The following is a 116,383-nucleotide window of genomic DNA, read 5'->3' on the forward strand; positions in this document are numbered from 1 at the left end:
TTATAACAATTATGTTAATTAAATAATAATAATACTAATAATAATATCACTAACAATACTACTACTACTAATAATAATACTTGTATGTGTCACTCACGTAATAGCAGGGCATTATAATGTGTCATTTCAAAATAAAGGCCCTTTAAATTTTAACATTTATGTAATTTTACACAATGTTTAGACTGTTATTAAAAGGAATCTGTCTGATATCACAGCTCAATTTTATATAGCCCTGATAGTACACCACTTGTATGTTTCACTCACTTAAAATCAGAACATTTTGATGTGTCATTTCAAAATAAGGGCCATTTAAATTGTAACATTTATGTAATTTTACACAATGTTTAGACTGTTATTAAAAGAAATCTGTCTGATATCACAGTTCAATTTCATATAGTCCTGATAGTACACTACTTGTATGTGTCACTCACTTAAAATCAGAACATTTTGATGTGTCATTTCAAAATAAAGGCCCTTTAAATTATAACAATATTTTATTTCAACTCAATGTTTAGACTGTTATTAAAAGAAATCTGTCTGATATCACGGGTCAATTTCATATAGCCCTGATAGTACACTACTTGTATGTTTCACTCACTTAATATCAGAAGATTTTGATGTGTCATTTCAAAATAAAGGCCCTTTAAATTGTAACATATGTAATTTTACACAATGTTTAGACTGTTATTAAAAGAAATCTGTCTGATATCACAGTTCAATTTCATATAGTCCTGATAGTACACTACTTGTATGTTTCACTCACTTAAAATCAGAACATTTTGATGTGTCATTTCAAAATAAAGGCCCTTTAAATTATAACATTTATGTAATTTTACACAATGTTTAGACTGTTATTAAAAGAAATCTGTCTGATATCACAGGTCAATTTCATATAGCCCTGATAGTACACCACTTGTATGTTTCACTCACTTAAAATCAGAACATTTTGATGTGTCATTTCAAAATAAGGGCCATTTAAATTGTAACATTTATGTAATTTTACACAATGTTTAGACTGTTATTAAAAGAAATCTGTCTGATATCACAGTTCAATTTCAGATAGTCCTGATAGTACACTACTTGTATGTTTCACTCAATTACTATCAGAACATTTTGATGTGTCATTTTAAAATAAAAGCCCTTTAAATTTTAACATTTATGTAATTTTACACAATGTTTAGACTGTTATTAAAAGGAATCTGTCTGATATCACAGTTCAATTTCATATAGTCCTGATAGTACACTACTTGTATGTTTCACTCAATTATTATCAGAAAATTTTGATGTGTCATTTCAAAATAAAGGCCCTTTAAATTGTAACATTTATGTAATTTTACACAATGTTTAGACTGTTCTTAAAATAAATCTGTCTAATATCACAGTTGAATTTCATATAGTCCTGATAGTACACTACTTGTATGTTTCACTCACTTAATATCAAAAAATTGTATGTGTTATTTCAAAATAAGGGCCATTTAAATTATAACAATATTTTATTTCAACACAATGTTTAGACTGTTATTAAAAGGAATCTGTCTGATATCACAGGTCAATTTCATATAGTCCTGATAGTACACTACTTGTATGTTTCACTCAATTATTATCAGAAAATTTTGATGTGTCATTTCAAAATAAAGGCCCTTTAAATTGTAACATTTATGTAATTTTACACAATGTTTAGACTGTTCTTAAAATAAATCTGTCTAATATCACAGTTGAATTTCATATAGTCCTGATAGTACACTACTTGTATGTTTCACTCACTTAATATCAGAACATTTTGATGTGTCATTTCAAAATAAAGGCCCTTTAAATTATGAAATGAAATATGAAATTGACCTGTGATATCACACAGATTCATTTTAATAACAGTCAAAACTTGTGTTAAAATAAAAATATTGTTATAATTTAAAAGGCCTTTATTTTGAAATGACACATCAAAATGTTCTGTTATTAAGTTAGTGACACATACAAGTAGTGTACTATCAGGACTATATGATATTGACCTGTGATATCAGACAGATACCTTTTAATAACAGTCTAAACATTGTGTAAAATTACATAAACGTTACAATTTAAAGAGCCTTTATTTTGAAATGACACATCAAATGTTCTGATATTAAGTGAGTGAAACATACAAGTAGAGTACTATCAGGACTATATGAAATTGACCTGTGATAGACAGATTTCTTTTAATAACTGTCTAAACCTAGTGGTAAAATAAAAGCTTGTTATAATTTAAAGGTCCCTTATTTTGAAATGACACGTCAAAATGTTCTGATATTAAGTGAGTGACACATACAAGTAGTGTACTATCAGGACTATATGAAATTGAACTGTGATATCACACAGATTTATTTTAATAACAGTCTAAACTTTGTGTAAAATTACATAAACGTTACAATTTAAAGAGCCTTTATTTTGAAATGACACATCAAAATGTTCTGATATTAAGTGAGTGAAACATACAAGTAGAGTACTATCAGGACTATATGAAATTGACCTGTGATAGACAGATTTATTTTAATAACTGTCTAAACTTAGTGGTAAAATAAAAGCTTGTTATAATTTAAAGGGCCCTTATTTTGAAATGACACATCAAAATGTTCTGATATTAAGTGAGTGACACATACAAGTAGTGTACTATCAGGACTATATGAAATTGACCTGTGATATCAGACAGATTCCTTTTAATAACAGTCTAAACATTGTGTTGAAATAAAATATTGTTATAATTTAAAGGGCCTTTATTTTGAAATGACACATCAAAATGTTCTGATTTTAAGTGAGTGACACATACAAGTAGTGTACTATCAGGGCTATATGAAATTGAACTGTGATATCAGACAGATTTCTTTTAATAACAGTCTAAACATTGTGTAAAATTACATAAATGTTACAATTTAAATGGCCCTTATTTTGAAATGACACATCAAAATGTTCTGATTTTAAGTGAGTGAAACATACAAGTGGTGTACTATCAGGACCATATGAAATTGAGCTGTGATATCAGACAGATTTATTTTAATAACAGTCTAAACATTGTGTTGAAATAAAATATTGTTATAATTTAAAGGGCCTTTATTTTGAAATGACACATCAAAATGTTCTGATTTTAAGTGAGTGACACATACAAGTAGTGTACTATCAGGACTATCTGAAATTGAACTGTGATATCAGACAGATTTATTTTAATAACAGTCTAAACATTGTGTAAAATTACATAAATGTTACAATTTAAAGGGCTTTTATTTTAAAATGACACATCAAAATGTTCTGATAGTAATTGAGTGAAACATACAAGTAGTGTACTATCAGGACTATATGAAATTGAACTGTGATATCAGACAGATTTCTTTTAATAACAGTCTAAACATTGTGTAAAATTACATAAATGTTACAATTTAAATGGCCCTTATTTTGAAATGACACATCAAAATGTTCTGATTTTAAGTGAGTGAAACATACAAGTAGTGTACTATCAGGACTATATGAAATTGACCTGTGATATCAGACAGATTCCTTTTAATAACAGTCTAAACATTGTGTAAAATTACATAAATGTTACAATTTAAAGGGCTTTTATTTTAAAATGACACATCAAAATGTTCTGATAGTAATTGAGTGAAACATACAAGTAGTGTACTATCAGGACTATATGAAATTGACCCGTGATATCAGAAAGATTTCTTTTAATAACAGTCTAAACATTGTGTAAAATTACATAAATGTTACAATTTAAAGGGCCTTTATTTTGAAATGACACATCAAAATGTTCTGTTATTAAGTGAGTGACACATACAAGTAGTGTACTATCAGGACTATATGAAATTGAACTGTGATATCAGACAGATTTATTTTAAGAACAGTCTAAATATTGTGTAAAATTACATAAATGTTATAATTTAAAGGGCCTTTATTTTGAAATGACACATCAAAATCTTCTGATATTAAGTGAGTGAAACATACAAGTAGAGTACTATCAGGACTATATGAAATTGACCTGTGATAGACAGATTTCTTTTAATAACTGTCTAAACCTAGTGGTAAAATAAAAGCTTGTTATAATTTAAAGGGCCCTTATTTTGAAATGACACATCAAAATGTTCTGATATTAAGTGAGTGACACATACAAGTAGTGTACTATCAGGACTATATGAAATTGAACTGTGATATCACACAGATTTATTTTAATAACAGTCTAAACTTTGTGTAAAATTACATAAACGTTACAATTTAAAGAGCCTTTATTTTGAAATGACACATCAAAATGTTCTGATATTAAGTGAGTGAAACATACAAGTAGAGTACTATCAGGACTATATGAAATTGACCTGTGATAGACAGATTTCTTTTAATAACTGTCTAAACCTAGTGGTAAAATAAAAGCTTGTTATAATTTAAAGGGCCCTTATTTTGAAATGACACATCAAAATGTTCTGATATTAAGTGAGTGACACATACAAGTAGTGTACTATCAGGACTATATGAAATTGAACTGTGATATCACACAGATTTATTTTAAGAACAGTCTAAACATTGTGTAAAATTACATAAATGTTATAATTTAAAGGGCCTTTATTTTGAAATGACACATCAAAATGTTCTGATATTAAGTGATTGAAACATACAAGTAGTGTACTATCAGGACTATATGAAATTGACCCGTGATATCAGACAGATTTCTTTTAATAACAGTCTAAACATTGTGTTGAAATAAAATATTGTTATAATTTAAAGGGCCTTTATTTTGAAATGACACATCAAAATGTTCTGATTTTAAGTGAGTGACACATACAAGTAGTGTACTATCAGGACTATATGAAATTGAACTGTGATATCAGACAGATTTATTTTAAGAACAGTCTAAATATTGTGTAAAATTACATAAATGTTATAATTTAAAGGGCCTTTATTTTGAAATGACACATCAAAATCTTCTGATATTAAGTGAGTGAAACATACAAGTAGTGTACTATCAGGACTATATGAAATTGACCCGTGATATCAGACAGATTTCTTTTAATAACAGTCTAAACATTGTGTTGAAATAAAATATTGTTATAATTTAAAGGGCCTTTATTTTGAAATGACACGTCAAAATGTTCTGATTTTAAGTGAGTGACACATACAAGTAGTGTACTATCAGGACTATCTGAAATTGAACTGTGATATCAGACAGATTTCTTTTAATAACAGTCTAAACATTGTGTAAAATTACATAAATGTTACAATTTAAAGGGCCTTTATTTTGAAATGACACATCAAAATGTTCTGTTATTAAGTGAGTGACACATACAAGTAGTGTACTATCAGGACTATATGAAATTGAACTGTGATATCAGACAGATTTATTTTAAGAACAGTCTAAATATTGTGTAAAATTACATAAATGTTATAATTTAAAGGGCCTTTATTTTGAAATGACACATCAAAATCTTCTGATATTAAGTGAGTGAAACGTACAAGTAGTGTACTATCAGGACTATATGAAATTGACCCGTGATATCAGACAGATTCCTTTTAATAACAGTCTAAACATTGTTGAAATAAAATAGTTATAATTTAAAGGGCCTTTATTTTGAAATGACACATCAAAATGTTCTGATTTTAAGTGAGTGACACATACAAGTAGTGTACTATCAGGACTATCTGAAATTGAACTGTGATATCAGACAGATTTCTTTTAATAACAGTCTAAACATTGTGTAAAATTACATAAATGTTACAATTTAAAGGGCCTTTATTTTGAAATGACACATTATAATGCCCTGCTATTAAGTGAGTGACACATACAAGTATTATTAGTAGTAGTAGTAGTATTGTTAGTATTATTATTATTAGTATTATTATTATTTAATTAACATAATTGTAATCATTTACAGGGCTTTTATTTTGTGTACTACCAGGACTACATGAAATTGACATGTGATATCAGACATAACATGTGATATTATGTGGATTCCTTTTAATACCACTCCACAGCATAATGTCGTGATATTAAGGGGGGGGGGACTTTTATTTTGAAATGTGTTCCTTCTCACGCTTGCCGCAATGTTCAGTGTATGCGCGCTCTAAGAAACAGCGTGGGGGCTGGTTTGACCAAGCGTTTTGAAGTGGGGGCTGGCTTGACCGCAGTCTGCTTTTTAATTTAACACCATGTTCATGTTCTAATAGTTTGACTGTTTTGGTGTTTTTGAAATCAGAAGTTGAATCAGATTGTTACTGGTGGTTAACATTATTTATACCCAGCTTTACTACAGTGATATAAGTTTATTGGTAACCAGAGGATTTTCTAATTTTAGTGAGCTATGGTTTATTAAAGGTTGAACGTATGACGTTGAAACAACGTTGCTATATCAACGTTGATTTACTTTTCAAAATCAACGTTGATTCAACCTCAACATCTACGTTGATTAACACTGAAATGCCAGCTGGATTTTTAAAAACTGTGACAAAAACCTCCGTTTTAAAAAATATCCGGACGAGGCCTCTCCGACTATCCGACTATAGTCGGTAACTATAGTGAGGAGCAGCGACTACATACAGCCAATGTGATCACGCAGTCTGAACACTTTCTGTCTCCCTGTTACATCAGTTAAATGAGTGTTAAACTCTAGAGGGAGCCCTCGAGTGAGTCCTCTATCAATGGGGTGAATGAACAATAATAATGAACTACTTGTTCTGAGTATTTCTTTAATTTTTGAAAGTAGAATAATGTATTTAACAAAAAAAAAGTGTGCCTGTATATTTACAGAAAATATATTTTACACTGTAAAGCACTATCATCACTGCTACTGTGAGCTGATCCTGGAGATACAGAAAAAAACATGTTTAAAAGACTTATAACTGGAGTTTAAAGCAATAAAAAAACAATGTGTGCGGTACTGAAACATTTGATATAGTTCTGTATTGAGGACATTGATACATATTTCAGTATAAAACTGATCAGACATTTATAAACTCTGATTTTACTCAGTTGCTTCATATTAACCCGTTCATGTTGGACTCACTGCAAGTGTGTTTTTTTCTGTATAGAGATTTTCTGGTCAACATAAAATATTTCCTTTCAAGTCATTTTTGAGGAGCTCTATACTACATAATATAATACATTCAGCATGAAGTTCTGACAAAATGAAAAGAAATGCCAAAATGGACATACAAGGTTTTAGCTTGACAGTGAGAATACACTGACATGCCCCAACACTTTTGCCATGTCAAAATGTAACTATAGAAGCTGCACTGTCCCGTGGGATAGGGGAATATGCGTGTGGGGCCTCCCGCACTGAATGAGGATGGGACTTCTGCCAAAGTCGCTTGTCTTGTTTGCACAGACAATTCTATACCAGCCCACACAACTTCATAAATCACTCAAACTATACTGATCCGCCTTGCCACAAGATAACACCTCACAACTCACACAAAGGTGAACAATTTACATACACCTATCCCATGACTTCTGGCATATCAGTATATATCTATTCTGTAAAACATTTTTGTGCTCTAAAACTGGAGTGATAAAACATCCATTCATGCCTTTTATTCCCAACACATTTAATATCATCTTGCGAATACTGCCAAATGCTGATAATAAATACCCAAGCATGGCTGTTTAAACATGTCATTCTGTGTCTATTGTTGTGTCGAAATTGAAGAACCTGCAAAATGTTCTTGTTTACTGTACTTCATTAAACTCTTGTTTTTCAATGTTGGATTACAGAATTATTTTTGAAAACTTTTTTAATATAATCAATGTAAGAGCCAAATAAGAGTTATTTATTTGAAGAATAATTTAGTTAAAAATATGTTGAAAATTGTTTAGTAGGCATTTAAAATGATTGTATTTTCTAAAATGCATAATTCAGTAATGTAAAAACTTTAAAGAACATTTCTGCTAGTTTATTGGCTTCCATCAGTAACACGTCATTTACACTGCATGTACGTGAGTAGCCAGATTGCTGTTAGATACGGTGGAAGCAACACAGTTTTTTGACGGAGCTGTACGAGTCCAGTCTAATGTTTGCCTTTGTTTTTTTTTTTTATAAGTAAACCTTTGAAAAGAAGATTCGGACTCTCGCGTTTTTTCAAATACTGGTTGTAGGACTGACAGCAAAAGGTGGTACAAAAGGAGTTGCAAGAAACGGAATGCCACTACAATGTATATAAAAATTTGTATGATTTAAACCTAAACATTAAAGAAAATGAAGTACACACTAAATAACTGTCTAATACACTGTATTAAAATTCCTTGATGATAGGATCAATAGGAATTTCTCCAAACTGACCTGAAATAAACCCTTTTTACATTGACACTTCTATTGAAATTAAGAAGGTTTAATTTGTCTGTCTTGTAAAGTTGCTGTTTTGGAGATACTTTTTTCATACAGTAGCTTATATTCAACATCCATTGCATTACATGTTTTAGGTGATTGGATTATTATGAGATTTTATTTGTCGGAATAAAAAGCCAAGTGTAAAAACCCCCATTCACATTAAGGTGTGAGTGTTTAGGTGTAAGCCTAAACAGAATGTGTTTACTGTGTTTGCATTCTATCAGTAGAAGGAGTAATAGGGGGAGGTAAATTCTGTAGGATGGTAGATCTCCAGGACCAGGAATGAGCACCCCTGTGTGAAAGGAATGTGTGAACCATCAATTGCTCCACAGCACTGTAGAACTCCCGTGGTTCCTCTAAACAAGTCAGGTTCTCTCAGAGCAGGACATTTTGATGAGAAAATGACAAGTGTGAAAACAATCTGGCCAGAATTTTTTCTCTCTCACAAATGCACCCTTTTCTAATGCACCCTGTCATTATTAAAATGTCTTGATCTATTATTTATCATTTATTGCAAGCAGAGGAATCCTAGCATGCACCTTATTACTTCTTTCCCACATGAAGAGCAGCCAAAAGGATTTTTTTTTTTTCATTTTGCCACTCTAGTGGGCAGTTTAGTTATGCTTTTTTAACCATAGGGTACTGCAGGGAGCGATTGCCCCCCATTGAGGCTCAAAGTGACCTGGATATCTGGCTTTTAAGATTACAGACAGTCATATTATATCTTTGCTGTCACACAAAAAAAAAAAAAAACTCAAATTTTGCCAATTGTTCTAGAGCATTTGTGGAGACAAAAATTCAAGATTCAAAATATATTTAAAAAGTAGAATATTGAGAAACAGAGATGCAAGATCTTTGCACGTCAGACACCATAAATTAGCCTTTTTTTAAAATTGTAAAATATTTTACATACAAAACAACAATTACATGGAAGAAAAAAGCACTGGGACAGCTTTCTGCAGGAGGTACACATTTATATTGTTCAGTTTAAATGCAACAGACAATAACTTTCCCGTGTATTTTATCTAAAGTACTCCTGACATTAACAACCATCATTATTAGCACTGTGCTCACAGCTGTGACACTTCAGCTGCTTCCAAGCTCTGTTCCCAAAACCAGATTACTGAGGTAAAGGTCTGTGCCTCCTGTAAGCAGTTGGAGCTGGACAGTCCACGGCTCTTGTAAGGTCATACGGTCAGATCTTCACAACTGAACAGGCACAAAAACATCTAGCTCTGTTTTAAAAGCTCTTATTGTGTGCAAATCAAGTGTCCACATATTAACCTCAGAGATGGCAGCACTGGTAGCACTAGGTACAGCACACAGGATAACACTACTTCCCTCCTTCATTTCAAATGAACTTGAAACAAAAATCCTCGCAGACAGCGGTTCAATTTCCTCACCTGAGCAAGCATGTCATGCCATACCAGTAAGAGCCTTTGGGCAGGACTCCTAATGCTACATTTTCTTGTCATTAGTGTTCTGGAGAAAAGTGGCTGAAAAAATTCTCTAAATGTAGTAAGTCTACTGATCAGCCAGTTCAGCTCATACTTGATACATGTAATCAATATAAAGCATTATGAGGTGCATACAACTTCAATATGAGTGTAACCTTGCAATAGCAACAATACAAAAGATATGTGGCCCAGATATGAGAAGCACTTGAACTTTTAGCATGAGGGAGAAGCAACCGAAGTTTACCGTAGAAGTAAAAGAAAAAAAAGTCTTCCTGTGAGCCACAGAGCTAACAATAGCTGTTAAAGTCAGGAACAGCTGCAGTATGTACAGATAGATAGCAATGTAACCAACATAAACAGACAGAAAACATCCAATCCCACACACAACAGGGCTGAAGAGCCCCTCACATGAGACGTGGGTTCACTTTCTTGACATCTGGATGTCTTTGTGAAAAGTAAGGGTCCTAATCAAAACAAGAGACAACTTTTTTTTTTGCAATAATTATTTTTCATCCATAGAAGGTTTTCAACCATTTAAGCGCATTGTGGAAACTTTTCCAATTACTTCATTCAGAACATATCCAACAAATCGGTGCAGTCCTTGAAATTCTGGACTTCCGTTTAATAATAGTGGGTAAAGTGAGGCAATGTTACCAAGCCATTGCTTCTTTTCTTTTCTGAGAGTGGATCAACCTAACCACTCAGACAAAATGCACACATATACACATCTCTTCTTCATCAACCCTGATTTCTAGTCACGTTTAACGCATACAGTCAAGGGTTTAAAAACTAAACTTTCAAATAAGAATATATTTCAGGTATTAAATAATTTCATATAAAAATGGTAAAAGCACCCTCCCCACCCCAAGTTTCCAGATACATCTTTTATAATACATACATAATCCCCTTTCCTCACGATGGAGTCCATGCAGTACCTATTTATAGTAACGGCAGAGTTTCTTTTTCGTCGCTTTTGTATAACTGCTCACATGTAATTGCAAAGCGGCACAAACACGCAGAGAAAGCTTATACTGTATGTGATTTGGCTTGCTTTTTTATACTGTGATAATAACTGGGGTTAAAATGAGGAATAGTATTCTTCGCAGTCGTCTGTGTGAGAGAGTCTGAATGGAGAACAGCAGACGGGCAGCACGCAGCTTTTTTGGCGCATGCCCCTGGTCTACCACTCCCCTGTCAGTTTGGTGTTTTGGTCCCGTTTTGGGGGTTGGGGTGGTGGCCCGCGCCGTAATGTTGCATAGCCTGAGATGTTGGCACCCGTGTAGCCTCCCTTTTTCTGCTGGCCCAGCAGCAGCTCTGGGGGTGGAGGCGGCAGGGCCATGTCGTCCATAGTGGCCACGGGCTCCAGCTTGGCGGAGATGCGGGAGGAGGTGAGGGAGCCATGCCTGGACATAGACTTTCTCTTTAAAGTCCTGTTGAGGTCCTCAAGGAAGTTGGGTTGAATGGAGAGGTTGCTCTTCGGTGAGGTGGGGGGCAGTTGGGAGTTGAACGGGGTGAGAGGGATCTGTTGTGGTGGAGGAGAAAGGACCAGGGGCTCGGGAGGTCCGCTGCTGCGCCTATGCATAGTGGGAGGAGGTGCCTTCCTCAAGGAGCTCTGCTTCCACGAAGATGTGTTGGAGGACATCTGCGGCTGGGGGTTGACAACAGCCACTTTTGGAGCCCCAGTGTGAAGCTCCATGGGTGGAGGAGGAGGAGGCAGGAGCTCGGAGTCTGGAGGAGGAGGTGGAAAGTCAAACTCAGCAGGCGGAGAGGGGAAGTCTGAGTTGGGCTGACCGGATTTCCCTTGCAGAGACAGTGGCAGGTGAGCCAGGTTGATCTTTCCTGGTTTTGTTGACGCTCTGAAGCTTGAAGAAGAATCCTTGGATGGCGATCCTGTTGTAGAAGAGGGGGTAGAGAAGGAAGTGGAGGAAGGCTGGCTAGGCTGAGCGAACATGCTCACAAGATCCTCCACCTTTTTCGACTCCTGGTACTCAACAGAGGAGTTTGACTTTATGCTGGAGTTTCTCTGAGGTGTTGGAGGAGGCCTCTTCCCAGCAGAACCGGTTGAAGAGTTGGAGGAAGTGGAAGGCGATTTCTTGATTGGTGACCCCATCTTGGAAGTGGGTGGGCTTGTAGTAGAAGGTTGAGGTGGTGGAGGAGGAGGAAAGTCCAGGCTACTCTCAGGAGGAGGAGGGGGAAACTCGGGGGACTGGGGCTGAACTTGCCCACCTGGCTGCCATTTGGGCTTAGCTTTAACTACTGGTGGAGAGGCGATGCTTTTAGAAGCATCCATAGTTCCAGGGAACTGGTTCACCAGTTGTTTAACCAGCGACGGGGTTGGGGAGATAGCGGTCGACATAGGCGGAGCTTTTGAGGGGAAGCTGTGCTGTTTGGGTAAGGTGGGTGGAGGCTGGTTGGGGCTATGGCCACCGGAGAAGCTCTGTTGCTTCTTCATAGAGGTGGATGGGGATGGGGACACGGGAGCAGGTAAAGGGGAGACCGGAGAGATGCTGTGCCCAGGTCCGGAAGGTTTAGGGGCAGTCTGGGGCGGAAATCCTCCGGTAAAAGACTTAGGTGGTGCAGGAGGAGGCCCTGACATTGGAGGAGGAGAGAAACACACTGGTGGTGGAGGAGGAGGCTGCTCCTCATCCTGGTTGAGGGGAGAAAAGTCGTAGCTCATGTTGGGAAACTTCTGAGCCAGGAACTGCTGGAGGCCATTGGTGCTGAGGGGTGGAGGGTATTTAAACTGCTCTGGTGGTGGAGGAGGGGGTAAAATGCCATTGCTCTGCATGTGATCTGGTGGAGGCAGGTGTTCATTCTCTGGGGGAGGTGGAGGGATAAATTGTGGTTGAGGACTTGGAGGCCCTAACTTCAGTACCGCCATGGCAGAGCCTGGCATAGGCATACATAGAGGGGGCGGTGGTGGAGGTGGAGGTGGGCTGTTGGCAGCTGCTGCTACATTGTTCATTGTTAATGGTTTTGCACACTGTGGTGGAGGAATGGGGGGCTGCTGCTGTTGCTGTTGTTGCACTGCTGCCACTAGGGGTGTCTGTTTGTAGTGATTAGGAGCCTGAGAGATGTTCTGCAGCCTGGCAATGGTGCTATACTTTGTGAACATTGTGGGCGTGGAGTGGAAGGTAGGATTGGGCAGTGGAGGAGGAGGCGGAGGAGGAGGTGGAGGTGATGGTGGAGAAGGAGAGGACTGTGGTGACACACAGGGGTAGCTACCATGGGACAGGGAAGCTTGAGGCAACAGGGGCATTTGGGGCAAATGGGGAAGCTGCAGAGGGTATGAAGCTCTAGTGGGCTGTGTTGATGGAGAGGGATCCATTCTCATCTGTGTAAGAAAGAAAGAACAGAAATGATTATCAGAAGCTTAAAAGCAATTAAGCCAACTTGTCCATAAGCAATAGTACCAGGCTACAAACATGCACAAAAATGAGAAAAAAACTTTTTAGTTGAAGGAGATGCAAAATGAGTTTACATGAGTAAAAAACAGACATTTAGCAAGAATGGTAAGAAGACAGGAACACATAAAGTGAGGTGAAAAGAAGGGGATGACAGCTGTCCTATAAACCTGGACCCCTACTTGTAAAAGAGCAATCTAAGGTGATGTAAAGCAGTGTTTCTTAATTCTGATTCTGGGGGCACCCTGTTCTGCATATCTTAGGACAATTGTACACTACATGATTTTTCAGTTGCCAATCAAAATTTGTGAAAATCAATGTTTGCATGGTTGCATACTGGCTTAGTTACTATGTGTGATTGCTGATGGCCCCGCAGGCACCTCAGAAATACCTATCAGGTTTTTTTTAAGAGTGTAAAAGTTGTTGTGACTGGAAGATAGAGCAGTGACGATCTACGGTCAATGAGAGTGCAAGACAAGTGTTGAAGAGAAAGCAGAGGGTTGAGTCATACACATGTCTTATGCCGTATTATTTTCTTATACGTTTGTGTGTATGCTACAAATCAGTGCACAAACAAATTTTACAAAATATCACAAAATAACAATTGGTGTAGTGTATATCTGGCATTAGTAATTTTCCTGTTTAATACACCCCCTTTAACTATGAATTCTTTCGAAAGGGCATAGGTATCAGGAAGCCTCCAGGACCAGAATTGGAAACATTTGTTAAAAACATTTGTCCAAACATTTTGTTAAAAACGGGCCCACATCTGTTTAGCTGGATCCACACAATTTAAAACACACAAAACCGTCACCTCTCAATGCGGTCCAGCACCACAAACATTCAGTACTCAATTTACAACAGAACTTTTTTAACACTACTGACACACTATTTCAGCAGGCATTGACTCTACCAAACGCAAATCCATTCTCTCAAACACACACACACCACACCATGTTAATACACCACAATGCACTAAAGCTATACTTTTTGTTAATCCAGACTAAGTTGCACCAGAGCTTGTGGTAATTTGTTAAAAACTTACACAACCACTAAAAAAACAGCACCAATTCACCAATCCCCCAATTAGGCTGCAGTCACTAAAAGGTGCGAGGAGTTGAACTACTGTAAACAACTATCAGAGGGGTTAGTCGCCTCTAATCAAACAAGGATTAGACAAAACCAGTGTTACAGGATGAGGGTCTTCACACCCCTAACCTCAATCCCCACCAGTGCATAAGGGCATGGCCTTGTGAGACTTGACTTTTGCAGCCTAAGAGAGAGAGGAGGGGAAGGAGGAGAAGAGAGAAGTCAGCAGAGTGAAGTCCCCCAGAGTGCACTGCCCCATCTGCTCATTTGCTTTTGAGGTCACCGAATATCATGCCAGGTCATAACTCTGATAGTCAGGTTTGCACATGTCCTTGGAGATACAGTCAAGAGGAAATGCCAGCTCAAGAGGAAATTAAGTCACACACTCTCTTCATTAAAAGTGAAGATGCTTCAAATGGTTCTTTCTTTGAGAGATGAACCACAGAAGAACCACTTTTGGATTCATCAAGAACCATATTTGTAAAAGGAAAGTATGAGTGTGAAGAACCTTTTTAAGCTTAAGAACATAAAAAATAATCTTCATATAATTATAAATATAATTATATAATTTAAAATAATTTGATGTAAATGTTCTTTGCCAATTTATATATTATAGCCACACATTTGTATTACTAGAATTTGTCCCCACTCTGGGATTGTTTAAAGAACATTTTTTTGTTCATGTATTATTTTGTTCTCGATACTTGGTTTTATTTCCCCTTGCCTTAATAACAGTGTCAGTCAGGTGAGGATTACACTAGTCATGTGAGATTCCTTCTCATTTTATCTACACTTTAACAAAAACTAGGTGCACATTCTTGTGTGTGGCTTTTTTTTGGCATTTCTGGGAAACTAAAAAAAATGCCTTTAATTCTCTAAAAATTGATCTACTCAGTCCAGTACAACTGATTTGGAAACTTGCATTCACAAATACAGTTTCTACTGGTAATATCTGGATAAGTTGTGTGTTTCCATGCATGTGTGAATGGTAGACAAATTACAGAAGTATGAGTTAATTAAAAGAGTTTTACATTATCCTATAATCATTAAAAACTCATTATCATTCATCATCATTGCAAAAAAATCCCTTCTTCTAGAGGTTTGTTTCAGCCATAATAAAGTCTAAGTCAACTAACAAACATTCACATTAAAACACATTCTAAATCTAAGCGAGCTATGCTAGAATTAATTTCTGAAGACTGATTGAACTCCAGGAAGAGTTTTTTTATCAGTGCTTTACATAAGAACTAATTAAGTACTGTTTTTAAATCTAATGCACACAGATTTACCACATCACTGCACTACAGTACAGTATCACTGAAGAAAGATATCAAAGGTCAACACAGAATGTGGATATGAAATGTTGTGATGAAATGAAGGTAAAGGACAGCTACAGAATGAAAGAGATGAGTTGTAAAAGCTGATGAAGTGTCCGATGAAGGTAAACAGGAAATAGAAAATGTTAGGGCACCTTGCCCTCCTCAGATTGGTTGCCTCTCTTCCAGGCCTCTGAAAAGATGGAGCTGACCACACTCTGGGAGCGTACGTGGCCAGAGGAAGTAGTCTCTGACACACCGCTGTCTGATTGGCTGGAGTGGTTGGACTGGGATTCTGCAGAGAAGGAGTGAGACAAAGCTCTAATTACATCAGAGCACAGAAAGAACAGCACTGTGGGCAATATGATACCATTTTCATGCCCTGTCCAGGTAAGCCCACCACCCTACACTAACAACCTTGGGCAAGACTCCTAATTTAAAACACTACATTCATCTACATGAGTAACATCATTTAAATGTAAGTTGTATTGGAAATGAGCAACAAAAAATGCAACAAATGTAATTATAGACTACTGAACTACTAAGAACAAAAAAGCCAATGAATGATTTTTTTTTTAAAACAGATGTTGTACACATTAAAACTAAAATGTATTGGCATATAATTTTTTTATTACATTTTAAAAACACAATATTATAATTGTGCTGGTTAAATTCATTTTTTAATAATGTTCATAAACCACAGAAAAAAGGTATTTAATATGATTTATGGAAAATAAACACTACACAATTCTTAAAATAATCATTTTAAAAATGATATGTTTTATGTGCAAATAAACTCATAATTTAATATCTGCACAGACTAATACCTGGCAGGCTAGAGGAGCTAGAACCAGACTTCATACTGGAGCTGGACAAAGACGACCAGTCATGGGCAGCTTCAGTCCGCTTCATGGCCTCCTGGTAGTTCACATACAGCTGCTTCCCATACTATACAACACACACAAAAACACACACAAACAAAGGTCATACAATTTATTTAAAAAGCTAAACATGCTTGCTGGAGAGTAACCATCATCCATTTAAAAGATGTTACCTTGGCAATGCGTATTCCATTCACCCACTGATGTAGAGTTCTGACATCATCGCAGCACAGGTACTTGATGTACTGAGATTTCTTCTGAATCTGAGGGTGCTGCACAAGAAAATTAGAATCAAACTGTTAAGTGCTTAATAATAATAAACCTTATTCAGAATAAAAAAAAATGTTGACATGTAATGCTCCAGCATCCCTCTAGATGGCAGCACAAAACCACAATGTCAAATGAATATCTTTATTCCTGCCCAGATCTTTTGCAAACAGTGAATAAAGAGGATTAACACTTTCAGACTTTGCATCCATTACAATAGACATTATAAGACCTGTTGTCCATTAGAATATACCATGAACCCATAATGACAAGTTTACAAACCAATAAAACCACAGCCACTAGAGCCAAAGTAAGGGCATAGAAACAGCTAATTTTTTATTAATGTTATGTGATTTAGAACATATATATTTATATATACACAATAGTAAAAAACACAGGCCTCCAGTGCGCTGGGCATTAAAAAAAATTATATTTTAGTTAATTAGTTTTTTTTTCTATAGATAATATGTTTCAATATTAAGAGTCTGTCTGTATGTGCTTTACAGACAGAAATCAGCACTCTCATATTTTCATCACTGAACATAATTCAAGTCTGAAATGGTTAACAGGAAATACAGTATCATTCATAAATGTATTCAGTTGGAATATATGTTCATGGTACAAAAACTTACACTTAACACTTTAAATGTGGCAAAAAAAATCTAAATTTCTATAAAAATATAAGAACAATAAAGCAACTGCCTCAAGGACATTCCTCTGGTGCACTACGGTACAGAACACATCGGCTGAAATCTAAAGTAAGACTGATTTTTTTTTACCTTAAGAACCATGCAGTAGTCAGTGGGAGCCTTGTATTTGCTGCGGTAGTCCTGCCCCAGATACACATTCACATGATCCAACTGTAGAAAGCACACCAGGTCTCTTGAAGCCTGAAAAGAAGAGGAGGTGATATCTGAAGATAAAGATACTGAGACATTTCAGCTGTTTCAGAATGATCTTAGAAGATCTTATGCTTTGATGGAGTACACCAGCAGGGGGAGCCCTACATGAGTGAACATAGCTTTATATATATATATATAGAGAGAGAGAGAGAGAGAGAGAGAGAGTATAACACTATGAAGTGCACACAGGCTGTTGTGTTCAAATCCATAATCAGGCTAATCAGATATGTGCATATGTGCTCTGTGGTCAGCAGGGTTAACATGAATTGAGTGTGTGGCAGTCTGTGCATCAGTAGGGCAGATGGGCAGCAGCCACACAACAACAGCATGTCTCTCTGTGCTCATTCTTTCCCTCTCTCTTAAACAGACATACATACAAAAATACATTAACACAATAAACAGAATTAGGTAGGCTTTACAGTAGACACTAAATAATTGCTGGGAGCCCAGCCACAACAACATAGCTGAGTGAGATCAGGTGCTAATGTTTAAAAATTAGTTTTGGATACACTGGGCCAAATTTTCACCATTAATCACAATTTTTCCCTTATTGGTAATATTCACCGATATAAACAGATTACCAGATTACTATAAAGTGCACTTAAAATCTGTCAGTGCGCTTTATAATCCGGTGCACCTTGTGTATGAATTTTACCAGAAGCAGTAAAGCCACTCCGCTGAAATACAGAGTTAAAAAGAAGTTTCAGTGAAGTTTCTCCAGCAGTATTAGCATTAGCTGCTAACCGCGCTAAGTGCTATCTCTTTGGTCTTCCAGAGGTGAGTATTATTGGCCTGTAGCCTGCTGCTAACCCCGGCTAGCACTGCTGGAGCAGCATTAGCATTACCCGCTAACCGCGATAAGCACAAGCTCTTTGTCTATTCAGAGGTGAGTTTTAACAGAATGTAGCCTGCTGCTAACCCCAGCTAGCACTGCTTTAGTGGAAATCTGAAAATCTAAGCTTACTGTAAATAAACAGAAGCTCTTACGTCACCCAAATAAACAGTTTCCAGGAGAAATCTGTGTAGATTAACATCCAGCATTCGTTTGACTTGGTCTGTCTCGTCTAAAATGTTTTTTTTTTTTTTTAAGAATAAGTTTTGTTTACTTAGCTTAGCTTTACAGGTCTCGCCACCCAGCTTTGAGATATGCTGAATTACAAGGAAAACATTTCCACACCCCTGTTTCTTACTAGAGTCGCATAAAATGTGCTTTATAATCCTGTGTGCCTTATGTACAAAAATGTACATTTATTGGTTGTGCGCCTAATAATCCAATGCCTTATATTGTGAAAAATATGGTACACAAAAAGCCGCAGCACTCACTCACAAGCACTTAATAAAACACATTGCTTGATTTTTATGGAAATTAAGAAATCCAACATATCAAAATAATAAGTTTGGTAAAACTGATGCAGGACAATTCCTGATCACATCACATTAAAAACACAATAATTTCAGTATGGTTGTTTTGTGTATATGGTATTTGTGTATACTGTGCAGACACAGTGCATGCTTTAATGGAAATGTGTGTATAGGGTTTGCATGTGTTGAATGTAAACAGCTTAGGGTCAGTTAATCCTGCATCTTAATGGCGAGAATATGTTGTGTTTGTCGTGTTGTGCTGCTGCAGACTGACAGTGCTGTAGGAAAGTGGTTTGGGATTAAAGGGGCAGATGAGCATCTTCATCGACTGAACTTTAATCTAAAGCTTTAATCTTCTACAGCATGCTTTAGATTTAGACTACATTCGCACTGTACTGCAGCACTGCCCCAATTACCTCACCCAACCATTAAATATTAAGTACCTGTCTGTCTAGCACTTTTACTTTAATGTCGCTGTGCCACATGGTCTCCTAAAGCACTCTAAAGACACAGGAGGATACTTTTACTGCGTCAGATCTATAACTGATATTGTGTGCACTGATACACCTTTTTAAATTCAACAATTTATTGAAATATAAAGGTCTGGTTCAGCGTTAAGTAAAGCATGAAGTCAACATGCATCTGAATTATTTATTTACTGTGTGTTAAGATTTATTCATGATTTACTTTATTAAAACATTATTTGAGGGCTAAGAATTGCATAATTATTATTTGTTGGAGTAAGTACACAATGAACAATGAATGTCTACAGCTAAATTTTAAATGTTATAAAGCTCTGGTGACACATTAAGCACTGTAAAGCTGTCAGGCAAGAAGTTAGCCAAGGAGCTCACCTAAGAAGCTACCCCGATGTGTCCACTTTACCAGAGCTACATAAAAAAGTAATTTCTCTGGGCTTAGTGGTGTGGTGTTGGTTTATCTTTGCAAAATGGTAAAAGGTACTGACGTTTTAGTAGTTGTTGTTTTTTATCTATAGATGTGGGTCTTCTTTTTTGGAAGGTGGTAGAGACAGGTTCATTATATGATGCCCCACAATTCCCTAATCTCTCCCTAAATTATAGTTATATATATATATATATTTTGTGTATGATTATTATCACAGTTGTCATCTACATCCACAAATCTACGTACACAATAATAGTCCCTCTATGTCTTTGCGGAAAATAAGATGGATATGGATCTTAAGATCACCTTGATCTTTAGTGACTTCTTTAACTCTTATTAACTCAATAAACCCACATATATAAGTGCTGCCAATCACATACCAATATCATTCACATGTAGATAATGCATTCATAATGCAATGTTTATTGATTCTCACATGACATACCTCCAAATATAAACTAAAAAAGGCCATAATTCATAAATCGCGACACATAACGAAAAAATGTGTACTTCAGTATTACATATATAGTAGCTTAAGTTTTATGTGCATGTGTTCACAGTATGTGCATGCATGTGTGTGTGTTTGTGTGTGTGTGTGTAGGGCTAAGGGTAGAGAGAAATACAGATGTGGAAGACAGATGTGATGGGGAGAGGCAAGATGAACTTACCTTGGGTTTGCCTTTTGGCACATAGTAAATCCCGGATGCTCGTAAAAGGAAGTAGCGCTTCTTCCAGGACTTCTTACCATCTTCTTTCAGCCAGAGCACTCCCTCCATCTCAGGCACACTGATGGAGCTTCCACAAAAACACTCCTGCAGATAAAGAGAAAAAAAAATACACCAACAATTACACATAATTTCACCTACAGCATTTAAAGCCCTGACTCAACGTTTCTCCGCTCTGATGTGACCTAAATAAGTCAACCTGTCTGCAGGACTGAGAGCATATGTGTGTGTGTGTGTATATGTGTGTGTATGTGTCTCAAAGAAATAAGTGAGTGCACAGAACCCCTCACCTCCAGCAGAGCTTCTTTATTCCTGTCCGTCATCTCGCATGTCTCCTTCCGCCCCAACAAATAGTTCTAAAAAAAGGAATGAGGCTCAATTAGGTCATAAAACCAGTGTAACAAAATTTTATCTGCATTTAAACAATGTGCCTCAGCTAAACAAAGTCTAGCACTTCCTCATTTTCTTTCACCACAATACAATAATGACAGTGCAAGCCTGAAACTTTAAAGAACAGATTCTTTAATTTGGTGGCTAGACATCCCTTGACAGTCCCATAAACTCTCTCAGATTGGGTGGAAACATCAGCCAGACAGCACTCACCTCTCTGAACCTCATATCACATCAATTATTCAGTTACTCTCAATATTTACACCACACTGACCTACTTACCCCGACACTTAAGGGCTACTACATCAGAGTTATAGCGACTACACCATGAATTCCTTAAATGGTAAATAAATCATACCCCTCACCTGAGCTCTGTGTAACGGTAATTATGAGTAGGTCACAAATGAACAACGTTTTAGTATGATATAAAATACAGCTCTGAAAAAAATAAGAGACCACTTCAGTTTTTGAATCAGTTTCTCTGATTTCGCAATTTATAGGTATATGTTTGAGTAAAATGAATATTGTTGTTTTATTCTATAAACTACGGACAAAATTTCTCCCAAATTGCAAATAAATTGTCATTTAGAGCAATTATTTGCAGAAAATGAGATATAGCTGAAATAACAAAAAAGACGCAGAGCTTTCAGACCTCAAATAATGCAAAGAAAACAAGATCATATTCATACAGTTTTAAGAGTTCAGAAATCAATATTTGGTGGAATAACCCTCGTTTTTAATTAAGGTTTTAATGCATCTTGGCATGTTCTCCTCCACCAGTCTTACACACTGCTTTTGAATAACTTTATATCACTCCTGGTGCAAAAATTCAAGCAGTTCAGCTTGGTTTGGTGGCTGTGATCCTCCATCTTCCTCTTGATTATATTCCTGAAGTTTTAAAGTTGTTAAATTTAAAGAAACTCCAGAGCTGTATGTCAGACTGCTTTTCTTAATAGATAAACTAATATGACTTCTTGGTCAATATGAGTGTTTGAGATTAGTAAAAGCTAAAAATATATAAAACATTAAAGAGGAGATCCCTTTGTTGTATGTGGCTTTGTACCTGCTATCTGACTTTATAAAGCACCAGGAGACACAGACAATGTCACTTTCTGCTTTGTGCAATGTTTGCAAAACTTTGTTTCGCAAGAGGTATGCTGAGGCTTTTTATAGCACTGGAAACACCAAGCTCTGCTGGAATCTGGCCCTCAGTTCCTCACCCTGTTATTTAAGAATTGAGATTTATAGACAGCTATAAATGGCAACTGTTTTCCATTACTGTTCTTGACACATCATTGTGACCCTGTTAATGATAATACTCTATGATTATATATAACCACGTTTAAACACCAATGCAGAGAACCTCAGTGGTTGACCACATCCTGTATCTACAGACACTGTGGCAGTGTTGAACTGGTGAACAGCTTTGGTGTACCATACTAATGCCACATCCTACCTGTGGATTCTTGAACAGAGCGTATTTCTCGATTCGTTCGATGAACATTAGTCGGTTGGTGCTGTCTCTCGTCCAGTTCAGCAGGTTCTCCACCAGGTTCTCATGGTCCTCAAAGATCCGCTCTAGAATAACACACACACACACATACACAAAAAAACAGGAGCATGTGTTAGTGGCTAATTTTAAACAATACGCATTGTTATACTGGTTAATCGGTTGTTCCCATACTAGTATTGGGACATGTGCTCATTCATTGTTTCTTCAAAAATAAAGGGTATAAAATATTTTATTCTGCTTTTGTTGGAGTAACTGTCTATAAAAAGACTTGTCATTAGATTTTGTGGAACACTGCTGTAGGATTTGATTGCATTCAGTGACAAAGACCATCAGTGGATGTTGGATAATCACAACCTCTTCATTTCAAATAAGCTCCACTGCTCCACAGCTCAGTGCTAGTGGGTATACCCCTCAGATGCCTGGCATTAAGTATAACAGACAAGCTTTATCAGTGTATCACTTCTCACAGTTATTCTACTTCTCAAAACATCTAAAACAGGTTAACCACTTCACACTTAATACTGGATTCTACTGGACACTTTCTATGCTTTCCCAAACTGAAAAGCTTCTTCAAACACTCAAGGCCAAAAAGTCATTCTGATGCTGACAAAGCTGACCAATGCACAGTGTGTGTAGCAGAGCATGTCTGGAGCTGTGTGTTAGGCCAGTTAATGGGACACACTCTCACACTCAGGAGCTCCCACAGCCTGTTAGAGACAGTGACAGTGACATTTATCTGAATTACAGTAAGCACTACTGGCACTTCTTCTCTCCGGCTGCAACACGGGGCATCAAACTCAAATCATTCTTCAGTCACTTACACAACCCCCTCTACTGCACTCCCACACACTAACGCACTAACACACTAACACAAACACTCTCAGGCTCTCTGCTTCACAGACAGTTCAAACTCTCATCAACTGCACCCTGAGCTGCAATCGAGAAAGACAGAGCCTGTGAGGTAATCGATTTTGATAACTTACATAACAAATTATGGCCCACTTCACCAGATCTCAAAGGGAGAGGCAGAGCTCACAAACAATTGTGTCTGAGGCCGAAAGATTAACGCATTTACCAGAAAACCAAGAGTGAAATAATCCCCAGAGACTGTGACGACATACTACCTTGATATGAGACCACGCTCTGGTAAAGCTGGTGAACAAATGAATTGAAAATGGAAATGGTAAAATCCCTAATCTGAGGGATTACTGCTGTCAATCCATTAGGTGATTAAAAACCTTGAGGAATTAACAATCCTTTACACTCCTGATCCTAATACTGGGATTAAACTCTGTCCCGTCACTTAATGGGACCTACGCCAGCGAAAGTGACGTTTCACCTGAACCCAACGCAGAGTGAAAAACCTACAGACACAGTAGCTGTAACCTTTTAGAATAGCGATGCACAACATATCTTATTGCCATAATATGCATGTGAGGAGGTAATAATGTTGGAGGACATGCAAATTAAATCTAATTATGGTGTACTACAACTTTTTTGCTGCAAAAGGAAAATCTGCACTTTTCTAATTTTTCATGACTTGACACAAGTTATTAATTATATGAAATTTTGGACCATTCATTTCTCCTGAAATCTGGCGAAAATTCCTGTAATTGTTATATTGCTATATACATCACTAAAAAAACTGTATTGCAATGTCAGTATTTTCTAATATTGTGCATCCCTCTTAAAATATGTCCTTCAAAGGTTCTCTACTAAAGACCGTTGTTCACAATAGAACCATAAACACCCAAAAGAACTACATTAAAGCATAAAATGTTCTTTGTCCAGTAAAATGGTCAAAACATCCCCAAAAGCAACATATTCCTCCAACCTCAGCTCCTCCTTCTCTTTCTTTCTGTCACTTTTCTGTTCTCTAACAGGCCTGAGCAAGTGTGTTCAGCAGAAGCCCTGGAGATGTAGGTTAGGGTCACACGCATGATCGCTCTGGACCTACATTTACAGAGCACAGCATGAGCTGAGCAGAGGCCAACACACTGCCCCACACACACACACACACACACACACACACAGCACCACCATGACTCACAACCCAGTCATCAGAGATGGGCAGAAAGATAGACGTGCCGACACGCAAACATGCGCAGATGAACAGAGGGAAAGAGATGGAACAATTACGATGATCAGACAGACATATGGACAGAGGCAAAAAAGATAGGAATCGGCAGAAAGACTCATGAAAATCCCAAATGAACAGATAGATGAGAGAAACAAAGACATGGAGATACAGATGGATGGACAGATAGATAGATAGAAAAAAGGACAGAGAAATAAAGTGAGACAGGTGAAAAGACAAAGAGAATCACAACAAGACAAAGAGAGACAGAAAGCCAGACAGACAGGCAGAGACACAGAGAGAGCAATAGTGGGTAGTACAGACAGACAGTGAGACCGGCAGTGGGAGAGAGAGAGAGAGAGAGAGAGAGAGAGAGAGAGAGAGAGAGAGAGAGAGAGAGAGAGAGAGAGACAGGAAGAAGGACAGACAGACAGTGAGACAAGCAAAATGTCAGAGAGGGACTATCAGAGAGACAGACAGGAAAAGAGACTTAAAGAGAAAGGGATAAGGGACAGAGACACCCTGAGGTAAAGCAGATTGCAAATGGGACTATATCTATGTTCCTACTACTCAACATGTAAATGTGCATGTAGAAATTAAGCAAATCATTCCCTTAGAATCCTTGACTTCCTAAATACTGTATGTGCTTCAATTTCTTCACAGCTCTGACCCCGAATGATCTCCACTGCTTCCATGAAAAACATAATTCATCTTCCTCAATTCATGTTGCCCCTCCCCCATCATCTATGATTGCACTGGATAATCCTATTGGCATTTCAGAAATGCTAATCTGCAGTGGGCCAACAGACCAAACTGGACCAATACCAGGTTTTTCAAGAACATGGAAAATTGAAAAACACAAAACGGGTGAGGACTAAACCAGATTATATGTGGGAGTGGGAGGGGTCTTCTCACCCATTTGTAGCTCGCTGATCATCTCCACTAGAGACCAGTCCAGACTGTAGCCACAGTGGGATTTGTCCAGCAGGCTGTCCAGCACCTGACGCACCGTCTGCCTCTCGTCCACCATCATGGTTTTGGAGCTCTCGTCAGAGAGGTGCACCCGGATCACCAACTAGACAGGAAAGATACACAAGATTGCATTAGGATTTTCTTGTTTGGTTATGGCCTGAAATAGGTCTTACAAAATCCATAGGTATAAATATAAATGTGTCCCCCTACACAGCTCTAACAGCAGGTGTGCTGAATGTCTCAGAAAACTGACTAAAAGTATTAAGTATGTATGTCATTAACCAAGACTGGTTTTAAAATCTGTGTTTTGGTTTTGGTCTGTTTGGTCATTTCTGATTTATCTTAATGAAAAGATTTGTTCTATTGAAAAAAACACCTTAAACACTGAATTCAGGTTTCATCCAATTTCATTTCTACAGCTGTATAAAATCAGGCACCCTTACAAAGAGCTTACTGAATTACAATCTTGTGTTAATTGTAGGATGTAGGATGCCACTGTTGCAGCAAGTTAGCTCGGTGAAATTTCGTCAGTCCTGGATATTTAACCATCACCCGTAAGTGGTTTTATTTAAAAGTGAAAATGTTCTAGTACCACAGCATCTCAGCTACCAAGTGTCATACCACATAAAGTTACACAGAGGAGCAAAACTCAAATTTAGCAAGTGAGAAAGCAAAGTTCAGTGTGGCAAACAGAGCTTTAAAGAGTTGTAGAAGGTTGATGCTAGGTGGGTGCTAGGCTAACAGCTAACCTAGCTAACTGGGTGCGATATCTTTGCCTAGCTAACCATACACTGTGCTAAGATGACTCTGACAGAACACAGAGAAAAGATCAGAACTATTTAGTGAGCAATGGGGATAATTACCAATTACTAATAAATATTTATTACAGTTCTAAAAATAAAGCAATGCTATACTATGCTAAATTTTTTTTTATTTTTAAGTTTTAGTCTGAGAATGATTAATTACTAAACCTAACACCAATTCAAATTACAGCCAATACATTAAGCTAAATATGAGAGCCTGTACACATTTTTATTTATATTAAGACATCTGTTAACCTATGATTTTCACAGGCTTTATGATATATCATTGGGTGGTCTGCTCTAGTTTACACACCCTAGACTCCTTTTATCACAGCCAAGCACAGAGAAACCCTCAGTCACAGACAAAAGCCCAGAAATCCACTTTATTCAAAGACTAAATAAAATAAACCAGCTCCGCTCAGACACACACACACAAACGCACACACACACAGATGCATTAAAAGCAACAAGGCCCAGCATTACCCTATGAGCACACGCTTTAAACAATCATCTTTCTCTCTCTCTGACACACAAACACACACACACACACAGGAACGTACACACACACACACACACACACACACACACACACACTGACCTACTTTCACCGCCACATGGATGGTCAAAGGCAATCCAGCAGCCACACACTATAACAAGCATACAGGACACATATACACAAGCTTTATTTATTTTTTAAATAATTTGCAGAATTATTATTAACACTATATACACAATCAGCCAAAACATTAAAACCACCTGCCCTGTCTGATTTAGACATGAGGCATGAACTCCACTACAGATGTCCTGTAGTATCTGGCACCAAGACGGTAGCATATGATCCATAAAGTCCTGCTAAGACAGACTAGCTCTTGCTCTTCACATGCATTAATGAGCCTAAGGCGCCCATGATCCTTTCACCAGGTGACTGTTCACTTATTGCCTAATATGTACACTATATGTGCAAAAGTACAAAAATATCAGGACACCTGAATGTAGGTATGTATATGTACATCTGGTTACATTGGCTCAGTTAACGGTTATTCCATCACCAAGAGAAATTCAGTTTATTTCCCTTGATTTTGGAATAAATGATTTATTCCAAAATCAAGGGAAATAAACAGAATTTCTCTTGGAATAAATGATTTATTCCAAAATCAAGGGAAATAAACAGAATTTCTCTTGGTGATGGAATAACTGTTAACCACTGAGCCAATGTAACCAGATACATATACATACCTACATTCAAAATCACACGAAAAGTGATTCAGTGCACTTAATAAACAAGAAAATAAATAAACAACATGAACATTGTTACTCAATAACAGTTGCACTTGTTTCCAATTACAGTTATGATTATTTGCATAAGTGAGTTATATAAACAGACTTCAGCTTCTACTACAGTTCGCCTGTACCAGGAGTGAGTGTGTGCAAAACCGACTGGCCTCTCAAGACTCACACTTACTCACACACCTCCCTTCCCAAGTGTGGTTCAGTGATCACATCACTAAGTGTGTGTGACGATGTGCTAGGCTGATCCTCTCAACTTGACCACCTAAATTAAAATAAGACACAGCTGTCTACACACACACACACACACACACACACACACACACACACTCACATACACACATGTATATTGCCATCGTGCCTTCTGCTACCCTATTATGACCTACATCTACACCTTCATTAGATCTTCCTCAGTCTACTTTATACACAAAGTAAAGGGTCATTACTCCTCTGTAATTATTTAAGTGGTCATCCAAGAGCAGGGATGCATAATTCTGATCCTTAAGAGATATCCTACCCTGGAAAGGTCAGAACCAACAATCCTGGCTCTAATATGAAGATGACCCTGAAGGCCTTTGTTACCTGGATCAGGTGTATTTGTTAGATTAGGATTAAAGCTAAACTCTGCAGGGTGGAAGATCTCCAGGACCAGGATTCTGCACAATTATTCAATGGCACTGCTCCTAACAACCCTTGTTGGCATCACATGTTCTTTAGCAAAGATTTGAATTCTATATATAGAATCATGACTACATGACAAATATACTACACTTAACAATGGTAAATCTACAACTAAGAGAGGAAAATGATCCAATTTAAATAACCAAAGCCTATATTGCTATTTCAATATACATTATTTACAGCATCAGCTGATGTTCAATACAGATGCACTACATAATTTGGCAATTCATTTTTTTTTTTAAGTTTGTAGGTACAAGCATTTGTTGTGGACATTCTTGACAGGTTTTGGTAACTTTTATATTATTTATTACGTCAATTATGTAATTAAAATATATGCAGCTTTGAAAAAAAAATAAGAGACCACTTAAAAATTAAAACCACCTGGAATATAATCAAGAGGAAGATGGATCAAACCAAGCTGAACTGCTTGAATTTTTGCACCAGGAGTGTCATAATGTTATCCAAAAGCAGTGTGTAAGACTGGTGGAGGAGAACATGCCAAAATGCATGAAAACTGTGATTAAAAATCAGGGTTATTCCACCCTGATTCCCTTATTCCACCAATCTTGATTTCAGAACTCTTAAAACGTTATGAATAAGAACTTGTTTCTTTGCATTATTTGGGGTCTGAAAGCTCTGCATCTTTTTCTTTAATTTGACATGAGCTGCATTTTTGTTGATCCAGCAGATCAGCTAATAAACATATTTCAAAGACCCCCCTATTATAAATATAAATATACTCAACGTACTACATTTTATGCACTTTGTAAATATGTCACCTACTCTGTCTAATAGCATTACACTAATGTTCCACTTCACCTGCATCATACTCTGTAATAATCAGGTGCTCTGTGTTTTACTATTATGCAAGAGCAAGTGCTAATAATAGGCTCAAATTAAGATAATAGATATTATGTCACTTCTATCACTGAGATTAACATGTAATCTGATTTCACTTCACTTCCACTGTCTCACTAATCTGCTATCTAATACATTATATGGACAAAAACTATTGAGTTACCTGCTGATTCATTCTGAAATTAAGGGTATTAAAAAGAGTTTATCATGTTTTTGTCTGAGTAACTGTCTCTAATCTTTACGAAAGGCATTCAACTAGATTTTGAAGCTCTATATGACTGTGTTTGTGCCTTTGCACATTCATGTCAGCAATAGGCACAAGTTAAAGTAGCTGAATGCTTTCATAAGAAGGGGTGTCCAAATTTATTAAGTAAACTATAATGTCTAAAATATTTACCCATATACATTATATTGACAAAACTATTCACTCACTGGAAAGCCTTCCCACACTGTGAAATGCTCTAAAAATGTATGTTAAACATATTAAAAATATGGTTTTGTTAACACGTTAATACACAGTGCATACTAATGATTAAGGCTGAATTAAAGCTGGAAAGGGTAGGCTGACATCAAATTAAATCCCAATGGATTAAGAATGCAAGTTCATATATGTGCAAAAGCAGTGAATACTTCTCATAATATAGTGTATAAATGAACAGTATTCTTCATTAACTCTTTAAACTCCAAGGGATTTGTTCAATAAACCTTCTCATTCTTTTAAATACTCTCTTTTAAAGCTCTTTTGCACCAGGAGTGGCATAAAGTCATCCAAAAGCAGTGTGTAAGGCTGGTGGAGGAGAACATCCCAAGATGCATAAAAACTGTGATTAAAAATCAGTTTTAATTTCTTAACTCTTCTTAACTTTTTTGTATTATTTGACGTCTGAAAGCTCTGCATCTCATGGCATCTCAATGGCATTTCAGCCATTTCTCATTTTCTGCAAATAAATGCTCTAAATGACAATATTTTTGTTTGGAATTTGAGAGACATTTTGTCCGTAGTTTATAGAATAAAACAACAATGTTCATTTTACTCAAACATATACATATAAATAGCAAAATCAGAGAAACTGATTCAGAAACTGAAGTGGTCTCTTAATTTTTTTTCCAGAACTGTACATATATTAATTTACCAGCACTATATTTTAAATTCAATATTTAAAAAAATAACAAATATTTTAATAGAAAGCTGGAAAAAAAAAAAATTAAAAAGTTATTTTCAAAATAATGAATCTGAATAAACTCCAGAGAGAAAGGCTCTGGGATTTATCCATGGTAATCTAACATGCATCCTTATCCTTGGTCATCACTCAGGTTTAAGAGATGGGTTTGATGGGCAGACCGGCTAGTGGCAGACTTTCTTTGAGCTGTGTCAGGCGGTCAGCCAGCACGTGGCCACTCTGCAGTCTCCTGGGGCCCTGCGGAGCGGCCAGCACTAATCCTAACACTCTGCATGCTTGCATTCATATCCAGCTTAAGTGGACTTTAAAAGCCGTTTTAGACCAATTCCACTCCAAGGGCGATTTCAGGACTTGTGGAGATCTGCAGAGCTGCAGCTTCAGTGTGTTGTTATGTGTGTGTGTGTGTGTGTGTGTGAGCATGCTCTGTAACACTGACCTAACCCACTACATACAATAATATATCAGGGTAGGTAACACACAAACACACAAACATACATAAACAATGTACAAATGCACACTAGCACTTAAACAGAGGCAAAGATTTAATCTTTTTCCTTGCACTGGAATTTTAGAATGGTCATCTTGCCCACGTTGCTTACATCAGCACAGCATAGTCACACATGTCATTAGTCACACGTCATTAGACTGTGCTTACCCTGAGCCTTTAAGGTAAGCAAACATGGCGACCTGAAACAACCCAACACACTTAATAAAGACTAAGCACTGCACACACAGTGCACAGCATGCACTGGGCCAAGCCTGCTCTTAGCCGTGCGTGAGAATGTGCTGAAAAATCATCAGCATTTATTTCCCCAGTGCGTTTGATTCAGCCTGTTAGTGTGATGCATACTGCAATGACCTATTTCTGCTTTCCTCCTGCTGCATCTGTGCACGAGGAGAAATCATGCTAATAAGTTACCAGAGCACAAAATCTGATAATGGAGGTTATACACTGCAGTACAGTGAGTCGCAGTATGAGCAATATGTTTCTCTATGTGTTTATTAATTGTGGGAAGCGAGAAGAATGTGCAGTTATCACTACTAGCATATTGTTGTTGTTGTTATATCAAAACCTTCAAACTCAATCCTTTTCTGGTAAATGTTTATTATTTCCTTTTTTTGAATAAAACATGTCTGCCTTTTAAACATGATCCAAAAGTATCTGTTATAAATTCTTAACTGAGAATAGCAATGTAATCTGCTTTTAATTCACTTTCACTGTCTCGCTAATCTGCTGTCTAATATCTGCCCATATATAAATTAATCCTATTCTACTTCACACTATTTTATACTTCAGTTTTTCACTTTTATAGTAAAAAGCCTATGTATAAAAAGTGCTATCATTTTTTAAGGAGTAAAATTAAAGAATTGTAATTTTAGAAGGTTAAACTTTGATTTGCTGCATTTAACATACATGGATTAATAAAAACTATCCAAAGATGTTTGGTACGCATGTTCAGAAATGTAACAGAGCTGATACTACACAATTTAAAAAAAACAATAAAAGAGATACTGTAAAAGTGACATAGCACCAATTGTACCACAGTTAGTTCCAACCCTGCAATTTGATTGGCTGACAGATTTTTTTTTAGGAGTGCCAATATTGAATAGTAATGGCACTCTGACCGGTACTCCACCACACACATAACATAACAGAGCAACCACACCAGAGCTTACAATCTATTGGTAAAAGGCTGCCAATGTGAAATTGCAGTTTTAATATTTTTATATGTCATTCATTACTCTATTAAACACAAAATAATCCCAAAACAAATGAAAGCTACATGTGTGAAATTTAACAATGTAACTTGCAAATAGTCTCAACTACCCATAAGTACACTGGACACGGATACTGCGCTTTAAAAAAGTAATACTGTTGCTGTATAGGTATCCTGCAGGCACGTATCAATATTAGATGTTATTCTGACGTAAAAGGTTTGTCATCTGACGTCATGACCAACATTCAACCTGAAATTAAAGTCTATTGATGTTGGTGGCCAGCTGGGTAGGTAGGTAGGTAGATAGAGACCATGATCTGACTGCTGCACCATTTAAGGTAGAATAATCAAGTAGATCATTTTATACAGAGCTGAACAGCTTTGGCAGTGTGAGCCATGGGATTAATATAACATTTAACATCAACTAATGTTTAAACAAATAAAGACTGAAAATTATAAACAGTTAAACAGCAGTCTGGAGATGCTGCTTTTTGCAGCAGTTTGTTTATGTTAAAACTTACTTTAAATGTTGTTTATGGCACTTAAGTAATGGTCTTTGAACTAAAGTTTAGTTGTACCAATAACTCACATAATAGCCCTACGCTTAAGTGTATTATTGCTTAAATATAAAGCTGCAATCAGAATCTTGGATATCTATTTTGTATATTGTTGCCATCACTATGCCACTTTTCAAGTTTTTTACTTCTCTAGTAAAGTTCCAAATTTGAATATTCATACTTTTTTTGTTACTTAATTATCATACTGAAAAAAATGTAGCAGCATAAAATGTGCTTAACATAATTTACGTTGTTCTTAAATATAGGGAATATTGGATATAATTAGATAGAAACATATTATCTGCTAGTTTGACATCTTATCACCTGAAACATTCACCAAAAGACGTTTCAGGTGATAAAACGTTTCAGGTTTCAGGGGTCTTTTATACGGCTGCATACAGATTTGAAATTCCAGGTGCGGTTGATGAGAACTCTCACCTTTTTGACCTGTGCCTCCTTAATCTTCTCCAGAGCGACACGGATCTTCTCTGCCTTGAGCTTGGCAGCCTGCTCCTCCTACAAACATACAAACAAACACACACACACACATTCACAGTTAATACTAATAAAAGAGCCTCACAATAAATACATACATACATAATACATTGTCCTGATGCTCTCCTGTCTCCCTAGATTACTACTGCACCTGACTTCTCCAGCATGAAGACATCGTGGCTACAGGTTCACGCAGGAGGCAGTGTCTCTGATGTGTTAGTTCCACAGGATGACATTAAACAGCTTGAAGCCAGAGAACAAGAACATGCTGCATTAAGATGAGCTGAGAGTGGGTAACCATCGTGGGTCAGTCACATCCATGTATGGCTTGTAAAAAAAAAAAAATCAACTGGATTTGCAAACAGAGGTCCACTCCTCAGTCCAAGTGCAGATCAGATTTTCTTGGCCAGATTAGGGGAAGCTGCTTCTATCTAATGCATCTTCATCTCTGGAATTCGAGGTGCATCAACAGCAAGTGAGGAATTCCCTCCAAAGATAATATAGCCAGTGTCCCACTGTGGATCAGGAATCTTCTTCATGGTCGGTCCTCTCTCAGACTGGTAGAAGTGGCGTGAACAGAGTTTGAGATGAGAAAGATAAATGTCCCCAGAATGAGATGATTATATTAATCTTCAAGTAAGTCAAGGGAATTCTGGGAAGAGTGAAGCTCAGTGCTGCTAATGTTTGGAGAGGAACGCAATCAGTGAGGCAGGGAAATCCTCAGCACACTGAGCGCAGGGGATCCTTCCAACACAACAACACACAGAGCTACTAGAAGCATGCGGGGGGTGGGGGCGTGAGCATGCCAGACAGATCCTACTCGTCCTCTCTCTCTCTTTTTCTCTCCTTCTCTCTCTCTCTCTCTCTCTTGAAACTCCGCCTCTTTTCTGCCAGGCACACTCACCAACTGAGCCCATTTCATTTTCTCTGAGTGACACAATCCAAAGCCTTCCCTTCCCTGTTTGTGTGTGTGTGTATATGTGTGTGTGTGTCTTTGCAACAGCTGTAGAGCAGGCTTGGGAAACAGGCCGAATCAAAGTGTATTATCCTCTCTGTTCTGCAGTGCATAGTGGCATTCATCTCATCAAGACCCTCAAACACACAAACACACACACATACACGGAATACAATAGGGGATGGTCTGTTTTCCTCAATCAGCTCAATCTCAATCTGAACCAACACACACACACACACACACACAACCATGACCCCCCCCCCCCCCCACACCACAAAAGCAGACGCTCCTCATTTTAACTAAAAAAATGGCAAATGAGGGGATTAAATCAAAGCAAAGCCTCTTATCAGCCCCCCCAAACGCAATAACAAATATCTGACCTCCACACTATCGCTAATACACTGACCCACAGCCACACACCACTATCCAGCCTAAGTGTTGGTAAATGGAGCCATAAGTAAACAGTGCTGGGATTTCACCAACATTAATTCAGATTTAAGCAAGGATTACAACCGATCACACCATTTATCAATTTAATAACAGACGCTCTGACCACCCTGGTGTTGAGCACACTGTTGATGAACCCAAGCTTCTTATTTTACCAAGAGAAAATGTATCACCAGCCACTTTTCAACAGTGACCTACATTACTTCACTGCTAAAGAGCTGCTGCTCTTGTTAAGTGACTGGAGGCAAACTCTTCTTGTGTAACACTGTATAACTGTATACATTATATGTGTGTACAATCCTGTAATATCTGTCTAATCTCTGAAAATATCCCTTATATCACTTTAATCCACACACTTATTTTACATTCAGTAACAGTTTTCTGTTACTGTTATCTCTCAGCTTGTCCAGAAATGCATGTAAAACATATATCCTATAGATTATTACTTGGGTGGTAATGATCATGACTGGAATTTTTCTCGCAAACAGACAAAAGATTCCTTCAGAAATCACATCCACATTCATTGCAGGAGACCCCACACACACTTCCCTCCGGTCTTTAGCCTCCATGTATCATTGGTAAGGTCATAGGACAGCTACTTGTACCAGCTACTTTCTCTACAATTTACAAGGCCAATTATCCAACCCACTCATTAGGACTCATATACAGTCAGCCACCGCCTCTTTTTGAACTGCTGCTGATGTAGTGTTGCCGAGTAGCATCACAGCGCACTTGGAGAAAAACGCAGTGACTCGGTTCCGATACATCAGCTCACAGACGTCCTGGGATGAGCGACATCACCCTTTGGATTGATGTAGAAAAAGAGCGCCATCTACCCACCCAGAGAGAGCAAGGCCAATTGTGCTCACTCAGGGCTCCGGCAGCCGATGGCAAGCTACATAAACAGGATTCGAACCAGCAATCTCCTTATTTTTTTGCAGGCTAAGCCCAGCAGCGCTGGACCACTCAGAGCCATGTATATATGAATGTTTATAATATGTATCTGCTGTTGTGGGGATTTGATTTTGGATCACAAACCACTCAGGTATTGGATACAGTTAAATCACTACAGAGTACAGCAGGGATGGGCAACTGGCGGCCCGGGGGCCGCACACGGCCCTCGTCTTCACTCAGTGCGGCCCGCGAATAGATCAAAAATAATTTCATAATTTCATAATAAAAAAAAAAAAAAAAAAAAAACGTAATTCTACTTTTGACCGCTGCCAAACAACCACGAAAATTGACATTGACATCCAGTCCATTGTGAGCCAGCAGGCCAAACCACAGCTCTCTCATTAGCTTCAATAAATGTTGGGCCTCTGTGGTCTAGTTTTCTGCTATTATTGAATGAGCTATTTGCAATCAGTTTTTAAATCTTTTTTGTTCTTTGTTATAAATGAGTTCAAATGCCTTTTGCACTTTTATAAGCAAATGTTTTGTCCTTGTTGCTTATGAAGGACTTGTTATAATGAACTTATTTTACACAGAGGAACTACTGTATTTGCAATCAGTTTTTTTGAACTTTTTGTTCTTTGATATGAAGGACTTCCTTTTTGCACTTTTTTTAAGCAAACGGTTTGTCTTTTGCCGTATTAAAATGCATTAATATGCAGAAAATAGTTGTTGATAAATGTTGGTGCTGTAAACATACAGATATAAATTCATATCAAATTTGTTCTTATTGAAAATCATTTGTAGCGTTTTTCATATTCAATTATTTGAAGTGCGAGGTCATGTGGCCCTCCAATGGTCATGCTGAAAAAAATGTGGCCCTCTCCAACATGGAAGTTGCCCATCCCTGAAGTACAGTTTCACGCCCGGACATCTCTATGAGGGAGGTCTTTACATATTCATTAAATAGGAGGACATCTTGACACATGTGGACATATAAAGTATATACTCCAAGTCTCTGAAAGTTAAAACTCATTAGCAACACACCAGCAACACGTGTGATTAAAATGTACTCAATTCTTTATCTTAATTATAGTATTTAATAAACTGAGAATGGCCCATATGGTTTTAATCCAGCAGTGCATTCTGATGACGTCCTTAGTGTTAAAAAAAAAAAAAAATGTCGGACACAAAATCAATCCCATCACCACACCACACGGAAATAAGCTGCTAATTGGACCAGCAACCCAACAGCTGCTCTCCTGCCCTAAAACCGTACATCATAAACCACCAGAAAAGCCTGCAAATAGGACGTACTGATCAATTAGCTAATTAAAATAATGATTAAATACTTCGATTTGCCCTCTTGCTGTGACAGCACGCGTTCATGCTGGCCAGGGTGTGCTGGGATAAACAGGCAGGGTGGTTGTGTTGTGCTGCAGGAGGCCATAAAGGAGTCGTCCTGAGCAGGTGTTGTGCCTGTGGGCATGGACGGGAAAGGCCAGAGATATCACGCTCTCTGATAAAAGCAGACACGAGGAGATGAAAGACAAGTTACACTTAGCTAAAACACAAAGGATCAGACAACGTGACTGAAGAGACATTCTGTATTTCACGCAGTTTTCAGTATGTGTGGAAAAAACACAGCCAACTACATTAGTAATTGCGTTATTTATCAGTTTTAGCATAAAGCCAATATTAAAAATCGGAACCATACAATGACGTCACATATTATGGGACAGGGGATTGGAACTGTGTCCCATGACTTTTGCCATGTCACAAAGAAGCTAAAGAATGCTGCACAGGCCTGCATGATACACAGCTCTGGAAAAAAAATTGAAATCACTTCAGTTTTTGAAACAGTTTGTCTCATTTTGCTATTTATAGGTATATGTTTGAGTAAAATGAACATTGTGGTTTTATTCTATAAACTACAGACAAAATTTCTTCCAAATTCCAAATAAAAATAGTAATTTAGAGCATTTATTTGCACAAAATGAGAAATGGCTGAAATAACAAAGTTTTCAGACCTCAAATAATGCAAGTTTTAAGAGATCAGAAATCAATATTTGGTGGAATAACCCTGGTTTTTAATCACAGTTTTCATGCATCTTTGCATGTTCTCCTCCACCAGTCTACACACTGCTTTTGGATAACTTTATGCCACTCCTGGTGCAAAGATTTAAGCAGTTCAGCTTGGTTCGATGGCTTGTGATCATCCTTCTTCCTCTTGATTATATTCCAGAGGTTTTCAATTTGGTAAAATCAAAGAAACTCATAATTTTTAAGTGGTCTCTTTTTTTTAGAGCTTAATTTTACTGCAAATTATAGCCTGTTGAATATTTCTTTAATTATTGATCAGTCAGTTTTGATATGGTGCAGTAATTGCAAGAGGGGGAAGCAATCCGTGGTTATCTAAAAGAAAAATAGGGATCAAAATACGCAAAACATAGCAGACAAAATAAAAATAAACCTTTTATATGTGTGTCATGCACTAGAGCTGGATACAATGAGAGATGTGAACTCAACAAGTTAATAATTTGTCCACATCTTAAATCTATGATCTATGACACAGCTGGGGGTAAAGCATATTATAAGTAACCAATCAACTATTAAAGTCATGAGGATTTCTCAGCTGGAGGCCTGCTCTGACTGTGTGTGTGTGTGTGTTGTACAGGGAAGGCTGGATGATGGAGCTCGCTCTCCTTCTTTAAAGAGGATTAAGAGAGCTGAGCCTGCATGTTCTCTTAGCCCGAAGAGCATTCACTGCACTGACCACACCCCGCTAAAGACTAGCTAATGCTAAGCACAACAGACCGCACCAAATCAACAAACAACCGCACCTTACCCACAAGCCACCTGGCCCACGCAAAACCATTAGGAACAATTTGGAGCAAAGAACACAATCAACATGGTTCCCAAGCAACTGTGTGCTGCGTCCGTCAAAAAACAAGCATGTTAGTTTAAGGAACTTAAACCAGTGCCCCTTAGGTATGTTACCAGTCAGTACATGTGAAGCCTATACATGCATATCATCCCTGTATCTCAGGAACCCTGCCTTTAAATTTGCTGTCTCTCTCAAGATATTTTGAATCTGACAGGCATTTTTTTTACATTGTTCTAAAATTTTGGATTATTGGACCAATAAAAATGCTCCAAATAGACTAAAAACGTTTACACTGACTCCAATTTAAATTTTTCCTTGATATTTTGGAAATACAGTTTAGTTTAAACAAATACAGACAAACCAAGTCTCCCTGAAGCTGCGGGAGTCTCCCACATTTTGGTAGTGGCTCCCTGATGCCCGATGCCTGATGCTAGGGGTAACCTCCCTGAAATCAACTTTTGCAACTTGGGAGGTCAAATATTTAGGTATCATTTCAACAGGACAAAGCTAATCCACATACTGCTGCCAGCTCAAGAGCTTGTCTTGAAGATGCTATACAAATGCTATATCATGGCCAGTCACCTCGCCAGACCCATTTCTGATTCCTGAAAAGTGTGAGATGATATTGGACACACTATCAACTAGGGCTGCAACGATTAGTGAATATAATCTACAAAAAACTGTAGACTCCAAATGTTCATTGTTGACTAATTGTTAATTAGTAGCATTACACAAAGTACTGGGGGCAGAAACACAATGGTAGAAGGGTGAAGGGTAATGGGCTCACTCACACAGTTTACAGTTAACTCTGCCTATGTCTCCAAAAATGCCCAAACACAACAGATCCTACATTTCCTCACTAAACGGCAGCACTTTCCATATTTAAAGGGTGATGTTCTGGACATTTGAACAGCATTTAAATTCTATGTTCAGCTGTTGCTATTGTTTAAAGCGAAGAAAGAAAAAGCTTGAAACAGGAACTGTACACACAGCAAGCAGAGACAGAGGGCATGGCAGAAATAATCATTGACTAATTAAAAAAATAATAGTCAGGTTAGTCGACTACCAAAATTATCATTAGTTGCAGCCCTACTATCAACACTTGAATGCTACAGCTAAATCTGCAGAAACTGCATTAGTATATTTAAGCTCCATTGTGAATAGATTATAACAGGACACCATTAGGAACCTCTACAACTTCATACTGAGACATCTGGCATGTTGTATTTTTGTGATACAACACTTGAATCACTTAAACCTAAATTAAATCTGGTCGTAGATCAGCAGCCCTGTTTGGAGAAGATACAAACAAGCTCAGGTGTGCCAAGTCAGCAAACTGCAGCATAACGATGGTTAAAGCATGACCCTGCTTGCTCTCAGTCTCATTAAAGTAATAGGTTGAGTGCTGCACCTCTGTGACCTCTCTCTCACTGCTTTACCTCATACCAGTTCCCAGAAGCACACCACAAAGCTTTGCTTAGCTGTTCACTATTACACTGCATAAACATCAGCTCAAACAATTCACATCTATTTGCACATTCATACAAGTGTGAAAGGTTTGGATTAGATTCAGAAATAAGAAAGCTTCACGGCCTGTGGATGAGGAAACGTGCTACCGTACTGAACAGCCGTCTTGTTAGAGGTGATACTGTATGTCCGGGGTTCTTCTGATGGAACATGATCCACTCCTCAATTCCATCTGTTGTCCACCCACACAGAGAGACACTGCCTGCGAGACCCGCACACCACCTGCCTGCTGGAACCATTATCTGGTCTAGGATGTTCCCTCGCAAAAGAATAGCTACACACAGGCCCTTAGGGGCTACTGCTAACACTGATACACACTTTGTATTTGTATTACAGAACTACAAATTTGTATATGGTGAGAGAAATATAATGGACAATGAGTGTAGAAAGAAGGTAGTCCTGGTAATGTTATTATGTAAAGGTTTTGTAAGTTATCTCTGGTAAATCTTTTCCTCTCCAGCAGCATTTTATGTTCTATGTTTTTTTTTATTATTGTGTCATGTTGATGCTTCTCATTATATCTCAAACAATTAAAAAAGAGATGATATAATGAGAAGCATCAACATGATTGTCCATTATATTTCTCTCACCATATACAAATTTGTAGTTCTGTAATTACAGAATGTAGTCCTGTATCTGTTTTTTCTCTCCACACTTTCTTATCCTAATTTTACCCTGTTCTTCATGGGTCAGGATCCCACAAGGCCACCATAGAGCAGCTATTGCATATTTGCAGTGACACTTAGGGCATTTTCACACCTCGGAATCAGTTGATGAGTTTGTTTATTTAAAGTGTTTTCTCCCTCTGTTTGGTTTGGTTTTACACAGGCATAAACCTAAATGGACCAAAATACTCACCAACAAATCACATGAGCACATTGTCTCATCTGATTGGTCAGAGCTGTCTGATGTGGGAGCAAGAAAGTAAATATAATTTAAAAAATTGTATATCTGTGCAGTGTGAAGTTGCTTTAATACTAACGCTAATTTCCACAACTATGAACAAACGCTGTCTCTGTTCCATGCATGCGTGGTCTGTGCTACGTTGATTCTGCATGATTCCGTTTTCTGCGGTTTTCACAGTTCAGTGTTTTTAATAGGACGAACAGCGCAGATTTCCGCGTAGTAAACGGAGTCATGGGGCTGCGAGTATTGAACGCAGTACAGACCACACATGTAAACAGCATGGAGCAGAGACAGTGTTTGTTCATAGCTGTGATAATTAGCATTATCTGGCTAATATATCGGATTAAACTGCGTCTTATAAGCAGTTTAGCTTAACTAAAAAGGAGTATATTTAATAGCTAGGTCGGGTCAAGACCGAATCACGTTCTCACCTCAAGAGAACCGCTCCAGAGTTTGTTTGGGACCGGATCAAGACCACCTCCTCAAGCATGTCTCGATCTGGCTCTTTTGATCCGAACCCGAGCGCGATTACCGTTTTCACACTTGCTCAATCGAACTGCACTAAGGGTACAAACAAATCCGATTCCGTTTTAACCGGACCAAATAGTGCTGGTGTGAAAACACCCTAAGGTGTTTTAAAAACTCCAGCAGCACTGCTGTGTCTGATGCACTTGTACTAGCAGTGCAACCCGCACTACAAACCACCACTATGTCAATGTCCAGAATGACTTAGAACGACCCCCAACCATATAATACCTAATCTGTGGTGGCACAGAGGGGTCATGGCCACTGAAAAACAGGGTAAAAGGAGGACAATAAAGAATGCAGAGAAAAGATAGAACTACAGTGTGTAATTATAGAACTACAAAGTTCTTCTACGTGCTAAGTTAAGCTGTTCAGATGGACAGTGTAGAAAAAGGATGTGATCATAATATTGTGATTTGACGGTGTATCTACAGTAAATTGTGTTTGTTGGAGTAAATAAATACACTTACATACAATTGCTGTCAAGCAAAAACCTTGTATCTCCCTTTTTTCCTGTGTTTTACTTTTTACATGAAAATCTATAAATCTGCCCTTTGGTCTTCAAACTGTCAGAATTTTTACAACGAATGGACCAATAGAACTGCTTCAAACGTTTTGGAGCAGTTCTATTTATTTATCCTTATAAAGTTTTTGGGTACAATTCAAACAGTTCAGTTTGGTTTGATGGCTTGTGATCATCCATCTTCCTCTTGATTATATTCCAGAGGTTTTCAATTTGGTAAAATCAAAAACTCATCATTTTTAATTGGTCTCTTATTTTTTTCCAGAACTGTACATACATCACACACACATATATATTTAACCACCATAGCCCAGATAAAAATAAGACTGAAATCAGGTTTTAATGAGCTGCATTCTTCACCAGCAGCTCTGAGAGGATGAGCCGTCACTCGGAGTGCTGACACATGCACATGCCTGCTCATCACATCAACACTCAGCAAACAGTCATAGTGCTAGACAACACTCCTCCTCTTCACTCCTCAGAGCTCTTTTAGCTGCTGTCATCATGTCCTTTGTACAAGGCATGAGGCGTTAAGATGCCACACGTTTTTAGAGACAGACGCTGGTGATCTCTGGTGACCGTGATCTCTGGTGTCTAGCACTATGACCGTCTTCGGCATTACATGACTTGTTCCATGACATATAACAGAAACTCGCAAACTGGTTACAAATATAAATAACCACCATGCACACGCATAAAAAAATAACTTGTTTAATTCTGCATACATCACAGGGTATGTCAGGGTCCAGGTCCAGGCTGAGATCAAGGGAAAGGGGCAAGACAGCAAAGCAAAGCATGCAAGGAACTGTATAGTTGTGTTTGGACATTTACATACTCGCATCATGGACATGTCAAATATATAAATAACAATATGGGATTTCAAGAATTTGTTTGAGCTTTTGTTTTCTAGGGTGGTTTTCTTAAATCAACACATGGACCAAATTATTCATACATGGAAAAAAACTATACATATAACCAGATTTATTCAATTCAATTCAAGTCAAAATGTTTACTTTATATAGAGCTGGGCAATTAATCGATTTTATCGATTAATTTTATCATCTTTCAACTTGTACCAGGTTCTGCATGCACTACAGTTTATGATTTTTTGAATATTCATTAGAAAAGATCATCTCATTTTATAGAAAACTGGCACTTATTTAAAAGCTTTGTTTTGCAATTCAAGTCCAATGGGGAAAAGTCTTTGCTTAATAGCATATTTAATTGTACTTGTTTTATCAAAAAGGGCACCATTTTATTTCTTTCTATTTGTTTTTTGAGGGTGTGTTTATTTACTTAGTTTGAGGGTGCGTTGTGTCAGTACCTAAACTATGTTGGAAAATGTTTCTAAAAATTACTAGATGTTCTCACTGTTTACAATAGTTTTTTTGCTAGTTTTTAACCATTTCTTTGTCATATTTAATTTGATTTTTAGAAGAGGAAAAATGGATTAAAATCGAAAATCAGATTTATTTATTGTTTTTTAAATCGAAGATTTTGTTTTTTGGGCCATATCGCCCAGCTCTAACTTATTATTTACAAAATTTGGGAATGTATCTTGGAGCCATTTTTAAATAACTGCAGATACTTCATCTGCAGATAAACAAATGCTGATTATCTATTCAAAGTACAAGTTACTGGGAATTGCAGCTACTTTTCCAAAATCTGAAAAAAGATGTTCAGAGACAACCCAAGAACCAATGAGTAAAAAAATATATGGGCTGTGCCTAACAGCTATTTGACCAACAAAGGGTCAAATATCCAACTAAACTTTATCCAGAAGCTTTTTCATGGCTACTAAATGCATCTGGTTAAGGTACAACTTCCTATGGGACAAATTAGGTGTGCTCTATTATAATTTTGACCCAATTTGGACATTTGAGAAAAAATTAAAATGTCTAAAAAATTGTTCAACAAATTCTTTTTTTTTTTTTCTGACTATTACGAACAGTTCAAAATCCCATATTGCCATGTAAAAGTCCAACCACAACTGTACATACAAAGGATAACAAAAAACACGAAGAATAAGGTCAACTTAAATTCTTTACAACATAATCCCAGGATTGATGATCAGACCACAAATCAACAGAAAGTAGGGGAGCAGGAATAATGTATAATAGTGCTGTGCAAAGTGAGGTTAGAAAGCCACCAGAAAAGACTGTTCGCATGCAGGAAAAGGCAGGAAAGTGCAGGAAAAGAAATCAAGGCGTCACCTTTGTCAGCAAGTGAGAGGGCTTTCCTGCAATGCTTTTCAGTATCAGAGAAGTCTCCCTGTCCAGATACGAGTGCTTTGAGCAGGAGAAAAAGAGAGAGATAAGACATTAGTGCTTGATTATCAGTGAATATAGGAAATCTGTGAAAGCATAGAAATAAATCAGCAGATGATCAAATGTTTTGCCCTGTTAAATATCTAATTATAATATGAAACGTATAATTCAGCAATAAAAGTCATTAGTAAAGCAAGCAATTATGTTCTGCACCAATCCTAACCAAAACATACAACTCTAGAAAAAAATAAGAGACCACTTAAAAAAGGTTGATTTTCTTTGATTTTACCAAATATATTCCTCTGAAATATAATCAAGAGAAAAACAGATGATCACAAGCCATCAGATCAATCTGAACTGCTTGAATTTTTGCACCAGGCATGGCATAAAGTTATCCAAAAGCAGTGTGTAAGACTGGTGGAGGAGAACATGCCAAGGTGCATAAAAACTGTAATTAAAAAACCTTATTTGCATTATTTGAGATCTTTTTTGTTATTTCAGCCATTTCATTTCTTACTTTCTGCAAATAAATGCTCTAAATGACAATATGTTTTTTTTTTTTATTTTGGAGAGATGTTGTCCGTAGTTTATAGAATAAAACAGCAATGTTCATTTTACTCAAGCATATACCCATAAATAGCACAATCAGAGAAACTGAAGTGGTCTTTTACATTTTTTTCAGAGCTGTATTTTAATTTATGTAATCATTCAAGGCCTTGTTTTTAATGTATGTGGGATCAGTAGGAGGATATAATTTGGTTCTACAGCTGATTGTAACAGATTTGCTTTAGGAACAGTAAGTAAATAGCAGTTTTTTATATGTGTCCTGTGCATGAAAAATGATCTGTCACAGTAATCAAGGCTATTCTTTTACACTATGAAGCCTTTCTGTGATTTTCCTTACAATACAAAAATATATATTCAAAATGCTGTTCAGCAATGCTTAATTATTGTTTGGTGAACCGCCCTGAAATGTCCAATGAATGATATGGTTTATAGACACCTGCTTTGTAGTGTTTCTTCTGAAATCAAGGGTATTGCTGATAATATCCACAATCTGCTTTGAAAAAAAACATATTTTGTTAATCATACTTACAAAATGAATCAAAATGTCTTTTATTTGGAACTTTTACTCTTATAGGAGAGCTTTAAATGATATGTTGGAGAACTGCTGCCAATGCATGGATGAGGTTTTATATCTCTGATTGAGCTGACCATCAGCTCATGTGCTACTGCTCCAAAGCATCTTATTCCATTGGCAATGGTTTTCAATGGAGATTAAACAAGCGGAGTGTGTACAATTGGTGCATCTTGAAATAAACCCCAATGGGAAATGGTGTATGTCTGCATTTGGACTTGTAGGGTCAGTTTCCCAAACAGGGATTAAGCCTAGTCCTAGATTTAAATTTTCTTTCAATAGAAAATCTCCATCACCAAAAATACAAACCACATGAACACATGATGACCATGAACAGTAAATCTTATCCTTTAAACCACTGAGCATACAGCTTCCATCACAGTCTACATGCAAGGAAATTGCAGACAGATACATTACAGTACAGTGAAATCTAATCTGTGCATTTCTCTAATCTGAGTTCATGTACAGGTTATTTCCCGCAGTCTTGAAGTTAAGTGGATTCAGTATGAAAATACACATGCACGTGCTTTAAGCTGTACTTCTGTCATCAGCAGCACCTGCTTATACTTTATTTCCCCTCAGTGGGAGTGTTCTGCCGTGATTTGTTAGAGTGCAGTAGCATTAAGTTCACTAGAGTTTAACAGATTATATATCTGGGTCAAATTCAGACTGAAACCATTTGCAAGCCAAAAAACCTGGAAAAAAAATCTTTCTACAGTTCTACAGCCAAACATATATCTATATAATCAAGCCTGCAGCAGGAAAAGCAGGGAAAGCAGCTTTACTGTACATTTCTGGCCTTTAGTAACAGGGCAGTTCAAACCTGAAGCTTACACTTAATCTCCACATCTGGAAGTCTCTTCTGCTCTCATCTGTCTCCACGTCTGCTTGGCCTTTCCTTTGGCAAATTTCACATCTACAGACTTTCCCTTCTTTAAATTCTTTTTCACTTCTTCTTTTCTTTAGTACTTTCACTTTGTAACAAACGGATATATATTTTAAATATGTTCATTACTTAATTATTCAGAGGAATAAATGATTAATAAATGTTTAATCTTTAATCTTTTAACTATGTGTGAAAGTAATGTTTATTCAGGTATTTAGAGCTAGTTTGGAGGGTGCTGTTTATGTTCTTCAAAATTCAAGATTTTTTATTGTCATGTCACAAAGTACAGGTGTAAATGTGAGTGACAAACTGGGCAGGTGCAGGTTCCCACTAGTATATAGAGAACAATATTTACAACAAAGTAGAATAATAAGATAAAATAAAAAAAAACATTACAGTTAACTTACAGTTAACAGTATACATAATATACACAATACACACAATAACAATACACACAATAGTGTGTCTATAGACATATAGACATATGGTATTGCATGGATATATATTTAATATGACTTAAGCTGCAGCTTACGGTTGCAATATTACATTTTTTGGATAATAAATTGCACCAAAATGTTTTAAGAAGAAATTCTATTATTTAAATGTCATGCTACTAATATAATTACGACATAACAGTATAATAGTTAATTTACACTCAGCAAACATTTATTTAGAATATTCAGACAGTGAAGTCAAGTGCTACTTAGCAATGCAATAACTGCAGAGTTTTAAACATGATGCATAGCTGGGATCAACTCTATATTAATGACTATGGATCTAAAATGGAATCAAAGCTCCTGAAAGTGTCCCGATCATTTTGATCATTAGTCATCTTTTCTACTTGGAAATTCATGGTATATATATATTTATTTTTTTTATTTTAACAGTAATCCTTCGGGACATAATTTTTTTTGTCATATACAAGATTCTGGGCTTTGTGGAGTAATTCTGATTGGTTAAACAGAAGATCACATGAGGAAAAAAGCAGTAGTTGACTCTGTCTAAACTCAAGCAAAGCATAATCCAAACCAGTTCAATAGACTAATCAGGCTGGACAATATGGCTCCTCCTCAGCACTCACTCAGGACTGAAGTGTGTTAATGTGACTGTGAGAATCTGTTCAGTAGATACACACAGGGCTGTGGGGGAGGAAGCTGAAGAGATGAAGTATGAATGAGAGCATGTGTGATGCGGCTGACTGAAGAAGAGAGGTGGTCTATTTAAAGACACGTACAAACCCTGTTACACACACACACATACACACACAGAAACACACACAGCAAGCACTAAGAGAACTAATTAAAAGAGTATAATTAACTCTGTTGCGTTGCATTGGATGCATAGGCACATATTGTTAAAAATTGTAGTAGAACTGTACCATTCATACATTCTGGTAATCTGAATGGCCCTAATGTTTTTATTAAAAGACCATTATTCAAAAGCATATAAGACCACAGTTTGTTTTTCAGTTTTACAAGACCCATATAGAATTTCATATAATACAGTTCAATTCAAACCTATCAAATCAATATGCATAGCCACTGAACAATACACGGAACAACAGCAAATAAAGAACTTATGATGTTGCTTAAACAAATATTTGCTTGTTTTAACAAATGGTGGGTGGCTTTGGTCTGGTGACTAATCAGCAGTAAGGGTCCTCCCAAAATACCATAAATATGAGACGCCAAGTGACGCCATAGGAGTCACTACTTTTGATAACTACTTTTGGTTCCAAAATAAAAAAAACCCTGTCATACCTTGTCTTGTACATTTAAAACTATATAAGAGTCTAAAGAACCTTCACCTAAATCAAAGATACTTTAACAATATAAAGGTTCTCCACATGCACATATTTCAATTACTTTTCTTGTTGTTATTATTGGAACCTAAAATGATTCCTTTATGGGGTAACAGGACTGACTGACAAATTCATAAAAAATTCAAAAAATAACATATGCATGCAAATGTTATTACAACTGAATGTGCACTCACTGGTGTGTATGTCTGTTGTTATTGAATGGAATAAAACTGGTGACTACATTTTTCTACTTTGGGACTAATAATGGATTAATTATTTTTATTATTTTATTAATTTGTACTCTAACTTGTAACTCTTCATAAGAATGTGTGGATAAAATTATGTTGACTGAAACATTTTCTGTGTTTTACCTGAATTAGTTTTATGCAGATACAAAGTCAAATTTCCATCTGATTCTGCAGTTGCTCTTCTATCCTCTAGAGGGTAGTATTTCCAATTCTCTCCTTCAGAATATGAACTTTTATAGGGATAAATCTCCATGTCTATCAGCAGCACACCTCTTTTAACGTCATTAAACACAGTGACTTTCAAAGTACATTTTAAATACTAAATTTCACAGTTAACATTTTATACATTACTGTATAAAAAACTATACAAAAAATGCTTCCACATTTTTGATGTAAGTGTATATTAATGTAAAAACATGAGAATTCTAAAAAGGACATATCCTTTTATAGCAGATCCTGTAAAAAAGTGTAAGACAAAGTGTATGTTTGGGTTTACCTCTGTGCTCTGGTGACCCTGCTCCTGCAGGCCGTCCTGCTCTGCCTGCCTGGGCTTCTCCATGTCCAGCGAGTCCATGCTGGATGCGGAGGCCGAGTTGATGCTGGAGCGAGAGGAGTGGACGATGGCTCTGGCCTCGTGCTCGCTGACTGTGCCCACTGAGCCTGTGCGGCGGTGGTGATGATGGGTGGGCCTGCGGGTAGTGGCGTACGGGACGGAAGCGGTAGAGGCGAAGGAAGCTGTGCTCTGACGAGCCGCATCATCCATGCTCTGTGAGGCGCGCTCCAGTTGGGCTGTAATGTCGTCCAAGGAGAAGTTGGAGGCCAGCGGAGGTCGGCCGTGGCCGCTGCTCGGCACTCTGACCGTGGAGGCAGGCGAGACACGTGTGCTGCTGCTGGCACTGCCACCACTGCTGCTACTGCTGCCCCCGCCACTGCTGCCCCCACCTCCTGGCTGCTTTGTGCTGTGGCTGCGGCCTGCTGGAGGCTTCTGACGGATTCTGGTGTCTCCAGGCAGGACGAGGCGAGTGGAGGAACCACCGGGCTTTCCAATAGTGCTCAACTCCTGCTCAATGGAGCACAGGTCAGCCATCAGAGCGTCCAGATCCACACCGTCTCCCTGGTTCAGGGCCTCTGTGAGACAGACAGAGGAAAGATAAACACTGCATTACTCCAGGGAAACATGAGTGAACACAAATATTTAGGGTGCTTCCTGTTACCACAGATGCATTCTAATATACAGACTATGATGGCAAAAGTATTGGGCTCATTTATTGTTTATTGTTTACAGTCTTTTGAAATTAAGGGTATTACAAATATTAAAAATGTAAATAATAAAAATATCCTGCTTTTATTAGAAAAGCTGTCTCTACAGTCCAGGGAAGGCTTTCTAATATATTGTGGAGCACTGTTGTGAAGATTTTAAAACATTCAGCAGCAAGAACATTAGTGAGATCAGTTTGTTGGATGATCACTTGATCACACAGCTCCACAGCTCAAATGTAAAGAGTTTTAAATACCTCTAGCCCACACTTGGAACTATGCATGCTGCAAGTAATGTTATGCTTATCTGCTCCACAGAGTTCTATTCTATTTGCAATACTTCTCTACAGGGACTAGACAAGCTGTGTGTGCATTTACACATCTGTGTCAGCAATGAGTGCAACTTAAAGTAGTTAAATACATTAATTAAAAGAGGTTTCTACAAACATGTGGACATTTGGTCTATGTAGGTACTAGATAGTTAAGTGTCTAATACTGCCCTCTATGGGTAGGCTGTAAAAATACTGTTGTTTGATAACAGATTTTTCTTAATTCAGCATCTTACTAGATGAATGTAATAATGACGCAATTTTAAAATTGTGTGTGGGGGGAGGGTGCATTGAGGAATAGCAGGCTTACCATTAATGTTGTATATGGAGAAGCGGTAGGAGAAGTTTGCCATATTGGTCTCCTGTCTGAGAGGAGCTTTCTGCACCCTCTCTGGTTTGTCATCCAGACTCTACAAAACACAACATTCACATGCACACATATTAGTTTACCCACTACATTACACAACATTAGGTGACACGAATAGCCTGAATTACTTGGCTCATATTGCACCTGTCAATGTTTGGAATTTACATATTACGCAGCAAATGAACAGTCAAAAAGTGGTCAAAAGCAGGAAACAAACAGGCATACACACAAGATTCTAGGCCACTCAGACAAAAAAAGAAACAGTGATTGCTAGACGACTGGGTCAGAACATTTCCAAAAATTAGACATGACTTTTGCCGTTTCCCAGTATGCATATGGATGTCAGAATGTGCTCCAAGAAAAGACAACTGGTAAACTGGTGTCTGTATAACCAAATATAATATGACCAAATTTTATATCATAGTGATTTACCGCGCTTCTGTTTATTTACAGTAAGCTGAAATTTCCAGACTTCCACTAAAGCTGTGTGTAGCAGCATTAGCATTAGCGGCTAACCGCTAGCGCTAACCTCTGTTATCAAGTGCCCCCGACAGCATTAAGCTAAAAAACCCTGAGGTGCTATCAGCTAGCAGTTCATTCCCCAGCAGTGCCAGTCGGGGAAGTAGCATCCTACAAGCTAATAATACTAACCTCTAAACCATAAAAGAGTTAGCGTGGTTAGCAGCTAATGCTAATGCTGCTCCAGTCTTGGTAGTGGAGAACTAAACTGAAACTCCTGTATAACGCTGCACTTCACAGAGTGGCTTTACTACTCATTACAAACTGACTGGTAAAATTCATACACAAGGCAAACCGGATTATATGGCGCACTGACGATTTTTGGGAAAATTAAATGAATTTAAGTAGCATAAAATAAAAAAAAACACACCTTGGTTAGCTTGTCCAGCTCCCCAAGCCATGCTCCAAACATCTTGTCCAGGTCCTGGTCCTCCTTATCACTGTCCTCCTCAGCTGCATGGTCCAGTTCTTCATCTGAAAGCTGCTCCATCTGAAATACAACAAAACAAGCCATATTTAAACTAACAGAAGCCTGAACATTGCTTTAATACAGAGAAAACAACATTCACAAACTGACATTTAGACTTCAGTTTTTAAGGTACCAGAAAAAAGAAATCTCCTAAAGGATGTTTTAGGGTAGTTTAGATACTCTGCTTCACATTAAACCTTCACATTTCAATTTATGATACATGTGTATTATTTGCTGCATCTGTAGAGAAGATATAGTGACCGCTCACTGCCCTCTGGTGTTCACATTTAAACAACCTCTGGCCTGTACTAATAAACGCACAGCAGGATAAAACCTTGTTTATCACATCACGCTACCACTTTGACACTATCTAAATTACAGCGTGGTTATTTAACATCTCTGAAGTCTTTGAAGAGAGCGCCAACAGCGTGACTGATTTATTAATGATGAGGAGAGAAGCAGTGTGCACTCACACAGGGTAAACAGATGTAGGTCGTATGTGTGTGTGTGTGTGTGTGTGTGTGAGAGAGAGTGGGGTGAGAGAAAGAAAACAGAGATAGACAGACAGAGAGATAGACAGAGAGACAGACAGGCAGAGAGAAGACATCACGTTCCACTCCTTCCGATCAGCAGTAGGCTGGGACATCATCTACTTGTGTCATAAAGAGTTCTGGCATCCTTTCCATTAACAGACAGAAATCACTGTCATAACAAACAGAGCCGTAATTCTCCAGACTCTCCAAGCTGCAGCACCGCACATCCATATTCTGACCCAGTAACTCACGACTACCCAGAGCACTTCAACTGCACCGTATGCAAATATTCAGAGGAATAGGAATAATCCTCAAAGCATATTAAAATTCCTTCAAACTGCTTAACTGTAAAATGAGCTTTTTCTGTTCCTGAAGCTGAAAGTGTTGAAACTGTACCAGGTCACAATGTGCCCCACATCACAGTTAAGCCTTAGAAACAATAGCTGTGTATTCCTAAATATAGTTAAATAATAAGAGTTTGGTACCAGTAACTAACACACCTTGAACCTTAAATGCTATTGGTCTCTTTGTTAAAAAGGACATTCCACATAAGCAAAAAAAGAGCTGTAAAAGTGGGCAATACCAAACACCCAAAAATGCTTTGTTAAACTTTAAACTTCACTAAGTTGATTTGGAAATTTACTACGGATGATGAATATTTGGACGCATCAAATATTTTGCAAATAATTCATATTGAAAAATGACTCATTTATTTGAAGTCATTTTCAGAGTTTTCTCTAACATTAGGATTTATTTAAAGCAGCGGCAGAGGCTCACAATTCATCCCCTCATCCTCTTGTTTCAGTTAAAATTTCCTACTTATAACTCAGGAAATCTAATAACCAAGTTTAAACAGAATGTTTTAAGGTTTAAAGGTAAATCATATTTTTATTGTCATCATAAAATAGATTTTTTACAAAGAGCTAAGATAATATTCAAATATTAATAACAGCAAACTTAGCAGAAACAGAAGGGAGCTATTCATACTGCAGGCTTGAGGTAGAGCAAGGTAAGTAGGGCAGTTTGAGGTAAAGTGACTTAGAGGTACACAGTGAATGCACACACCAAACTACCACTTCTTTTTTTATCCCATTTTCTCCCAATTTACAAAGCCAATTACCCAACCCACTCATTAGGACTCCCCCTTTCACTTGTATTGCCCCAACACCAAAAGAGTGAAGACTAGCACATGCCTCCTCCAATACATGTGAAGTCAGCCACCACCTTTTTTCCAACTGCTGCTGATGCAGCATTGCCGAGTAGCATCACATAGCGTTTGTAGGAAAGTGCAGCAACTTGGTTCCGATACATCAGCTCACAGACTCCTTGTGCTGAGCGACATCACCCTTTGGAGTGATGTGGGAAGAAAGCGCCATCTACCCACCCAGAAAGAGCAAGGCCAATTGTGATCTCCTGATCATAGTAGCAGCATTTAGCATGCTGGACCACTCGGAGCCCTAATTTATTGTGTTTCACATCAATCTCAGGACATCAACAGTATGACATTGTTATCGTACATCACATTTTTTGTCAATATCATACATACCATAATGTGCAGTGTACATAATGCAAATTAGTAGGTATAAGCTTCTCACATTAGCTTTGTGCCTTAAGTATAAAACTAAAGAAGCCAACTTTTAACAAAAAATGTGTTGGCTGCATTTATGAAAAATGGTAAATTGTTTACATTTTATTATTTTATAAATTTTGCTTTTAGAGACATAAAAACAAGATTTTTTTCAGTTTTTTAATTTCCTTTTTTTAAAGAACAACTATTGTTTATACTGTTATGCACTTGTTATGTTCATTTAATAGAATTAGCAGTGATGCCTGGGGAGACATTAAACAGGCTAATCACAGGCCAGAGTCCACTTACACGCCACCACTGCCCAAGGAGACATCAGCAGACACACACAATGAACTCTGTATGAACTTGCAATGGTCAGTGCTGGACTGAGAGCAAATATGCTAGCCTATATTTTGAAATTGCACTGAACAAACAAAGGACCTGATCCAAATTCCCAAATATCAGCTCTGAATCAAACAGACTGTCTATTTGCTTGTGTTACCATATGGTTAACAATGGCTTCAACATTCTCAGTTTTATCATCCGAGCCTTGCGACCTTCCCCACCCTGCTCCCGATTCTGTTCCAGACCCTCCCAGCCAGTGTTTTTGAATGTGAGGAGAGAGTGAGCGAGAGTGAGGGAGAGAACAGGGAGGGAATTAAAGAGAAGCTTTTCAGGGAGCAGTGCTACAATTAGCTTCCCGTGGTTAGCTGCCCTGTGATTTGGGCCTGGACTGGCAGGCCTGGGGCGTGGGAGATACACACACACAAGCACACCCAAAAGGAGTTTACTCTTGTGATACAGACCGGATTAGAAGAGTAGATGGGTGTGTGCATGTGTGTATTTGCGTATGAGACCTATATCTATCTAATTTTAAGTTATGAGTACTAATCAGAATCAGCGTTTTCATTACTAACTATAATAAACAGCAACATACAGGATATTGGGATCTGGGATCTAATATGCAGAGAAACACAAGGATCTAAAAAGAATAACTGATAAACCACTAAAATGTGTCTGTTGTATCCTGGTGGTTCTGTAAGGGTGTTTTGTGTTGATTTCAGAAAGTAAAGGGTCCTAATTGTTTAGCAGGTGACCTTTGACTGATTCAATGTGATTTTATTCTTTATTTTGTATACTGTTGATGTAAAGGCTAGATGTGCATGCTGCAGCACGTCCTTATGTGTGTGTGTGTGTGTGTGTGTGTGTTTGTGTGTAAGGATCAGGAAGGTACGCATGCCTTATGCACGATGCACCTGCAAAGCTAAGATAGATATGGGCGGATGACTATTGACTGTTGTAAGGTTTAAAATGGTCAGCGGCGCACCTCTGTTTTCTGCTGCCAAGATAGAAACACGCCAGAATTTACCTGAACACACTTCACTTCCAGACCACCACACCCATCAGTTTGAATACATTTCTAAACTCTGACACTATTTTAATGGTGTGAAGATAAGACTGTTGATGGGGTGTAAGATAGCAAAGAGCATCGTTATGTGCCTTGTGCAGGGTGCACAATAGGGCCCCAAGGCTTAGAACTACACTTTGATCTAGCCTCTGATCTTGATCTTGACCATGCCCCTATAAAACATAAAGCATGGTGTTAATCACATCAATAATGTTAAGACATAAATCATAATATGTACTGATACATATGGAGCCACATATGGTGCTTGCGTGTGTGTTGTGTATATAGATGAAGGACTGCAGCTGAGACTGACTGGGTCTGCTCTACATCACACAGCTCACACTGTACCTGCTTTACAGATCTGGTGTCAGTCTGGAGCTAGAGCAGCCACGTGCAGCTGAACGACTGTTTCCTATCACATTCCCCACACACACACTCACACACACTTCCACAGATATTTGAGACCGTCTTCTCCTAGGTTCAGTGTGTTCAACACTAGAACTAGATATTGACAGCTATATTTTATGATACAGCAGTCATCATATTACATGCTTCACAATTCAATATATACATTATATGAACAGAAGCTTTTAGGAAATCCCATTCTAAATCTACAGGCATTTATATAGAGTTAGTCCCCACTTCACAGCTATATCAGCTTCCACCCTCTGGGAAGGCTTTTACAAGCGTGTTAGGCCTGTCACAATAATTACATTATCGACTTATCATACAATAAATGGGTCTACTATGGGTGTACAATATGTACAAAAAAGGGCATATTCAATAATGCTGTTAAATATCCTGATATTAATACTGTGAAACAAAATAAAGACTACTCAAAGGTTGTTTAATACTTGGCTTGGAGCATGACAATATATATATGTATATATATATTTACCGTATTGTAAAATATTTTCTTATTGTATCAATAATTCGAATATCTAGAATATTTAATTGGATGATGTGCAAAAAAAATCACCTAGCTATACATGTTGTGATAACATACACCAATGGCATTATATTGATATCGTGATTGTATCATAGCAACCGAAATTAAGAACTATATCGTGATAAAGAATTTTGGCATATCATCCAGCCCCAGCTTGGATGCACAAACTTTTCCCAGGCTAAGAGGCAGTTCAATGTGAGGTTCAGTGTGGACCACTACCTCATTGACCGCCCACCCAAAGGACTGCATCGGCACTGCAGCATTTTGCTAAGGACAGAGTGCCAATCTGCTAAGAATATTTATATTTTTCTGGGTAATTTTAGAGTATCCAATTTATCTGTTTAATATAGACACTAGGAAAACATGGAAACTCCACCCAGATAGGGACTTGAATCCAAGACCCATGATTACAAGGTATGTCCCAATAAAGTATTTCTGTCTACATATTGGCATCATGGTATGGTAGTTGGATCACATTTCCACACCAAAGAGCAATCTGAGCCTACAATCTATAGAAAAAGCTTACGGTAATAACACTGACTGTTCTTTCATATATACACTATAGGCATTAAGCTCAAACTATTCTTAACTACAGCAAATCTAATGCACACAAATAAATACATGTTGAATATCAAGAGTTTAACACTGTTTCAATAGAACTGCAATTGAACAATGATTACAGTGTCAGTGCAGATCTAATCTTCAGCTCTATATTCCGCACAACCCACTACTTACAATTATGCTGTTAGATTTGCACGGTGCTCACTGTGCACACGCATACGCATACACATCAACATGTGACAGCTCCGTGCAGCAGTGCCCTACTTTAGACTGCTGTCAACACAACTTCCCTAGTCACAGACACATCTGGGCCAGGTAGGCCTGGTGCTGCTGTAAGCGTGGCTTTGCCTAGGTCTCCATCATTAGAGTGGGAGAAAGAAGAGGATAAGAATGTAATTAAGAAGATTATATACAGAATGAAGAGCAGATAAACGAAGGAGTATCAGACCAAGGTTAAATCCTTTTATAATGAATGACTAGATATACTGAAGACATCAAGCAAAGGCCTTCAGAAGTTTAAATGCTTACAGGGAACAGCTGGGGATTCACCCTTCAAACAGCCTGAAACTGAGAACTGAGACTCAGTGTTGTGATAGCCAGTTGCAGGATGTGTCTGTGTGTGTGTGTGTGTGTGTAGGAGGACAGTCTAATGTGAACAGGAAATGGGCAGGATGTAATGGATTCCTCATTCTCCCTCATGACCTGCTGAGTAGTATAAAACGTTCTTTCTGATGGGAGTCCCAGAGATTTATTTATGTATCTATATACACACATTATTGCTGTCAGACAAAAAACTTGCATCTTCATATTTGGACTTGGAAAAAAAAATATCTTATTTTACCTATTTCCACTGAAAGCTTCTAAGATACTGTATATATGTAGCCGTTTCTGGCAAAAAAAAAATGAGGTCACATAAAACTACAACATTTTACCCTTTACACACTAAAAAAGCAGTTCATTTTATCCATGTAACTAAACTGACAGCTTCACCCATTACAGAGTACAAAATCCTACCACTGACACTCAGCACTCCACCCAACACCTCCTCTCGTCTGAGCCACTCAGAGCAGCAGCGGCACAGTGTGATCTCGCCTCTCTCCAGCAAAAACTTGGCAGAGAAGGAAAGCTGCGGGTTCTGGCCTACACAGAACTCTGATGCAGGTTAATGGACTCAGTAAGAAATCATAAGGTTAATAAATCACCATAATTTGTGCGTGCATGTGCTCCCGGTAAGGTGGTTTACTTCTGTGTTTCTTACTTAGTGTATCTAAAGTTTTTCTAAGAGTGTATTATCAGTATGTTACAAAAAAACTTAAGTACACAGGAACACTAGGAATACATTAGCTGGCTGTTTGACAACTACTGAGTTCAGTGTGATCATATAAGGTATTCTGATGTAAAACATTAAGCGGGTTATGAAATCTAAAAACTACTGCTAGAAGTGAGCATTGTCGAGTGGAGTGTTCATCATATACAGTGCCAGTCAAAGGTTTGGACACACCTCTTCTCATTAAATGCCTTTTCTTGCTTTTTATGATTATTTACATTGTAACTTTAATATTGAAGTCTTTCAGAAAGAAATAAAGAAAAACATAACATAATTAAGCTAATTTTGCATTGTACTATGTTTAATATGACTAGCTATATTAACTAATATTCTAAATAAATGAGTTTGTTTAAAAACAAATGATAAAACATTAATTGTGTATACTACCTAATTGTTCATTCATGGTTTTTAATGAATACCTACTTATATAAAATAGGATTACTGACCTTATATTTCAATTTAATTTCTGTTTATATTTATATATATATATATATATATATATATATATATATATATATATATATATATATATAGCATTCATTTATTTAAATTCACGTTTTTAATAACTCTTAATATTTAAATTGTGTTAATATTTTAATTTATATGAATATTAATATTTATGTTAAAATACCTTTTTAATATCCTAATGAGGTTATATTTTAATATTTTATATAAAAAAATTACCTATATTTACATGGCATGTATTTATCTATACTTATATTGCTTTTATTTAATAACACTTTGTGTACATTTTATTGCCATTTATTTTTTTATTTAAATGGTGTCTCTCTATGAATACTTAATTGAAATGTTTATTTACAAGATATTTTCATGATGTTAATTTTCATTTTTACTCATATTTAAATTGTTTTTATTTAGTTATTTAGCTTTACAATTAGCTTTACTTAACTATATTTGTAATTTACATGTTTTGATCATTTATTACTGTAAATTATATATTTTTATGTAATGTATGTACTTTTTATGACATTTTACAAGTCTACCCTTTTACTCTTATTTCCACACTGTATGGCTCCTTCTCTCCAGCAGCACTCTAACCGCAGTCCCTCCCATCCTCTCGGATATCCGTTCTCACACAGTCGGAGCAGCCGGTTGGCCTGCTGGGCCTGACGTCTGACCTGACCTGTGATATCAGTGTTAGAGGTTGAGGTCATTGTGGTGTGTGTATGGGAATGAGGGTCCAGTCCCAGTGGTGAATTACTTCCCCACGTGTCGCACTTCAGTGTGCGGATGAGCTTAGTGGCAGGTGCCCTCTCTCAGTACAGCCGAACACACATCCAGCAGGTTCTTCAGAGAGAGAACACAAAGAGAGCAGCACTGTCACCATCACTGCAGCAGCAGAGAGAGGGAGAGAGAGGAGCTCCAAGTCCTCGCCTGCAGCTTGTAACAATGGAAACGTGGCAGTTATGAAGTGGGGTTATGACCTGTGCACATTCCTCACTCTGCAGATGCAAAGTTCTGTTCATCACAAAGACGTGTGTGGGTGTGTGTGTTTTCATATATTTTTGTTACTAAGGATAAGATTAAAATTGGGTTTAGGGTTAAATTTATATCATCACACAGTGGCAGCTCATTGGTTGCAGGACAAGGTTATCAATGTTAGGGTTGTGAGCATGTTTGTGGCACTTTTGTTTTATTAAAAACAAAAATCATTGCTTGTGCTTTAACTACAAATATTTTTCCTACGCATATTGTCCCATTGTAAGGATAAGAGGATGGATATAATTGCAGATAACATATAATTTATCAAATGAAACAAGATAAACAAAAGCAAATTAACAAAGACAAGAACAAAGACAAATCAAAACTAAGAAAACAATAAACAAAAAAAACAAGACTGATACACATACAAAGCACAGTAGCACAAAAAAGACTCCATGACTCCAGGAACACTGAAATAAAGGGGGTTATATACACAAGGAGGGTGAGGACCACAGGGGCCAGGAAACGAGGGGGCGGTGTTACAAACAAGACACAAGGTGACAACAATAATGGCTAGAGCATAGCTTGGGCGGAGACAGGACAATAACACAGGTCCATGCTTTTACCTTGCTGTGCGGGTTGTCCACGTTTGCTGCGTTTATGCACATTTCATACAAAGTAGCAAAAAATGGCCATTTTTTTTTTCCCTTATTTATGGACCTTATTTTTAGACCTATATTTCGATATTTTGGTCGGTGCAATTTTGGTATTAAATTTTGATACTCAGCCCTAGCCAAGACTATTTGGGTACCATCTCCCATCTTCTAATAACAATCGGACACTTTAAGTTGTGGTATAACAGTAGATTTTCAGCGTAAAAGTGCTCCTCAGAAATGTGCAGGAGCAGCATGACATCAGCATAGACCAGAACATAAAATGAATATTTCCAACATATTGTGGAATCCATGGCACAAAAAAACTGAAAAAAAAAGCAAAAGTAGACCCTAGCCAGTATTAATATAGTGTTCCTAATAATTTGCTTGGTATTGGAGTGTGTATTGCAGACCTCAGATGGCTCATGACTTGATCTTGTGCAGGCCTGCAAAGGGCCTCTCCAGATGAGTAGTGCACTCAATCTCACAACTCATAAATCTCTGCTTCACTCTGCATGACTCGACTACGGTTCTGTGAGCAAGTCCTTTCTACTACAGGCCAGAAAACACTTCCATAATTCCAGCCTACATCAGTAAACGCAAACACTGCACACGGACTGCCTGCATTACTGAATACACACTGGTATCTGTCCCTGAACTACAATTCATCAAAAGAGAAAACACATGCCTCATTTCTAACCTCTGGCTGCTGACTTGATATTATTTAGTACAGTCACAACGCAGAGACTAAACATTTATCACCTATGTGGGCCCATAATACACACATACACACACAAGTACAGTATATCTTGGGTTTGATATTTTCCATTAGGTATGCAGTCAGACATTTGGCTGAGTCTGCACAGATCTTAACCTAAAAAAAGGCAAGATGGGGTTTCTGTTGAAGCTAATCGAAATCAATACACTGTTACTGTCTCATCAGTCCACCACTTAGCCATGTTTGACAATTTCCCCCCTTAGTCTATGTAGCCAATTAATTTACCCACTCATTAGGACCTCCAACTTCCCATTTATCACTGGCAATACTCCAGACACTAGGAGGGTGAGGACAAGAGCATGGCTACTCTGATTCATCTGAAGTCAGCCACCAATTTTATTTAAGCTGCCACAAGTGCAACAACACTAGGCAGCCGATGTGCTTAAAGGAAAGTGCAGGATGTCAAGCTGTGATACATCAGCCAACAGCCACCTGCGCAGTTAAAGTATAGAAGTATAGTATATTAAAATATAGAAGACTGGCATGGGTCAACACAGTGATTTTTAAGATCCAGACCTGCAAAAAACATAGGATTATGTCTAGAGAAAACAAAACACTAAGCCAAAAACCCATCCTTACTGTGAAGCATGGTGGAGGGAGTGAGTCTCAGGCCTAGGTAGCATTACTAAAGGATTACTCTACCCAGAAATACTCTACCCAGCATAATACTGGTGGTTGACGACTGACACTGTTTAAAACTGTGTTTTTTTTCGGGGCGCAGAGTGATCCAGTTGTCTAAAGCGATGCCACTATGATCAGGAGATTGAAGGTTTGAATCCCGGTCATTTAGCTTGCCATCAGCTGCCGGCCTTGCTCTCTCTGGATGGGTAGATGGCACTCTTTCCCTTCATCACTCCTAGGGTGATGTCGGTCAGAACAAGGCATCTGTGAGCTGATGTATCGGAACGGAGTCGATGCGCTTTCCTCCGAGCACGCTGGCTAATCAGCAATGCTGCTCACTGGAGAGATGGATGTGCTTACATTTCTACAATGTGTGGTTCATCTAAGTCCACCAGCTGATGGTGTTTTAAGTAATAAGATTTCTATCTGTTTTGAAGGTGACTTGGGTGAGTTCATTTGTATGTGTCTTCATTTTTATTTAGCCTGGCTATATCAACATCTATTTCTGATTGCAAAGAGATGCACAAAGTAACCAGGTGTAAACACTACGATGTTTTCAGATTCAAGATTCAGATTTAAGAGACATTCTTTTAAAAGTCTAGATAATTCCATTGAGCTGACCGTTCTCTCTCACAACTGAATCATCATATTGCACAAGTGGTTGTGTATTCCACCACTGCTATATTGAGCTATGGCCTTTGAGGCTGCTTCAGCTGGCTCATCCTCTGCCACTTCAGCACAACTAGAATAGAAAAGATGCAGCAGTTCTATCTGGCTGTGGACCCGTGTGTCTGTAATGTCAGCCAATATTCTGTTCCGTTTGTTTGTTGACGAGTGCTGTCCTACAGAATTAATTTTCCTACAACACTACGAATTATTTAAAGGCTGTCAAAACGCTGAAGACCACTCTCCCCACACCAATAGCACTGCGGCCATGTTGGAGAATAACCTTAAATGCTTTGTTTGTACTCAAAGCTAATGGCTAACTAACTCCATACACAACCACAATAAGCTGCTCACACGAGGCAGATTCCAGCTGAGCTGTGGTGGACACACACACACCCACACATACACACACACACACACACACAGCTTCAAATTAGATCCAGAAATTTTTCCCCCTTCTTTTCCCATCCCTTCATTTCAAAGAGAAAAACAAATGTACTGATGCTCACTGAGGACCAGCTGGCCTCAGCTGCTGTAGGAAAAAATGAAAATGAATCAGCAAGAGACTTAAACTCAAAACTCCAATTTTCCAGATGTGAGGAAGGCAGAGAGAAACACGCACACATACACACACTCCACTACCACAACAAACAGCAATAAGGACTGGTGTTGGAACTAGTGTACTTGATACAAATGTAACTATTTCTTTACAGTACAATCAGCTCAATTCACCTGTTCAATTGCCTTTAGCCTGCAGATCACATACATATATATTCATATAACTTTCATATACACACACTTCTATATTCAATAACTTCAAATCAGACATGACGCTTCTCGTCACACTTCTGATAAAACAAATTTTTTGGCTTTCCCGATCACATGACATCACGTTCAGTAGCTCCTCCATTTCCACTCGCTCCGTGGAAACGTGCACTCAAAGTGTCATTACGGTGCGTGGCAGTGGACAAAGTTTTATTAAACGCGGGGAGACAAAACTTAGAGATGTGCGTCCAGACGGGACTAAAATTACCGGAGGACCACGGAGTTCAGCAAATAAAATCACTGAGGACTCCCCCATAAAAGAGAAATTTACCCCAGGACCCCCTGAGAAACTAATCCCGAAACTTATGCTGTCTGGATAGGGCTTTCAATTATTTCTAATACAACTGAAAAGGCTTTTGTAATAACAATAATTCATTGCTTTGCCTCTGGTTTATGTAATGCTACACAGCAGTAGAAAACCTCAAAATTTGGGTTTGTAATTTTAGGTGAAAAAAGGGCTGGAGTGTTAAGAGGTTATTTAATAATATACTTTGAGGTTCATGCTATATTGTGAGATACTGCCACAGGTGTACTGCTACACCAATGCCTATAAGTCATAATATAGCATGGATCTTGAGCATATTAATGCAACCATACCACAGTACCCTCATCGCCATTCAGATTTTAAGATAAAGTGGACAGAAAACATTTCTGTGAGGTAAAACAGTCAAATTATATGAGGCACACAGCCTCATGCATTTTCAAAAAGAGCTGTTGTAACCATCTATTATTAAATTGAATAAACCCCAGCTTTTTTCTAAACTGTACATAGTCTTGATGAGAAACTATTGTTTATAGGATGTACGTGCTGGTGTGTTTTTTATGCTTGGAAATAAAATCAAATGTCATCTAATGAAAACACAAAACAAGTCTGGTTTAAACAGGGTCCAATATTTATCAAATAAAGCTACATTTCTACAGTTTTTTACTGTTCTGTTCTGGAAAGCATGTGCCTAATGCTGCCTCAGCTTTCTGTTCTTGGCAGACAAAGAGGGAACACTATGTTGGACACATACTGTACACTCAGATGCTTTTCTGCTCACCACAATGGTACAGAGTGGTTATCTGGGTTTCAGTAGCCTTTCTGTCAGCTCCAACAAGTCTGAACATTATCCATTAACCTCTCTCACCAATATCCACAGAAATATTTGCCTCTTACCGGACATGTTTTTTTTTATTGCCCTTATTCTGCGTAAACTCTAGAGATTGTTGTGCTACAATCCCAGAAGAACATTATCTAAAGATGCTGGCCTGCCTCTACTTGATTTATTGTATAAACTGTTCTGCTGCCTCATGTTTGCTGATTAGATTGTTTCATGATTTCTCGAATGACTAAGAGCACAAGCCTTCTTTATAAACACTTCGGAAAGGAATAAAAAAAGATATCAAGGGAAAAAAAACTAAACGCTGGGAACATAAACAACACGGTTGTGGTCCAAAGTAAACATTGGTGTTTGCCTGAGTAAACATGGTCATGTCTTCGCGAGTGGTCTCGAGAAACAGGTGGGGGTGAGGGGGTGCAGACCTAACATAAATCATAAGTCAGAACCACCACGTCGAGCTCCTCGGCCTTGCCAAAACATGCTGCAGAGCTTTTGAGGTGCAGGGCATTGGAGCTCAGCCATTGCCACTGTTCCTGGCACTCAGCTCACTAAGACATATGGGAGCAATCAAAAGGCCTATTCCCACTGCTGCTACCCACTGCTATAATACACAACTCTTTTGCTTTTATTAAAATAGCCATTAATCTCAGTGAAAAAAAAATGAAGAAAAAATAAAAAACAGCAGCTCACGTGTGCCTGGGTGCCACGTTGAAAAACAGAATGTGTGACGAGAGGCCAAAGAATAAAAACAGTCCGAACATCTGTATGGAAATGGGAAATGTTCACGCCATCTCAAAGAGGAAAGCAGGACATCGCATCAAACCGTTCTGGTAGGAAGCCAAAAGAACAGGTCAGCCAAACACATCCCCTTAATTAAGTTTCCAGCCATGCTGTGGAGGCTAGATGCCTCTTTGCTGCCTTCCTCAAATCCTTTTTCAACATGACTATATGTTTACATTCAACGCTTCATTCCTGAGGTTGCACGTTCCAGTACTTGACCCATCAGCTCCAGAGAGAAGCAAAGCAGCAGTTAAGTCCCACTTGAAGCTGTACCAAAGAACTCCTGCCATATTTCACTGGCGTTCTGCTTTCCGGTCGTATCGCGTGGCTTCTGTTATAAAACATGCTCATGCTAACCTCATTTGTGCTGTTAATATTTGATGTTCGGAAACAAATGCAAGCAGCAGACTGACTCAAACTACTGAACCACTGCAGAAATCTAGGCCTATTACTCTTTGCATGTGCGTGACATTTTAACTAAATAGTTAGCGCTTTGCACCCATCCCACTCAAACACCATTACATTAATTTAAACAGGCTATGTATGAGTTACAGTTCAGCTGATTTGTAGATCAGAGCACAGGTCAAACAGCTCTAAGTTAAAAGGGTTACAATTTTAATGGCATCGTTTCTTAGAGGTCTGACACACAAGGCAAAAAAAAAAAATGTCTATTTAAGAACTGTTTCTTGTCTGCACCAGCCTGGTCCAAGGCAATTTAAAGAAGAAAGACAAAACATGACTGACTTTCACCCCATGAAGTCAGTCAGTCAAGGATGTTTAGTGTCCAAGGTTTGCTTTATTCATTTTGTTACCATGATACAAAGCTATCCTAGTTCAAAATAATGGAAATTCGTAAACCACCATGGCATTAGCACACCTAAATCATCATACATTTGCCTCAAACCAGGTCAACTTTTTGTGTATCCCCATTTAGATTCCCTAATGTGGCTTAGAACACTCTAAACCACTATTTAGACAGGATTAGTTTAACTTATTAATGTAATTTTACTTCATGTCTTCATGTCTACACAATATATGCTATCTGTGCAGGATAAAAATATCAGTATAAATGTCTGAGATGGTAGTGGCTACTTGATTTATGCACTACTTTTACCTACAAAAATAATAATAAGAACCACCAACAGTGTCCTGTAACCCAGTTATAGTAATATTTAAGTTTTAAGTTTAAAAGTAGATACACAAAACATTGACTTGTCTAATGCTGTCAGATCTGTTGCAGTTCTGAGGCATCCTCTATTTACTGTAAGTTTGTACATAGTGTGAGAAAAACTTTGATAAACTCCTTTTTTGACAGGATATGATGAAACATATACATATGTTGATTAGTATGGGACTAATATAATCTGGGAATATATTTATGGCTTGTTTTAACCTTAAGACCCACAAAATATTTAATGACAGGATAAAGAATTATTAAAAGACTGTTAAAATGACATGGCGCATTCGAACAGGACAAAATCACTGAAAACCTCTGGTAACAATTACATTGTCCTGTCTACCCATCATTAAATCATGCTTATGACAGCAATATAAATAATGGAATTATTCCTTAAAAAAAAAAAAAAAAAAAAAAAAAACAACAATTTAGGCTCATTTGCTCTTACTTACAAAAAGAACAGCAAACTGAAACATTCCTGCGAAGAGCAAAACAGCGCCAGTGATTCTGTTATCTTTAATTAATAAGAAGCAATTATCAGCAAAGCATTACTTTTATAAAATGTTATAAAAATGTTTTTTAAAACATTTAAAAGTTGGTGGAACAGAGGAACAGAACATGAGGAACTAAAGACGCCAGTGACTGCCATGCTCCAGTGCTGTAGCTCCAATCACACTGTAATGTGAGTGGGTGCTGTAATTGCGGTTCCTTATGAAGCCGGGCCAGAGCTTACTCAAGCACTGCACTTGTCCAGCTTAAAAACAGCACCTCCTCTGCATGAGCTCACACAGGACTGGGCACAAAATGTGCGGACAATGCCAGCGTGGGCAACACCCACCACATACTGACCACTGGACCGCATGCCTCTCTCTTACTTTTTTTGCACACACAAAAGAAAGACTTGCTAAAGAAGATGGTTTTGTCTAACATGAAATACAGTACATTTTTTTAAATACTGATCTTATAAATTCTTGTCTCAAGTTATGTTATAGGTGGTGTGTGTGCAGGAGGTTTGATCATTGATCCAGTAACAGTGTGGGGTTTGATGTTGGTGTGTTGTCCCTGTGTCTGGATGGGTTTCCTCCCTCTCTCCCAAACACACATAAAACAATTAGATATGCTAATTTGCCTAAGCATTGTATCTGATACGTGATCGACTGGTGGTCTTTGTTGTGGATTATACTGCCCTGTAACTAATAATTCTGAGCAGGTACCAGAACCACCTCCTAACCAGAAATTAACAAATAAGAAGATATATAGATGAATGCTGTCAAACTTCCCATTGCTTTAATTCAACTAAAGTACAAAAAGGGTGAAAAACAACAGTCATTTTTGGGGGGATTGGGGGGTTGGTATACAAAAAAAATAAATAATCATATCACGACAATGTCACATTTGTTTTTACAAGCTACAACCACATTATGGTTTGTACAAGAATTATCATATTTAATGGACTATAAGGCAAACCGTATAATAAGGCACATTTTAAGCAACAACAGGAAGAAACAAGAGTGTCGCCATGTTTCCCTACTAATTCAGCAGGTCTTGCAGCTGGGGGCACCTAAGTAAACAAAACTGTATCTACACAGATTTCTCTCCTGAAAACTGTTTATTTGTTTTAGTTAAAACACTTCTGTCTAATTATAAAAAGCTTAGATTTCCAATATTTTCAACAGTGTGGTTAGCAGCAGCGCTAGCCAGGGTTAGCAGCGCTTGGCGCTATTAAACGCCACCCAATACTGCTACACTGAGCAACTCAAAATGTTCTAGTGAGCCAGGGCACTATCAGCTAGTGGTTCACCACACATAGCTTGTTTTAACATGGTAAACACGCAAGCTATAGTTGGATATACTCACCCCTAAATGTCAAAAGAGCTAGCACTTAGCAAGGTTAGCGGCTAATGCTGATACTGCTTCAGCCTGGAGAAACTTCACTGAAACTCTTTTATAATGCTGTACTTTAGCAGAATGGCTTTACTGCTCCTTACAACCTAACTGGTAGAATTTATACATAAGAAGAACTGGATTAAAGGCACACTATCGATTTTTTGTAAAAATGAAAGGATTTTAGTTACAGTAACCTTAGTTAAGCAAAACAAATTCCTTGATCCTTGGTTACCTCGAGCTGGTCAAGCAAAAACTGGTCTTGAGGTAATTTTCAGCATTACACTCTTTGTAAGGAAACACACAGTTTGTCAGTATTTGTAAAGACTGACTACAACCACAATGTTCTTATAGAGAGTTCACTAAAATAACAATCACACCGAATCTAACTACAATACTCAATAACTTGCTCAAATCCATTCATCCTACAAAAATTAAAATAATAATACTTTTTGACTTTTTTTCAGTGAAAAAACATCCCAAATTTCCCTTTACTCTAGTCTTATTTTCAGCTGATGGCACATGTTTGTGTTTTCACAGCATGAATCTAACAAAGCACCCAAAATCTCATGAAATCAAAAACGGCAGGTTCTGTGAATAATAAAGAGAGATGGCTTTAATACACCAGCACAAATGGTCTTAAAGGAATTAAATAGTGTCCCCAGGAAACTCTTTGATGGTTTATGGTTAAATTCATTCAGTCTGTTCATCAGTACAAAAATGCTTGCACACAAAACCTCCAAACGAGAGGAAAATGTGCCTTCGCTTTAAAGCTAAGGAGAGCTTTTTTGGAGGAATGCTAAATGTTTATAAAGCTTTGCCTTGAACAATATTTCAGCCGTGTCAGAGGAAAAGATTGTCCCCAGACTGCGCTGTTTATTACCTCCAGATAGTAGTCGCTCTGCACAGGAACGGCGCACACATGCAGGCAAAACAAAGCCCTTTTCAGCCTGAGTGTGATAAGAAAGAAAGGGAAAAAACACAATGCTTCGTGGACGACTTACAATGAAGCCTGATCTGTTGTCTGTTTGAAGTGCTCTGGTGCATGTGACAACGTTTATACGCTATAGTAGGTAGGAAAGACCTAAAGTCTCCCCAGTTTGCCTCTAAAACCTGCGATTTTTAGGCCTTTCGTGAGTAAAGTAAACCATATGTGAACTAATCGCTCTAGGACTCTGCCTCTGTGAATTTAACAAGCTGCAGATTGTGCTCTCCTGAGCTAGAAGTCTCTAAACCCTGAGACTACCGTTCCATTCCTGTGCTTACGATGGTCTCTATTCAACACAGTCGTCACTCTCTCCACACTTGTTGCCACTGCAGTTTCCAGACGTGTCTCAGCGTCACAACACTGCAGTCTGTACTAAAATAAGCCTGGGTGTTAATGGTACAGTGTTTATTCAGGAAGCCTTGCCATTCTGCTGTTGCCCTCTATTTCCACATCTCCTCCCTGGATAAACCAAGCCCTGCTCAAATGAGGCTGGTGATGGACAGGCCAAGCCGACAACACTGCGGGCCAGTGCACCCTTATATGGGCACATGTGAACATGTAGGCCTGTCACGACAGTAAGGTTATTGAGTAGGGGTGCACCAATATGAAGATATTTGGCCAGAATCAAAACCTAACAAGGCCTAAGATCAAATGACAGATTTCATTTTAACAGGGTTTCATTCATTTTATTTTTTTTTTACACCAAAGTAATTAATAGCCTCCAGTTTTGAAGTGTATCTGTTTTAATTATTTGGCATTTTAAAACAATTGCAATAATATTGAACCAAACCAAAACCAAAATTTGCCTTTTTCACTAATTCCATATAAATAAAACTTTACCAGTATTTTAGCCATTTAGCACAATAACCAGTGCATCAGTAATGCAGCTTACATACACACAGAGTGGACTGCATTGTGCAATTATATCAGTGGAATTAAACGACAATAATACTTCTGGTGACAGGCCTATACACATGTCCCTGTTATCCCACCTGCAACCAACAGAAATGTACATACAAAGTACAGCCGTGCCTGCATAGACACCGTAATAATGTATAGCGATGTCCTTTCAGGAACTCAAGCAGCGGAAATCTGATGTTTATAGGCTAAAATCTATCAATGACGTCTAGTTTTGGCTCAACATTGGTGGAAGAGTAATGGGTTTAGGATAAGCTGCATGTTGGCCTGAATTTCCAGACAGCTGCACAGATGGTAGTCATAGCTCCACCAAACTGCTAAAGTCCGTCAGATGAGAGAAATGGCGGAAGATTGGATCTGTGTATGTCTGTCTGTCTGCGCGAAAGAGCCACACTTCCCCTGATGAAAAAGGATATGAATGTGAGTTGAATGGAAAGTGGCTCTCTCATGAAGAACGCTGCAGATCACTGTCTGAGGACACTGCTGCAAACCATACAAAATTCAATGTGCTTAAGGGCCTCCATCACTGTGCCAAAAGCTGTGGTACTAGCTTCTAAAAAAAGGACAGGTTTCTGCTGGATTCTATTAACATTCTTGGTACTTTTGAGGAAATCAGACAGAGTATACTCAGACAGAGCTAGAATATCCAGGGTAACTGAATCCTAAAAGTACTAAATATTTACCTAAAACCAATGAATAACAGCTGCTTCCTAGGAACCAAATTTAACACTGGAACAGAAGCTTCACCAAGTATTCAAAACACTTGCCTTCTGTCAATCATGTGGTCAGCAGCTCAGGGTAGCAGAGGAGCACAAGGTTTAAGAGACAGACAGACAGAAATATGTTGTATAGTGACGGCCAATCCACATTTTTTCAGATCCGCTCCAACTTTGACACAACTGCCAATTGCGACACTGAATCCAACACTATCATTTCACAATCGAATCACAAATTTCATTATAAACTGATATTAGAATTATTATTGTTGGTACAGTGTTTAGGGCTGAAGGTTTGACACATTTCTGGAAAACATGAGTGACAGTTTGCGGCTTGGTGGTGTCTTCTTGTTTGTCTGCGGCCTAGCATGAACTCCTGGTACTCTATCATGTGAAATCTGTAGAGATGCAGGAATAAACTGGTGAAATTTTACACAACCAAAGTTCCATTCCTCAGCACATTGGCTTTACTGACAGTACAAATAGCTGTCCTGATTTTTAATGTTTCCAGACTAAAATATCCCCAAACAAACAATTCAGTTGCACTTTTTGGGTCTATGATAAGATGTGGAATGTAATCTGGATCCATAAATGGGCAGGAAGCTGTCCGCCCAATATCAGATGTGTATCCTTTATATTAGAGGTGTGCCATGTCGTATCGTACGTGATATCGCCAAAAATTTTGAATATTGTGAACGATATTATACCTTGAAATATCGTGCCATTATCACATCAGAGTACTACTTTTTTGCTGTTTTTAGCAAAAGAAAAATTCACACTGTTCTCATTTCCCATTATATATCTACTATAGACAGATCCTATAACTTTAATCCTGCATTTATGGAGATATTTGGAGTGCATTGCTAGTATCATGACATTCTGAATCATTCTGTAAAAAATCAGATCTTTTTTTTATGTCTCAGTTAGCCATATCATATTGCATGCAATAATACTAATAATGCAATAAACTAATTCAGAGTTTTGACATATCGCCAAAAGTATCGCTATCGTGATAATAGCATGAAATATTGCGATATTATTTCTAATCTATATCGCCCACCCCTACTTTATATTGATACTGATTGGATCGGATACATTTCTAGTTTAAACATTATGAATCTATCATTAGTGCAGCCAATGTCATGACTAAAATATCAACCCAACAGCTAATGTTATTGGCTCACTCATTTACAGACTAAGGCGATTTTTGGGTTTTACGCTAAGATGTGGAATGGAATCTGGATCAATAGATGGGCTGAAACCTGTCCGTCCAACATCAGATGTGTGTTCTCAATACTGATACAGAATTGGATCGGACACCTCTTCAAAATAAACATTAAGAATCTATCATCAGTGCAGCCACTGCCATGATTATAAACACAAAAAACAATAAATGTTCACAATTGTTCCTCATATTACACTTAATTAAGTTAAGATCAACTGCATATTTAGATCAATACATTTTAGGTAAATTTAAGTGTATTTAGGCACAAGGTAACACAGAATCAAAAGTGCTACTTATGCAGAACTCTGTAGCACTCCAACAAATTTCAGACGAGTGCTAGAAACAGTACTAAATACAGCTGTACTGCATTCCACTGCATGCCTGCACACATGTCAAGATCTTAGACCAACAGAGGTCACATATTGTCAGATGAGATGATTCAGAAAGTAATATAAACACACTTCTGATGCAGAAAACATCTTCCTGGAATGTTCTTGCAGGTTCAGCATCACTGACAGCTCTGGTAATCATCTGGAATTGATAGCTCCACAGTTATGTTGTAAACAGCATCCTGTTTGGTTTCAGAGAAGAGCAAATGATGAAAACTAACATATGGACAGCGGTACTCTAAAAAGCTAAGATAGCACCTGGGTTTATGAGCCCCCCCCCCCCCAGATTATGGACAGAAAGCTTTGCTGTATCTGTATCTGTAATTACCACTAAGCCTAAATGAGCCTTGAAAAACTACAGCTAACCCACCTTACCAATTAAGGGGAAAACAAAAGCAAAACTAGGCTTGGAAGTTAGAAGGCAAAAATCTATGGGAGCTCTTGATGCTGGAGACTGTGCTCACATGGCATAACTAGACTGGCTGTAGAGTGAGGTAGAGGTCCACAGTAAACACACACATCACGCATCAACCTACTACTTAGCATAGTAAAAATGAGTTTGGCCAAATTTAAGAGCTAAAAACAAAATGGTCTAATGATGGTGGGCATAGTTTACACTGACCTAGATTACTGACTCCAGCATGTCAAGTCCCAATGTTACTTGGTTTGACTTGTGTTTCAACATGCTGAAGCTCACAATGAAGCAGCCAGTGTGGTGTATCAGTTGGGAAGCACAAAACAGAATAGTGAAAAGAGAAAGACACTGAAGGACGCCTGCAATTACTTGACAGATGGAAAATGGCAACACTAATGTCATCGTTCACGCACAACTAAGCGTTGTAAATAAGCAGCATGCATGGTGGATCCTTCCTCAGCCTTGGCAACACACACGATGGGAGTGCGGAGTCACACACAGCTCTGGCAATTAGATTGGCTGCGAGAGATGGGACCAGTGACAGGCGCACCCGTCTAGGCTGCCAAGTTAGCCCATGATTTGGGTGCTGAGTGGCCTGTGATACTCACAAGTTTAGGTCAGCTTCCGCTAGCAGCTCATAATTTGGGTCGCAAATCATCTGTAGAGGAGGAGGCGCTGATGACCTTGCTCTTCAAGGTAAACACTCACTTGTTAGCAGATAAATGAGAGTATAGTAGACACCACAAACACTCCTTTAACTGCCTGGAGAACACATGACTCCATGAGTGAGAGCCTGGGCAATGGGCATGCCCTCAAGAACCTATTGGAGGACCTGAAATAACCTTGTCCTTGTTTTGTTAGAGAAATCTGAGCAGACTGTGTTGTCTGGACTGCCAGGGACAGATTGCGGCTATTCACTAGGTCCAGCATCTCCAGCTAGGCAGGGCAGATGCTCTGGTTTCCCTCTACCCGTTACACAGTAATGCGGTCGCACCTGACAAAGCAGACTGCAGTACACAGCAGGTTTTCCAATCTCAACATAGGTTTTAACCGTCCACAGCAAACGGTCCAACTTAAACAAAGACCAGAACAGAACAGAACATTTGTTAACTAAAACAGTTACCAAGTGTTCTGGACTTGGATGAGGTATATCTCCAAATACACACCATTTCCGGCATAATGTCTGGCCTCTAAATCCCCCCTCAAAAACAGTGTAAAAATCAAAACATCTCAAATATCACTGCTAGAGACTTTCAGCTTGATTAGCCATTCGCAGATACACATCAACGTTAACCTTTCCAGGTAAACTTGGTGGTGTATCATCATGCAGGGATTCTGTAATGTTTTGTGAATTGTCTCTTAAGATGAAACATAATTTACTTTTTAAAATCATCCAACAACATTTAATTAAAAACGGGCTGCTTATATAAAAAACATATATATATATATATATATATATATATATATATATATATATATATATATATATATATATATATATATATATATATATATATATCATTTTATAAAATTTGTAAAAGTTTGTTTGCTTTGCTGTTTTTAATTTTATACTTACTGCACTGGACAGAGTGATGTACTCTCAGTAGGGATATCTGGTTAGTGGTGTTAAAAGTCTTTTATTCTGCTTCACCTACAAGCAATGTTAGTTTTACACATCTACAAATATATTCATTTGAATCAGATGGGACACAGTGATCAATCTCATTCAATTTTATATTATGTATCATGATAAAATAGCACAACTCATGATGATGCGATCAAATATCATCCTATTGCTCACCCCTAAGAGGTACAGTACATAAGCCCCAGTCACACATCAAACACGTGCACAGATTTTTTTTTTCAACTAATAGTGGAAAAAAGAGAGAAACAGCAAGAATTTTCCAATTAGGGCCAAACCTCCTGGCTCAGAGCAAGAACATATAGAACCCACTGGGGGAAACCCTAATGAGAATAACACTACAGGAAGAGCACGGATCTGAGGTCCAACTTCTTCTAAACAACCCCAACTTCTTTCCACAGTGAAAATTACCCTTAAAATCTCTGGACACTCTGGGGGACATGCCTGAGCTACAACAAAGGGGTCAGCACTGTCTAGTACAAGACACTAGGGGAAATGAGACCCCCCCCCCCTCCCCCGAGCTACTAATACTGGAAAAGGCCTTTCTGGGAAACTCAAGCAGCAGTTGAGTTGAGTAGTGAAAATTTTATCATTATGATTTATTCCTTTGTCCCACCATATATAGTAGTGGTCAAAGTGGGCAGTGCCTTTCATTATAATTTAATGATATGGAAGGGGCCAAAGCAGCTGATGCTCCACTGACACAGCAGGAGGGCTGGACCAGCACTGGGATCACCAAGAAGACATAGTGTGTTGCATTATTAAATCAATAGCAATAGCGTTTTTCACTTATATGGCCTTCCAAAGAAACCCAGAGGCCTTGAACAGCAGCCAACATGTCAAGAATGTACACAATATACAAAATACACAAGAACAGCCTGCTAAACATTCAGGAAACAAACTGTTCCAACTTGAGCTGATGCATAAGTGACCTTATTTGAGCATATTTGATTCAACTGGACACTGAATGCCGAAAATGTCACTGAAAAGTGGTGTAAATATCTGTTTGTCACTCTAGAGTGTGATTATCAGAATGAAAGAGAGTAAGCGAGGGAGGATAAAACAAAAAAAAACAAACAGGATATGGTGACGTGCAGAGGAGGGCCACTGGAGAAATTGGTGACTAAAAGTACTTGGCTCTCCTCACTTGTCCTCAATCTGTACCCAGAATACATGGACACTATTCTGTGACTTCCTGTGTCCATGGATGTTTTTCTTATCTCCAAGAATTTCATGTAGCAGTAGTCATTTGCTCACTTCTTAAAGCAAGTATTGGAGAACTGGTATTTTTGCTGATAGTTGTTCATTGAAGAGAAGACAAATAGCGTTCTGAGCTTCACTATCGTGGTAAACATTAAATTTTATGTAGTGAAAGACAAAGAACTGTTATTGAATATTAAAGAAGCATTAAGACTGAGGCAGTATAATAAAAAATAAGAAAGCACTTAAGTTACTGAATCAGTTTCTCTGATTTAGCTATTTATAGATATATGTCTGAGTAAAATGAAAAGTGTTGTTTTATTCTTTAAACTACAGACAGCATTTCTCCCGAATTCCAAAATTTTAAAGTTCAGAAATTAATATTTGGTAGAATAACCCTGTTTTTTAATCACAGTTTTCATGCATGTTCTGGCATGTTCTCCTCCACCAGTCTTACACACTGCTTTTGGATAACTTTTTGCCACTCTTGGTGCAAAAATTCAAGCAGTTCAGCTTGGTTTGATGGCTTGTGATCATCCATCTCTTGATTATATTCCAGAGGTTTTTAATTTGGTAAAATCCAAGAAACTTGGACTTTAGTAGTCTCTTATTTTTTTTCAGAGCTGTATATTTGTCTTGGGACTTCCTGGGTTTTTATCTGCTTCCCAGGAGTTACATAGTGCAGATTGCAGCAGGCCTAGCCTGGAGAGACAGTGATAGAGACCATATTTTCCATATTACCCTTTTTTTTTTACAATTATGATTCAAAATCTCACGATGCAGGAACTAATATTGTGTCCCATCACTTTTGCCATGTGAATCTTCTTTTTTTCTCAGAAAACAAAGTAAAAACTAAACTTAAAGATAAAAATGAAGACACATCATCCTCACTACATACACACACTGTGAACAGAAGCTGCCTACACAGAAATCTCAAATCCTGAAAGCTCTGCGTTTCACAATTACTAGAAACACTTCACTGTGCTAACCCCCACTGATCAGATCTAATCCCAAAAGCAAGCAACTTCTGGTGGGCCCAAGAGATGCAAGGTCTGTGTGGTGACTGGGTCATGTCAGAGTCAGACAGCAGCTGAACTCATCTGAGCAGTTGGAGAAGTCAGGTCTGCCTCAGGGGCCAAGAACAGCACACAGCAGCACAATAACAACCAGCACTGCCCAAGAGCTGCACATTTTTCAGCTTCTGTTTCTAACGGAATGAGCGCAATTAGAAACCTGATGCCTTCACAGAGACACTGGAGAAAGCATCTCGTTCTTCAGGCAGGTGCTGGAGAATAACAAATACTTTTGTCTTGTTTTGCTGTAAGGCGACTGACACCCTGGCTATCGCTGAGGGGTGTCATTAGCACAACTCATGACTGGCTGAGTCATGAAATTACAGAGAGTTAAAAAGTTTGTTTTTTCACAATAAAACCAACAATTAGATTATGCTATCTGCTGGAATTGCTCCTCGTCGCTGCCAAACGTTCCTCAAGCTCAGTTTTTCCAGGCAAACTACTACCCTTAACGAAAACAATGAGATGACATAATCCCCCCCCCAAAATTGATGCTGGAGAAAAGTGTCTGGATCTCCCCACATGTTCCAACCTCCCGAGACAGTCGAGTGATCTGGTAACGGCCCAAACACAGCACCACCAACACCACCATCATCATCATCAAGCCTTCCCCTGCGCAGGCTGCAAGTAAAATAACACTTCTAATTATTGTTCCAGGAAACTGGAGCTGCTGGGCGCTCGGCTTGTGCTGGTGAAGCACCCAGACGAGCCTGACGTCTGCCTCCACTGTCCCCTCTCATTAGCACAGAGCTAAAGCAGGCAGCTTCAGAAGAGATGACCACATGTCTTCTCTCCCTCCCGCCCCTTCATCCTCTTCCTCCTGTAAGGAGAACCATGCTGAGGTTTCCCCTCCGACATGGCAGGAGGGGGTTAATAACAGTGGGGCCGCGGACGTGTGTGATGGAATCTGCGGCGAGCTGCAGCCCTGTCCCTGTGATAACAGGCCAGCAGACACACAGGGCTGTAATTCAGGAACATCAGAGGCTTCCAGAGGAGAGAACTCGCAGAGTCATATACGACCCCCACATGGTTTTACTTTTACATGGAATAATCCACCCAAACCAAGTACTCACTGGCAAATGAACCGTCAGCCCCCCAACTTCAGCCAATGTTATGTGAGATTTTGTCAAGCCCGCCCATTTGAGGTTGAGTTTAAATGGTCTGCTGTGCCCCCAAACATTGTTTTTTTTTAAACTATCATCATCTTTATCATCGTTCTGTATGGAAAAATTCACAGCTCTGTTATAATAACAATAATGGATTGTTTATGGCGGGGAAAACCACAATGTCAGAGAGAGAGAGAGTGAGAGAGAGAGAGAGAAAGAGAGAGAGAAGAAAAAAAAGTCTAAGCAGAGAGAGAGAGTGAAAGAGACAGATCTTAAAGCAGCAGGCCTTAATTTTTTTTTAAACTGCAAATAGCAGTATTCCTGAGATGGGAGGGGACTACATTTTCTAAATAAATGTGCTTCTGTGACCCTCCCTGCAAAGCTATATATTAATATATTAATTTTAGCAACAGAGAGGTCTGGTAGGTCTTCCCAAACAGTTTTGCCTACGACAGCTTTAATGGTTACTAGAGAATTCATGTTGCTGCTTATAATCTACTGCAAACATGGAGACTATCATCTATCACACTGGCTAAATCAATTTTCATCTGCTGATTCACATATCATTAATTTGACAAAACACAGAATTATTAGTAAGAAAGCTGGCAAGCCAAAAGAAAGCACAACAGAGCCTAAACTAAAAGCATCAGATTTATATGCTCTGAAAGGTGAATACACGTTTTAAAATTACTTTTCAGAATGTTTATACTTATTTATTAGAAAGATATGTAAGAGATTTCCTAAAACCTACAGACTGTCACTTTAACTTCAATTTAAAACAAATGAAAGAATTCACAAGCCAAGAAATCTTAAAAAATAAAAATGTCATCAACTCCAAGAAGGACTATAAAAATAACTGAAACAGTGCATCAAATACCGCTTTTAAGTGCTGAAGCTGAGAAGTGCTTACTTTTGGTTGAGTTTTGCTACTTCTCTTCCAAGCTGACAAAGTCTTCGGAATGAAAATCAGTCCTCAATCACCCTGCCAAAAAACAATTAAAAGGGGGTAAGTAATTAATTCAAGTGTGCCTAGCACAATAATTCATTTACTCCTTTAAGAAAGGCCAAAATCAATCCACTCCAAGCTCGGTTTCTGCAAGGTAAGCATAAATCCAACAGCTGTAAATTATTCAGCTCCAAGTGCAGTAGGGTGCTTGAGGCAGTAACATGCAGTATACAGAGAGCTTGTAGTGAAGGGTCCACCTGGACTAAAACTGCCAAAAAAATGTCAAAAGTAGTATACCTAAAATGTGGCCTCTAATGGAAATGTCACTCTACGATATCAGCAATATTTGATTTAGGTCAACATTAACAGAGCTATAGGGATCTCATGATATCCAAACTTTGTACAAAAATTGTGCTGCAATGCAAGATACCAAACAAAACTTTGGTAAAACTATAAAAGATTTGTTATTGTCTGAAAACTGATAGTTAGTGGTTTCCAGGGCACTGATTAATGAGTGTACTTGCACCATTTTAAAAGTCAAATTGAATGCTTTTTAAGGCCTTTTTAAGACCTCGATAAAAATAATTTAAGACCCCAAAATCCCACAACCCACAAAACAAACTTTGTAAAGCGTGCAGATTTTGGGTTTGTACCCTGGGTAGGGTGGGATGCCCCAGTGGTATTTACCATGCACATAGAGGGTCTCCAACTGACACGTTCCAGAACTGCAGTTGTAAAATGCAGCCTAAAATCATTTATTTAAAAAATATGTATATTTATAGCTTGCAGCTAACGTTTGTATGTTAGCTAGCCCGCTGCTAAAGTTAACTAGCTCTCCCCTAACCTTAGTTCTCTCCCCAGTTGCATTAGCTAGCTTGCCGCTAAAGTTGGTGTGTTAGCTAACTTGCTGCTAAAGTTAGTATGTTAGCTAGCTCACTGCTAACCTTAGTTCTTTTCTCGGTAGCTTAGCTAACTCACCGGTAAGGTCAGTATGTTAGCTAGCTCGCTGATAATCTTAACTAGCTCTCCGCTAAACTTAGTTCTCTTCACGGTAACGTAGCTAACTCACTACTAATGTTAGCTAGCTCTCCGCTAATGTTAGTTCTTTCCCCAGATTAGATGTTCATGGTGGGCCACTATGTTTTCCCACCGGCATCAAACGCACCGTCTAAAAATGTAATACCTACAGCAAATTACCAGTAAATTTAAGACCTTAATTACCAGGATTTTAATTTAAGACATTTTAAGACTTGACTCGTGGGAACCCTGTTAATGCTGCATTACATTTAAACCTGGATGCCTGAACTTCCTAGTTCCAAATAGGAAATTTTAAAAGGAAAGTGCCTCACAGGTCAGATTTTCTACACAGAATCAGATAAGCCTAGCCAACTCTGAGTTCAGAATCCAAGATGGCTGCACTGCATATCACCAGCAGTAGATATAATGGTATTTTACAGTTTATTACCACTTATATCTACTTGTGTGTCATTAAACCAGTCGTACGTACAGTACTGCCCATTTCTATCTGTAGACATATGTGCGTTCATGATAAGCGGTTACGCAAAATGACGTATAATGCTTGGCCATCAACCGCTAATAATGCTAACCAGGGACAATGTTAAAAACAATAACCCAGAGCATACAAAGGGGAGAACATTTTGAAAGGATTGGCCATAAAACATGATAAACTATTTATGAAGTCTTTATCTGTTTTTTTAAAACAGTGTACAATTATCTGAATATTGAACTGGAATGCTTGTAAGGTTATTTAAGGTTCTGTAGTACATAAATGTTTCAATGTTTTTTTTTGTTTGCCTGGTAAAGGTTAATTTCTGCTTAACATTAAAAAACAGATACCGATACAGACACAGACATCGGTCCGTGCTCTCTGTAAATTTTGTCCATATTTATGCACATTGTTCGAAAGCTTAAGGATACAGATGGATTGGAGAAGTTCCACCAAGAATAAAGGTAGGGTAATAAAAGCAGGGAAAAACAACCACTGCTATATGGACAGATTACTTACGGTGAGTTTACAATGATTTTTACACTTATTTCTATTTTTAAGAAGTTTAGTACGTTTTTTTTATAGTAAGAGCTTTCAAATCTACTTTATATTGTAGAGAGTTCTTCATAAAACCATTTAAAGCACTGGACGGGATTAGTTTCTCAGGGGGACGTCCGTGAAAAATATTTCACACTTCTACTCAGTGATAAAACTCTGGCATCCGGACTGCAATTGAAAAAAACAACAGGAGGACCAGTGAGTTTTTTTTTACTTTCTTGGTCACGTGACATAGCGTTAGTAACACAATTTCCACTCACTTTTGTGTTTACGTGGATCTCTATGGAAACGCGCCCCAAAAGGCGAGAATACGAAACTCAAGAGACGTGCATCCGGACAAGATTAAAATTACCGGAGGAACCCGGAGTTCAGCGAAAAACAGTAGATAATTCAGCCTGTAATTTTCTCAGAGGACGTCTGAGAAAAACACAAACATAGTCGCTCTGGACGGGAATTCACAGAGGACCCCCATTAAAGAGAAATTTACCCCAAATCTCCCTGAGAAACTAATGCCCTCCGGATAGGGCTTAAAAAACTGTGCTGCAGTTAATAGCATCAAAACATTTTCACTATTGTTACATGTCAAAGAACCCTTCATTAGCTGGACTAGACTCCTCTGAGGACAGACAACATATCTCTGGCCTGACAACAAGATGACTGCTAGAAAACTTCTGCCCCTGGGGTGCTAAAACTTGGCACTCTTCATCTGCATAAAGAACTTGGTGGGAAATGTCTTGTGCTAGCTGTCATGATTAGCAGCAGATCATACTGCATTAACGGCCATATGAAACATTTTAAGTGGTTAGCAGAGGGACATGCAGGATAACAGGCCTCTGGTTCACACATTCAGGAAGCTGAGAAACCTGTTGAGAGGGGCAGATGCCACTTACGCTAGCATTTCAAGTGTCAGCTGCAAGAAGGGTGTGTACGGCTCAATCGGGAAGTTCTATATATATAACATGAGGGTAAAATCCACTCCCATCACACACACACACACACCACACACACACACACACACACTTCCTCTCCAAGTTGGCTAAGCAGCTGTCTGCTAGACAACTGTGCAGGTCATCCATTCAAAGGCCAGTGGTCTGAATCTATTAGCTTAAGCTTGAGCGTGTGTGTGTGCACTGAATGTTTCAGACCGTTTCATTACACTCCAGCGTTTAGTTTTTTCTAGAAGAGTCAAGGGATCATGCACTGCAGGGTTATTCCACCAAATATTGATTTCTGAACTCTTAAAACTTTATGAATATGAACTTGTATTCTTTGCATTATTTGAGGTCTGAAAGCTTTGCATCTTTTTTTAGTTATTTAAGCCATTCTTCATTTTCCGCAAATAAATGCTCTAATTGACAATATTTTTATTTGTAATTTGGGAGAAATTTTGTCTGTAGTTTATAGAATAAAACAACAATGTTCGTTTTACTTAAACATATACCTATAAATTGCAAAATCAGAGAAACTGATTCAAGCTGAAGTGGTCTCTTTTTCTTCCAGAGCTGTAGAATATACACTGACCTTTTTTGTTGGACGATAATTGCTTTGATCAGCATTTGGAAGATTATTAGATTTGTTCAGTATCTCAAGCGGATAATTTATAATGTAATTATTGTACTCCAACTAAAAAATATTTTTATTTATTGTGATGCATTTGTAACCCTACAGAAATATTTATTTTTTCCATAATGCTAATCCAGGTAGATGTAGTCTCAATTTCTACATTTGCTAAATTTTTATGTGTCAAAATGATAAGATATCAGATACTAGCATCAGAACACATTTTCCATTTTTTTTTAATGTTACTCTAATTTAAAATGTTATACTTTTCAAAATCCAAGAAAGTCTTAAAAATGAATAAGCATTTCAATCAATGATACAAATACTGTATAAAACGTGCTAGACAGAATTACATAGATTCTCATGCTTCAGATGCTGAAGTACATGGTAAGTAATTCAGACATGTCATCAATTATTAAAGTATTCCATTTATTATTTAAGTTAACTGTACTGCCACTGTACAATTACCAGCACACGGGGCAATGAGCAGTTTAATGAAATGAACTTCTGGTGCGCGTCTTGTTCATTCAACCAAAATAACTCCTATCAGTTCATTAACAGCAGCATGATCTAAAGTGCCCCGCAGCAGCTGAGTCAGACTAGCCCATCCTCAGAGCAGAGATACACCCACAGATCCTGATCCACTAAACCAGCCAGACCTCCCCGCCTCACCTCCAGCCGGGACAGACGCTGCCATTTAAAATTCAAATCAGCCAGCAGCACTCGACCGCAGCGGCAGCTAAACCAAGACCAACGTCCCTCAACCAGTCACGTCCTCTTCACTCCTCACACACTGGAAACACTGGACACAATGGAGAGATTAGCCCTGCAACCTGCTCTCCCACAGCCCTGTGCTCATATCCAGCCCCAGCCAGCAAACCTGATACATACCACACCATTCCACATATAACTGAATTACTCTGAGAGAGACGGAGAGAGAGAAGAGGACGAGAGATGGAGGATACAGAGAGAAAGAAAGAGGAATGAGATATAATGAAGAGAGGTTTGTAGAGAAATAAGGAGAGAAAAGAGAAAGAGAGTGACAAAAAGAAGGATATAGAAGGAAGAGAGATTTATAGAGAATACAAAGATAGAAAAAGAGACAAAATTAAATGAAGAAAAAAGGTTTATAAAAGAATAGAGGAAGAACAGACAAAGAGAGAGGGAAAGAAGGGATAGATAAAGAAGTGAGGCTTATAGAGAAAAAAGAGGAGATAGAGAACAGAGTGAGAGTGAGTGTAGAAGGGAAGGGAGGTGTAGTAAAAAATGAAGCTTACAGAGGAACAGAGGAGTGAGTGAGAATAGAGTGAGAGTTGGTATAGAGAGGAAGGGGAGTGTCAAATGGATGGGAGATTTACAGAGGAATAGAGGAGAGATAGAGAGACAGAACAGAGTGAGAGTAGAGCAAGGGAGAGAGTAAAGAGGTAGGGAGGTGTAGAAAGGATGAGATTTGTAAAGAAATAGAGGAGAAAGAGAGAGAGAGAGAGAGAGAGGGTGAGAGAGGTAGGGAGGTGTAGAAAGGATGAGAGATTTGTAGAGTAATAGAGGAGAAAGAGAGAGAGAGAGAGTGGGAGTAGTAGAGAGAATAGGAAACGAAGGGAAAGAAGTGAGGCAAGCAAAAGAGAGTAGAGCGAGATAGAGTAGAGCGAGGGAGAGAGAAGACAGGTAAGGAGGTGTAGAAAGGATGAGAGGTTTATTGAGAAATAAGGAGAGAAAGAGAAAATAAAGAAAGAGAGAGAGAGAGAGAGAGAGAGAGAGTGAGGCGAGAGAGTAGAGAGGTAAGGAGGTGTAGAAAGGATGAGAGGTTTATAGAGGAATAAAGAGAGAAAGAGAAAATAGAGAAAGAGAGAGAGAGAGATAGAGAGAGGGAGAGAGTAGGGAGGTGTAGGAAGGATGTGGGAGATGCATTATGCATTATGCAGTATGCAGTAGTGAGGGGGGTTGCAGGTCAGTGGTACTGTACTACTGCTGCAGGGATGTGGGGCAGAGATGTCCAGCGCAGCAGACCTGTCACACCACATCGCTGTACCAGCTAACAAACCAGCACTGATCAGACCTGAACACTGAGCCAAACCTGCACATCACTGTCCATCTCTACTAGCACGCCATTCCACCTTCTACAGCAGAGCTGCACAACTGGAAGTGACCTTTTTTCAGTCCTAAACTTTCTTAATTTATTTTATGGCTGCAAATCAGACAAATAAAGAAGGGAGGCACTGTTTTTGGAATTGTGGCCTGAGCCTGAAATGTTACGCTGTCTACTGATGCTGTCTAAAACATTTCTAAAATAGAGAAACAGCAACTAGATACATCTAATTGGATTCGCATTATAGAGAAGTATAATGTTTAGTCATTGTCTAAACTGAACAATAGATTTAAATTTTTTACATAATTTGAAAATATCAGAAGTCTGTCACATTGTATAAAGGTTTCCTTATGAATAGACCTACAGAAATAGTGAAACATGACTTGCATCATGCAGCATTTTCCACTGACTAATGCTGAAAGTAACGTTTTTTTCCCTTCCCCTGTAAACTTGCCATTTTGGAGAGAGAAAATGATGCTCCAACAGCAACAATTTGCACTGAAATGCTCCATCTAATTGGACAGGAAATAGTATTATACCTTATGACTTTTGTGATTTGACATATTATATTTTGTGTATCGTTGGTTGAGGCAGGTGGTACTGCACCCCTATAATATCCTGTTATTTGCCCTATAATAAAACTCACAAAGACTGCTTTCCTTTTAAGGTGGGATTATGAGTATTCTGACTGGCAGTTTTACAGCCCTGTGAAAGCTCACGCGAGCAACGTAACGTAGCGTAGCGTAGCGTAGCATAGCATAGCATAGCATAGCATAGGGCTGTGTTTATCAAGCTCACAAAAACACTGTAACTCTAAATCACTAGCACTGCTGTTCTCTAAGTGTTTAGCTAGCTGGAGAGATTGTAGCCAGCTAGCTAAATCCTTAGCCTTGCCTAGCATGGATATCCACAGCCTCCCTTCCCTAAACAGCACTTTCCCCGATTATGGCTACAGTTAGCCTTTAGCCTAGCATTGTTATTTTCTTCTCTAAGCAGTACTTTCCTTGTTCAACTAGCTTAGCTTTTAGCTTAGCACAGATAGCATAGACACCCATATTAAAAAATATATATAATAGTCCTCAAACAGCTTTCGTTAGTTTGCTGAGTGTAGGGACAATATGGGATCATAAATAATTACATCAGCACAGACTGTTACTTAACAGTTTCAGGGTTATTAAATCATCAATTTTACAGCTTCAGTTAGCTACTGCAGGTTTTTCTTCTTTTTTGTGTGAAGACACAGCAAATTAAGACATTTTAATGAACTCCACCTTTCCTATTCACTGTTTTCCATTCTAGGGTACATTTATAGCAATTACGGTATGTGTTTTGTTCATATATGATGATACCCATATCATATAAATGATATCACCTTCCATCACTAAAAAAAACTCACTGTGGCCCTGATCTCTAGGTTTATTCACAGGCCTTGTTGCTTGGATTGGATTCATTCAGGACGACACACACGGGCACGTTCATTCACACAATACAGACAGTGTGGAGCTGATGAAAGCGAACGAACGCACCCGAACGCCCACACACACATGCACATTCATTCAGCATCTCTCCTCCTGCAGATGGAGCATGCAGCTGCGTTTGTGTGTGTGTGTTTGTGTGTGTGTGTGTGTGTTTGCGAGAGACAGAGACAGAGACCCCGAAGCTCTGATTTCAAAGCAGGAGCCCTCTCTCCCCTCCTTTGTATAAAGGCTGCTCTACCCTGCCTCAGGGATGTCGGGGTGGGTGGCGGGTTTGGGGTGTTAACTCCCTCTCTGACTGCACCATCAGAGGCCTAGCCGTGTCACAAGTCTGCAGAGATGGCACAGCTCAGCCTAAAATCGAAATAATTAAGCAACCCGAGAGCCTGGGAGGTAGGCGTAGTGTGTAAGGACAGGCGCTGAAGCCTCTGGGCCTTTACTGGGTCAGTGGGACTAGAAAGTAGAGCGAATCAAGCTCTTACACACCGTACTGCTGCACTAACATAGAGATGGCCTACTCTGGAGATCATGCCCCCCTGGACTGCAAAAGCACTAAAATCTCACCTGGGATTTCTGCCTTATACATATTTAAGGAGTGCACAGTGTTTCAGTGGCATGGTCTGCACCACGAGGCATAATTAGAGTGTGAGCAGCTCATGAGAGAGGAAATTAGATGGAAACTAGAGTAGGCAAAATAAGGTCAGGCAGAGAGAGAGAGGTGGGCACCAACTTCTGCTGGTTTTGGTTTTGGTGACAACCTGGATTTCTCAAATCTTTTCAGTCGGGATCTGACGCCAGATCGAACTGATTTTATTTAGTCATTTGGTGAGTTTTATTAGTTCATTCATTATGAAATTGTGACACAATGTAAAAAGATTACAATGATGTCAAAGGATCAAAACAAGCAAAATTTGAGTTTTCATAACTGGCAATGGCAATGCAGTATGTTTAATGTGGCAAGTAGGTGATAATTTTTTTTATCAAAACCAATATGCATGTAAAAACGCAAAATATGTTTCTCTAATTTATTATATTATATTAAATACTTATGGACCTGCCTGTATTTATGATATAATTGTAAAAAACATTGGACAGCCGGGCAAAAAAACAAATGGAAATGTGGCTGATTAGCTGCTATTTATTTAATAATGTACTAATATGTTTTTACAAATGCAATAAAAAATGCCTCAATGTCAATTCCAACAAAAACAACAACTTACAATTACAGGAAGACTCTGTCACAGATTTCCTAATCATTTTTTTCCCTGGTGTTTGTGGATTTTGATTCTGGTTTGCCCATTTCTGTTCTGCTTATCTTTGTGCAACTGTTTTTTTTTTATCTCAAACCCTTTATTCTGTTTTATTTTGTGAGCTTTCACTTTTATATTGCTTTTATATCTGCCAGAATCTGACCTGTGCTTCAACCATTACAGTAGAATGTCTTAACTGCCTTATAGACAACCTTATTTTTTAATGTTAACATTCCAAATTACACTTTCCTTGGAAAGTAGAGACAGTTACTCCAACAAATGCAGTGTGGTGTATTTTAATACCCTTGATTTAGGAAATGAGCTCAATATTTTTGTTCATATAGTGTACCATAGTTTTCGCACTATAAGTACAATATATACTCCCCTCTGAACGGGGAAATCGCGAGCGTGGTTAGCGGGTAATGCTAATGCTGCTCCAGCAGTGCTAGCCAGGGTTAGGAGCAGGCTACAGGCCGATAATACTGACCTCTGAATAGGGAAATAGCAGGTAGCGGCTAATGTTAATGCTACTCCAGCTGGCTAGCTCCAGTGGCTTTATTGCTCGTTACAACCTGACTAGTAAAATTACAACCTGACATACATAAGGCGCACTGGATTATATTACTGACGATTTTGAGGGAAAATATAGGATTTTAAGCATGCCTTATTGTGCAAAAAATACAGTATTTTAAAGTTTGTGGTTAGCTACCTTCATAAGATAGCCATTTATTTCAGATCCACTGTGAACACTGATATATTAGTCATATTAAGCAACATTTCACACTGAGTCTGCTCATCTACTTCCATCCAGCCCTCAGTCTCAACCCTGACCATTTCCCATGATCTGAAACTCCCTGACACATAAACCTAACAGTGGAATAAACTTTAGCCCACATCTGTTATAAGTACGAAAGGTCATCTGAGTGTTCACAGGCCAGTGATGTACGGCATATGAAGTGCCTTCAGAGCCGGTCATCTCAGAGCTCCAGAGATTTGTGCGAGCGTGAAGATGTTGAGTCTCTGGGACCAGATGTGAGCTGTATACACTAGAAATGAGGTAAAGACATGAACCGTGTAGACCCGGGAGTAATGGTGGTCAAGGCAGACTCTCAGTGAGACCTCCAGCTAGTTCTTTAAAAAGCTTCTCTATGTGAGCTTATGCTTTGTGGGAGAGTTATGATCTGAGTGGCCCAGGTCTCATGATCATGTGCGAGGTCTTTGAGTTCTCCTTGTTTTGCCGCACAGTAATAAAGCTCAGAGGAGGCACAAAGATATATAGAGCTCTACGAGTTCTGCCCCTCTCTCCCGCACGCATATTTAGAGTGTTTTTTTTTACTCACTTTTTTCTCTCTCACAATGTTAATCCTTTACAGCTTCAAAACATGCATTATGCAAATTAGGTGATGACGTCATTTAGCGACTTTTAGAATATTTTAGTAGGGGAAAAAATTTTTTTTTTTGTTTGTTTTTTAAGTGAAGATTTTTTTTTTGGGCCATATCGCCCAGCTCCAACCAGAGATATTTGGTAAGCCAGTACCTCTTTCCCTAGACCAAGCTTCTCGGACCACCTTCATTGAGTTTACAGGTTTACAAGGTGAAATTTTACTGCATAACCAGTATTTTCTACTACAGTATGGGTACATATTCAACAGTAAAAGTGCAGTTCACGTGTTTTACTATAAAACAATGTACATTTCATATGCTTTGTTTGCCACTAAGACGAAGTGAAGCTACTGCAGTTTAACCCCGAGCTGTGGCAAAAAAAGACAGAAAATACAGGTGATGACTAAAAAATAAATGATACTGTTTTAAAAGATATTTGTAAAATATGATGAGACTGTTGGCCAAGACAGCCAGTACAGGCACCCCCTAAGCCAGCACATTCCTAGCTTCATTCCTAAGTGCAATCCTGCCTTCTTGGGATCTAACAAATTTATGGGTTAAAAAAAGTTTCTGGGGGAATATAAAAATATAAAACATGCTAGTATTAGAAAAAAAGAAATACTGTTGGGATAACCGCAATACATAAACGTGCACCAGGAATACAGAGCTACTAAAATACTTATACAAAGTAATACAAAGAAGTTCTGCAAGAATGTACAGCAGGCCTCCTCTTGATTGGGGCTGGAGAGAGTGACTTGCAAGAGTTTAGGAAAAAATCTGACTAAGTGAAAAAGGAGTGATGGAAAGCCTTGACCACTATGTCACCACTATCCCTCTCTGATTGCTCCTCTATCGATCTGCTTGCAGACCGTCTGCCCGGCCAGTAAAAGTACTGTATCCCTCTGAATCAGCAGTGACTAACAGATAAGAGAGAAGGCTTTTATACCACTTTCTCTTTAATATCATTGTAGTCAAATCTACAAAAATCATCAGAAAAATATAGAACATATGTATTTCTTACAGTATATCTTACATTCAGTGAATTTAATTGTATTTTATTGCAGACAGTATGAACAACATATTTCATGTTGTGTCTAGTCAACATCAATTCCTGAAAACAGGCCTGCTTCACATCCCAAAAAAAAGTTAGGATGGGGAAATTTAGCGATAGTTATGAGGTAAAAAAAAAAAAGATTTTTTTCTGATCTCTCAGACTTTAAGAACTGTCAATTAACAATAACTGATAATGTTCGACCCCTTAGGCAAGGGATTACTAAACCAACCTTTTGTTAAGCACTATAGTGTTTGGTTACTTTTGCAAAATGACACTTAAAACTTTTCTATGCAAAACAGAAGTCTTTGTTAACCATGTCCAGAAGTGGCGTCGACTTTTTAGAGCTTGGAGGCATCTGGGATGGACCATCACTGAGTATTGTTTGTTCTTTTTTTGGAAGTTTTTTAAATACTGTCACAATTTCTGATTTTGGGATTGTAAAATAAACCTAGAGTATCTATGACAAACGTTGAAAGGTACGTCATGGAGATGTAAAGGTGTACTGGCCAAAGAAACGTCAGTCTTGCTGACAGGCATGACGAGTGATTGAAGCACCACAGGGAGGTGGGAGAATCCATGTAGGAGTTCCACCATCGCAACCCAAACATTCCTGAACTGTAAATTCACACCAGAGCCTGAGGGAGGGAGCCACATTTCCCAAACAGGCTCTACTTTCACACTACAGTAGCAGTGTTATCACACTCTCTCACACGAGAGCGTGGTGGGTGAGCGCAGCCACGTGTACGCATCTCGGATTCAATCGCGAGGGAGTTGATTATTTGCCCCTTGCTGATGGGTCAGAGCGATCTCTTTCAGAACACACACACGGTGGGCATTTTACTGTGCACGCAACGGCAGCAGGAATGCACCAGCAGTGACAAGATCAGCGCTACAGCAGATCAAACATGGCATCATGTAGGAGGACTGGCTGTGCTCAGCTGAAGGTGGAAACTGGAACATTCCTCAGGAGGCACTGTAGGTTTGCACTTCACTGAAGCCAAAATATCAGTTCATTCGCGTGAGGCTTAACGTAACATTGTGGCTAAAATTATTTATTATGACCACAGCGTTCTTCATGCTCTTTTTCCTGTATGCTTATAGAATATTTATATACAGCAAATCTAGAATTTCCCATTTAAGCTTTTTACTCCCACTCTGAAAAAAAGAATAAGTGCAGAATGTGTTTTCTCTCCCTCCACAGGTATACCTGCTCAGCAGCCATCATCAGATTTGAATGTAGGTGACCAATGAAAGCTCTTGCTGGAGTATTTGTGGGAGGTGCTAACTCTTTAACCACAGGAGAGATGTCAGATCATGAGCAGTGTGTCAGAAGGTTCCAGGGACCTCCAATCACTGTATGAGGAGCTTGGTGTGCCACATGGGTTTCTTCCAGGTCCTCCAAGTTCATCTCACCTCCAAAAAATACACACAATTGATGAACTGGTTATGGTTAAGGGTCATTGTCTCTAGGTGTAAGTAAATGCTTGGGTGTGGTATCCTGCGATGGACTGGTGCCTGTCCAGAGGGTGATCCCACCTTTTACCCATTGTTCCCAGGTAGGCTCTGGACCCACCAAAACCCTGACTAGAAAGTAGCAGATAAGACAATGGTATAATGTGATGAATGGTATTACTTGACTAGTTTTGATACTGAACCTCCATGTTCCCCAACTGTTTAACTGTGTCTCAAAGAGTTTTGGCTAATAATGTGCCACATACTACACACTAATACCATAAGGTATATATACCCTAATATTCCGGCTATTGAGAAAAAAGAATTTGTACATATATAGGCCGCACCTTAATGTAAGCTGCAGTTGTCCAAGTTATACATGATATATTTACAGAAAGATGTTACAACTTTCATTAAATAGGCTACATACAAAAAAAAACTTATGTACTGCAAACAGTGCTGCAACATAGATGGTTTAAAAAATACAGTCTACCAGGAAAAGTCATGAGAGTAAAATCATAATATTAAGACTTTCGAAACTCATTTTGGCAGATTTTTTTTGACAGAATGAAGCCTGTTAGCCAATACAACAAAACAAAACAAAACAAAAAAACATATATTAGCCACACTGTTAAATAAGCTGCAGTGTTCAAAGCCTGGAAATTATGGTAGTGTATACTAATCTTAATAGTACACCAAATACTTATACTAACACATTGTTGTCAACGTACTGAACATTACTGCAAATGTTCCTTCTACTGATGCATGCAACACTTCCATAGTTATCCCCCATTTTTCTTTTTTTTACTAATTGTTAATATGCGCTTCATTTCAGTTTTACATTGTACTGTCAGAGAACAGTGTCCATAGTAACCATAATCAAAATTCAAAAACATTTAGTATTGTAATTTAATACTTATCAATTGGGATACACCCCTAGTTTTGAACTCTCTGTATTAGGAATATGGTTTGTTATATGTATTATATGTATTTTAATAGCAGTTCCAATATATTCCAACTTGTTTTTTTAAAGTGAGGTCTTGCCGCCTAGGGTTTCTGAAAATTTAAGAAAGGTAACAAGTAATTAGTTTAGCTAGAGGATGGCATGGAAAGCTAAAAAGAGTTTTTTTTTTTTATTATTATTATTATTATTATTATTATTAATGAAGTCATGAAGTGTGGTTTTGTTCTGCTGGTCCATGGTTTTATTATTCCACTTTGGTACTAGAGAAAATAGCTGTTTAATATGTGTTGTGTGTAGTATTGAATCGCTCTTTTTCAATATAAAGTTCTAACCATATACACAAGGTGGGGATGTGACACTCAAAGCAAGCAAAGCAAGTCTTAAAACACAGCAACAGATTAAACGTGACGTTAATAGGAAATCTGTCATATGTAACATGTTTGCTCATTTATAAACGAGGATTACCAGGGGTTTTACCACAGGCTTTCCTGTTTGTGTAATCTGGCACTGCCGCTCTTTCCCCTCATTTGCATGTGCCGTTAGCGCTTCATAAACCGCACGATCATGCAAAAATTTCCATACGAATGAATTCACCAACCTAATCATAAATGTGCCAGTAAGAACAAACACAGAATTTATTTTTTCTGTGTGTTTATAAACACAATTTCTCACTTGTCACTTGTTCTGATTCTGCTATTCTATTTTAACAAATTAGTTCAAAAAAGTAACTTTTATTTATTCATATTGTCAAAAAGGACTTTTTTTTTATTGGCAGTTACTGAGACCATATGTAAAAATACCACAATGTATAATAGAGTAACACACTGAGCAACAACACTGTGACTCTATGAATAAAACTTCTGCTTTTCCTATAGCTAGTTATCAAACTTACAAACTTACTGTCAGTGTAATTTAATTCACTTTATTCTAAGTAGTTCTCAAGTCAGCTATGGAATACTGTACCTTGCTTATTCATGGCTTCTTTATAAATTTTAAGTTGTAATAAAAAAAGTCTACGCTGCTTTTATGGGAGTAACTGTATCTACTGTTCAGAAAAGTCTTTGTCATATTTATTGAAGCATTGCTGATTTAGCAACAACAGTATTAGTGGGGATAATGTATAATCACCACTCCATCTGCAGTATTAATTTTAGTGTGGTATGTTGCTATATTTGATGGGATGTTAGAAATGTTACTTGATCAATGTATTTTTTAACTGTAGAGTTGAATAAATGTGTCAAAATTAATAAAAACCTGAAAACCTGGTATTTAGCTAGCCGACAAATGTTTTATTTTAAAACAACTTTTTTCCTAGATAAAGCACAATACTGCAGTAAATATTTAAATATTTAGAACATTTAGCTACTGAGAAAAAACGTTAAACAACCCTAATGAGTAAAATAAAAATGGAAGAAAATGCTTTGAAATGCTTTTAAATAGACATATAATATATCGGCTCATTCACATGAATGGGTTCCCCTCAGCAAGTACAAAGTTTAGCAAATATTATAATTATATATTGTATGACAAGTTGATATATAAGATGCTGCATTAATATTTTTTATGTATTATGTTGTATAGTGTTTTTAGATAAAATACATATGATTAATTAAATTATAAATAGCTAAAATTATTTTAAACAGTCTACACTGCTCTGTAAGATCATGCAGTACATTTTAGAACGTTTCAGGTACTCACCACACTCTTTTAAAAAAAATTCCTGTGTATTTTAAGATGTAGTGAATTATCATCAGAGAGTCCACCAGCTGCAAACAAGCGCCACACCAAACATACAGCATAAAAAAATGCAGATAGGGTGGAGTGCATGTGGTAAAACGGTTACAGGAGGGGTCCTTAAAAAAGCATCACGCGGCAAAACAGATCACAGCCCGCTCTGCCAAGATAAAGGACAAGTGGGCGCAACATACAGTATCTGCTTTGGGACGCTGCCCTTATAAAAGCAGTACGATTAAAGCTGGAGATTCTTCATCTTAATGAAACCTGGAACCCTTCCTGCTCATCTTTAACCTACACTGTGTCATCCTGATGTACCAATACTAGGATATATGATGGGACTGACTGACAGCTACTATTCATTTAGCCTTAATAATTATAACTGTGTACATCTGCATAACAATGGACATGTATTATATTGACAAAGGAAATGTGGACACCTGCTCATTTATTGCTACGTCTGAAATCAAGGCTGTTGTTTTTGTTAGAGCAATTGTCTCTACTGTCAAGGAAAGACTTGACAGTACTGGAGTCATTACTCCACCCAATCCACAAATCCCAGAACCCTTCAAAAAGTACTGGTTATTGGATGGAGCACCATTGTTCTAGAGTTCACGGTTCCACTGCTCCACAGCTCAAGGCTGGATTATTGGATGGAGCACCACTGTTTAAGAGTTCACAGTTCCACTGCTCCATTCACAACTCAAGGCTGGGTTATTGGATGGAGTTCTAGAATTCACAGTTCCACTGCTTTACAGCTCAAGGCTGGGTTATTGGATGGAGCACCATTGTTCTAGAGTTTACAGCTGCACTGCTTTACAGCTCAAGGCTGGGTTATTGGATTGAGCACCATTGTTCTAGAGTTCACGGTTCCACGGCTCCACAGCTCAAGGCCGGGTTATTGGATGGAGCACCATTGTTGTGGAGTACACAGTTACACTGCTTTACAGCTCAAGGCTGGATTATTGGATGGAGCACCATTGTTTAAGAGTTCACAGTTCCACTGCTCCAGAGCTCAAGGCTGGGTTATTGGATGGAGCACCATTATTCTAGAGTTCACAGTTCCACTGCTCCACAGCTCAAGGCTGGGTTATTGGATGGAGCACCATTGTTCTAGAGTTCACAGTTCCACTGTTCCACAGCTCAAGGCTGGGTTATTGGCTGGAGCACCATGTTGTAGAGTTCACAGTTACACTGCTCCACAGAAAACTGCATAGAAAAGTTCTTACACACAGGATTCAGTGTGTGCTCAGCGATACCTTAGCCATTTAAATACCAGCTATTATGCACTTGCCTTGGCTAAATAAAGGCAAACAGATGTGTATACATACACACCGGCAGTAAGGTCCAGAAGACTCAAAATATGGGCAAATACCAACAAATATGGGCCTAGTTTTAGGATTACTCACTCAATCTCACCATTCAGACAGACTTGACTGATTTGAGAGATTGTTGGACTAAGCAAATGTTAAGTGGAAAGCGGACGTGGTGTTGGATTTCTTGTTCACCTGACTCACCAGACAACAATGCAGACTACTACCTTTATACTTTATGACAAACCTGCCAGCATGTCAAATTCAATGTTTCCTGATGTTTTTGCTTATTATATATTTGACAAAATACATAGCATTTTTTCATATGGATTTACGTCTCCATCATTTGATTCTCATCTGTAATTGGTGGATTTCTGTGTCTATCTTTGTTTTGTGTGAAACAGAGCAGTGGACATTCACAAAGTCACTAAGGACTTATTTGATTAAATGCAGCCTTCCAATTAAAATCTTAAAACAGATTTGCAAGGCAAAGAATCAGATGCTGGGGAACGATACACTCGTAACTTGGCATGTTTGTCGCATACGATCTTGTGATGAGGAAAAAATGAAAAAGAAGATTCTACAGATTCAGTAAATGTTTAAACAAATATTATCGCCTCTATTTTATCAAAAAAATATATATATATTAATAGAAACTTTGGTGGTTGGTGAGTTCATGGACCTAAGATGGTTTATATTGCAGTTGAATTTAAACATGGGTCATTGCATTAAGAAAATATTGGATGTAAAAATTACTAAGGTATTTTTAAGAGCTGTGTGAGTGTAAGAAATAAAATAATAAACACAAACTGTTTTAACTTTACTAAAACATTTTATGTCATATATTCCATTAAAGCTCTGGTATCCATGCAAGTATTTTAAGGTATTCTGTCAGTGTCAGACAAAATGGTAAGTTTATTGTAGAATAAAAAAAAAACTTGACTGAAGATTTACGGAAGATTTTATTAAGTAAATATTTACTAAGTAATCTGCACAGCATTTATATTGGTCCATTCACTATGAAATTGGGATACAGATTGAAAAACTACAACTGCCAGATGTATTCCATAAAAACAGCACCACATTAATCCTAGTACTTCAGAAAACATAAGTTTCCACTAACACTTGTCCCAATTCACTAACACAGCTCTACAAGTATGAAAAAGGCACCCTGGGGGATTGAGCCATTAACCTTAGCGATATCCCACCCCCAGGCAAACCTGAGTCACGCTTATCCATGAAAAACATGAGGAAAAGCTCTGTCTCAACACATCGGTTCCAGCAAATGATCATTCCAGCTAAGAAATTCCTAACAGACTACTGTTTCACAACAGTGATGGTAGAGAAAAGCACGGTCTAACCAGTCTGAATCATTCACAAACACTGACTGGCAGAAAAGGACCACACTCAAGTAGTATATCAAGTATAAATTAGTAATACAAACTCTTACAAATAAAGATGTTTGAAAGGTTTTTCTGACTGAACACATATAAAAAAACATGTTTGGTTCCATAGAGAAGCTTGTTTGTTTAGTTGTGTGTGTGTATAAAGCTCTTCACCTGATATAACCTTCCCACTCATCCCCCACTTACAAATATGATTTAAAAGTGGTTCTTCTATGGCAACAATCAAAGAACCATTTTAAGAACCTTAATGTTTAAGATTGTACATATGCCAGAATAAATAACAGTGTTGAAATGAAAGCTAAAGGAATACTAAAAGAAGACTTAGCTTAAAATAGTTAGCACACTGTATGGAGAGCCAGGGCTCTGTGGTGTACCTCTATGGGTGTGCGGAGTGGGTAGAGAAACAGCTGGATCTACAGAGCGTTACGACAGCACCTTCAGACATGTCAAAACAGAGGAGAGGCACAAAAGCCTGTAATGAGGATAAAATGATTATTATGCACTCCCAACACGCCTCCATACTTCTCTCAGAAACAAAAAAACATTACACTATGTCTGTCTATTAAATACATTATACACATTATACCTAGTACCGTGTCCCATGACTTTTGACATGTTTCCTGTAAGCTAAAGAACAGTGAATTGACCTGCAGGATGGGATATGTGTTAGGCCTCTTTTACTGAATGTGGACGATATTTCTGTCAGAGTCGCTTGTCTCTTTACACAGTCAATTCTAGACAAATATTGCAGGTCACAATCATTACCACTCACCACACTGTCCACTATGGGTGGGAATTTGGTTTTCAATTACGTATTCTTGATATACGTGACACTGTGGATCATATAACATTAAATGTCTACAAAAAACGAAATATATCGTCCATCTGGCACCTGTTATCAGGCCTCGCTTTATCTTTGATAATTCACGTCACCTTGCCTCAATCACAGTGGCCTATGTTCAACCCCAATCACAAGATAACACCTCTTAATTTATTATATATATGTGGATGATCCCAAGCCGTCCCCTAAGGTACCACTTTATCATAAATTTCCATACTGGTATTATCCCAATCTGACAATTACACCACTAAAAATAACAGCCAATAACCACCTAAAAATCCTGAGAAATCTAATGGGTATCGTATTTTTCGCACCAGATTATAAGGCACACTATCAACAAATGTCTATTCTTTGGTCTATTTTCATACATAAGGTGCACCAGATTATAAGGTGCATTATGTGACACTAGTAAAAAGGGTAATTCAGCAGGTCTCGCCGCTGGGTGGTGGTGGTGGGGGTTACTAAAAGCTAAGCTAAGTAAACAAAAGAGCTAGCGTTTAGTGCAGTTAGCAAATTATGCTAATACTGCTCCAGCAGTGTTGGACATGGTTAGCAGCAGGCTACAGGTCAATAATACTCACCTCTGACTTGGTGAAAGAGCTAGTGCTAAGCACGGTTAGCATCTAATGCTAAAGCTATTGTAGCCTTGGTGATGGAGAACTAAAGTAAAACTCGAAGTGGCTTAACTGCTCCTTTTAGCCTGACTGGTGAAGTTCATACATAAGGCGCACTGACTATTTTTGCGAAAATTAAATAATTTTAAGCCTTATACTAAAAAAATATAGAGTAAATAAATGGTTCTTTGCACGATAAAAACCTACATTTGTACAGGTGATTTGAAACCTCTAAAATTTACTTGTTTCTACTAGATTTTGGAGCATTGCTGCGAGGTTTTGATTGCATTCAGTGTTAGAGAGGTCAGGATACTGGATTATCACAATCTCAAATTAGCTCCAACTTTGTTTATTTAATATTATTGGGAAAACTCAGCACAATTACTCTAGAGAACACAGTTCAGTCAATGCTGCAGGCTTTAGATTCCTCTAGTCCACACCTGGAACTAGGCATGGTTCCAACTGGTTCAGGTTTATCTTACGCAGAGAGTCTTATACAAACTGTGTGTATGCATTTGCACATCTGTGTCAGTACTGGGTCCCACTTAAAATAGCAGAACAAATTTATAAGGAGTGTCCACAAACATTTGTATGCATAGTGTATCTGACCTTTACTCACTGTAACAGTTACCAACAACCTAAAATTCCTAAAAAAGCAAACGAACACTTCAAGCTTCAACCCCTCAGACAGACATTGTTGTGACAGAGTCAGCAGAACACTAGTGAGGCTGTAAACTGTGCTCCTGATTCCCAGTCACTCATTCCTCCCCGAGAACACAAGCCTATTATTCCTCTCATTCTGCCACATCAGGAAAAGTTCCGAAAGCCTCGCACACTGAGAAACACTGCAAGCGTCCAAGAGAACAAAAAGTGGGAAAAAAGGGAAGAAAAGGAAAAAAGAAAAGCTGAGTGGAGGAGTGAGCTTAGATTTTCCAAACATGAACGTCAACATTACATCAGTTGGGCTCTGAAAAGCTGCTTCTGTTCAAATTTCACCCTCTTATAAGCGCTTAAACAAGATAATAGATCACTCTGAGTGGCCAAATTTCCAGTGAAGTGTCTAAACGCTAGAAGGTGTCAGTCTAACCAAACAACAGAGGTGGCTGAAGTACATAAAACCCATACTTAAAAATAAAGTACAAATTCTGCAGTTAGAAAACACTTAGTAAATGAAGTACAATTTACAGTTTGTATTCAAGTAAAAGTATAAAAGTACAGAGTCCAAAATTTACTTAAATACAAAAAAAGTATTTCTTTTAAATGGGATTTTTAAATGGGAAAAAAAAATATGTAGTGGTGATTCTGTCAGTGTTGTCCAATCAGCTTTCTAAACCCAGTTTGCAGACAACCAAAAAACACAAAATCCTCACCTCACAGGACTGATTATTTTACCTCTACTAAACTGAAATAATACTACTAATACTAAAATATTAAACACTGTTATCTAACTATGTATGGATGCCTTTGAGTATAATAGTGGGAAGAAATAATGACAGTAATCTAGTAAGCTAGGGTGTGACATATCGTATCGTACACGATAATATTGCCAAATTTTTAATATCGTGAACGATATTATACCCTAAAATATTGTGCCATATCAAACACCCCTAATTACCACATCAGAGTACTACTTTTTTGTTGTTTTTAGCAAAAGAAAAATTCACACTGTTCTCACTTACCATTATATATCTACTAGAGACAGATTATATTTGTCCAGTATAATTTATTTTACTTTAATCCTGGATATTTAGAGATATTTGGAGTGCATAATTAGTATCATGACATTCTGGATCATTGACTTCTGTTACAAATCTGCACAGCATACAGAATTAAATACTCCATTACTTTCCACCTCTGACAAACAGAGTGAACAAATGCTAATGCTAACAGCGCTCTGAAAGACCAGTCTGATGGGCCTCACAGTGGATTTACTCTAAACAAACAGGCCAGAACAGAGCAACACCATGACGCTGTGATTACGCTGCCAAGGCCATGGAGGATCTTAACACAAAGCATAGATGTGAGAACCTTGATAACCGTGCAGCCCACACACACACACACACACACACACACGGCTGCTGTTATGTGACCTGACAGAGCGACAGGCCAGTCTGCGACGGGCTACTATCACACTGTCCTCCTTCTTTTCTTTTCCACTTTCTAACAAACTCCATCCCCTCCATCCTCCACCAAAACACACACCCACACAGATGTACACACTTGCCTGACTTTCTAGAGCAGGTCAGGCCAGATCCAAACACATTAGCCCCGCATTAACCCTGCCCCACTCACATTAAAGAAAAGATAAGATCACACAGGGAAAGATCCACATGCAGGGCAAACCAACACAGACACACACACTGCCTGAAACACACCTACATACAACACATCATTTTCATTCCCTTTCACTTTAATATCTGACTTGTGAAGATAAAGGTAAAAGTAGACACATCAAATATCGACCAGGGGAGCAGTTTGACTGTACAGTAACCAATTATGAGGTTTAATCCCAAATTACACATTAGTGGTACTCTCTATGTAGAGTACTAAGCAATTTCAAGTAATGAAATTACGGATTCTAATTCTAAACAAAGCATTATATATTTTGTAATAAATAGCATATACATTTATTTACATGTTGAAATCTAAAAAACTAATGCTATCTGTCTGTAGATGCTGTAGTTTTATGACTACATAGGGACTAAGGAAGAGTTTGAGATTGTATTATAAACATGCAAGCATTGTGACTTCAGCATTTATAAAGCTAAATACATTTTCAACAAAATTCTCACAAAATCCTTGTTTTTCCATCAGTGTGCTTTATAATCTGGTGCAACTTATGTATTATCAGTCAGGTTTTAAGGAGCAGTAAAGACACTTTGCTAAAGTGCAGTGTTATACAGGTGTTTTAGTTTACTTAGTTCTCCAGCAGTATTAGCATTAGCCGCTAACCGAGATGTGTGTGGCTATGTATTTCAGCTGCAGCACATTTACTAAAATTTCTGAGGTTTAACTCAAAATGTAGTCTTGTCATGTAGCATATTTTTCACACTATAAGGCGCACCGGATAATACTGCACCCTACTAATAAACATCTATTTTCTGGTCTATTTTCATACATAAAACACACCGGATTATAAGGCACATTAGACGACATTACTAAGAAACAGGGGTGTCGCTTGTTTTCCTTCTAATTCTAATTCCACTCAGTGGCAAGACCTGTAAAGCTAAGCTAAGTTAAGTAAACAAAATTGCAACTCATAAAAATATATATATATATATATTTTAAAGTCAAACGAGGGCTAAATATTAATCTACACAGATTTCCCTCCTGAAAACCGTTTATTTGGGTGAGTAAAGTGCTTCCTTTTATTTACAGTAAGCTTAGATATCCAGATTTCCACTAAGGGTGGGTGCAGCAATATCATCATTAGATGCTAACTGTTAGCGCTAGCTGCTGGTGAAAGAGCTAGCGCTTAGCACAGTAAGTGGCTAATGCTGCTCCAGCAGTCCAAGCCCGGGTTAGCAGCAGGCTTCATGCCGATAATACTCACCTTTGAATGGTGAAAGAGCTAGCGCTTAGCACGGTTAGCGGCTAATGCTAATACTGTTGGAGAACTACACTAAAACACCTGTATAACGCTGCGCTTTAGCAGAGTGGCTATACTGCTCCTTAAAACCTGACTGATAAAATTTATACATAAGGTGCACCGGATTATAAAGCACACTGATGATTTTATAGTGCAGAAAAAAGGGTAATGTAAAGTCTCAACATGTAGAAATAATAATAATAAAAAAAAAAAAACACATTTATTTTTAAGAGTGTAAAGATCTCACACAGCTATTTTATTGTTCATTTTATCCAGGTCACTTCATCGATCATGAAAACATCTCTTTAGGGCAAAATCAGTGAAGTATGTGCGCTTTTACTCCCTGTAAAATCATTCCATTCTGCCTCCTCATGCAAACTTTGATATCAAAGCGATCTCCAAATCCAGCACAGACACACTCACGGCATAAATACTTCACACCAGTCACTAACAACACAACGAGACATGGAAATGAATTGTCTTCCTCCTGTTCACCTGCTTACTGACATGCGGCTCAGCAGCTAGAACAAGTGCAGAGCCCTGGCAGTTGGCACAGCGTTCTTTAATCAGCCGGTGTTCTTGTGTGTTTCCTGCTGTACAGCGATTAAGGGGGAGCAGATTACGTTACTGCACAGACTGAACACTAGATAAAGGTGGTGCCAAACACACTCTGCTCTCTGTCTACTAGCAATCTCTTTCTCTGCCTGCTGGAATGGAAACAGACCTATTAGAGCGCTGTCAGAATGCAGCGCAGGCAAATCTACTTCACACAAACGCTTAATTACAACCCTTCAGCAGAGAACACTGATAATGTGGAGCAGACTAAACAGACTAATGAGGATCTTATTCAATATGACTTTTTTTAATACAAATGAAATAGAGTTGCAACTGTATGACATTATCACTGTATAATGACTGTTAAAAAATCTTATTTATCTAATTTTATGTATCACATTAAACAGTATTTCAGACTGACAGTGTTTTTCTTCATTTCATCATCATCATTATGGATTAATTTGTTGATTTCTCAAATGATTGATGGATTGATTGATTGATTTTTGACTCCAAAAACAGTAACAAATCGGTGAGATTTTCTGTTTTTTTATTATATTTTTCAAATGTTTCAAAGGTTTGATACCCATCAGTTTTCAGAGTTTTAAGAGCGTGACAAGCTTTTACACTTAACAACAGTATAACAGTGCAACCCTAAAGTACACACATTTTAAATTGCAAATCAAGTCAGGTATCACATGCTAAATTTGCTACTATTCGTATTAATATTTGTATGAAGAAAGTGACATACAGTAATATGAATCTCAAACCACGTTGTGTCCAACTTCAATGGAAAACTGTGCAGAGCAGGTTTACACAACACTAAAACTCTTGTGTAAAAGTCCTGACTTGTTAAGCACTAGTCAAAGCTGGCAAAGCATTAAAGTGTGATGCTGACTTCAGGGGAAAATGGGAGAGTTATAGTAATATTGTAGAACAGCTCATCGCATACGCAAACCAGGCCCCATGGCTGCAGATTTTCCTGTGCCAGTTTCTAGTTTTTCGTTTGGGACCTCAAACTCAACATTTTATAAAGTGACAATCAGAGGTAGAAAATAAAAAGGTCTGCACTAGGCTAAAAGCTAATGATAGCTTTCTCCCATTGCTTCTCTTCTTTTCTCTCTGTGGTTTTTCTGACAAAAAACAAATTGGACCATTTTTTTTTACCTTTAAAATGGGAATAATAATAATAATAATCTTAATATGATGTTTCTTTAAGTTTTGTAGTGCTATGAATCTTTCGGTTCTCTGAAAAAGGAAAGCAATCATGTTTTGTATTGCAAATACGCTTGCTAAATCACACCTGAGCATTTCCCCCAACAAAAAATAAAATACTTACTGTTCAGACATTAAAAAGACTAAAAATGACTGGGTTTATGTTAGTCCCACTGGAACTGTCTACAAACAACTGTGACACACTGTCCATGATACCAATGGGACAGTACTTCATACATCTGATTAAAGTAAAGGGCCTGAAGAACTGATTTAGTGTTGAAAACAGTATAAAATATTGTATTTAACTGTACTCATCAACAACAGAAGACACTGAGATTCCAGTGTGTCTGTGGTTCAGACAGCTGCCTCTCAGGCTGGAGAGGACATGTGACATTTTTTTGTGCCTGACCTCTTGACACAGGCTTTTTGACAGCATAAACAGCTTTTTACACACTGACAATTGTACTGACAAAGAACAAAGATGGCACAGAATTTAAGGAACCTTTTTTAGACCATTTAACATTTGGGTAAATTGCTTAAGACACATGGAAACAAACACACATGAAATTGGCTGACTCAGGCAAATCCACTGCCTGGCAATGAGCAGTGTGTCTCAAAAACACTGGGTGAGAGGGCATAAGCACTTTTCATCTCTTACCCAACACAGACTAGTCACAGAGAAAACACTGCTGTTAGGGAGGACGCTCCACAAGCAGGCTGCACCTTTACTATAGAATTAGCCTCAGTGACTAACAGAACACCTGGTGCATGAAAACAGAAAGTGGGACACACCCAGTATTTGATTCCAACACTGAGTGAAACGTGTAATAAAAGAGTGCAATAATTCTCCATGCGCAAAACAATCATCACCCCTAAATCATCCTGGTCAGCCTGGTCACCCCGGTCATGTGTGCGCTGCTGACAGCTGTTTTGTAGGCAAGTAAACGCAGTAATAACGCCTCTCTGATTCCAGCGTTTACTGAGAGCCATTGGTCAATAGCTGGCAGTCAGCATCTGCTCAGGTTTATAGAAGACTGTCTATCATAACGGAAGCTGATGACAGTTACGAGCTGATGTGGGCCAGGTGAGGGTGGTCTCTAGCTACTACAAATTAATCAAGTTGACGATTTAAAGATGAGAGTTTGATACATAAGGTGACAAACTATAAACCTCATTCACTGTAGAAACCATGAATGCTATGGCTCCTCTACCTTAGGTTCTAGAAAAATGAAAGCAAAATCATTCTCCATGTTGTCAAATTTGCAGCCAGAGTCAAGAGATTTATCTACTCATTTGGTAGACCTGCCACTTCTTCCAAAAAAAGCTTGTCTCAGACCACCTTCATTGAGCTCACAGCACTGAAGCAAAGCCAATTTTCCTCATACTGGATACTTAGTTTGTGTCGTTCATCTAGGCTCCATTACAACTCAGCTACTACATGTAATGAACAAAACGGGAGTGATACAAGTCCTGCAGAGGATTTCTTCCAGCTAAAGGCAGATTTGCACAAACTACAAATAAAAAACAGATATTTCTTAATTTTTTATTTAGTGGAACCTTCACAATGATTCTGACAAGCATTTGCCCTCTGTGCTATGTGAACAGGGTTAAATATGTTCTTAGAAATCTTAGAAATATGTACTATTACCATTATTTGTACTTATCTATCTGTTTTCTACTCCTATTATCTATGAAACATGAACAGACTTGGACGCTGCAGCTTTTGCTTGGTCTGTAGCCATGATGATGCTCATCTGAGCTCAGCTCTGATTGGTCAGCCTGGTTTTTACGCATCTGACAAATCTGTCAGTTTTGGACACTTTTATACATGAATGTTTGTTTTTACAAATTATGATATGTTTTTATATCAGTAAACATCGGATGTGGTGTGAAAAGGCCTTAAGTTTGTCAGTTATTTCCAAATGTAAACTCGCTTTCTTACAATATAACAAAAGAAGGTTTTAAAAATGGATTTCCAAACTGTTGGAATTAGACATAAGAGACACTATCCAGTAGAACTACTGAATTACTAATTACTAATTCATTAATAATTACAAGGTTCTTTTTAAAACCAAATGTATGATATACTATGCTGCTTATATGTCACCTGTCCTGGTGTCTTGTTGGAATCCAGTCTATCAAAGCAGAGCTCATAAAATTATTCACAAGCCCACTGTGAAGGCCTCAGTGTGAGGCAAAATAACAGGGTTGTAAATGGCTGTGTAAAACTGCATCTGGACAGTCTGAGCCCCAACCAAGTCCATTATTCCTATTTAGACGTCAGATATCAGACCCACAGTATATTTTACCTACAAAAAATGCTTGGCAATCAAGTAAGCAGACACACACTGAGTGTACTGACTGTAAACACAGTGTAGGCTCAATGTTTACAATGACCACTTACCAAGAACCACTTGCTGGTCTGAGTCAAATTGCATTAACTATTAAATTCAGGAGCAACAAAACATATTTTATCTGCTTTTCTTCTATTATAACATGTTAATTAGTAATTAATAAGATTGTTGCACTTTTTTATTTGTACAAAATGTAACAAAGATTCACTGCCAACTACTGTTTAAACAAAAAAAACAAATAACAGCAATATACTTCCTACTTCAGCTGTCTTTTATTGTCACTCCCATTTAAACAAATCCGTAACATTCCCTTAATTATCCAAATTCAATTTTATTTTATTACACTAACATGCATGTGTTTCAACTATTCAACAGGAAAACTTTAATAAGCCAAATGGGGAATTCCACCAATTCCACTACCATTCAATAGTTGGGATATAAGTAACTCAGGGTGGAGTTACTCAGAGATAAGCAGTGCTTCACTGTTAGAGTCAGAGACTTTTAGAGAGGGAATAGCTCACAGTGGTGCTGATGGGAAGCAGATGTTTGAAGATGCTTCTAAAAGCTACACCACAGAGAGGTGCAAGTTATGACACTAAATAGTTAAAAAAATGCACTGCCTGGTGCCTGAGACATTGTTTAACAACAGTAATGCAATAGGATTATGGAGTTAAATGCGCATTTAACATCCGTCTAGGGTGGATAGGTGTGTTGATATTGTGCCATATTCAACACTGTACTGGCATGTAGTCTTGAAGACATGTATTTTGGTAGAGTAATCATCAATTATTTTTTAATTATTAGTTGTTAAGTGTTAATTGTGTGAAGAAGCCGATTACCCCATTCCCAATGAATTTCTCTTACAAATAAATAATTAGTGGACACTGAAATTTGAATTTAACATATTTTTTTATAACTGACATTATCGATTATGTTGATTAATCATTGCAGCCCTAAACACATGTACAGGGCTCTAGGCCTAAAAAATGTAGACACCACTTTAAAACAAGGCTCCTTTACAAAGGGCTTTTAAATAGTTTATAAAGAAGTTTATCACTGGTTATAAATTAAGTTGTAAATACAAAAAAACATTAATAAGCACTAACAACACATAGATAGAACAGAACATATCTAATAAACATATCTAACAGAACATATCTAAGTACAACATATCTAATAAAATAATATAAAAAGTCAGTTTAATCATTTATGTTATTATAGTTTATTATAGTTAAGTTATTAACAGAAATGTCAATGATGACTGATGGAACATACAAACTAAGATAAGTGTCTAGTAAGATCTGAGATTTAACAGGGTTGTAACTGCTTATTAATTGTTTATAACCTAATTAATAACTATTAATAAACTCATTTGTAAACTATTTTAAAGCCTTTATAAAGGAGCCTTATTTAAAAGTGGTATCAAAATTTACCTTATAATTTAGGCTAATGTAATATTACATTATACTTTTCTGATATGTTTCTTCTTTTAATCAAGCGAGTGATTTTGGCTAGTATCAATCTGATACAGATACTAAATATTGGATCAGCACACCCCTGAGTAAAATGATTATAGCTCTGTTGTAGTAATGACTATAAAGAAAGTAATTCAGTAATTTTCTTATATTGTTTTAATTGATATCAGAATAATAAGGTATCATTCAAAAAAAAAAAAAAAAAACATATTGTGATTTATTAAAAATGATGATCATATCATCAAGCCCTAGAAGAAGGTTGACTGTCTCTGCACCCGTTTCCATGTTTCCATATTTCTCTTTTCGCTGCTATTTTTGAGTCTTGAGAATGCTGGCATCCACTGACTATTCTTCATTTAAAAGTTCTGAAGTGCCTCAGAGAGTCTCTTTTCTCTATTTCATCTCCTTCTTTCTCTCTTTCTCTTTCTTTCTTTCTGCAAGGTTGGTTCCAGAATGCTGAGAATGCTGGCCGGGGTCACCCCGGTGCAAGAGAGCCTACGACAAAGGTCAGCAACAAACATACAGACACTCAGCCCACCGCCAGCTGTGTTTCCACACACCATTTGTGTATCTTTCAGGAATAAAGAGAGCCTTGCTAGCACTAAGGAGGGAATTCTAGGCATGCATTCTCTGCATCAGGACACTCGGTCCCTCAAGAGCTGCACCCACCCTACTTTCACAACCACATGATGTCATTCCAGCAAACGAGGCCAGTCTTGGAACGGGGACTGTGGTGGAGTCTAGTTTACTGCTGCACATCTGGTACACAGTGAGAGCACCTAACAGATACTGAGTTATCCAAAACTACACCCAGTCGTTTAATGCATAGTAGCCGCTAGGGCTGGGAGATATGGCTCTATTATAATATCACAATATTTCATATATTTTATATATTTCAATAATATTTTTTTTTGTGATAGCAATATTTTAGACGATCTGATGAAACAAAAAAATATATATTTTATTAAATTTAAGGACATGCTACTGGAACAAAATAAATGTTACCATTTTATAAATACAATAATCAAAAATGAATCTCAAAGTAATACAATGTAAAAAAAAATTAATTCAATATCCAATGCAAGCACAAAAACTGCAAACATAAACAATTATTTAAAAAATGCCATGAAATGTCGCTATTGTCACTATATAAATGTTTTGTAATGTCAACCAATAAAAAATAATCAGATTAAATCACAACAATATTCTTTAATTAATTGCAATTAATCTTAGCATTTCTTCTCCTGAAAACTTAAATGTTTAATTATAATTACTAAATATAGATAAAATAATGAATGTAAGTTTGACAAAATTTTATTATATTAATTAGTGTGTAAATCAATAAAAAATAAATTGTATGAATCATATCAATATTCTGTGTTTTGAAAAATGTAAATGCTGGTTTTTGGGAGGAAGACAAAACTAATTGTGCATTGTTGTGTGCCTAGCAAACAGACTAAAGCCTTTTTTTTTACTTATGTCAGGGTAGTTTTAATGTTTCTTACATTAGTTTTTTTTTATTACAGAGCAAGAATGAAATAAAGCAATAGAGATAGTGAGTGTTAGTTATGAGATTTAATTAATATTTTAACACAAATTAATTCAAATGTAGAAATGCGTGTCTTTATAAAACCACTAACATATCCGTCGACAGGTTCTGTAAAAAAAAGAGTGAAGTCTGCATTTGCATTTTTAAAAAGAGTATGTGTTAAAGGTTCCACATTTAAAATCACACACATTAATGCACTACTTTATATAGTAAACAAAATGAAACAATATCCCCAATAGCCATATAATTAAATCAATAAACAGTGTAGCTCAATTGTTGGACCTTCTATCACTCTCTCTAGTATTCTGCAGGGTTTACAGTAGAATAAGCTAATGGTAACGGCCCCCCTGAGCACAAATATGCTCCTGCTTTCTCAAGGCTGGAATGAGGTAAGCACATCCGGCAGGGAAAAGATCCTTTACTAATTCCCGGGCCTGCCCTCAAACAGAGGAAAGACTGAGAGATGGAAATGATCCAGCTGCTTCCATCACGAACGCTTTCACGCCAACCATACTTGACCATTTCCTCTGCCTCTGTTTCCTATAGAACAAGGGCGGAGACTCCACTACGCTCCAATCCAAGAGAATAAATATCCCTATTTCAACTAGAGGAACAGCTCTGATCAGCAAAGGGCACGGCTGCCAGCAGCATTCCAATGTGTCACAGTCTGTGGTCATTTGATTTGTAACGCAAATATGCCACAAGGTTATATTTTAATTGGGCTCTCGACTTGCCAAACCAGCAGAGCTGAGCTTAGTTTGGTTTCGCAAAACATCCAGAAAATACAAGCACCTGGATATGGAGGAGGGGGTGAAAGGGACAAAAGGAGATTGTGAATATTAGAGTTAGAATGGCAGTCTAATAAAGCTTGAAAAGCTTGTCTGCCTTAAGTGTTTTGATTTTCTTTAAAAGAAACATAATACATACAGTATGTATAAATACTGATACACTTGTGTGCCACAATATTATGTTTTGCAATAAAGTATCAATACTCAAATGTGTCTTTTATTACCCCCTGAAGAGGTTTGTTTAAGTGATCAGATTTCTGTCTATTTTAATTAACATTAAATGTGTTTACACTGGCATTTTTATGTTGGTTGGTTTTATGTTTTATGTTGGTTTGAAGAATTTCCCCCCGGGGATCAATAAAGTCAGTAAGTCAGTAAGTCAGTAAGTCAGTAAGTAAGTCAGTAAGTCAGTAAGTCAGTCAGTAAGTCAGTAAGTCAGTAAGTAAGTAAGTAAGTATGTATGTATGTATGTATGTATCTATGTATCTATCTATCTATCTATCTATCTATCTATCTATCTATCTATCTATCTATCTATCTATCTATCTATCTATCTATCTATCTATCTATCTTGTCCAGATATAATCCTGATGCTCAAAATGCATGAAGTGCATAGAGTGCAGATGCATATCGTGACTAGGTGTAAATGAAGCCAGAGAGTCATAGCATATTGGCAATACTTCTCTACAGACTCTGGACAAGCTGTGTGTGTGTGTGTGTGTGTGCATTTTCACATCCGTGTCAACAATAAGTGGAAGTAAATGTAGCTTTATGCATTAATTAAAAGGGATGTCCACAAACTTTGTATATATATATATATATATATATATATATATATATATATATATATATATATATATATATATATATATTCTATGTTGTTTTTGTGACAATCACAAAAACAGATTAAAAATGAACTAATTTAACAGGTTAATGTTAAAATATGGACTGTTTGATTTGTTAACAATTTTGCATACTGCTCTAAACCTGCCTTTTATTTTCTATGATATAGACATACTTAACAGGCTTTATTTTAAACTTCATCCAATTCATCTTTTGGTGTTTAATTTGAATTATATATTTCAAATTACAGGTGCAATGGTATGGTGCAAACATAGAACCCTAGAATCCTAGAAGTGCCTGAATGTAGCTCCACTCCATTATATCTGGCAGCCTGTCTAAGTTGAAGTGTGTTAAATTAGCACTCATGTCTTTAAACTGGTTTGATGGTGATGTAATGGTCAATACTGCTGGGTGTTGCACTGTAAACACTGACTGTGCTGTAGGCTGATGGCTCTGAGACAACATCAGAAATAAAAACGTGATTCGTAATTTGAAACTGTTCTTTGTTTAAGGTTTATATTTCATATATATCTAAATGGTTTGATTCTCCAATGTAAAAAGTTCACCCAGAGAGGGTTCAGAGCTGAGAGGCTGAGAGCTGTGCTGACAAGTGACAAATGGCCTTGATTTTGGGACTCTTTCACAATAACAACTTTTATTCATTATGTTTATTCTGGGAGTGCAGGCAGATGCCACTGAGCTATGCAATCCACTGGGTTGGCAAGTAATTGGTATTTCTGAACTCTCCCTCCTCTGCCATTTGCACTCTGTCTGTGGTCTCATGCCAGGCTAAAAACTGTACTGTATACTTCTGGGTACGAGGGGCAGTGCACAGCCCAAAGCAAGAATTCTCACACACACTCAGCACACTGCACTACTTCTGTCAACCATTTCAAACTGAAAGCAGTCAAGCAGTCAAAGGAATGATATTATAATAATGTAAGACTTTCTAGAATAACCTTTAACAAATCCTATTGAATGTATTCTTTAAAACTGCTTTCCAGTGTTTACAGCATCCTCCTGTCAGCCACATTAAGATACACTACTCAACCCTTAATAGCTACACCATCTCTTCTGTTTCTTTGGCTAGAAAAACAAACCAAACAGATTGTTGCCCTGCATCAATGTGGACAAAAACACATTGTGCTTCCAAACAGCCTCAAACAAGAAATGTGTTAAAACGTGTTAACAATGAAAGTGCTTTTCTGAATTATTACACATAAAGAAGATGAAGAGGGATGCAGAATTAGCAACATGACCAGTATTTAAACACTGAAAATTCTTCTTAAAGCAGCACTAGGTAGGATTTTCTTGATTTTTGATCTTTTTAAATAAGTAAATTTACACCTTGAAACTCACTGCAGCGCTCCATTGAGGTGTAATAGAAGGAATAGCGGTCCTCTCGTGTCTGTGCCGGAGCTCCTCTGAGCTCAAACCAGACTCTGTAAGTTTTCCAAGGCGTCCGTGACCAACGCTCCTGAGAACTGCGACCTGCTTTCCGGCCTTTAGTTCTGACAGTTCTACTAGGACTATTGGTTCATTCTTTACAAACTAACATACAGACACTCTGACAGAAGCTGGAAAGAGACCGAATATGTCTGTGAAAGCCAGAAAACGAGAAAGAGAAACTAATCCGCCTGAAACATTTATTACACTCTACAACTGTAGAGGGAGCCCGCGAGCACAAAATCTCAACCCTACCTAGTGGAGCGTTAAATAATTAAATGACATACTTAACAAAACAACAAATCAGGTACATACAATGTTATTACTCTGCAAAGTTTGATAACCACCTAATACATCCCAGTGCATAGAACAATGCATAATCTAACACAGGTAGTGACTGATAAACTCATGGAAGCTCATTACTATGAATGATCAGACACTGACCTTACTAACACATTTTAAGGGTTTAAAGGTTTAATTATTCACAGTCAGGAAGCTAAATGTCATAGTGGGCAACACCATATATCAGGCTAAAATGCTAACACATCACATTTTAGCTCAGAAAATAAGAATTTGAGGTCCACTTTGGACCAGCAAGAAGAATCTACAAAGTGTGTACATACATGAGTGTCACATATTTAAACAACATCTGTCTTCCTGAAAAGAAGACCTTTGAGGCGTGCATCTTTAAATTTAGAGGAAGGCCCTCAAACATCTGCACGAGCTTCCAGGTGACCTGCAGTAGTAGCCTGAGGACTGATCTTTAGTAGCCTCCTCCTGCTGGTTTTTACTGCTAGTTTTAACAGACTTATCTGCTACATTGCAAGGATTAAAGCATACACTTGTCAGATCAGGGATTCCGTGTCCTCTTAATTTGGCACCGAGGGTAAATCTGGTGGGGAGCCTAAATCTGAGCATAAGCTTCACAGGAGACTGGAAAGGGGGCCGAATTAGACGGCAAGTGTAAAACTGCGAGTGGGTGATGTAGGCTAAACCTGCCACATTGCTTGGTGAAAAAAACAATAAACGGCCTGTGCTGTGCAGGTTCTGGTGGGCTCTTTTTCTCTCTCTCTCTCTTCTGATGTGTGAAAAGGCCTACTTACTGCAGCGCCACCAGCTCCAGCCTGCAGCAGCAGCAAGCAGCAGATCTGTGTGCAGAAGAGGAGGAGGAGGAGGAGGAGGGGAGTAGGGGGAGGAGGAGACACAGGGTCACGTGACTCCAGCTGATCACGCCAATCGCGGCGTTCAATGCTGGAAATATGACATTAAGGGTGGCTAAAGATGGGGGTGACTGTGGGTATGTATGTAGAGACATACAGGCCTCTAGTGCACAGAAACGGGTCTGGAGACATGGTTACAAATGCGGAATAAACAGTATAAACACACACACACACACTCACTCTCTCTCTCACACACACACACACACATACACAGGGGGTTTAAGGGGTTAGTAAGGCGATGGGCTGGTTCTGTGTCTATATACGCGTTTTATTTGTGCCAATCCCTTTTTGTATTGCTTTTATAGGTAGACAGCTATTTAATTTAATTAGCTATCTAATGTATTTTGCAGCTAGGTTAGGTGTTGTCTCTCCAAACCTGCAGCCTTGCCCAGTAGGCTAATCCAGCCTTGAGAGGCTGGCTCACACACACACACACACATATATATAGAGAGAGACACACACACACACACACACACACACACACATCATGCATGTATGATCCATCCAGCTCCTGTCACAGCAAATCCCCTTCTCAATCCTAGTTACGACCCTTTAATCAAAGTGAAATAAATGAAAATAACCTGAATTCAAACCTTTATTTGATGTATTATTAAATAAAACCCAGCGTTTCAGTCAGTCCCGGTCATTTAACTACACCAGCAGGGCTGTGCCTTTTCCTCATGGATATAGAAAGATAGCATGGATACAGCTCGGTTAGAAAAACGAGGCGCATTATAAACGCGCGCGCGATCTCGTGAGCATATCCATTCCACATCCAATACACAGCAGATCCCGAAAAAACGCCAAACGCGGCTCTTACCGCTATGGATCCAGGTTGCTGAGGGTCGCCTCGCTCCGGCAAATCAGCAACAATGGTCTCAGAGAGGAACAGAGGCGACGTGTTGCGCAAATGCAGCAGCAGCACAGGCGGCGGCGGCGGTATCAGTCCTGACCGGGGGGCAGTGGGGTATTAAGGCAGTGGGCCGCGCTCGCCCCGCTCCTGTGTTCACTGGCCGCTCAGTCCAGAGCCTCCGTCTGCTCCCAGGTCCATCTACGCTCCCGCTTCCATTCCCGATCCGAGCGGAGCAGCTGCTGGACTGATGCGCGCTCTGGGCGTCTCCGTTTCCTGTCCAGCCCTGAAAGCAGGCAGGCGCGCTCCCGGCCCGACCCACCCACTGCACGTCATCACACACATGAATCCATGCAGTGATCCCACAGATCAGAATCAGCGCTACTCTCACTTTACATACCTTATACAACACAATAATCACACCATACAATAAAATAACTACCAATCATATCCCACAATCAACTATTTTCTGAGGAATAGCTTTGATGAGAAATTAGGAATGTGTAGTGTGCTGTGCAAATTTAAGAATATATAAAAATTGGCATGAAACTAAGTCATATTTTTAATTTCTGATTGATTGATTTATTTAAATGCAAGAATTATTGATGTGTTTCTTTCTTTTTCTTCATTATTTGTTATAATTTCTTTCTTACGTGTTAACACATTTTGCAAAACCGAACTAAACCAAACTAAACTAAACCAAAACCTGGAACTTTCAAATGCTTGCTTTCATGGTGTAAAAAAAGGACATTGGCTCATGTAATACTACAATTTTAATTCACTGATTTTACTGTCACATTGTTTTTGATGAGCTAGACATTGCGGAGGGGTATCTGAGGGAGGGGGTTGATCTTTGTGGGTGGTGTACACAATCACTCCCATTTCTTCTTATTTTATAATGTATTGTGAGTATACTGCTAATAATGTATAAAAAAAAATACAAAATTAAGAAAAAAATAGTTAAGAATCTACCACTCCTGTTTCAATTTGCATGCGAGTAAAAACAAGATAAATACTGTATATCATAAGATTATCTTTAATGTAATACTTTGCCATATCACCCAGTTCTATGAGTACACCAAGGGTGGTGGCTCTTAAACAGCCCATATCAATATCAGAATTATATAATATCAACCAAAATTAAGACATATATTGTGATATAAGTTTTGGCCATATCGTCCAGCCCTAGTTTGGATTTTCCCCATGTCAACTCCATATTAAAGCCTGGTTAGGTTAAATGAAACATAGTTTAAGAGGTAAAATAACCACACCTTTAGGGGAGTAAGCTTTGACATCACAACCTTCATTTGGTTTTAGTTTCATGGGATTGATATTGTAACCACATGCCATTTAAAAGTTTTTTAATGCTTTTAAAAAATAGATGGAACAATATCACAGCCTAATACAGTCCTCTTTAAACCAAAAATATTTTTAACTTGCCAAAGCATGTATGTATTTTAATTTAGTTGTGTTGTTAAATATGAATATTAGCCAGCAATATTTCTGCTTTGTGTACACTATTATATGAATATATGTTTATATGACTATTTTATATACGTTTATATCTAATGCACTGTATAATGTTTTGTTTATTAATTATAAACAAGCCTACAGGTGAGGTACAAGCTATTAAACACACATTTTGGTTTAACAAAGAATCACAAAACACATTTTATGTTTAGTCAAATGGAAAGCATTTTTTCACACTTTATCACGTGTTTTTTACATGTGTAATGCCTTTAAACCATGTGTCCCATTCACACGTGTTTTTTTCTGTTAGGGAACTACTACAGCTGTATTATGATGACTTCCTGTTATTTTTGTAATAGATATCCCAACACAATGTTCTTTGGACCAGAAGTTATTATTACTTTGCAATGCAATTGTATTTATATATTTGAATACAGACCTACTCTTAGAACTAGCATTAAAGACTTAATAATAATTTAGAAAATACACTGTTGCAATGCAATTTAATTAGCCTGTTCCTTCTGAGTGATGGGACTCTATACTACAAGAAATTCGCACAGACCTGAAATAGTATGTTTGGATTGGACTGTTTTGTTCTGTTTTCTTATTTTAAAATTACAATGTAAGGAACCTTATACAGCATTGTAAATGTTAACCAGTCAGAAACCACATTTCCAGAAAGGAAACTTGCTGTTTATTTAGTTTGGATGGATCTTAACCTTCTTTGAAAACAGCGTTTTTGAAGCCCCCAGTAAATAACATACAGTTAACTGTATCTCAGGTTAGAAACTATGAATACAAAACAGAATGAAAACAGAAACTGCTTGGCAACAAAGTCACCAATATTTTATGGGAAATATTACACTGATATAAGGCTGAAAATGTTGCGAGTAGAAAGCTTACATACACTTACACTATAAAAAAAATATTAGATTTCCAGCTTTATAATTAATGTCTTATCAGTGTCATACACCTCATTATATTCTACATTATATGTCTATAGTATAAGTCTATAATTCTTTTTTTTCTGAATGTATGAGGGAAGGTCAAATAAAGCTAACTGCAGGCCCTGGGCTGTTTGCTAAGGTCAACCCTTTAGTCACAACTGTCACCTGTTCCTTTACTCTGTGATAGCCCACACACAACCAAAACACACACAAACACTACTTTTAAAGAAATGTCACACTTATAACATAAAGACCCAGTAACTGATAGCATATACTCTAAATTGAAATATTAAAACTACTAATTTTATGTACACTATGGACAAAAGTACTGGTATCTGAAAATATGTAAGTTTATGTAAAGTTAAAAGAGGCCAAACTGTATTTATTGATTATTATAAGTTGTAATCTCATGCAAAAAAAAGTAGTGGTTTATATGGACTTTGGTTGGGGTGAAAAATGCTTAGATGCAGTTTTGCATATTTATTAACAACCTTGTTACTCTGCCTCAGAATTATGCATATAAATATTTGCTGGACTCACTGACTTGTTATGTATTACTGAAACAACACACAGCCACATAACATAGATAAGCTTAGCCTAGTTTAGTAAAAAATACCCATTTAAACAAATTAGATACAAATATGATACCTGGTAATTTATTTATTGAGGAAAATGATCCAATATTACATATTTGTTGATACATATTTGTAACTGTCAGTCATGCACACCAGCTTGGAGGAATTTTAGCCTATTCCTCCGTACATAACAGCTTCGACTCTGGGATATTGGTGGGTTTTCTCACATTAACTGCTCACTTCAGGTCCTTCCACAACATTGTCATTGGATTTAATAGGAAAGTCAAAGTCACCTGACCATTGC

General features: G+C 37.9%; 1 protein-coding gene across 4 annotated transcripts; it reads right to left on the reverse strand.

The window, feature by feature from the left end:
• Window positions 1–9,286: 9,286 nt before the first annotated feature.
• Window positions 9,287–113,361, reverse strand: raph1a (Ras association (RalGDS/AF-6) and pleckstrin homology domains 1a). Of its 4 annotated transcripts, XM_007234142.4 has the most exons (17): window positions 113,058–113,361; window positions 77,974–78,045; window positions 51,018–51,137; window positions 50,072–50,171; window positions 48,672–49,303; window positions 44,049–44,123; window positions 33,118–33,195; window positions 25,538–25,697; window positions 22,489–22,610; window positions 20,933–20,998; window positions 20,586–20,729; window positions 17,527–17,637; window positions 16,654–16,752; window positions 16,427–16,547; window positions 15,755–15,894; window positions 14,413–14,467; window positions 13,038–13,124 (listed from the first exon to the last, which is right to left on the reverse strand). In XM_007234142.4, the coding sequence occupies exons 3-16, from the start codon at window positions 51,135–51,137 to the stop codon at window positions 14,414–14,416; spliced, it is 2,022 nt and encodes a 673-aa protein (XP_007234204.2). In that variant the 5' UTR covers window positions 77,974–78,045; window positions 113,058–113,361; the 3' UTR covers window positions 13,038–13,124; window position 14,413. The 4 variants fall into 4 exon arrangements, with proteins under 4 accessions (XP_007234202.3, XP_007234203.3, XP_022535981.2 ...); XM_007234140.4 differs by lacking the exon at window positions 14,413–14,467 and having other exon boundaries at window positions 9,287–13,124; window positions 113,058–113,360; XM_007234141.4 differs by lacking the exons at window positions 14,413–14,467; window positions 44,049–44,123 and having other exon boundaries at window positions 9,287–13,124; window positions 113,058–113,360.
• Between the last annotated feature and the right edge of the window lie 3,022 nt (window positions 113,362–116,383).

The sequence above is a fragment of the Astyanax mexicanus genome, chromosome 11 (genome assembly GCF_023375975.1).
Source record: "Astyanax mexicanus isolate ESR-SI-001 chromosome 11, AstMex3_surface, whole genome shotgun sequence".
Lineage (NCBI taxonomy): Eukaryota > Metazoa > Chordata > Actinopteri > Characiformes > Acestrorhamphidae > Astyanax > Astyanax mexicanus.

Coding starts and splice junctions, on each gene's coding strand:
- raph1a (XM_007234140.4), bottom strand. CDS start 51,137: ATGGAGCAGCTTTCAGATGAAGAACTGGACCATGCAGCTGAGGAGGAC. Junction 20,999..22,488: donor CTCTGTTCAAGAATCCACAG/GTAGGATGTGGC, acceptor TCCTTTTTTTAG/AACTATTTGTTGGGGCGGAA. Junction 17,638..20,585: donor TGCCAAAAGGCAAACCCAAG/GTAAGTTCATCT, acceptor TCTTCTTTTCAG/GCTTCAAGAGACCTGGTGTG.